Below are 144,179 nucleotides of genomic sequence, written 5' to 3'. Positions count from 1 at the left end.
AAATAATTTCTGGATATATTGAATTTTGAAAAAAATCCAGTATTCACGAAACTTTTTGGGGAATGTTCCATTGGAACTGACAATGGAGAAGCGAATAATCTACAAAATACTGGATCAGCTAGTACGAGTTCACAAATGCCCTCATCTATAGGAACGCTGACAAAACGCTCAAAGAAGAAGAAATTTAAGTTAAAGACTGAGGAAACGGAAAGTTTATCAATACAAGAGTTGTAACGACTTGTTCCTCTTGAACAATTAAATGTTGCCAGACTTCAAGCTCAAAGGGAAAAACTTTTGATAGAATAATTGACAAATGTTGTACCATCTCGAATTCCTGAAGAAAGTTTTGGAGCAGAAGTGGGAGATAGTCGCATTATATCAGAAACACGAATGTATTTGTAATTTCCCAATATGTACTGCAATTTTTTAATGTATTTGTAATTTCCAAATATGTACTGCAATTATTTTAATTTCACATTTGTTTTCTTAATTTTGTATTAAAACTTTCAGTGTATTAATTAACAAAACAATAAACAAACAAACAATATATATATATATATATATATATATATATATATATATATATATATATATATATATATATATTGTGGTATCTATATCTATGACACAAAAATTGACGATGGCTTTTAAGTAAACAAATTAAAAACAAATTAACGCTAGAAAATTACAAAATCAAGTTAAATATTGTTTTTAAATATTATTGTTAAATATTGTTTCCACTAATAATTGACGTTTTGCAGCTCCTCTTAGACGGATGTTATCTACTTCTGCTTCATTGTGGTGTACATCATGAAGATCCTGTGGGTTTTCCAGTTCATTTTCGGGAAACATTTGCAAATATTATTCAAAACAGCACAACAAATAATAATTTTTGGAACTTTTGGCAAAGATACTTTGCTTTTGACCCTAATACAGGAAATCTCTGCTTTAGCTGCTCAAATACTCTTTCAATTATCACCCTTTCTCTGTAATGAGCGGAATTAAATAATTCTTCGCTTCTTTTTGAGGGTTTTTGAATGGGCATAATAACCATAAAGCAATTCCATATCCACTATCTCCAAGAAGGCAAAAATTGCCTCTAAACCTATATAAAATTTGATAAATCGAACTTTGTTTCCAAATTCTCAAATCGCGAACACCTCCAGGCCACAGTGTGTCCGAACTTCATTTGCATCACACGTTATTTGTACAGTTATGCTAGGAAATTCTTTTCTATTATTAAATTTTTCACCAAATTCTGAAAGTCTTTTAATACGAACATGGGTACAATCCAGTGCACCAATGACTGTAGGTATTTGGAATCGATTTGGAATCGATTTGAAATCGAGTTGAAATCCAGTATCACGAACGTTTCGCAGAAAAATCTCCATCCTTTGTCGAGAGCAAAGTGCACCTCCTCTGGTTTCATCTAGATGTGGCAAAAAATAATCTGATGGAAACTCTATACTTTCGCTTTCAAAACGCAATAGAATCTTAGATTTACTGGGACTTATGCTTTTTCTTTTCTTGTAGTGTTTATTTTTTACGGACATATTATAAAGTCAACCATAATTATAACAAACAAAAAATATTAAGAACCACCTCCCTACTAGTGTAAGTATGCACACTCTACTGGCGTAAGTATTCATTTGAGATCCCTTAACAAATATTATTACTTACTAATTGTAGAATAGTCTTCTTTTTATTTAACTAAAAAGAAGTAAGAACTGGAAAAATTTATGATAACCTTATACTTTCAGTAACTACTTGAAAATAACTATTATTATTTACTTTTTGCTCCAACTAAACTCTTTTAAATAAAGTAGTTACTGTTCTTTTATTCAATTACTATTAACTAAATACTTAAATACGAGCAAGTAAAAGCAAATACTTCTTTTTATTCAATAGACCCAATGAATATAATAGTACAGGGAACCACTGCGCATCTTACTCAAAAAGGATCCCTTTTAACAAATTTTTATGTTGACAGGTCCAAAAGTGCGTCAAAAATTATTTAAACACTTTTTTTTTTTTTTTAACTGCGAAAATCTGTCTTTTCACCCCAGACAAAGTTTTTTGGGGTTTTTAGGATATTCTGAACAAAAAAGATTATTATTGTTACGACTTTATTAATTATAATTTATTATATTGTTCTTATTTTAATTTATTAAAAAAACACGATAATTTATATCAATTTATTAAACCACTGTACAACAATTTATTTGACTAATAATACATAATTGATCTATATGAACGTTACAATTAAATCGCGAGGGCGAGTCTTCAAAATTAACTGTTCTTCTTCCAAATAAAATGTCCTGTTATATACCCAGTTCCGCCAGACTCGAAAAGTCGACGGCCCTCTCGACTAGACAGAGCGGCGAAATGGTCTCTCAAAACTGGTATATCGGCTCGTCTCCAGAAGGTTTGAATTGTTGTCGAAAATAACAAAGGGGGACCCATCGTGTGTCAGGTAGGCATAACCTAGAAAATACTCGAATAAATAAGCATATTAGTAATAAACATGTTTACCGTTCTGAGTCAAACGATACGTCACCATCTATCGTAACATTATTAACTGTTTTCGTTACGTTACGTTAAACATTATTAAGATTCGGCGTTTTCGATGGATCTGAAAATATGGATGAAAAAATATTTTCAAAAAGTGTAATATTGTAGCGCACTCGCATACATTTATCTGTACAGGCCAGGATCTCTACTGTAAGGACTGCCCTGTCAACCAATATAGGGTTGCCAGTATCCCGAAACTAGGGAACACAAAGTGTTTTATTATGGATTGTCCATATAGTAACTGGAAAAACCTTAACACAAAATACGAAGATTTAGCCTAAAACTTTACCAATATTCTAGCAAATTATTTTAGCCAATTGTTTTAACACCTTTTAATATTTTTTGTTCAAACTTGACAAACAGTTTACACATGTTAAAATGTTTTAACTAGTGTTTAAAAATAGTTTTCCGCTGTTACCAGAGGCGTAGTGTAGGGAAAGATACTTACTTTTTCACCTCACAATCTACGCCACTGTCATAATAATCATTTTAGCATGTTTTTTTTTATTTTTCCTTACTTTTTACATAAATATCATCCATTTGTCCCAATGCGATAGAGTGAGTAGTTTTCAAGTTATTTGCGACACCATTTCCTTTTCCATCCATTTCACACGAGTCATAACTATGTCACTAATTAAGTTATACAGTTTAGAAGATTTGGTTAATTCCATTTCAAATGAGTTTTTTATATTAATGTTATTAATGTTTTAGTTCATAAAAAATAAGAACTATAATTTTAGTTATACTAAAACAATTTTTCTTGGAAATTTTTCTGTTCGAGCTTGTTAAAAAAAATATTTATTTAGACTACTGTAACAATATTTCAATTTAATAAATTTTCGAATGTAATGGCCTTCTGTCACTTCAATACATTTTGGAATTCTACTGGGAAAAATTTGTCTAATCTTCAGAAATATGTCCGGTTTATTTGTGACCACAATCTTTGTCGGATTTTAATGTCTTGAGCATATGAGGGATTCCGAGCAGGCCATGAAAACTCACTTCCTCGCCATAGCCATCTATGAGGAAACATATTGTTCAAATAATTTTGCACCACCGAAGGAAAGTGTGATGGAGCGTGAGCTTGCATAAACCACATATTATCTCTTCTTTGATTTAATTTTAACTCTTCCAGTTTATCAAAAAGTGTATTTTGAAGAAAGTCCAAATACGAATTGCCGTTGAAATATGCAGGTAATTCAAAGGGACCTCCTTTCGGTAATAACTCTATTGGAATGTCGGTTAGATTGTCTCTAAAAATACCACACCAAACATTAGTTCTCAGTTCATGTTGAAAGTTTACCTTTCTGGCGGCATGTGGATTTTCGTTATCCCAAATGTGACAATTTCTCCAGTTATAAACGCCTCTACGTGTGAAAGTGGCTTCATCAGTAAAAAGAATATTGCTAACCAAATTGTTATTTGCACTTGTCCTATCCATAACAAACTGTGTAAATTTCATTCGTCGAGGAAAATCTATCGGTAGCAAGTTCTGCACTGGAGTAAAATGGTAAGGTCTTAAGTCTTCTTTTTTAATATTCTGAAAACTGAAGCATGGTTTATTTCAGTTATTGCTGATAAACGTCTGGTACGTAACTGCGGTTCATTAACAATTCTTACCAACACATCATCCTCCTGATTCGCTGTAATTATTTTTGGACGTCCTAAATCCCGCTTTGGACGGAATTGACCAGTTTCTACCGCTAACCGGTAGTAAATATTTTTAAAAGTACAGTAATGGGGTTGTCTTCGGTTAGGATATAATTGTAGATATTTTTTAGCTCTGTATAATTTGCTAGTGCATAAACACAAACCATATCAACCATATTGAAAAACTATTGAGGTGGCATTTTCACAAAAAATTCTACTATAACAGTAAACTTTTCAATTATAATTATCGGTCTGAAAGTTGCAACACAAATAAATGGCATCAACATTATTACGATAATGGAGTAGATCGTGAGGGGGGGAAAGGAAGTATATATCCCTACAGCACGCATCTGGTAACAGCGGAAAACCATATGTTAACACTTGTTAAAGTATCCTAACACGTATAGACTATTTGTCAAGTTTGAACAAAAAATATTGGCGGGTGTTAAAACAATAGGCTAAAATCATTTTAGAAATTTGTAAAACACTATGTATCTCGGCAAGGAGAAACGTTTTATTTAAGTGTTTTAGGGTAAATCTTCGTATTTTGTACTAAAGTTTCTCCAGTTACTATATGAACAATTTTATTATGAATACCCTGTATAGGCCAGTAAAGGAAAAAAACTGAACAAATCTTGCTGAATAAGCTACAGAACTGATAAAGGCGCATACATAGACTCAGATCAATGCCTAGTGATCTCAACATGAAGGCTAAAATTTTAAATATCAGTAAAGAAAATAAAATGGATTGAAAAAATGGAATCGAAAAACATCGTTAACAGGATAAGGAATCAAAATGTAAATGAAGAAGGCCAGACAGATATAGACTCATACTAGACCAGAATAAAGGAAGACATTGAAACAGCAGCAAAAGATGAAATAGGAACCGAAAATGGTTTCCGTAAAAATCATTGGTGTGACTATGAATTGAAGAATGCAACAACAGAAAAAAGTGAAGCCTACAGAAAGATGTTTATCCTACTAAATAGAACAACTTTAGATAATTACCAGACAAACAGAACAGAAGAAAAAAAGATACATAGAGGATGCAGTTAAAAAAAACTAGCCAGAAACTAATCACATGGAATAAATAATCTCCCAGCTGAACTTTATGAAAAAGGTGGCCAGGATACCATAATGGCACTACAGCAGTTCATAAAAGAAATATGGACACAGAAATTCCTCCCTAGTGATTGGAATATTGGAACACTTTGCACCATATACAGAAAAGGAGATATCTTTAAATGCTTTAACCACAGAGGATTTACGCTTCTAAATGCAGTAAATAAAATATTTTCCTTAGTATTTGCCACCGTATGGCACCATATGCAGAACGAATAGTAGATAATACCAGGCTAGTTTCAGAGGTGGTAAATCGACAATTCAGATAGTCGATTGCAACTCTGAGACAAATTTTAGAAAAAACACTGGAATATGGCATAGGTACTCATCACATATTTATAGACTAAAAAGAAGCCTACGTTCCTGTATATAGAAGAGAAATGTTCAAAGCAATGAAAGGGCTAGGAATATGAAATCAGTTGATAAATTTAATATAACTAACTCTTGAAAAAGTTGAATGTAGAGTACGGATCCAGGGGGAACTATCTGAACCTTTTAAAATAAATAACGGTCTGCACCAGGAGGGTCTTCCTGGTGCAGAGAGAGGAAGACCCTCGCTCGGTATACTGTTCAATCTGACTCTGGAAAAAGTAATACTCATATCTCAAATTACAACCACCGGTTCAATGTATGTATAATAAATCAGTGCAAATCCTTGCCTTTGCTGATGGTATCAATATTTTTGGGAGAAGGGAAAACGATGTACGAGAGGCACTAAAGCACTAAAAGAATCAGCTACAAAAATGGGTTTAATAATAAACACCAACAAAACAAAGCATATGAAAATAAGCATGCAACCACAAATCTTGCAACCACCTGTCATATAAAACAACGTTATCGAAGCAGTGAACGAATTTGTATACCTGGGAGCGCTCCTTAACACTGAAAATAATAGTATCGAAGAGATAAACTGCAAAATTTACATGACCAACAGATGCTATCTCTAATTGTAATTAATGTACAAAAGTAAAACTCTACAAAACAATAATATGCCCATTCCTAACATATTGTCAAAGACCTGGACTCTAACAAAAAGTAATGAAAACATGTTATGTTTTGAAAGAAAAGTGCTAATGCAAATCTATAGAGCGGTGAATGGCAATAGAGTGTGGAGAACACGACACAACTTCGAACTTTATGGAATATATCAGGAACCAGATATCGTAAACATATTAGGATAAAATGTCTGAGGTACATAGAGCATGCAATGTGGATGGAAAAAACTGATAGAAAAACGCTTTTTGATAGACGCATCGGTCAAAGAAAAAAAGGAAGACCCAGAACAAGTTTCCTTTATAACATCGAAAACGTGCTTTCTGGTGGAATGCGATGGATAGGGAGGACTGGAGAGAAATTCTTGAGGTGGCTAGGACCCACGCAGGATTGTAAAGCCAGAAGGATGCTGATAAAAGTAGATCAGTTCTCATTATTTTCTCGAGATACTCATAGAGGCGGAATTTTTGCAAATTTTTCCAGCGCACTCCAATTTTAAATTCTATTTATAAAAAAACGGAGCTCGGAAAGTTCTCACCTCCACTTTAACGTGGCGGTAATCTAGATCTTCTCTTACAATATCCAACGTATTATAAATCTTATAAGCTAAAAAGTCAGCCCTTTTTCGAAGGGATTTTTTAATAAAAATTTTTATAAAATGTTGAATTTTTTTTAATTTTAATTTTGAATTATCCTAAAATTGAGGCCTCAAAGAATTGATTGCGATTTGCTAAATATATCTAGATTGTTTTAGCAAGTACAGTTGCTTAAATAATCGCTCTCTGGTATCAACAAATTGAATAACTTATAATATATTTAGTTAATCTAGCTGAAATTTATCACGCTTAAGTAACTTATTAATTGCTATAATTTTAAGTAGTTATATTACATGTCATTATCAAAACATTAATTTATTAACATTTATAAATTACTGCAAAAATAAGTTTTTTTGTAATTATCTAGATCAATTATATATTTTAAATTTGAAACTCGTAAATTAAAGAACTTTTTAACGCAACATTCATTACAACTTTTATATGAACCATTCTTCTTTAAAATGTATAAGAAACGTTTGATAGACAAAAAATAATTTATTCACTTTTTATGGTTGTTTAAAAAAACAAAGCAAAATCAGTGTAGTCTTCGTTCATATTTTTTTAGAACCTGCAAAACCTGCGTAAGATTTTTACGTGAAATCGATGATTTTTTCACATATTGACTGGGGGTAATGTGATATATTAGAATAACAACATAAAATAAAAGGGTCTGACCAATTGGTTTCTACCAAAGCCAAATCAACATCGAAAAAAGCTATATTTTCTATTTATTTTTCTAGAACGCAAAAGACAATATTAAAAAAGTCTTGATATTATGCGGAGCTATAAACATATATGTATTAGAAAAATTAAGTGTGATAGAGCCTGTAGAGACATTAGAGTTATAGGGTAATAGAGGATCATTGAAGTAGAGTTTTGACATCAAAAAAGAGTATCAAGAAATCTTAAAAATTGGGTAATAGGTCTAAAAAAACATACTGAGAAAGAATGAGGTTTGAAAAATACACCTTAGGCACAGTTACTCGCAATTTAAGAAGAACATCGGTCATAACATATGTTTTTCTAGTGCAGTCAATCATCACAAGTTCAAATTTGTTGTCGTTTAGCTTTTTCCTAAAACAATGCAGTGAAAAAACGAATTTTTATAGACTCTGATTCATAAATACCAGTAGCTCGAGTACCCGAGAAGAATAATGATGAAGTAATGATTGAATGGGTGCGGCGACCACAAATTCTTTAACGTATTCATCAAAAAGTGTATGGCAACGGTACAGGTGTGGGCTTGCGTATTTATATATTATAATAAATACTATCTCTATTTTTGAAAAATTTCAACCGCGTATTGTTAGAAATGACATGTTTTAGCACACTTTGGCTTCTTCAGATAAAACGTATAACTGTCTAATAGAGGTTTATTACAATTTTATGATTGGAACAGGCTGCAATTCTATCAAAAAAAGTTTAACAATGGTGAATTATTGATACGTCTTCGGTCGTTAAATAAAGTGCCTATGTTGTTTTATTTAATGACATATAAAGCTTCTATAACTGTTTTTACATCGCACATCATTGTAGAGTTGTAATTTCTTTTAAAATTCCCCTAATCCTAGATGTATGAATTTGTTAAATAGTTTGGCAAATATAGTTAAAAAACGAAGCAAAAATGTATTCACGTTTAGAATTATTGTTTTAACTTAAATACATTAAAAATATTTGGCAATGAAATAAAATAAGAAAGTAAGGAGTCACTGGCTTATTTAAATTTATTGTCGGCATCATATTAGTGATGCGGTCATTGAACATCGACCTTCCTAAGTTTTTTCCTCCATTGAACCTAATATTTTTTGAGGTATTAGTAAACACCCCGCCTTAGTAAATATTGATGCGATTGGTTATACAAGGGAAACTGTAAGGAAAAAGAGGACCAGGGAGATGACGCACGTCCGGTTGAAAAATTGAAAGCAGTGGAGTGGAAAAACAATAATATAAATCCTCAGAACTGCAGCAGACAGAGTAAAATGGTCCATAATGACCGCTAATGTCCTTAAAGGATGAGGCACACGAAGAAAAAGAAGTAAATATGAATACAGGTAATAACAGGAAAACCGCAGATGCAACACTATAACAATTTACTATCAGAAGAAAGAGAAGACGTTACCAGATCATCTCTAAATACAAGAAACAGAAGCGGGTGTGACCAAAAACATCCTAAGAAAATCCGTAATGTCTTTAAAAAATAACAAAGTAAGTGGCCCTGAACCAATAAATTCCAAATTCCTCAAAAGCCACTCTTAAGCTTCCTAAGGCTAGTTTGCCCGATTCTTTTGACGTCGCCTGTCCATAGTAGTCTAGGTAGTCTAACTCTGCTTTTTCTCGTGTTCTCGTTGTCTCCGCACTGTAATTTTTTAGATCTACTCAATGTCATTAATTCTGGCTATATGACCAGTAGTTACACTTTAGCCATGCTATGGGCTCTATGACATCTGTGACGTTTGTGCTTCTTTTTATTTCCTCGTTTCTAGCTGTGTCTCTGGGTCAGTCCAAGCAACGATCGGTTCATTCTTCTTTAGGCTATTCTGAGTTTGATTGCTGTGACCTGAATTAAATAAAATGTTTCGGTACCGTAAGTCATGGCTGGTAGTCCTGAAGTACTGTACACATGTACAGTACACATTGGTCGAACGTCTTCTTTTTCAAATAATTCGGCATTTTGCTCTTAAAGATGTCTGATATAGCTCCAAGTGCAACCTACGCTAAAGTTCTTCTTTTTTGCAGCTCAGCGGTTTTGTTGTCCCTGGCAATTTGAATTTCATGACTTTTTGACTTTGCAGTCAAAAGACGTCGCAGTCGACTTTTAAATTTTCGCTTTGTACCACATTTGTTATGTGTTGTGTCTTTTAAAAAGTTATGTTCAAACCAACTTCGTTACAGCAGTAGCCATATCTCCAATCTCTTTTAAGTTATCAAAATATGTCGTTCGCAAATCGAAGGTGGAGGAGAATTTCGCCAGAGACATTGATTTCTTTGACGTCCACTCCAATTGTTTGTAATCATGTTCTAGAACTGCCATAAAGAGTTTGGGGGATAACGTATCCCCCTGTCTGATTCCTCTTCTGATTTTTACACATTTTGTATCTGTGCAATCTTACAGCAATGGCTGCACTAGTGTACATATATATTTTCGATTAGTTTGAAATGCTGATAATCTACAAGACTTCTTTATTTCGTCTGTTGATATATCAGGTATCAATTTTGATCTTTGGATGACCAATATTTTTCTTGAAGTTTCTAACTTTTTTGTTCGTTTAATTCTGTATATAAATCTTTTACTATTCTTAGTAATTCTTCTCTGTTAGGAATTATAGTTTCAAATTTTTCTTTTAATTTCGTTATTTTTTCTTGCCATTTGATATTATTCTTTTTAGTACTTTGAAGCTTTTGTTATTTTCAACCGTTTGTTGGATTTGTTCAATTTTATGCTTTTGATTGTCCGTCCTAACAGATTTTTGTATTCTTTTACTTATCTCTCCAAGTTCTTGATGTTGTTTTCTCCTATTCCATTACGTTTTTCTCCTCTCTTCCATTAAGCTTGTGTTTAATGACCCATTCTTTCGTTATATGGTTTTTTCGCAGCGTATCATCTGTCTTTCCTCTATAGCTTATATTTTGGTCTGCAGATGCCAGCCAACTCAAGTTTGAGCTGGTAAATCTTTAACTATCGACAATATGTCGTTTCATTTTATAATTTTAAGTATCTAATATATAATTTAAACATCTCCAGCGCTTGGTAATGAGATTATTTAGCAAATACGTCAAAGTTCGCTGAAGATGGTCTGATAAGACCGAAAACGTTCGTTTTCAATAATTTGAACAATTGTAATCCATTTGGATTTTTGATTTAATGTTTCATTAAATATATACCGGTTGATCTAAAAAATTTTATTTAATTATAAAGTTTTTTACCTATTATGGTATACAGCCAACCCACGGTAATTTTCCCATTTTACGAAATAAGAGCAAGTACCTGACATGGTAAGTCTGTGAGCGTAATTAACAAGGAGCGTGCATCCTAGTGCAATATATATGTGCAAGTATAATCGTTTTAAGTTGCATTGAGTATTTATAGTATGTGAAAACTTGGTCAAAATTAAAAACAACAGCCATTACCATAATAGTATTGTATTGATAATATTTTGATGATAAATTTGTTCTCTATTATTAAAAGTAGATATATTTATAAATTTATACTCGTATATTACTTAATTATTTATACTTTTTATTTTATTGCAGCCATTGTCTTCCACTTCCAGAAACTACGAAAATCTGTTGAAATTTCAAGTAGGCAAGATGTCGGCATAGCTGATTGTTTTGAAATTCGGCTGTGTCTCATCCAGCCAATTTGTGTTTCATTTACCAACAAATGAAGACCTCATACTATCAACTGTATTCTAAGTTTAATGTGTGAAAAATGGCTTTCCTAATTACATTTACATTACAAGATATATTTTATATTAAATTTTACAAATTTGATAAAATACGAATATGGGTAAATATGATGTTTATGTGGGATTAATCCGCAATTGATTATAATGAAAATTACATCTACGCTTTGACCTTTTGATTTCCATTTCGGAAATCATTTTTCAAATAGTTTTAATAAATTAAAATTAAAATAAGAAGGTTATACACCTGTTTGTTGTGTATTGTTGACAGTTGGCCAAACTGACAGGCTATTGACAAGTTGAAGAATACAGATTCAGAACCGTGAATATGGGGGTCATGTGAAATACGTCAAACGAAAAATTTTACTCTAAAATCCTTAGATTTGAGCCTTACCTCAATCAAAAAATTGATCAAGACCCAGATTGTGAAAATCAGCAATAAAGTTTTATTCAGAGAATAATGCGAGCACTGACGGATCTTTATTTAGCTTAAGATATTCTAATAGACCAATTCCAGGTTATATAACAATTCAAAGGATTTTTAAAAAGTTTAAAAATACTGGAACCATGATTCCTAATTGTAACTGTATATTTTTATTATTTAAAAACGAATAAAAAAATAATTTCCTGATATACTTACATGGCCTCTCAAGCAAATAACTGTTATATTTAAATTTTCAATCATGTTTCTAAACAACATAACACAAGACAGTTCATTCCTTCAAATTTTGTATTTTTTATAGAGTCTAATGCAGATTTAGAATCTGTTAATATTACTCCTTCGAGTATGTTATTAGATAGAATAAACACTGAAGGAGAACGGCTGGGCTTGAAGATTAATATAGACAAGACGAAGGTAATGGTGGTTAGCAGAACACGAAACAAGTTCAGATATCTCGGTAGTTGGATAACTGAAGATCTAGATCCAGACATAGAGATACGTAGCAGGATTGAGCAAGCCAGAGCAGCATTTACTAATATGAGAACCTTGCTAAGCAACAGCAGCCTTAACGATTCGATATCGCTTTGTAAAATGTTAAATTTACTCCATACTGCTATATGGTGTAGAAACCTGGACCATAAAGGCCAATGTGGTGAACCGATTGGAGGCCTTTGAAATGGGATATTTAGAAGACTACTTAAAATTCCCTGGACAGATCACACAAGAAATGTAGAAGTATTAAATCGAATGGGCAGAGAACGAGAATTGCTGTCAATAATAATAAGAAGAAAAACTGCTTATCTGGGTCATATATTTCGAAATTCCAAGTACCAGTTGTTAAAGCTTATTATGGAAGGGTAGATAGAAGGAAAACGGGGCATTGGAAGAAAGAAATACTTAAAAACATAAAGGATTAAACAAACCTCGATGCCCATGCACTCTTTAGAGCCACACAAGACCGAGAGTAGTATGCCAGAATTGTCGCCAACATCCACTAATTGGATAGGGCACCATAAGATGAAGAGTATGTTATTGGATATTAACCAAGTAAAACACCAAGTTTTAACACCTTTTATAATTGCAAAAAGCTCAGCAGTATAAATATTACAAATAGGTGGTAATTTATATATCAATGATTGGTTTGTATTTTGGGGTATATGATCTGTATGTTTGGATTTTTGCAATTTAGGTCATAATTTTGATCTGTTAGAAAAAATTTTATTCATTTTATATAGCAGGTATATAAATTTTGTATTGATAAAGTATATTGATGTATTTTACATCTGATATTTAAGTCTTTTTTTATTTTTCCTTTTAGTCCTCCTATTTGCAAATATATTAACAGAGATACTGAGCCACGAGAATACAGCCTGAGACAAATTGAATTATAGGTAAGGTTGTAGAAGTAATATATATTACAATTTAACATTCATATTTTTGCTTATCATAATAATATATATATATATATATATATATATATATATATATATATATATATATATATGTTACACATGTGGTGAGTTGTTATCAGGTATGCAGTCTGTTGTTATTTGGAACTAAAACTTTTTTTCTTTATATCTCAATATTTCGTTAATTATTTATTAACATCATCAAGAGAAAACTGCAGTATAATTTTAAAAATAAATAAAAAAAAATACGGTGTTACAAATTATTGATTTAGAGCACTTTTGCATGTTCGTTTAAAACAATACTAACAATTATCACTTGGGTATATAATTAGTGATTAAAAACAAAAAAAGCAAACTTAAAAAAAAGTAACACCTTTAAGACACAATAGAATTAGTCAATTTTATACACGTTAAAAATACACGGGATGGTAAAAATTTTAATTTTTTTTTTTATTTAGAAAGTACTTAGAAATTTTATAAAATATTCCTACGGATTTTAAAAAATTTACAATATTATTTGCTAAAAAATTACTTAGATATACTGTTAGGTATGTTAAATGTGAAACAAAAATTGACAAAACTAGGGCATACAATTAAAAAATGGTTAACGGTAACTTGTACATTACATATTTCACATCTAAGTGGATCACTTTTAGACAATACATTTAAATGGGTAGGTCTCGCTTGTCCAATTCGTAATCTCCCTATCACCAATTGTGCTCTTCTGTTCCTAGTTGAGGGTTTCCAAGCTGTAGCGTCATTTTTAATTTGCGTCAGTGATGTTTGAGAAGATTGCCATTTGTTTTTCCACTTGCACAAAGCTGATGTATATGAATCCATATAAACCTGATACTTCTAAAATTTTCTTATGGCCTGCATGAGTTTTATCAGTTTCTCAAGGGGACCTTTGGGATAGATCTATTTAAGGATTTACTTAATAGAGATAATAAGATAATAGAGTAAGGAATGTCATTAGAATTAACATACATGATAACTTTGAGAACTGCATAGAGATCAGCGAAGAAAATCGTAGTGTAGGTTAGGAGACGAAATTCATGTATCGCTTGGGGTAACGAATGCAGCGCCTACTCCTTCGTCACACTTAAATGTATCTGTAAAGATTTTATAACAATGCTGGTAATGCTAACTGCAATCTGTAATTTTAATTGTAGTTTGTAATTTATTGTCTCTTTTTTATGTGACACATTTCCAAAAACAATCTTTTTTTATAATTACTTTCTTGCTTCAAAACCCCAACACTTGAGTAGTTAAAATGGTGCCCATTTTTTAAATGATGGTCAAATGCAGTACACGTATTTTTTTGTACAGTCACTTTTATGTTGTGTTATTCTCTGTTTAAGCCATTGTGAAGTTTGCCGACCTAACAACTCTGACAATTCGAACAAGGCAACTCGTTGAGTAAATAACGTTGGTTTTATAAAGTGTTGGAGTCTTGTCTTTTACTTTTAAAAACAGTTGTCCGTTTTCTAATACATTATATTTAACAATTATGATATTAGTAAATTGTTTAAATAATCTAATTAAATAAGCCAGTCTATCTGCTTTTGATAAAGCATTTAACCCCTTACGTAACTATGATTTAAATGCCCATGGTACTGGATCAAGAGCCTTTGGGAAGACATGTAATTATAATAAATCTTCCATTCCAGGTCAATAAAGAACTGTTTTCCAAGCTGAAGTTTTTCCTTTGGTGCTCTGCATTGATGAAATCATGGATGGAGACGCCAAAGCAAATATAATCAACATTTATACAGATAGTCAAGTGCTTATTCTGGCAGTAAAGAACCCACTTATCAAATCAAAACTGGTGAGAAACTGCTAATATTTCGTCTACAACCTGGCAAAAGATAATAAAATGTCTTTAAAATGGATGCCGGGTCATGAAGGAGTGTATGAGAATGAACAAAAAGATTTGTTGGCAAAAACAGAAGATTAGAGATCCAGAAAAGGCTGGTAAGGAATTAAAAGATATGGAGAGCTACTTAAGGGCAAATCCAAACTAAGAAAATAATCAAGAATATTGATAAAAAAACTATCGGACAATTTGATGAACCTCAATAAATGAGAAATTAAAACGAAATGGTGACTGGATATTGCCGTTTAAGAAACACCTAAGCAAACTAGGTTATTACTTTGACACTGAACATTAGATTAGTAAGATGTTATGTTAAGAAGACTTGAAGCCTGTGAAATCTGGGTACATCGGAGAATTCTGCGAATAAGTTGTGTGGATAGAGTTCGTAACAAGGACGTTTTGCAGCAGAATGAAAAAGTTACAGAAGTGGTCAGAACAATTAAAAATCGCAAACTGGGATATTTTGACCATTTTATGCGTCATCCAGAGAGATATAATATACTTAATTTAATGATACAAGGCAAGATAGAAGAGGGCAGGTCGAAGACGAACGTTATGGCTTAAAAACCTGAGAGAATGTTTTAACTAATTCTCTGCATCCCTTTTCCGAGCTGCCAAAATTAGCATAGCCGACTTGATAACCAATGTACGATAATCGAGCAGGGCACAAGAAAAAGATACAAACTAGGTAAGATGAATTTGCCATGGTTCAGACAATATGAAATGGAAAAAGAGACTGCTATATACATCATAATATACCATTGGAATGTGCTAAGTGATGTGAGGGAGGAATTCACTGGTCAACTGAGGATTGTACCCTTAGACCATAAAAACTGATAGACACGCCGTAATGCTATTTTCTCGTCTCGAAGAGTGAACCCAACATAAAACGATTCACACAGCTGTGGGTGATGTCAGTTTACGGCAGGAACGGTAGAGATTAGAAGTGTTTATAGACGTTGTAAACTTTTTAAAGTGTTCCAATTTAAAATTTTTCCAATACATTAATATTTTAATTATGGTGTTATCTTACAGTGCATTTAATTGTACGTAGCGACAAAAAAAGGGACAGATATATAATATTATGGGTAAGTAAATTCACAAATTAAACTTAAAAAACATTCCAGAAATTTAGCACCTATTATTTTACTTTTCCCTCCCAAAGTGTTTAAAATAGATTAATATGAGAGAGAGAGAGAGAGAGTCTTATATATAATTTTCATTTTATAATTAGATTGAAAACTGAAAGATTAAGTAAATAAATTGTTTTAGGTTTCCTAAAGATTCATCATTGCAAAAAAAATGGATTATAGCGATGCGCCGTGAAAATTTTAAACCAACAAAGAGTTCTAAAATTTGCTTCAAACATTTCACAGCGGATTCGTATATTACTAGCGGTTGGAGTTCAAAAAAATAACTAAAAAAAGATGCTGTACCCAGTATTTTTGATTTTCCAAACCATTTAATTAAGCAAGTTACAACTAGAAAATTTCCAGTAAAAAGAGAAACTGTCTCAGTCAAACCAAGAGGATCTAAAAGGGAAAATATAAATATAACAACAAGTGAATCTACCACCATAAAGACTCCAGTAGAAATTTAAGACGAAACTACCTTAGAACCTCCCTTGAAAAGCGAAGACATTATCTTGGTGACTTTGAACAAGGATCATCTAACAGAGACCTGGGATATAAAGTAGTAGTAAACAAATTAATTCAGAAGAAAAACGAATAAATAAAAATTTTGCAACAACCAAATACAAGGCTTATTAAAAAAGTAAATACTTTAAAATCTTTATTAAAACATCTTAAAGAAAAACAGATGATCGATGAAGATTCCTCTCTGAAACTTTCGTAAGGAAAATTATTAACCCTACAATGCTCAATTTTTAATTTCAGATTGGAAAAAATTATATGTATAGCTATTTTATAAAGAAGTCCGAAAAAAATGCTTAAAAAAATAAAAAGTTATTTATTTTTAAATTTCAGGACATTTTCGGTAATGTATCAAATTTGATACAAAGTGCATTTGGGCAAAATTATATATAGGAAATAAAATACTTAAGTATCTTTATAGTATAATATTTTTATTGATGAAATTGAAAGAAACAGTTTGAATCCTTATTAAAATATAAGTGCAAGCCACATTTGTCACATTTAACATAGGTTAATTTTTTACAATTTGGCTTTTTGCATCGGATTCGATCGCTAGTGTAGATTTAGCAATGTCCTACAGCATCTGTTCGAATATCTTTTGGAGGAATATAGCTTGTTGGCCCGTTCTTTTTCTTCAATTGTATATCCTGTTCAATAGAACTTGTAGATGGTCATCCTCGCTCATTTTCTGCTGTATCTTCCATTTCTGCTCTACTCAGCTCATCTTCAAATACCACTGGAATAGTTGATACGTCTATATTTTCTACATCTGCATCATTATTCAAGTCTTCAATATCACTTACATCACAATCATCTTCACTATCATCCCAATTGTCGACTATAACTTGCAATTCTTTATCTGATAAAGGCCTCTTCATATACCACCTAGACATCTAAAATGATACCCTAATTACATTATGTATCATAAATGATACAAACGAATTTTTTACCATACCTTTAAAAATAATAGTAGATGCTAAATAAAACTAATACTGAGTGACTTGTGGATGTGTAATAAGCAGAAAACGCAATTTTGCACATTCAATTTTGACTAATAACCACCTATAAAAAAATTTTAAACTCAGCGTTATCGTCAACACGACGGTTAAGTGATAACTGACTAATTCGCGCGTTTTATAAAATATTAGACGACGTTGCAAGGTTACAAAATGTGTATAATATAATAGAGTGGTATATGTCGAATATGTTACATAGTGCTGTTTGGACTTAATATTATTTCACTGTGTTATACATGTAAATTCTCGGTATGTTTCATATATGATACATTGAGCAGTGTAGGGTTAATACTTCTTATTAGTGATCTATTTAGCTTTGGAATGTATAACAGTTTATTATTTTATGTTAATTGTAGTTAGTCGATTAAGTTTTGATTATTGCTTTTTATTTTATTAGAATACGATGCATGCTTCTGCAAAAAATATCTTTAAGCAGCTACTTAAATCTAAGAGCACTAAAACATATCCACCGGAGTTAAAAAGCTTTGCTCTCACTCTTAATTTCTATTCACCAAAAGCTTACTTGTATGTCAGAAAAACATGTTGTCTCATCCACGAACTCTTCAAAAATGGTATTGTATTTATTAGTCTAATTTATTAACTTTATTTATTATAAAAATGTTCTAACACTTAGTTTATTTAAAGTCTTTATTTGTACAATATAACTAATTTATTTCACACTAATAATTATATAATTTATTTACAATTATTACAATACGCGCGTTGCATTTTAAAAACTCGATGCGATATTATCTTCCGATTGCCCCACACAATGAAAGTTCCGGTATATATACCAAAACAGCCATTAGCCTGGAATCTCTCGGAGCCCATGGATGTTGTTGACCTGAATTGCCTCGAATGAACGGGAATCCAGACTGGTTTTATAGCGGCTCGGAGAAAATACTAGAACAGAAGTGAGAATAAACAACATGTTTACAGCTTTTTAATATCACTCATATTTTATCGTAACATTGCCCCTTTCTTAAAATATGGTTCCTCTTGGAACCTTTTCGGGACTGGAACTGGAACGGTATACTGGTATCGGCAACTGGACCCTCTTTTACAACTTCGAAAGACGGATGCCAACCCTGGTGCGTCTTTGATACTGATGTTCTCCATAATGAGGAATGGACCTTCCCAAAACTGCTGCAACTTGTGAAAACAACCTTTTCGCTTCTTGGGATTATGGAGCCAGACTTTATCGTTCTTCTTAAACCGCCCCTTTTCGGCTTGCGTATCGTACCGTTTCTTCATTCGGTCGCTAGCGATCTGAAGATGGGAACGGACCAACTCGTGTACATCCTCCATTCTCCTTCGTATTTCGATCACATAATCTTCACCTGCTACATCCTCTCCAGGTCGACAACCAAACTCTAGATCACAAGGTAGTCGCATCTTGCGTCCGAATAGGGCTCTGGCTGGTGTCTGGCCTGTTGATTCGTTAACAGCAGATCTGTAGGCCTTTGGGAAGAACGGAAGATATTGGTCCCAGTCTCGCTGATGATCGGACACCATCTTTGTCAAATACTTGCCATATGTCCTATTCATCCGTTCTACCATACCATCCGATTGCGGATGATACGCTGTAGTTCTTGTTTTCTTCATACCTAGTCTATCACATATTTCTTGGAATAGATCGCTTTCGAAGTTCCTTTTTTGGTCACTATGGATCTCCAAAGGCACTCCAAATCGGCTGATATTCTTGGATCAACTTATCTGCAACGGTGGGGGCCTTCTGGTCTGGAAGTGCGTAAATCTTGAACCACTTAGTGAAGTAATCCATTACTACCAACATGTACTTGCCTCCATTTTCACTTTCTGGAAATGGCCCAGCGATGTCCATAGCTATTCTTTCAAACATTATATTGTCCCATAGGAGCTCTCCTTTTTTGGTGAGGCCCGTTACTTGTAGCACACATAGTACACTTCTTACACCAGTCCTTTACGTCGTCGGAACTTTTCATCCAATAAAACCGTTCCCGAATTCGCTGAATGGTTTTCTTTACACCGAAATGCCCTCCTGATGGACTGTCGTGTAACTGACGAAGTACTTCTGTCTTGGTAACGTTGTTCGGCAAGCGGTAATTCACACAGAACCTCATCGTTCCGTCTTTCTTCTTAACCAGGACCACCGGAGAGACCCATGGGCTCGTAGAAGGTTCTCCGTCTTTCTTCATTTCCTGAACAATCGTTTCAGCCTCCTCTCTTTTCGCCTGTGGTAATCGTCGAGCTGTTTGACGAATTGGCTTAGCATTACCAGTATCAATTTTTATGTTTAACAACGGTAGTTCTTCCCGTCTTTCCTTCTTTTGGTACGAAAATATCACGATACTGCCGAAGAAATTCCCTTAATTTCCTTTTCTCCATCTGATTTAGAGACTGTCCAGCAACTGCAACCATTTGGTCGAATTTGTCGTTGGAATTATCATATGTTGTCGTCTGACGGATTATGGATGACACAGGTGTACAATTTCCTACTTTTGTCTCTTTCTTGATGGTCACTGGGTAGTCATTGACAATTGATAAGTCTCACAGGTATTTCTTTAGCCGAAATCACCAATTCCTTTCCAATTATAATTCCTCGGCCAACCTCGTCGTCATGGTTTCAAGGCTCCATCAGAACAGGTGTCCCTTCGTCTGCAATTCCCTGTAACCGCGCTACTATGATCGTTTCACTTCTCACAGGCACGACTGTATCTTCTTTAACGGCTGCTTTCACAGTGTTGTCATCATGTGGATGAAGAAATACCTCCTCGTTACCAACTTTGATTACCTTATTCTTAAAATCCAATTAGAATCCATGCATATTCATGACGTCCATTCCTAATATAACATCCTCTTCGATGTCAGCAGCTATAATAGTATGGACGAACTTTTCTGCTCCAATTCCTAATTGTACCTGGATTTCTCCATGAATGTTGGCATTTTCACCTGTAGCGGTCCGAAGTCGCAACCTCGTTGGTAACAGTTTCTTACGGCTGTTTATAACTGTCGGGCGTATAATGGTTCTGGTCGCTCCGGTATCCACCAACAACGTATGCTTTTTACCATTTATTTCTCCATCTACATATACACTATCTTCACGACATTTCAAAGAAGCTATTACTATGAGAGGGTCTTTGAAAAAATTCCGGGTCGAAGCTGCCCCCCTAAGGCTGACTCGTTCTAGTTTTTCTGATGGTGAGTTTCTTGATTTTATGGTCTTCGTTTTCTTGCATGTAATACTTTTCATCATATTAACGAGCTGGTCAAGTTTATCTTCATCTCCTTCCTCTTTTACAGTCCTAACTTTACTGTACCCGCCAGAGGCCTGCGTAGCTGACTCGTATTCGAGGGCGGCGGATAAGACATCAACCAGCGTCTTGTGACAAGCTAATCGCAGTGTTTTCTGTATTTCATGATCACGAAGACCATCAATAAACGTTTGAACGGCCAATTTTTCCATCATGTCTTCGGGAGCTATTGGATAAGCATACCCTACTAATCTCTCTTTTGTCTTCGATTTTTAAGCTGCAACTGATATATATGCTCCAAATGTTCGTGGCCATATCGCGTATTTAACCTATTCTTCAGTTATTCGAAATCATCGGTCTCCTCTACGGCTATGGTCTGAAGCACATCTAAGGTATCCCCTCGAAGAGCGATAGTCAGGTTTACAGCCTATTCTTTTTCGGACCATCCATTCGCTCTTGCAGCTGATTCGAACCGTTTCATGTAGTTGTTCCATGACGATTTTCCGTCGAAAGTTGGGACTTTAACATGAACAGAACCTCCACTTCCTTTAAATTTCGCTCGTGTTTCCAACTTACATTTCGTCTCGTCTTCTTTTGTCTCTACTGTAATTGGATTCTTTCCTCTCTCTGCTGTCCCTGTTTCCTCCATCTTCCTTTCCATTTCTTTCCATATCTTTTCTTCGAAGGCCAACATATCGGCAGCAACTTTTTTAACGAAGATATTCTATCGTCCAGGGCAGACATCTCAGAAGTGACTTTAGAGATTTCAGAAACTTTGGCTACATCAGAAGAAACTTTCGAAATATCGTCAGAAACTTTGTTCTCTAATTTCGAAATCGACGAGATGACAGCATCTTCAAATATATAAGTTTCTGGATCAAAACCTTCTTCCTTCAAAGCGTTCTTTGGTCATTAAACTTACTCAACCTTTTTTCCGGTAGAAGCTAATTCTCTATCCTCGAGATGTCTTCTTAAATTCGTAACTGTCAGCTCATAAATCGTAGTCATTTTCACAATTTATTTTATATACCACTTCTGACACCAATTGTACAGAGTTTATTAGTCTAATTTATTAACTTTATTTATTATAAACATCTCTCGAAGCCCATGGATGTTGTTAACCTGAATTGCCTCGAATGAACGGGAACCCAGACTGGCTTTTATAGCGGCTCGGAGAAAATACTAGAACAGAAGTGAGAATAAACAACATGTTTACAGGTTTTTAATATGACTCATATTTTATCGTAACAGAATCAAGTAGTAGCTTGTGAGCCTGGGTTTCAAAAAGAAGCAGTGAATATATTAAAACAAAAAGTTGTTGAACTTAGAAATAAAGGAAAATCATGTATCTATGCTTTGATGGTCGATGAAATGTCTATAAACCAGAAAATAGAATGGGTTGGTGAAAAGTTTTTAGGGTAGGTGTAGCTTAATATTTATTAGCAATTATACATTATATTTTCTATTTAAATAATTGAAAACATTAATTTTAGGTATGTTGACATAGGAAGTAAACCTCAAAGCGATTCTTCCGAAATTAAAGCAAAAGAATCAATTGTATTCTTAATTAATAGTTTAAATGATTCATGGAAGCTGCCGATAGGCTACTTTTTAATCGCTGGGTTATCAGGTATTCAAAAAAGTAATCTAATAAAAATGTGCTTAAAAATAATGCACGAAGCTGATGTCACAATTACCAGTTTAACGTTTGATGGTGCAGCATCAAATATTAGCATGGTTAAACAACTTGGAGTTGATTTATCGATTAATTCCAATAAAGTATATTGTCTACATCCAGCAACAAATCAACCAATATATGTAATATTTGACACCCCACATATGTTAAAACTTATTCGCAATACTTTAGGTAATTAAACATTTTTTTTGACGGGAATAATAAAGCGATTAAATGGGAATATTTGCAAAAATTAGTAGACATTCAAGAAAAGGAAGGCCTTCATCTTGCAACTAGGATAACGCGAAGGCATTTAAATTGGTATAAGGAAAAAATGAAAGTGAAATTAGCTGCCCAAACGTTCAGGCAAAAAGTTGCTAAGTCAATACATTATTTGAGAAATAAAAGCTCAAAAGAATTTGTACATAGCGAAGATACTCAAAATTTCATTGAACATATCAATGATATTTTTGATATTTTAAATAGCCGAAATTTATTGGCAAAACACCTAAAATCTAGTTTACAGCAACATAATAAACAAGCGATTTTTCAAAAAATTGAAGAATCTATAAAATATCTTAGTTCACTTAAGTGTTCCAAAAATGGTGAACCCCTATATCTAAGAAAAAGAAAGACGAGTTTTATTGGTATGATCATTTAATTAGTTTAAAGTCACTAATAGGAATTTGGAAAAATTACGTGGAGGATATGGATGGAGGTTTGAAGTATCTTTCGGCCTATAAACTTTCTCAAGATCACTTGAAGTTTTCTTTAGTTCTATTAGGAGTCATGGAGGTTACAACAACAACCCAACGGCAAAACAATTTAAAGCTGCATATAAAAGACTCTTAATGCACACAAGTGTTACAGGATCTACCCAGGCTAATTGTATAGAACAGGCACCTTCCATAATATTAGCAATGAGCACAACAAATACTGTGAAAATGAAAACTGTTGATCATCAACTCATTGACAACTTGATAACTGATGAAAATAATAGGAAAACAATACGTAGAAACCAGGATCAGGATTATACTGTAAATAATTAAATTTTTTTTTTTCTTTCAAAAACATTGTCATCTTATGTTTGTGATGTTGTTGACTATATCGCTGGGGTTGTCGTTAAGAAAGTTAAGAAAACATTAGATTGTGACATATGTTTGTGTGCAATTGAATGTGATAATTTACTATCTCTATTCATAAGACACAAAAATTATAGCATAATATCAAAAAAAATTTTAATTCAACCTTCTCCGGACGTCATCCATATTTGCAAAATTGCTGAAAGCGAAATTAGATTTATGAACAATTTAAAAAAATTAAACGATTCCAAATTAATGACAAAATTGATCTTAAATGTCATGAGTAACGTGCATGGTTCTGTGTTTACCGCATACAAAGAACATATGTTTGATCATGATTTTAAAAAAACCATTTGTTTAATCTAATTTAAAGATAATTTGTTACCATTATTGCAACATTAGATTGTACCACGAAGATAACGTAATAAGAGTTAGAAGTAAGTTAACAAAAGCTATTTTGTTTTGTGGTCAATAAATTAATAGATTTCCTACATATTTTTTTTACCTAGCCTGATCTTCCACCCAAAACAAAATTACTCTCCCTTAAATTTATTTTTGATTATCAAACAAGAAGAGATATACCAACGATATATATATATATATATATATATATATATATATATATATATATATATATATATATATGTATATATATATATAAATATATATATATATGTATATATGTATATATAAATATATATATATATATATATATATATATATATTTATATATATTTATATATATATATATATATATATATATATATATATATATATTAATAAGATCCCCAAATTTGTAGATAAAATTAAAATTAGAGAGACCATTAAAAAATTCGAGAACACCCTGTATATAGAAATAGTTTAGTTGTACATGAGTGGTTTCCGAATAAGTGAATAAGTGATTTGGACAGTTTTCTCCAATAAAAAAGACAATACGGTTTGGACATAAGCAGTTAGATTTAGTACACAACTATTTGAAATTTGCAGTTATAATAGATTAGAAAGTAATAAGTAAGGATTATTGGTTATTGAGTTTTCTCCTTTATAAAAGTTAAAAAAGAATTCAAGGTCCTTTGAAAGAAAGTATTTTAACGTCAAGTAATTTTTGGAAAAACAAAAAAAAAATTTATGAACTAAGAATCCGATGATGCGTTGGATGACAGGGAACTGTCAAGAGAACTGTCAAAATAACTGTCAAACTGGAATGCGAATTTTGAGATGCTCCTAAAAAAAAATATTAATTTTTGGTGGTTTTCTGATATTGTAGAAAAGATATTGTAATTGAGAATTTATAAGAAGTAGTGTTTATTGTTTTGTGTGTAAAATTAAGCAGCCATTGTGGTAAGCAGAGACGAATGCCAGTAGAAATAGAGGCATTACTGTGTAAGTACACACAGATATATTTTCGTTGTGTCTGAGAGGAAGCAGTTTGTTTATCTTGGAGTTTGGAGATTGTGGTAAAATCCAAGCAAAGGAACCAATAATTCTTTCTTAAAATTTTTATATTAAGAGATAGTTGATTTAGAAATATGTGTAGTTAAACCTTATTGATTATTAAGGGATGTGTGATTTTATGGATGATTGATTATATATTTTTTTATTATTCTATTTATAGTGTATGGTGTAGGATTTATCCTCAACGGAATTTTCAATTAATTTGATATATTTTAAAATAAAGGACAATTGTTATAATATCAGAATTGATTGTCTAGTATTTCTTTTTTCTTTTTGTTTATCTTTCTTAAATGGAACTAGCAGAAGATACTTTGAAGCCACGTTTTAATTAAAAAAATTATATATAATAATTATTTTCAGCCCTGAGATATTTTTTTGATTTTGATTTGTTTGATAAAGATAAACTTATTACTTTTCAGACTATATAAGTAGATTTACAATTATAAGCAAATCACAACAATTGGCGCCCAACGTGGGGCTGATAAAAAAGTATTACTAGTTACATTTGGAAAGAGATACAATTTGAAAAATAAAAACAACAGGTAGTTATAGTTTTTTTTTTGGTCAAGTGAATAATAATTTGGTACATTTTTTTTATGACATTTAAAATTTTATCTAAATTTATATTTTCTAACAATTTATTTTTAATTTTTTTTTGATTGACGTTTGATAACATTTGAAAATTTTTGACAAATATTTATATTTGGGTGAACGGAGGATTTGCCGTATTTGCAACAAATCGAGGAAATTTAAAGTTGGCATTTGGCGGGGACAATATTTCAAGAGATAAACAAATGGCTGCAACGAGAAGCAAAAGTAAAGAAAACAAAAAACAAGAAGAACATTTAGAACAAGAAGAACATTTAGAACAAGAAGACATTTTCGAAACAACAATTATGGAGAGAGAGAGTCAGGAATTATCAGGATTAGAGAAAATATTACAACTGATGCAAATACAATCACAAAAAATGGATAGAAATCAACAAGAAACCTCAAAGAAAATAGAGGAATCACAACAACAAATGAAACAAACAATGGAAGAAACAAAACAAACAATAAATAAAAATCAACAGGAAACAAAACAAGCCATAGAGGAGAACAACATAAAAATGGAGGAACGCATAGAAAAATATGAAAAGGAAATAAAAGGATGTTTGACAATGATGAAGAACGAAATGGGACAGCAAGAAATGAGAATTAAAGATCAAATGAAAGAACAAGAAACAATTATTCAAAATACAATGAAGGAGATAAAGAACGATCATAAAAAGGAGCTAGAGAAATTGGAAATCAAATTTAAAAATGCGTTACAAGAAGACAAGCGAGAAATAGAAGAAAAAGTTAAGCAGAACGAAAGACAAATTGCGGAAATCAAGACGCAACAAAATTTTGGAGAAAGAAGGAAAATGCTTATCCATAGTACAGATGATGTGAAAATAAGGTTTGGCGGGGACGTAAAAAAATTACACCTAGTAATTTTCATAAATAATTTAAAGAAGAAAGTGCGGTACATCGGTAACTTCGAAACAGCCAAAGAAACGATAAGGAACCATCTTAAAGATGAGGCGAGTTTATGGTTTGACAGTAAAGAAGAGGAATTTACCAATTGGGAAAACTTTGAGAAAAGATTTTTGAACTATTTCTGGGGAAAAATACAGCAATTGGAGATCAACAAAGAACTGCAGAACGGAAAATATAACGAAAAGTTGGGAGTATCAGAAAAAGTCTATGCTTTACAAATCTACAACAACGCCAAACATTTAAAGTACAATTATTCATCGGAACAATTGGTAGAATTGATTGCCAGACAGTTTGAGGAAACATTAGAAGACCACATTACTTTGCAAAATACAAAGACATTGATAGTCTCTGTCAATTTTTACAAATAAGAGAATCACATTTACGAGACAGAAAAACTAGAAGACCACAAGAAATGCAGGAAAACAGAGATAGGAGACAAAATTATCGTCAAGACCGACCTAAAAGAGAATTTATTCCGAGAAGAGAATACGAAAATAGAGAAAACAGGAGAGAGAGATACCAATCCAGGAACCAGCAAGGAAACCGAGACAGATACAGAGAAAACCACAATAGAAATACATACACAGACTATAAAGAAAATAACAATTACAGGAGGACAAATGAACAAGGATATAGGGACAACAGATACGAATCCGAAAGGCCAGGAGGAGTGAGAAGAGAGGTAAATAACACACAAATAGAAGAATACGGGGAAGAGAGACAATGCGAGGACAGAAGAAGTACAGAAAGACAACAGGAGGATTTTCGCGAAGGCGCTCACTAAAAACAAAGAAAAACACCGGAATTTTTTGTCACCCAAAGGAATTTATAAAACTCGCAGGACATAAGGACAAAGAAAATGGATCAAATTTAAAATATATAAACGGATTTATAAATGAGACACCCATAAAAATTTTGATAGATTCGGGTTCTGAAATTTCGCTGGTAAATAGAAAGTTGATAGAAGAAGTTAATTTGACAAATTTAATTTATAAAATACCTAGGGTAAATTTAGTGGGCGCGAATAAACGAACGTTAGCAACGATAAATGAAGGGATACGAATTAGGATACGATTGGGAAAGAAATTTTTTTCACTACAATGTGTGATAATGCCAAATATGTCGCATGATATGATAGTAGGAGTAGACGAATTATCGGAAAAGCATATAGTGTTGGATTTTAATAAGAAAACCATGAACATCGAGAATGAACTGATAGAATTGGAAGAAAAATTAGATAAGGACAAGGACAATGAAACAAGGAATATAGATGAAGCGGATGAAAAAAGAATAGTAGAAATGAATTTGGCAACGAAACAAGGACAAAGAAACATGAGAAGATACAAGCAGAGAAGTATAAAAGAAGTTAATGCCTGGAATTCCTCAAAAGAGACGAGTCCAGAAGAAGAAGAAAAGGAAAAGATAGAAGAATTTAAAGAATGGCATCCCTCATATGAGACGAGCCCAGAAAAGGAAAGGATAGAAGAAATTAAAGAATGGATTTCCTCAAAAGAGAGAAGTTTAGAAGAAGAAAAAGAAAAGAGAAAGGAAGAAAAGGAAAGAAAGTTAAAAGAAGACAGTCATACATGGGATGTATGGAATCCAGGGAGCATAAACGAAAAGCGAGATGATAAGTTAGAAACAACTGTATTTGAAGAAGAAGTGTATGCAAACGAGGACACCGAATACGCGGTAAATATATGTAAACAAGATAAGGAGAACGAAGGAGAACTAATTTGCGGAGAAGGACAAGAAAAGGAGATGCGTTTGATGTTAAAAAACTACGAAAATTTAATAAACGAAGAAAATAGAGTGGCCAGAAATTACGAGCATACATTTGAGGTGAAAAATTTGGGAAGTTTTCGTTCAAAAACATACCCCATCCCATATAAATATCGACAAGACGTGAAAAGAGAAATCGAGAAAATGTTGGAAGATCAGATTATAGAGAGATGTGATTCACCCTATGTCAATCCAATAGTGATAGTGAAGAAAAGCAGTGGAGATTTAAGGCTATGTTTAGATGCGAGAAACATCAACCAGCATACAGTATCCCAATATGAATCACCATTAAATATTGAGGCTATTTTTGGAAGAATAACTGGGTCACATATTTTTTCCAAAATTGATTTAAAACATAGCTTTTGGTTGATTCCATTAGCAGAAAAATGCCGAAATTATACAGCTTTTTCAATTGATGGGATAGTATATCGTTTCAAGGTAGTTCCTTTTGGATTGCAAAGTGCATGCGCAGCACTGGTGAGAGCTCTGCACACCATTCTCAACCGTCATGAAGATTTTATTGTCCACTATATAGACGATTTATTGATTTTTTCTCCGGATACGCAAAGTCATTTGAAACACATTAAATTGGTGCTGGAAGAATTGGATCAGGCTGGTTTGAAACTAAACATAGAAAAATGCCAATTTTTTCAAAAGGAAGTAGTGTATTTGGGGTTTAAACTGGACACGAGCGGAATTACTTTAGCGGAAGACCGAGTAAATTTAATAAATGATTATCCGAGACCGAAAAATTTGAAAACTTTGAGAGGTTTTCTCGGAATGGTGAATTACTTTAAAAAACTAATCCCAGATATAAGCGAGAAACAAATACCGCTAATAAAATTACTAAAAAAAGGAGTTAGATGGAATTGGAAGGAAGAACAAGAAAAAGCTTTCTTAAGATTAAAAGAAGAGTTCTCAAAAGAAATCAAGGTGTATCATCCTATTTACCACCAACCATTTATTCTGAGAACCGATGCTTCAATTCAAAAATTTGCTGGGGTTTTATCACAAATACAGAATGAACAGGAAGTTCCGATATGTTTTATTTCTCGAGTAACGAAAACGCATGAAAGAAAATATAGCGTTACTGAACTCGAATTCGCGAGTGTACTATTTTGTGTTAAGAAGCTACGATTCTACCTATTGGGAGCGAAATTTACAATCGAGACGGATCATGCCGCTTTAGTCCACATCATGAAGAATCGATTAGTAAATAACAGAATACATCGAGGAATTTTGTTACTACAAGAGTACGATTTTGAATTCAAGTACATCAGAGGAAAGGACAATATCATAGCCGATGCTTTAACCCGGGATGAAGAAACAGGAAAAAAGGATACGATTGAATTGCATGTAGGTTTAAACCGATTGGCACAAGAAGACGGTATTTTCTCGCTTAATGAAATAAGAAGGAATTAAGAAGGTTTGGAGGAAAAGGATAAAAGAAGAGCAGAAAGAAAAGACGATATTTTCTTTAAAAGAATTGAAGGAAAAGAATTATATTTGGTGACACCAACACTGGCCGAGAAACTGATGGAAAACCTACATGTAAATAACGGACATATTGGAGCCCGGAAAGTATGGTTAGTTTTCCGTGAAAATTATATTTGTCGACAAGATTATTGTATAGCTAAGAAGATGACCCAAAAGTGCAGTAAATGTCAAAGATATAAAAGTAAGAATTACAAAAATGAAAATGTCGCCAAAAACATCGTATCCCGAAACAAATTGGACATCGTAGCAATCGATATGTTGAGTGATTTAATCATAACAAATCAACGAAATAAACACATCCTGGTAATGGTAGATGTATTTTCAAAATATGTGAAATTGTATAGTTGTCGCACGACAAAAGGAGTCGAAATATTGAGAAAAATTGACGATTTCATAGATTCCGTAGGAACGCCAAGGAGGATTGTATTGGACAACGCGACGTATTTTGGAAACGATCGTTTAAAAGGACAGCTGAGGGAAAGAGGAATAGAGACAAATTTTGTCAGCATTCGTCACCCTCAGAGCAATCCGTCGGAAAGATTTATCCAAGAGGTAACAAAATTTCTTCGTATTGCTACAGATGGACAACATAATCGATGGGACAGAAAAATAACAGAAATAGAAAAATATTTAAATACGATCCCGAGCACGGTGACAAAAGAAACCCCGGAATATGAAAGGAATAATGCCAGAGAGGCCGTGGGAAGATACAAACATCCGAGAATATCAACAAGTTTTGGAATTGGTGCGGAGAAGACTGCAAAGAAGTAATGAGAAATACGTCCAAAGACAGGACCGTAACAGAAAAAGAAGGCCTGTCACCTTTCAGGTTGGCGAAAAGGTGCTGGTGAGAGCTCTGAGAGTATCCAACATCACCAACAATGTTTGTGCTAAGCTAATGCCGGTGTTTGAGGGTCCATATATCGTAAATAATGAAAACGGTGTAAATAGTTATGTCCTGAGACATATGGATTCTGAAAGAATCAGAGGAATTTTCAATATTCACGATGTATACAAATATCATGAATAGAAAACGAAAAGGTTTTTTTTTTAAGTAGAAATAAAATTTTGATTTAAGGAATTTGGGTAATCTCATTAGTTTGAAATTAAGTGTTGACGCGAGAAAATTTGTTGCATATGCGGAAAATTTTCATCTTTTCACCAGGCGGGGAGTTAATAAGATCCCCAAATTTGTAGATAAAATTAAAATTAGAAAGACCATTAAAAAATTCGAGAACACCCTGTATATAGAAATAGTTTAGTTGTACATGAGTGGTTTCCGAATAAGTGAATAAGTGATTTGGACAGTTTTCTCCAATAAAAAAGACAATACGGTTTGGACATAAGCAGTTAGATTTAGTACACAACTATTTGAAATTTGCAGTTATAATAGATTAGAAAGTAATAAGTAAGGATTATTGGTTATTGAGTTTTCTCCTTTATAAAAGTTAAAAAAGAATTCAAGGTCCTTTGAAAGAAAGTATTTTAACGTCAAGTAATTTTTGGAAAAACAAAAAAAAAATTTATGAACTAAGAATCCGATGATGCGTTGGATGACAGGGAACTGTCAAGAGAACTGTCAAAATAACTGTCAAACTGGAATGCGAATTTTGAGATGCTCCTAAAAAAAAATATTAATTTTTGGTGGTTTTCTGATATTGTAGAAAAGATATTGTAATTGAGAATTTATAAGAAGTAGTGTTTATTGTTTTGTGTGGAAAATTAAGCAGCCATTGTGGTAAGCAGAGACGAATGCCAGTAGAAATAGAGGCATTACTGTGTAAGTACACACAGATATATTTTCGTTGTGTCTGAGAGGAAGCAGTTTGTTTATCTTGGAGTTTGGAGATTGTGGTAAAATCCAAGCAAAGGAACCAATAATTCTTTCTTAAAATTTTTATATTAAGAGATAGTTGATTTAGAAATATGTGTAGTTAAACCTTATTGATTATTAAGGGATGTGTGATTTTATGGATGATTGATTATATATTTTTTTATTATTCTATTTATAGTGTATGGTGTAGGATTTATCCTCAACGGAATTTTCAATTAATTTGATATATTTTAAAATAAAGGACAATTGTTATAATATCAGAATTGATTGTCTAGTATTTCTTTTTTCTTTTTGTTTATCTTTCTTAAATGGAACTAGCAGAAGATACTTTGAAGCCACGTTTTAATTAAAAAAATTATATATAATAATTATTTTCAGCCCTGAGATATTTTTTTGATTTTGATTTGTTTGATAAAGATAAACTTATTACTTTTCAGACTATATAAGTAGATTTACAATTATAAGCAAATCACAACAATATATATGTGTGTGTAGCTATGTACTTTCAAATAAAACATTTATTTTTACAATTTAAGTCAAAAATATTTATTAATTACTTGGCTAAATAATTTATCTTTTATATTGCCATATTTTTTACAAAATATTGAAGTTATATTAAAATTAATCTAAAATTGGGTAATTTTATTAGTGCTTTGCTAAGAATCCAAGCGGACTCTTGCCGTATTGTGACGTCACTTTCGCGGAAGGTGTTTGCTTCAACGGTTCGGTACAAGGCGTGTCTATCAGTTTTTATGGTCCAAGATTAAACCAGAAGATATCCTAAAACTATCAATAAAGAAACTGTTGGCCTTCATTGAGCCCACAGGACTTTAATGGAAAAAACAAGTTATGGTACAAAGGTTTTAATGAACTAAGAAGAGAAAAAGAGACCATCTTAATTGTTGTTGTTCATAAACATATTCCACGATTGTCTGTTCGACATCAATGATTTCCTTTGCTCTTGTTCGTTTTTATCTCTGTCTCGTTGTGATATCCTGCATGATCCACGCCATATATCTATTTCCCTAGCTGTCAATCGTTTTTTGTCATGTAATATCTTTAGTTTATAAGAATACTGAGAAGATAAACATAAGTTTAATATTTATCAAAAAAACATTATTACAACATAGGTACTATTTATTTATTATTGTCATAGTCATTAGAGCAAATATCAACGTTGATTGGTAATTTCAAGGTAAACTTTTTCAGTTTTTTTCAGTTTGAAGTCCAGCACATTGTTGCGTGTTTTCCGTATTTATCCTCTCTAGATTTATCCTTTTCCATACTCTTCTGTCTATTAAATTACTAAATCCACAAGGAAAATAATTCCTGTAGCTGGCTGTATACCACGTATAACAAAAGAGGTTAGTCTTTGTATGTGGGTATATTTTATTTTATAAAAACCCTTAAAAGGGCAACATTACAAGCACGAACGTTTTCGGAACAACTGTTCCATCATCAGGTTAAAATACCTAAAATAAGTATAAACCATTTAATTACAGCAAACGTGGTTTAAAATTTTGACTAAGGTTAAAAAACAATAAAATGGTTATACTTACAGGTTACCATGCCTGAGCCACCAAAATATTTGGGTAAAAACCCTTTAAAATGTAATGTGTTACCAAAGATTGTACATGTTGTTAATAATTAAATATAAATAATTGTTAATAAATAATTAAAATATTAAACATCATATAATATTATTAACAACATGTACAATCTTTGGTAACACATTACATTTTAAAGGGTTTTTACCCAAATATTTTGGTGGCTCAGGCATGGTAACCTGTAAGTATAACCATTTTATTGTTTTTTAACCTTAGTCAAAATTTTAAACCACGTTTGCTGTAATTAAATGGTTTATACTTATTTTAGGTATTTTAACCTGATGATGGAACAGTTGTTCCGAAAACGTTCGTGCTTGTAATGTTGCCCTTTTAAGGGTTTTTATAAAATAAAATATACCCACATACAAAGACTAACCTCTTTTATTAAATTACTCTTTTATAGTACTGTTTAGGTCTACTTTAGTCTAGTTTACTTCTAACTCCACATCCTGATTACGGAATTGAATGCAGTAGATAAATATCCAGCAATACGTCTATGAGTCCTAATGTTATAATGGTCCTAATAATAGTGGTCCTAATAAAATAATCAAATACCTCTCACGACTTAGTACGTATGAATAAACACTGTGATGCTAATTGTTTAAACAAAATGCGGTACCTCAAGGACAAATGAGTTTTAAAAACAGATTTTGATCTAAAAATTATCATTTATTGTATTTGTATTTGAGTCAATCTATAGTACTACAGACGAATATATATGATTTCTTCATATGTGCTTAGCACTGTGATACAAAATCACAAATTCCTACTTGTTCTTTTATGAAGTATCAGATACAAGATGCCGTGAATAAAAACAAGGGCGCAATATAAAAAATGTGTACTCAATATGTAGGAATGTCAATAAAATGAAATAAAATAACTATTGGCTATTCTTAGGTATATTTCTCATGTGTACTTACAGTAAGTAAATTATATACAAATACACTATTTAGTATTGTATAGTAATTATAAATACCTACACTGCCCCGCAAAATTAACCGAACACGTGAAACTCTAAAGTTTTCTCTTTTTAGTTTTGTTGAATTGTCCTGTATATTAATAAAATATATTTATCAAAATATAAGTTGCCTAGAAGGCCGCATCTTATTTTATCAATAAATCAATGAAAAAAATCAAATTATTCACGTATTTCTCAAAAGAAAACTTGTTTATCATAAGTTCATAAAATATTGAAAAATCAAAATATTTGATTCGTATTTTTTTTTTTCGATAGCATATTTTAAGAAATAAAAGTGTAGTGCGAAATGTCTCAGTCCATTATTAGGCTATTGATAACTGTATTAAAATTTACAATCTACAAGTAATATATCTATAAAAAACCTATATCTATAAGTGTATATATGTATATATTGTATATACAAGGTGCGACAATAGTTCGTCGAAGGACGATATGTCCGTTATTATAAGACAATAATTCTGACTTGTGTTTTTGAGCCTTGAAAATTGTCATATTTCGTTTTTTTTTTTTATTTAAATTGTTTATAACAAGATAACCATCAACTTTGGGATTTTTTGTTCAGAATTATCCAAAAAACCTTAAAAGTAGGTTTAAAAAATTATTATGTAAACAAACTAGGTCCACTTTTATGCTAATGTGTCTTACTTAACGTATTCTTTGTGTCATTTGAAATCCATTGACGTATATAACTCAACTTTTTAAGATGTTACAATTATTTAACATTGAGGCAGTGGTATGCAAGCTTTTTTTAGATTGTTTTAGTTTTATATTCTACACTTTTTTCAGAGAACCCGTTGCATCATTCAGTGATCAGACAACCCCAACATTATATTTAAATACAGAAGATTTAGAAATTGAAGTAGTGCAAGTACCGGGTGCGTACGATAATAAACTAACTAATCTTTCTGGAAGAAGAATAGTCGATATTAGCTACTTTATAGCCGAAGTGAAATCCTTCAAGAGTCATGAATGACATGTTAAAAAACTGGATACTTGGCATTTGACAAAGAAGTCGCCATGGGTTCAAATTCTCAATTCGTTTTCAAGTGTGCTGCATGTGGAATGAAAAAATCGATTCATACGATCAGGGATAAACACTATGTAAATCTTCTAGCGACGTGGGGTACTTGGGCTATTGGAAAAGGGCATCATTCAGAAGAATAATGTTTATTATTGTTTGATGTTCCGCAAATGGGTTTTCACACATTTAATAAATAACAACAAGAACAAGGAGAAACGTGACAGCAATGTTTAACTGATACAATTCAAGCATCAAGGGGGAAAGAATACCAGAAAGCTTTGACACCCAAAACATGACACCAGGAGGAATTGGTTAAGGTGCAGTGGTTTCAAATTATTTTTCGACCGTACTGTTTTAAATATTGATTTATAGTATCAGCAATCGGTCAGGAAATAAAACTCTATTTGTTCAGTCTCAATATTTCGTCACGATTTTGTGACTTCTTCAGGAGAAAACTGTAAATTTATTAGAATAATTGATTATTATATGTAAACAAAGTGAATATTTTAATACTTACAACTATAAGAATAAAAATTTAAATTTTTTTAGCATATCTAAATAAATGACATATTTGTTTGATTTTATTTAGGAGTTATGGTAACCGCAATATTTTATAGAGTGAATTCCCATTGTACAATTTTTAGTGAGTCGGTTAAAATAAACAATTACTATGACACTATTATCCATATTATAAAGTGGATATATATCTTATCTTAATTATCAGAGATCTTATCTTAAGACAGACACCAATCATTTAAGTAATATTTACTGCAACATACTAAACCATATATAATATGGTAGATCTTCCCATTTAAACACAAACTTAGTAATTCTCTAATCACTGTACCTATAATTTTATTACATACATACTACATACCATCAATTACATTTTATAGATCAATTTATCGTGTTCCTGATTCTTTCTCAATTCTGTACTATTAATTCCATCTTTCCACTTTATAATATGGATAATAGTGTCATAGTAATTGTTTATTTTAACCGACTCACTAAAAATTGTACAATGGGAATTAACTCTATAAAATATTGCGGTTACCATAACTCCTAAATAAAATCAAACAAATATGTCATTTATTTAGATATGCTAAAAAAATTTAAATTTTTATTCTTATAGTTGTAAGTATTAAAATACTCACTTTGTTTACATATAATAATCAATTATTCTAATAAATTTACAGTTTTCTCCTGAAGAAGTCACAAAATCGTGACGAAATATTGAGACTTAACAAATAGAGTTTTATTTCCTGGCCGATTGCTGATACTATAAATCAATATATATATATATATATATATATATATATATATATATATATATATATACATATATATATATATATATATATATATGTATATATATATATATATATATATATATATATATATATTTATATATATATATTGAAATGATATTGGACGAAGGAGGAGGAAAAATAGTGTTTAAAAAATTAATTTATAAGTTATATACTAGATAATATTAGATATAAAAAGTATTTGGTTATTTTAATAAGTTATATACTAGAGAATTTTATAAAAATTATTTATATGAGGGTATTCTTAAGAAATTAGCATATAATAAGTGTAAAAAGTTTTATTTTAATAATTATAATATTGTAAATATATTTAAGTGAGCCATGTGCATAGGCAACCAACTATACACTTAAATGACATTTTAAATAATTATTACGAATATAAAGTAGGGTTATATGTTGTTTAAAATGTGTAGTTTATTAAATTAGAGTGTTTAAGTTACTGATTTAAGTTTATATTCTGATCTAAAAAGCCTCAATGTCGATAAAATTCTCGATAGAAAAGTAAGGAATTCTCTAGATCACCGAAGATGGCCTTGTTTGCGAAATGGACTGTTCCAGAAAATTCAGACATGTAGGAGATGGAACAAATCGAATATGATTTCTTGCCAGATGGTTCTGGAACATTGAAAAGGTATGAATACTCGGTGATTTGGATTCAAAATGTTTAGTCAGATGGCCAGTCAGTTAGTAAGAAAGTTAGTTAGAAGATAGGCACATTTAGTCAGTGAAGTCAATTATTCAGTAAGTTCAAGATAGTCAGTCAGAATGTCCAGATGTTCAATATAATAAGTTCAATGAAGATTAAGAAACAGTATAAAGATAATATTATTGAAGATTAAAAATTATGTTATGTAAAAATGGTAATTGGATAATGGAAGGAAGTATTAATTGAAAATTAAAATTATATAATATATTTGGTGATTGGATATTGGTATATTAAAAAGAAGAATAAATATAAATGCTGTTAAGGGGAAAAATATTTTAAATTGGTGGAAGCTGATAATTGAAAAAAGTAATTTCACAGAAACAAGGATAACCGAGGCTGAGAACAAAGACATTGAGTGGTGATTAAAATCTTTATTTTGGAGAACATTTTCATTTAGGCATTCAGTGAAAGAAAGATACAAAAATTTTGTTAATATAATTTAGTTAGTGTCATAAGAATTTCAATTTTAAAGATAGTTTGTTTAAAATTTACATTATCTATATAATTTAATTAGTTTCATAAGAATTTTAATTTAAAGATAGTTTATTTTAAACTTTACATTGGTTATGTTAGATATATATCTGTGTTTCATAATAGATATAATAAAGATAATTTAAAAAAGTGCTTACAAACTAATTCTTTGAGAACCGCGATAAAAACCCTATATATATTATTAAAAACACTCATTGCTCATCATTCACAAATAAAACATCATTACAATATATATATATATATATATATATATATATATATATATATATATATATATATATATATATATATATATATATAAATATGTTTTGGATGGGTTGGAGTCAATAAGGGGCTATTAGCTAACTATTTTTTAACTCGAGCTTTCAATTGTGTTTACAATTATTTTCAAGAGCTGCTAAAAAATACAAAATATCTTACAAAATGGAACTAGAAAAAAAAAATTATATTAACTGACCAAATAAAATTAGTTTTGTTAATAAATTGCTGCTAAACATATTTTTCAAAAAACTATTCTAAAAATTTTCTTATCTAATAAATGTTTCTTAAATTTTGCAAAATGTCATATTTTACTGGTTTTATAAATAAACTATAAAGAAATAATATAATTATAAATTTTGCTTAATTTTTGAATTTCTGATCTTTTGTTTAAATTATTAATTTTTTTTTTATTACTAAATAAAAAAGAATTTTTAAACAAAATTGAGTCTTATTTGTAATTGGTCGGTATTCTAACTTATTTATAAATTCAATTGTTTTTGTGTTAAAAAAGTTTTTCAAAATTTTTCTCTCTCTCTCTCTTTTTCTTATCTTACAATAAAATGACATCAAAGCTATATCATATAGGCTTTTTCATAGAATAATTTTCACTATAAATTTGTTTAATTTTATTAATTTCTTTGGATTTCACAGCGCTTCGGGTTCTTGAATACTCGCCATCTTGGAATAAGGGGTGCCATCTTCCTATGTTATTATTAATTTATTCTCGACCCATTCCGCTACCACAAAACTTACCCCATCTCGTACGCTTGCGTCGCACGAAAAAGCACCAATGGACAAAGATAAAGTTTAATAGACAAACTTAATAGACCTTCTCAAAACTGCTCTATCAGAAATGAGTTTTGGTGTCGATCAGACTGAATCTGATGCAGATACAGTTATCATCCCTTCTGCTCTTGCTGCATTCCAAGCCTATAATTCTGTGACTGTCGTAGCAGATGACATTGACATTCTTGTCTTGCTCACGGCATTAGAAGGGCAGCAGTCCAAGGGAGGGGGCTGAAAAATGCATGGAAAAGTTTGGATACCAATCAAAACTTTCAAAACTCTAGCACACCCCAAACTTCTGAAATTAATGTTCTGCAGATGCAAGTGAAAGTATTGGTGGTCGTCTACAAGTAGGCCTCAAATGCTCTGCAGTGTGCCTCAATTGTTCTAGTGAAACCTGCAATGGCAATATGGAAATGTTAAAATTAATCGCATAATTCGAAGAATTTGAAAATGTTACTCACAATAACGCCAATTCTAACTTCCGTTCTTTCGCAAACATTCACCTTTGATACTGAATTAGATCCTGAATCCCAGCCTGGATTAAAGAAAATGAAAAAATGATAGCTGGAAAACAACTTTTTAAATATATAATTATGCCCAAAAAATAAACTTTTAAGTTTTAAATTTGATTGGCATTTTTATTAGTGTTTTATTTTGTATTCTTAGACGGGTAGATAAGTTATGTCATCGGTAAGAATTATTAAAAATATGAAATATTCTCTACATGCTGGCAGCACATTAAGTTTTCTCACGCAGGCGCCAAATTTCCTAAAATCTGATTTGCCTATATCCATGCGTTATTTTTTAAGTTTGTCATTTGTTATGACTGAAAAGAAAGTTTCTGTTAAGGTACTCTCAATAAATCGAATATTTACTTTATATTTAAAATAATGCTTGTTTAATTGATTATATTCCTTTTTGGTGTATTGTTAGCTGCTTTTTCGGGAAAGAAAAGTGTTTTTAATAACAGAATAATTTACAATGAGGCGCAAATAGAGCAAGCTGTTGCTTAATAATGGGCGTATCGGGCAAAATTAAGAATAAGAACTGATCTTCACAAAGCAAAACAAGAACTAGAAGACAAATTAAGAATTTAATTTAACAAAAAACAAGTTCAGCAGTGTTTTTACCTACACCAGACCAGAAAACGGGAAGGAAGAAGCAAACAAGGCTAAATTGTAAAAGTTTTTATAAACTGTATCATCATTTTTTACTTTTGTGTTACATTTCTATATATTTTTCTTCTTATTATTTTAAGGCAACGTTTTATTTTTTCAAAGCTGTAGCCTAAGTTGGGATTCCGATGTCCAACTTTCATATCAGCGTTTGGGAAGTCTTCCAGGTCTGCTGGTATTTGAATTCTCTTCCTTTGTAATATTTATAAATCTATTATCACCCATTATATCAATGTAATCTCTCCACGTTTTTCTTTTTTTTTTACAACGTCTTGAATGTCCTGATATCGCTGGTTCTGACTTGATGCCATTCTGTGTCACTTTTTCTCCAAAATTTTTGTAAACAGCTTTGGGCTATGCTTAATAAGCTTATTCCTCTATAATTGTGTAGGTCTGTTTTTCTGGGATAGTACTACTTTGTTTTAATTGTTTTGGCAACTTTGTCGTATATATATATATATATATATATATATATATATATATATATATATATATATATATATATATATATATATATATATATATATATATATATATATGTTATATGAGAAAATATTAAACTTGAACTAGCTTAAGTTCGCCGACTTCAGATTTTATCATCCCATTCCCATAGAAACCGCTGAGCACGCATTAGAACTTTGTATGAACCGTTGGCCAATATTCATGGGAACAGCGATTCAGCACTTCATACCAAACCTATAAATTACCATTTTCAGATGCCGGAACCACTCTTAGCCGCAACTTCGACCAGTCCAGTTATTGTAGTCATTTTAAATTAATTTAATTTTGTACTATTTATTGTGTCACAAATAAAGTTCTTTTTTAAAAAGTTAAATAAGTAATTAGTGACCTAAAAATTGGCGCAAAGTCAGTAGGATCCGATTAACGTTGGTAGAACACGTGTATACTCACTGGCAGCGGCGAATTCTCATCCCTTAACGGAACAAAGAATCTACGGAAGTCCTCACTCCTGTGACCTACGGAAGGAACACCTAGTGAAGCCCCTGGTAGCCGAGCAGAGAGAACAAGACAACCCTTAAAGAAGAAAGCATCTCCGAACAACCTTACTCCTGTAATCTACGGAAGGAACACCTAGTGAAGCCCCTGGTAGCCGAGCAGAGAGAACAAGACAACCCTTAAAGCAGAAAGCATCTCCGAACAACCTCACTCCTGTAATCTACGGAAGGAACACCTAGTGAAGCCCCTGGTAGCTGAGCAGAGAGAACAAGGCGTCCCGATGTTCTTCTTTATGTAAGTGGATTTTGAATCATCTCGTTAATAATTTTGTTATAATAATTTACGAAATTGACTATACTGCAAGTCAATTAATCAAGATACATAAAAAAAATACAAGTTGATTATCTAATATTTGAAATTATTGATATTTCTTTACATACTACATATTTTATACTGATATTTTATTGACATATTTTTTTTACTTGCTATATTTTTGGTAATTTTCTCTTGATATATTTTTATTTGGTATATTTGATACATTTTTATTGATATATTATTTGATATTTTTATATTGATACATTTTTGCCCTTTATATACCACCACATTTTTTTTTCTCCCTTATATACTGATACATTTTATACTTCTTCATACTTCTATTTTTCATTTTCGTTTAAAAATATCTCTAAAAATGCCCGAGACACGTTCCCAAACTCAACAAGAAATCGAACCATATAAGCTTTCGGAAATATTTTCCCTTATCCCAGAATTTGAAGGCGATCCGATTTCTCTTTCTACATTTTTAGATGCGTGCGACTGTGCTTTTAAAATGGCCACAGGCAATCAGCGCGTTCTATTAACGATTCACGTAAAAAATAAACTCAAAGGTAAAGCTGCACAGCTTATTAATTCTAGAAAACCACTTTCTTATACAGAAATAAAACAATAATTACTAAATCTACATTTCGGAGACAGTAGAGACCTGACCTCCTTAATACAAGACTTACAAAGACTAAGACAACTATCTAACGAATCTCCTTTAACTTTCTTTAACCGTTTACAAGTTCTGAATGCAAAAATGCACGCCTTGATCCAAATAGCAAATTTATCCCCAGATCAAAAAACTGCCCAATGTGACTTAATCGATACCAAGGCCCTAAACACACTTTTAACCGGTTTAGAACCCCGTCTAGGATAAATTATTAGGGCTAGTAATCCAAAAGATCTCATTGAAGCAAGCAATCGTATTAGACGCGAACTTTAATTGTCATATTTTGAAGAACAAAAATCTAATTCTAGATCAACTATTCCTAAACCCTCTCAACCAATGAGAAGACCCTCATCTCAGTTTACAAAATGTACAAATTGTGGCCGCATTGGTCATCTAAATAGTGAATGCCGCTCTTCACGTTTCGTACAGCCAAACCAAACTTTTTCTAGGCTTCACTGTTACCAAAACCAATATAATAATGGACCTAACAACTATCAAAACAATCAAAACCCTAATAGGAATCAATATTCATCCAATAATCCAAATTTCAACCAACAGAGACCTTCCTTTTCATCTCAAAATATATATATATATATATATATATATATATATATATATATATATATATATATATATATATATATATATAGAAAAGAAATTTAATCTTTGCAGATTAGTTAAATAGTAAACTCTTAAATATTGGGGAAATCTGCAAGAAATACTCTAATGTGTATCAATTGTTTCGCCGAACGTTTTCGCCAAAGAGAATTAATTTGGCTTCTTCAGGGCTGAAAGAGAATAAATTATAATTAGCTACCATATATTATCTATTAAAACATTATTGATCTTACCGTAACTTAGAATTGTAGAGTTAGAATATTAAAAAACTTTGCTAGTAACATAGTGGTGTTTTTTGTTACTATGTGCAAAAAAAGTTTTTTATAAGAATTGAAATGTATGGTAGCTTCGAACTTGACACGTAAAGGCTTACCCAAGGTTAATCGAATGCCGAAGACAATCGAATTTTCAGACATTTCAATCGAACGTTTCAAAAATTAGGAGACAATCCTATCCTACAACGGAAATGATTTTGAAGAACCCGTAGTAGATAGAACACGAATAATTAAAGAACAACGAAGAATTGATCATCTAAATTGCGAAGAACAAGAACTAATTCTAGATATATGTACTGAATACGCAGATATATTTTATGTCGAAGGCGACAAACTGACCTTCACAAACGAAATCAAGCACAAAATCGAAACAAACAACGCTAAACCTATCTTCACTAAATCGTATAGATATCCTCAAATACATAAGGAAGAGGTAAAGACGCAAATTAATAAAATGTTAGAAGAAGGAATAATCCAGAAAAGTGTCTCGCCCTGGTCAAGTCCAGTCTGGGTCGTACCGAAGAAATTAGATGCGTCAGGAAAACAAAAATGGCGAGTTGTTATTGATTATCGAAACCTCAACGAACTCACAGTACAAGACCGTTATCCTCTACCACAAATATCAGAACTATTGGACCAACTAGGAAGATGCCAATACTTCACAACACTAGATTTAGCGTCTGGATTTCACCAGATTGAAATCGAGCGACAAGACATCCAGAAAACGGCCTTTTCCGTCGAAAATGGACATTACGAATTTGTTCACATGCCATTCTAACTAATGAATGCTCCATCTACTTTCCAGATAGTAATGGACAACATCCTCTTAGGAATACAAAACGAAAGATGCTTAGTGTATATGGATGACATAATTATCTACTCACCCACTATTCATGTTCACATGTCACGACTAACAAAAGTTTTTAAAAGGTTACGAAAATCAAATTTAAAAATACAGCCAGACAAGTGCGAATTTTTAAGAAAAGAAGTAGCATATTTGGGCCACCTTGTAACAGAAAATGGTGTAAAAACAAATCCAGCTAAAATATCTTGCATCAAAAACTTCCCGGAACCAAAGAACACCAAAGAAATAAAGTCATTCTTAGGCTTAGCCGGTTACTATAGAAGATTTATTCCAAATTTTGCCAAAATTTCTAAACCACTTACGAAACTACTTCAGAAAGACGTACCTTTTATTTTTAATTCTGATTGCAAAGAAGCCTTTCACGAACTCAAAAATATTTTAACTTCAGATCCAATACTTATATATCCCAATTTTGAGGAACCATTTTTACTAACAACTGACGCTAGTGCATTCGCGATTGGAGCTGTTCTATCGCAAGGCCCTATTGGAAAAGATTTACCTATAGCTTATGCCTCCAGAACATTATGCGGTGCCGAAACAAAATATTCGACTATAGAGAGAGAACTGTTAGCTATCGTATGGGCAGTCAAACATTTTAGACCATATCTTTTTGGCCGAAAATTCACCCTGATTACCGATCATCGACCCCTTACATGGTTTTTCTCGATTATAGATCCCGGAAGCCGATTAGCGCGTTGGCGCCTAAAACTCGAAGAATACAATTATAAGAAATAGAACATCGCGCAGGAAAATAAACAGAAATGCAGATGCCCTCTCAAGGATAAAGATTAACCATTTCAAGGATTGTGCAAACTTTCAATCAAAAATCTTATTACATGCATCGAATGAAGATGACACGGAAACTCAAAAAAACGAAGACGACGATGAAGAAAATATAGAAAAAATGTCCGAAGAACTTGACAAGTTTATCGAACTGTATAGAACTAAGTCAATAATCGATTATTCTAAAATTGAAACATCGAATACGGACTTATTAGACAAATCCAACAAAAATATTGTTACATTTTTTTGGCAAAATAAACTTGAAGAACTCCACGAGAAAATAATGAATGGCATATTCGAAGAAAACATGGAATACAGTAACCGAAGAATTAATATTGTACACAGCAAAACTGTAAAAAATCGAAAATATTTTATTATACCATTACCGTTTGATCCCGAACGAGTAATATCACATTTGTTTCTTGTACTTTTTGCAAATAAAGAACAATTCGATGAATCAAATATATATTGTGTCGAAAATAATCTCGAACTACCTATCCTAGAGATATTTTCTTATATTTTTACTGACAAAGAATTAAAATTAAGAATCTGTCAAAAGCCAGCGAAGACGAAATCCCTCAAATTTTAGATCATTACCATTGTGGTAAAAACAATTTACATCGAGGAATAAACGAAACTGTCAGAAGAATAAAGCAGAAATACAATTGGAAGAATTTAACAAAAGATGTAGAGAAATGCATGCAGTAAAAGCATGTGAAATTTGCCAAAAAGTTAAGATTTGCAGGAAAAACTTAAGTGGACCACTAGTCATAACAGAAACTCCAAAAACACCATTCGAAAGAATAAATATGGATATATTCGAATACCCTACTAGGAACTACGCTTTAACTATTCGTGGCGAATTGACAAAATTCACGCAAGCCTATCCTTTGGAAGACAAAAAGGCAGTAACAGTAGTCAAGACACTCCTACTCTTCTTTCAACACTATGGAACACCACTAAGAATTCATTGTGACTGCGGTCGAGAATTCGAGAATGCTATAATCAGAGATCTATGCGAATTATACGACATCAAACTAACATTTTCTAGTGTTAACCACCCACAATCTAATGGATCTGTAGAAAGATTTCATGCCACACTCTCAGAAATGGTTAGAGCAAATCAAGCCGAGAACCCAAACGACCATCCCTTCACTATACTTCCTTATGCAATAATATGCTATAACAACACAAAAAATAAGACCCACGGTTTTATACCATATGAACTTATATTTGGGCACACGACCAATAGAAACTCTATACAATCAAAAAACACTAATGAGTAAATATATTCGAGACCTGAATAATCGCATCAAATATTTTTACAAAGTAGCCAGAGCAAAAACAAAAAGACAGAAAGAAAAGGCGAAAGTAAGATTTAACGAGAATATTTCAGAACGAAGACCTGATTTTAAAATTGGTGACAAAGTTTACGTAAAAGAATCCCAAATTAAATCAAAATCGGATAATCTTTTTAATGGACCTTTCGAAATTCAAGAAGTTTTTACAAATTCCGCAATTATCCTTAACGCCAAAACTAACCAAACCTCTAAAGTAAATTTTGACAGACTGAAACCTTATTTTGAATAATGTTCTTTACAGATTCTATGGACTCCTTGCTATCGTCCAATCCCAAATTCTCCTCACTCCCATTAATAACACAATTGGAATATTTTTTCATGAAAAAGGAACTATACGAATATCTAACGACAAATGGACTTTACTTGTTTACAAAGAATTATTCCCTATCAAAACTACAATATCCAACAATGACAGAATTTTGGAAAACCTATTAGAAAAATTTATTAACGTGGATACACCGAGAAAACTTGCCTTTCAAGCCGAAGTACAGACACATGTTAGTCTGCTAAAACAAATCTCAAACTCCTTTAACTTAAAATATAAAGAAATAACCTCTGACACAGTACCTTATAATAAACGCCTAAAACGCGGTTTAGTAAATAGTATTGGAACAATCTGGAAATCTATTACTGGAAATTTAGATGCCTCTGACGGTGAATACTTTAATAAATGTATAAATAAGATAAATTCCGATGAAACTCAAATTGAAAATCTCCTAAAAAATCAAATATCGGTTACCACTTCAGTTATAAGAACTTTTAACACTACAATTCAAAAATTGCAAATAGACGAAGAAACTTCTAACAAAGACTTAAAAACTATCGAGACTACACTTTTGAACATTAATAATGACATCTCGTTTTACCAAGCACAATTACAAATACTAGATTTATGTGAGTCCTTAATGGAAAGCTACGTATTTTTAGAAAATTATTTAAATGATATACCAAATTCTATCACATTCTCTCGCCTGCAAATTCTACATAGTTCTATTATTTCGCCCATAGACTTAATGGACGCATTAAAAGAAATCTCACAGTCATTACAAAATAACGTATTGCCTCTACCCACTTATATGTCAAATGTAGCTCAGTATATTGACATAATAAAACTGCAAGCTTATCAGCTTGATTCAAAAATTGTTTTCGTACTCGAAATTCCGTTAGTTGATCCCGAAATATTCACCTTGTATCAATTATATTCAATACCAATATTAGATAATCAAACTGGTTTTCATCATATACTTTCAACTGTTCATAAATACTATTTAAATGGGAATAAGCCACAATTAAAGGTTAAAATACGTTTATTGACGTTTCAATTTCCACTTCGGAAATCGTTCTCAAAATACAAACATTGTTTATATTTTGAGAACGATTTCCGAAGTGGAAATTGAAACGTCAATAAACGTATTTTAACCTTTAATTGTGGCTTATTCCCATTTAAATAGTAATTAATTTAAAATGCCACAAGAAAATAGCTTCAGAACAATATATTCATAAATACATAGTGCGAGATGATGATTCAATTTCATATCTCTTACCCATGGACACCGAAAAATGCAAACAAATTAGTCAAAACCAAAGAATGTGTACAGACATTCTTCCGTATCCCATAGACACAGATGCTATAGGTGAAGCCCAGCTTTTGAAACCTCTCAGCAACTTACCAAAAACTTGCCAGATGTCCAAAAGACGTCACTACACAAATAATCAAAACAAATTCAATCTTAAGATTAATTCCCGAATGTATTGCAGTAATCGGTAGTACCAGAATTCATGCTAGAGACCAAATTGAGAAATATACAAATATCACGTATAGAAGTCACCCAGTTAAAGTACCCTACAGATGCTGTGATCATTTTGAGACAAAGAGTCACCTATCAAAATTGAAACCACTAAAACTCAGTAAGATCAACGTAGATGACTTAAATATTGCACAACACAAATTGGACCGATATTCAGAAGAACTGGACCATATTATGAGCCAATCATTCATTGAGGAACATCTACCCTTATTCACTATATCAATCTTATCCCTGATTATTATCCTAGTTATCTTATACCTTTTCTACAAATACCGAACCAAAATATTCCCAAAAATTGCAATCTCCTTGTCCCAGGATCAGCCTCCAACTCCACTACCACGCAGAAATTCCATTAGACAGAAACTTCAAAGCTTAACCTCCTTCAGAAGAAGACCCAATGTCCAACAGGAAAGCGAAGCAGAAACACCAATTACTCTGTAAAAGTCAAAGCAATGGCATTGACTTTTCACTAATAAGGGGAGCTGTTATATGAGAAAATATTAACCTTGAACTAGCTTAAGTTCGCCGACTTCAGATTTCATCATCCCATTCCCATAGAAACCGCTGAGCACGCATTAGAACTTTGTACGAACCGTTGGCCAATATTCATGGGAACAGCGATTCAGCACTTCATACCAAACCTATAAATTACCATTTTCAGATGCCGGAACCACTCTTAGCTGCAACTTCGATCAGTCCAGTTATTGTAGTCATTAATTAATTTAATTTTGTACTATTTATATATTATTTTGTACTATATATATATATATATATATATATATATATATATATATATATATATATATATATATATATATATATATATATATATATATATATATATATATATATATTAATATATATATTAATATATATATATATATATATATATATATATATTAATATATATATTAATATATATATATATATATATATATATATACATATATATATATATATACATATATATATACATATATATATATATATATATATATATATATATACATATATATATATATATATATATATATATATATATATATATATATACATATATATATACATATGTATATATATATATATATATATATATATATATATATATATATATATATATATATATATATAATAATTTGTTTCATTATCATCATCACTGGCTCGACAACCCTTTTTGGGTCCTGGCCTGTTCCAGGATTCTTCTCCATTTTGATCTGTTTCTTGCTTTCTTTCTCCAGTTTTTTATTTTTAAGGTTGTTATATCATTTTCTATTTGTTCTGAGTATCTCAGCTTCGGTCTTCCTCTTGTTCTTTTTCCTACTGGCATCTGTCTGAATATTTTGTTTGGTATTTCGCCTTCTTCCATTCTTTCTACATGTCCCATCCAACGCAGCCGTCCTATTTTAATGAATGTTATAATATCCTAATCCTGGTATATTTTGTATAGTTCAGAGTTGAATTTTCTTCGCCATATTACGTTCTCCTTTGTGCCCTTATATATGTGTCGCAAGATTTTTCTTTCGAAGGTGGCTAACAACCTCCTCTTTTAGTGAGTGTCCAGGTTTCTGAGCCGTATGTGAGTACCGGTCTTATCTTGGTTAATAATTAATATCATTATCATCATCATTATAATCATATATACCTAATAATTGGTTTACCCAATTTATTAAGTATACTTATATGAAAGAGAACTGAATGCATTGATTTTCCAACATTTACTACTCTGTAATTTCGATGTTTAAAGGTACTTAAAAGATCATTTCACCATCAAATCGGCATATAATGCATGTAAACTAGATTACTAAGAAGTAAATTTGAACACTTATTATTTGACTTAAAAATAAATTGGAATTATATCAGCCCATAGAACAAGCGGGTTTTAGAAAACGCTACGGGACAACCGAACACCTATTTGTAATAAAAAATCTTATAGAAAAATGTATTGAATATAATAAAGCACCAACTTTAATATTTGTGGATTACAGACTTGATTACCTTGACAGAATTCCGAATTGACTATCGATATATAAATATAATTAAAAACACATACACCAAACCGCAAGAGCTAGTGTTAGAGAGTGGGTGATCGTCAAACTCAGAAATTCCTGATACAACGTGGAATAGGTTGGAGGAACACCATATCACCGAAACTGTTCAACTATGCTTTTGAAATATATATGTTAAAGGGCAAAAATGGTCGACAAGGGCATAAGCATAAATGGAGAAAAACTTAGCCAACTGAGGTTTGCAGATAATGTGCTAATATCTGATAGGATAAATGAGGCCAAAGAACTTTTATATCAGCTCTACCTTTTCTCTCTAGGAAATGGGATTGAAAATAAATTTATATAAAACCCAGATGATGACAAATTTTGTAGTCAGCGAAGAGATATGCGTAGGAACATGATCCATACACCAGGTAATGGCCTACAAATACCTAAGGTCACGAGATTCGCATATTAAAATATAACCAAACCGTTGAGCTTCTCCATCGTATAAGACTGACTTGGGCAGCCTTCGGCAAGTTAAACCACATTTTCAAATCGTCCAACACAAATATGTCTTAAGAGAAAAACCTTTAATTAGTGTATTTTGCCAGTGTTGACTTACGGAGCGGAAAAGTTGACTATGACAAAGCTAACAGACAATGCTGTAGACAGAATAGCAACACTGAAGTGGAACTGGACAGTTCACGTGGCTCGAATGACAGATAACAGATTGACAAAGCGGATACTGGAATGGTGACCAAGAGATGATGCCTTCCTTACGACAGGAATTGGATGCAAGAGACACAAGATCAAAAAAGATGGAAAATTACGGGGGAGATCTATGTCCAGCAGCAAAGATTGAATGATGATGATGTGTCAGGTCTTTCTCTCCTCCATCATCTTCTCGACGGTCCCAGTCCAATATTCTTTTCGTTCACCTGTACTCTAGCATTCTTTGTTCATGCCCGTATCACTGCAAGGCTCTGATTTCCGAATTTTTTGAAATTGAGCATTTTACTTCCATTTTGTTCCATATTTCCTGTTTTTATTCTATCCTCTCTGGTGATTTGTAGACATCTCATATAGTCCAATTCAACTGTTCTTATTTTATTTCGTACTGTTGTTGTCATTGGTCATACTTCCACTCCATATAGGGTAACATTGAGCACTATGCTCTATGAGATCCTTTTTTTTTATTATTTCTTTGGTTAGAGTGTTGTTCCATATCACTTCATGGAGTGTTTTCGTGGCTTGTTTTAACTGTATTATTTTCTTTTTATATCATTCATACCATCTCAGCTTAGCATTGACCCTAAATACTTAATAGTCGTTACAAGTCTTACTAGTCTCTTCTAAACTTAAGTTTAAATCTGAAACCTCAGATCCAAATACATAAGTATTCGATCTTACACATATTTATCTTGAATTCCCATAAGTCATGTTCTTCCTTTAATTTCCTGATATATTCCATGCCCTCGCTCTCTTGATGACTTGGTCATCTGCGAAAATTAGTGAATGTAATATTTTCTCTTGTACTGGTATGTCCATTAATTGTTGGTCACTTTTGATTTTCTATCTTTTAATTCCGAGAGAATTGTATTTAAGGTCACATGTTCCTTGTTGGCTCGCATTCTATAAGTGGTATCACGAATTTCAAATTTTTTCCATCTGGAATATCTTTCGTTTTCAATGATAGGCGAGTTTTTCGGTGATCTTCTTTCGGCCGTTCATTATTGCGATTTTGTAATACTCCTCTTAGTTTGGTTTCACTAATTCCTAGAGCATCACATACGTGTTGTTGAACAGACATTACCGATTTTAAAGGACCGCCATTTTCTTTTTCATCCGTAAAATACTTATGTACACTACAAATTAGACTATCTACATCTAACACACGGCATCTAGGCATTTTTAGATATTTCCACCAAACATACAATGTCAACACTGGCAAAGAATCAATTCAACTGCAATATTGTAACAAATTTATACCTACCCTAATGTTATTTTAATGTATTTTAAAATATGACCATTATTGCAGTTTTTACCTAATTTTCTGGGAAGTCGTTTACTGCAACTGGTTATCAATGAGTCATTAGCATAATTTTGTTAATCCGAAACCCGCGTAAATATAGCGAACCGACTATAGGTTTGCTTTGTAGAACTTCATACTTCAGAGAAAAGCATTTAAATAGATAAGGTATCGTTACCTCGTGTTTCATAGATGGTGGATTTAAAAAGAATTCTATTTGACCTAACGGGATATTTTTCGGTACTTTAACGGCATTTCGGTAAAACCTGCAAAGGAATTATTGCAACTGGTCTGAAGGTATTAGTTGCAAACAAATGCCGCAACGGGAAAGTTTATCAAAATAGGTAGGTAGTCAAAAAAATAAAAGTTTAACTTAAATTTTATTAATACAATATAAAATGATGTTTTAAAAAATACTTGGAAAAGATAAAGTTATATACTGAATATTGAGTAAAATTTAGTTAAAATAAAAGAAATTTAGACAAAATGTAACTTTCGGTTGTCTGATACGTTACAAGTGATAATCGTATTTGTAGTTGTCCTGTAGTCCTAGATCTTCATCCTGTTCTAGTAAGTTTGAAACCGTTTTCTTTAAAAACTTGACTGTACTGTTACAATCTTTGCTCAATTCAACAGTTCAGTTTTTTTCAGAATCGATTACTATTACTTTATGTTGAAAAAATATTTATTTTTATAGGGTGTTTTTTTTTATACTAATTAGTTCCGGACTGGTAGGTACCACATCGTATTATATCCTGGTTGTTTATTGTTTATTTGTGTCTAAGGTTAGTGTAAATAAAACAGATAAACCAAATGTAATTTTATTTAACCTCTATAACAATTGTAATATTATCCGGTAAAGCTAACAATTGGTGTGCGAACTATCACCGAAATTTTATAAAATCCAAAGTATCAAAATTTGGTGTTTGTTTACATTATCACTTCACACTAACACTACTCTCTACCTAAATTGTCTTCGATATAATAGGTATTCTTAAACTACTACTGCTCAAGCATTTATTGACTTAAGTTGATCATGATAAAACTCGTAATAATGTCTAAATTGTATTTTTTAAATACATGAAAAAAAATACTTATTATAGGCAGAGGAAATAACAAATTTTGACAAACAAAAGTTCATATTTTTTAAGATAGCCAACTTAAAAAGTGACGTAATCAACATGGCGATACAATAACAGAAATTTTAATGGTAGTGGCCTGCTAATATGTATCGTTTAACCACAATTTGTACTGCCGGATTCATGATATGAAAGAAGTGTAAATAGACTGTACAACGTCATTTGCACTGGGTTTGTTTAATCCAATATACAAATATTATTTATTTTAAATATGCGATGACGTCACCAGAAGAATAACCAACATAACTTGACAGTTTTTAAAATTTTAGTAAATTATATGTATACTAAAATTCAATTTATATGGTTCGAAGTCACATGCAGGTATGTCCAAGGTTGCCAGACCTAGGGAATTTTCCCTATACCTAGGGAATTTTGAGCCAGCTTAGGGAAAAAGGGATGATCTATAAAAAATCTAGGGAATTCTTAATATTTGTAAGACTATTTTTAAAAATCTGTTGAATTTAATAAACTTCACAAAATTGCACATATCTACTTGGAAATCGTAATTATTCGGGAATTCGAGGAATCACTGAATTATATTCATGTAATTTTCCGTCGGTGACTAGAGTGGTGGTATTTCACGTCAAGAACTGCGAATTACTTCGGGGATACAATTATTGTTATTATTATAGTATTTATTAAAAAAAAAGAAAACTATGGGAGTGTCCAATATATATTTTTTTATTTTTATGAATATAAATGAAAGTCTACAAGAAGTTAATTTTGTATAGCTGTTTTTATAAATTATACAGTATGTCTACTTAAGTTGGACCCATATGGAAAACATTTTTATTATTAATTTCACGAAAAAAAAATTATTCTTCATAAAAAGTTTAAAAAATTTTACGTGTGCAGACATTGTCGATTTCTCAGCAAAGGTCAGTCGTTTTCTTTTGTGACATGAATGTATGGGTTTTTCGTATTAAATACCATTTTTGCATATTAAATTTCACAACATTTCATTATTATAAAATTATCCAAATTCAATCAAATTTGTTTGTTATAAATTGTTAAAGTTGGTTTTGTTCTCTATTCGAGTTTTTAGTATGATATAAATATACTAAAATTAAGAAAATTGCAATATTTAATATTTTAATTCCTTTTGATAAAATGAATGGTATTGATATTTTTTATTGAATTTATGTATGTATTTTTATTGTCCCGTGTCTATACCGATAAGGAAACAAATAAGAAATACTAGAAGTCACGAATCAAGGTGATTGATATAAAAATTGAGCCCTGAGATTTGTTTTTTTTTATGTTTTGATTTGCTTAATTAAATTTTTTTTTGATTAATTAATTAAAGCAGTTGAGTCCCATTAACACCAACAGGTTAAAAGCAGATAATAACAATATATAAAGTACCTACCTTTATTTCTGACGATATCGAAAATTGTTGTTAAAAAATGTTGATAAGATTTAAAAGTCATGTTCAAATATACAACAGCATTTATTTACAAAAAAATCAGATCTTGCTGCTTTTTACCAATTAATTTTAATTTTGTTAATTTCAATAAAGAATATTTATTTCTTAAGATTAATAAAAACCTGATAACCTTTTCATTTTTAATGTTTTCCAACTGTTTTGCCCTTTAAATACGTAATGAAAACACATGCATTTAATTTGAAAATAAGGAAATGCACAGTAACAATAAAGTTGTACAGATAAGTTTCGAGACGTATACAAATTAATGCAATTGCATATTTGGAAATGATTTTTAATTGTGGCCAACTTTTTTTAATAACAATTTTCGATATTGTCAAAAATATAGGTAGTTTACATTTAAGCAAAATTCATATTTTTTGACAAACCTCGTATACGACTAATAAAATTTGATATCTGATGGTTGCACGTTACGTTTTGGACCATGCAGAACTTTTTATGAAGAACAACATTTTTTCGTAAAATTAATAATAAAAAGTTTTACATATGGGTCCAAATAGACACACTTTAGATTTTAAAAAACGTATTTTTTATTATTATATTTTAATTTATTAATAAATTAAAAATAATTATTTATTTATAAATGTTTCTTTATAATTATAGAAATATCATGTCACCGTCATCAGTATTACTTCGACCATCAACTTCAAAAGATGGGGAAGATTTGGGATCGCCATCTTCACCGTCTTCTTCTGAAGAAGCTGCACAGATTCGTAAAAAAAAAGGATAAAGTCCTATACTCAAAAATATACAGCAGCATGGGAGGAAGAACCTGAATTTAAAGGGTGGCTAAAAAGTAGCAGGAAAGGGTCAAGTTACAGGCTGTAACAAAGGCTTACAATTAACAAATACACACAAATTGGAAATGTTTGGAAAGGTTTTTAAATTGCCCGCCTATTCTGACGTCAGACTTAAGTAGTCCATTCTAGCACAGCATATTGTTCCTTATGCTGTGATCGTTTGATCTGTGATTCTAGGCTTAATATAGTTGTCAAGTTGTTGGGACATCTAGGGAAATTTTGGCAAAAATTCTAGGGAATTAAAAAAAATCATCTGGCAACCGTGGGCATGTCAGTTATTTATTGTCGCTGAAGCAAGGAAAACATCGAACATCAGAAAATAGTTCATTTCCACGCATGAGCAAAACGTTCAGTGTGCAGCCTGTTAAAGAAAAAAACTTAATAATGGTGAATAACATAAAATTAACGCTGTTTCATATTTTTCCCTAAAGACACTTGATTCATCACACAAAATCCGCACAATCTGACAATATTTACCTGTGACGGCATCGCACGTTTAAATATATAAGTAATACAGTACGCAGCAAAGAATTTACAAAACAGAATAGTAATTACCCAACATGCATATACAAACCAAGAGAAATTGTTGTATATAAAAGGTTCTAACGATTCAACTATGTTAGTAACCGTAACAAATTAAGTATATGTCCTAATGGCACATAGCCGCATTAAAATAACAACGAGCCTTTTATTTTACTATGTTGTATCGTGGAATAATTACATCGGAACCAAAGGTCACATGAAAAAGATGCGTATACAGGGTGTTACGAAAGATGGAACCAAAACTGCGAAATAGCTCTTTAAAATATTTTAAAAAATGGTTTATTCCAATCAAAAACTTTAAATGCTTACGTATTATCGTATTATGTTAAGCTTGTGTTTTAACATGCTATAAGATGCAATTGTTGTTAAGGGACGACAAAGTATAAACAAAAACCTTCCTTCTAATAGCACTCATAACTTATATAGTAATAGGATGTCTTAGGTAATATAATAGGTAATGTCTTATATAGTAATAGGACCATCAATAATTATTAATTCTTTCGCATACTTAAATTATAGTATGCGAAACCGGTCGTTGGTGGTATATTTAAATAGATTGTGAGTAAGTCTTATTTTATTTCTTTTTACCTATTTTCATTTATTATAATTTAGTCTCTACAGCCCAGGCCATATGTATATATACATCCACAGCTATAAGTTGATTTGTCATTTTTCAAAATAAATATATTACTCTTGTGTAAAATTGGTATTGTTTTAAGCAACTAAGAACAGGCAAATCTTTCTCTTCATTAAACAACATATTTAAAAAGCTTTAGAAAAACCGAAGACTGTTTTGTCCCATAATTTACTTTTATTTTTAGACATTCAATCTCTACAAACAGCTCTGACATATATGTATACAGTGATGAGTGCCTTAACAACCGGCAAAATAACGCAAAAGATAGAAAACATAATACGTTGTGAAATAAAAAGAGATGAAAGTAGTAGAGGTGGGAAACTATCGATAGAAACCTCTAATATACTGTTACGATAAAAATCCTGGCCTAAAAATAACTGTAAAATATATGATGACTAATATTCTGTTTTGTTGTAGAAATTTCGCCGGAGGTTCTAGATTCAAATTATGGTGAATCCTCCAACTAGATGCTTCTCGATTTTTCGATGCAAGACAATGCGATCTTTCGATGCTGTTCTAGTATATCAGGATTTCGTATATAAATACAACATTTTTATATGGAGGGCCAGTTAATTCTCAAGACCCGCGCTCGCGAATTTGTTACGTACGGATATAATAAATTATTGTCAGATAAGTTAATATAAATAAAGAAATAAATTAAATCCGTAAGTGTTACAAATATTGAACCTTTTAATAAATTCACAACAAATGGTGTCAGAGTGAGATCGAACATAAATTAGACTTATAATAATAATACAAGTGAATATAAAATAAATTGTGAAAATGGCTACGATTTATGAGCTGACAGTGACTAATTTAAGAAGACATCTTGAAGACAGAGAATTAGCTTCCACCGGAAAAAAGGCTGAGTTAGTCCAACGACTAAAGAACGCTTTGCTAGAAGAAGGACTAGATCCAGAGACTTATATATTTGAAGACAAACATGATGCTGTCATCTCGTCGATTTCGAAATTGGAGAACAAAGTTTCTGACGATATTTCGAAAGTTTCTTCTGATGTAGCCAAAGTTTCTGGTGATGTAGCCAAAGTTTCTGGTGATGTAGCCAAAGTTTCCGGCGACATCGCATCATTGGAGAACAAAGTATCCGGCGACATCGCTTCTTTAGAAAGCAAAGTTTCTAACGAGATTTCTTCTCTGGAAAGCAAAGTCTCTGCTAACATCTCTTCGGAAATCTCTAAAGTCACTTCTGAGATGTCTGCCCTGGACGATAGAATATCTTCGTTAAAAAACCAAGTTGCTGCCGATATGTTGGCCTTCGAAGAAAAGATATGGAAAGAGATGGAAAAGAAGATGGAGGAAACCGGGACAGCAGAGAGAGGAAACAATCCAATTACAGTGGAGACAAAAGAAGACGAGACGAAATGTAAGTTGGAAACACGACCGAAATTTGAAGGAAGTGGAGGTTCTGTCCATGTGAAAGTCCCAACTTTCGACGGAAAATCATCATGGAACAACTACATGAAACAGTTCGAATCAGCCGCAAGAGCAAATGGATGGTCTGAAAAAGAAAAGGCTGTAAACCTGACTATCGCTCTTCGAGGAGATGCCTTAGATGTGCTTCAGACCATAGCAGTAGAGGAGACCGATGATTTCGAACAACTGAAGAAGAGGTTAAATATGCGATATGGCCACGAACATTTGGAGCATGTATATCAGTCGCAGCTTAAAAATCGTAGACAAAAGAAAGATGAGGCTCTTCAAGAATATGAGGTAGATATTGCCAGATTAGTACGATATGCTTATCCAACAGCTCCCGAAGACATGATGGAAAAATTGGCCGTTCAAACGTTTATTGATGGTCTTCGTGATCATGAAATGCAGAGAACACTACGATTAGCTCGTCACAAGACGCTGGTTGATGTCTTATCCGCCGCCCTCGAATACGAGTCAGCTACGCAGGCCTCTGGTGGGTACAGTAAAGTTAGGACTGTAAAAGAGGAAGGAGATGAAGATAAACTTGACCAGCTCGTTAATATGATGAAAAGCATGACATATAAGAAAACGAAGACCATCAGATGCTGGAATTGTGGCGAAATAGGACACGTACGAAGCTCCTGTAAACACCCTAGGTACGACGCAAATCAAGAAACTCACCATCAGGAAAACTAGAACGGGTCAGCCTTAGGGGGGCAGCTTCGACCCAGAACTTTTCCAAAGACCCTCTCATACTAATAGCTTCTTTGAAATGTCGTGAAGATAGTGTATATGTAGATGGAGACATAAATGGTAAAAAGCATACGTTGTTGGTGGATACCGGAGCGACCAGAACCATTATACGTCCGACAGTTATAAACAGCCGAAAGAAACTGTTACCAACGAGGTTACGACTTCGGACCGCTACAGGTGAAAATGCCAACATTCATGGAGAAATCCAGGTACAATTGGGAATTGGGGCAGAAAAGTTTGCCCATACTGTTATAGTTGCTGACATCGAAGAGGATGTTATATTAGGAATGGACGTAATGAATATGCATGGATTCCAATTGGATTTTAAGAATAAGGTAATCAAAGTTGGCAACGAGGAGGTATTTCTCCATCCACATAATGACAACACTGTGCAAGCAGCCATTACAGAAGATACAGTCGTGCCTGCGAGAAGCGAAACGATCATAGTAGCGCGACTACAGGGAATTGTAGACGAAGGGAGACCTGTTATGATGGAGCCTTGGAACCACGACGATGAGGTTGGCCGTGGAATCATAATTGGAAAGGAATTGGTGACTTTGGCTAAGGAAATTCCTGTGATTCTTATCAATGTCAATGACTACCCAGTGACAATCAAGAAAGAGACAAAAGTAGGAACTTGTGTACCTGTGACATCCATAATCCGTCAGGCGACAACATCTGATAATTCCAACGACAAAGTCGACCAAATGGTTGCAGTTGCAGGACAGTCTCTAAACCAGATGGAGAAAAGGAAATTAAGGGAATTTCTTCGGCAGTATCGTGATATTTTCGTACCGAAAGGAGGAAAAACGGGAAGAACTACCGTTGTTAAGCATAAAATTGATACTGGTAATGCTAAGCCAATTCGTCAAACAGCTCGACGATTACCACAGGCAAAAAGAGAGGAAGCTGAAACGATTGTTCAGGAAATGAAGAAAGACGGGGTGATAGAACCTTCTACGAGCCCATGGGTCTCTCCGGTGGTCCTGGTTAAGAAGAAAGACGGAACGACGAGGTTCTGTGTGGATTACCGTTTGCTGAACAACGTTACCAAGAAGGATAGTTATCCTCTGCCTCGGATCGATGACACATTGGACACATTGGCTGGAAGTAAATTGTTTTCTACTTTGGATTTGAAGTCTGGATACTGGCAGGTAGAAATGGACCCAGTAGATAAAGAAAAGACAGCCTTCACCACAGGATCTGGATTGTGGCAATTCAACGTTATGCCATTTGGACTCTGTAATGCTCCTGCGACATTTGAGAGGCTTATGGAAAATGTGTTGAGAGGGTTATCTTGGAAAACATGCCTGGTTTATTTAGATGACATAATCGTCTTGGGGGAGACATTCGAAGATCATTTGAGGAATTTAGAAAACGTTTTTAATCGACTTAAAGCTGCCCAATTGATGCTAAACCCCAAGAAGTGCCAGCTATTTCAAGGTAAAGTCAATTATCTGGGTCATATAGTCAGTAAAGAAGGAGTGGCCGTGGATAAGGGAAAAATCGATTCTATTAAGGAATGGCCAAAACCAACTGACAAACATCAAGTGAGAAGTTTTCTTGGACTATGTACTTACTACCGGAGGTTTATTAAGAAGTTTGCAGATATCGCTAAGCCATTAACGCGACTTACAGAGGAAGCAAGAGAATACCGCTGGGATATAGACTGCCAAAATGCCTTTGAAACGTTGAAAAAGCATTTAATAACAGCACCAATTTTAGGGTATCCACTGCCAGAAGGAGAGTTCATCTTAGATACGGATGCAAGTAATGTGGGAATTGGAGGAGTGCTGTCTCAGATTCAAGGAGGACAGGAACGAGTCCTCGGATATTTTAGTAAAGTTCTTTCAAAACCTGAGCGGAATTATTGCGTCACGAGAAGAGAACTTCTGGCAGTAGTGAAATCAGTAGAGCACTTCTATCAATACCTCTATGGAAGGAAGTTTTTAATCCGAACCGACCATGCCGCCCTTAAGTGGTTGATGCAGTTTAAGAATCCAGAGGGTCAGATAGCCAGGTGGATCGAACGACTCCAAGAATACGATTTTAAGATTGAGCACCGAGCCGGAGTTAGCCACAGAAACGCTGATTCTCTTTCCAGAAGGCCATGCCCAGCAGAGTGTTCCCACTGCAACAAAACGGAATCCAAGGAAGCAGCAGTGCTAAGAACGACGATTCTCAACGACGACTGGACGCCTACTAAGATAAGGGAAGAACAAGAGAGAGATCCAGTTATACAGAAAATCCGAAAATGGAAAGAGGAAAACCGTCGACCACCTTGGCAGGAAATATCAAACCTATGCTCAGTAGTTAAGACGTATTGGGCCCAGTGGGACTCATTTATCATCGAAGATGGCTTGCTTAAACGAGTCCTGGAAAATGATGACGGTTCAGAGAAGAGAAGACAGTTGGTGATCCCAAAGAGCAGAATAGCCGAAGTACTTCGTCAGTTACACGACAGTCCATCGGGAGGGCATTTTGGTGTAAGGAAAACCCTTCAGCGAATTCGGGAACGGTTTTATTGGATGAACAGTTCCGACGATGTAAAAGACTGGTGTAAGAAATGTACTATTTGTGCCACGAGTAACGGGCCTTACCGAAAAAGGAGAGCTCCTATGAGACAATATAATGTTGGAAGCCCGTTTGAAAGAATAGCTTTGGACATCGCTGGGCCATTTCCAGAAAGTGAAAATGGAGGCAAGTACATGCTGGTAGTAATGGATTACTTCACTAAGTGGGTCGAGATTTACGCACTTCCAGACCAGAAGGCCGCCACCGTTGCAGATAAGTTGATCCAAGAATATATCAGCCGATTTGGAGTGCCTTTGGAGATCCATAGTGACCAAGGCAGGAACTTCGAAAGCGATCTATTCCAAGGAATATGTGATAGACTAGGCATGAAGAAAACAAGAACTACAGCATATCATCCGCAATCTGATGGTATGGTAGAACGGATGAATAGGACAGTTGGCAAATATTTGACAAAGATGGTGTCCGATCATCAGCGAGACTGGGACCAATACCTTCCGTTCTTCACAATGGCCTACAGATCTGCTGTTAACGAATCAACAGGCCAGACACCAGCGAAAGTCCTATTCGGACGCGAAATGCGACTACCTTGTGATCTAGAGTTTGGGTGTCGACCTGGAGAAGATGTAGCAGGTGAAGATTATGTGATCGAATTACGAAGAAGAATGGACGATGTACATGAGTTGGTCCGTTCCCACCTTCAGATCGCTAGCGACCGAATGAAGAAACGGTACGATACACAAGCCGAAAAGGGTTGCTTTAAGAAGAACGACAAAGTATGGCTGTATAATCCCAAGAAGCGAAAAGGTTGTTCTCCCAAATTGCAGCAGTTTTGGGAAGGTCCATACCTCATTATGGAGAAGATCAACGATGTCATCTACCGAATAAGCAAGATTCCGAAGGGAAAGCCGATGATAGTACACCATAACCGGCTGGCGTCTTTCGAAGGTGACCACGACGTAGATGAAGAAGTGGAAGTAAACCAAGTCCACGATGTGTCTGACCTCACGTTTGAGGAATTCATGGGTACCTATGGAGGTACCGGTAAAGCGAGACATGGTGTTACCACTGAAGAAAAGCAAGATCTACTCGCGCTCCCCGATGACTACTCGCTGGCCCTCACCATCCCGGCCAGTATCAAAGACGCACCAGGGTTGGCATCCGTCTTTCGAAGGAAGTTTGGTCGAGTTGCAGAACTTCAATGCCAGGTGCCAGCTCCCGGTAAAACCTTGAAACTCCAAGATGCATCACGTTACCTTTTCTACCTGGTAACAAAAGACACTGCCCGTGACCAACCTACCTACCGAGATGTATGGGAAGCCTTACTTCAATTGAGAGAGCACGTACTAGAGTCCGACGTGCAAAAGTTAGCCATGCCAAAGTTGGAGTGCCGCCAATTAGATTGGAGGGTTATCCGAAATATGGTGGAGGAGATCTTCAAAGACACCGAAGTCCAGGTGTTAGTCTGTTGCAATCCGCATAGTTACTGGTGCGGAGAGAAAACCGTCCCTTGTCATTTTTATACAACTGGAAGTTGTAAAAGAGGGTCCAGTTGCCGATACCAGCATACAGTTCCGGTTCCAGTCCCGACAAGGTTCCAGGAGGAACCATCTTTTAAGAGGGGGGCAATGTTACGATAAAAATCCTGGCCTAAAAATAACTGTAAAATATATGATGACTAATATTCTGTTTTGTTGTAGAAATTTCGCCGGAGGTTCTAGATTCAAATTATGGTGAATCCTCCAACTAGATGCTTCTCGATTTTTCGATGCAAGACAATGCGATCTTTCGATGCTGTTCTAGTATATCAGGATTTCGTATATAAATACAACATTTTTATATGGAGGGCCAGTTAATTCTCAAGACCCGCGCTCGCGAATTTGTTACGTACGGATATAATAAATTATTGTCAGATAAGTTAATATAAATAAAGAAATAAATTAAATCCGTAAGTGTTATAAATATTGAACCTTTTAATAAATTCACAACAATACATTACATTATATTAGGACTATCGATAGTATCTTACCTTTAGACGTTAGCTTATGAGCTAGTTGACTTCAGTCATAATATTACAAGTATGACGTCGAACATTAACATTTTTTAAATTTCGCATAAAGTAAAAACTAATTGAAGGCAATAAAGCAAATGTAAATAAACAGTTTAATTAGTAGTAATTTGATAATTAATTCTGTGTTGACGAATACAGAATAACAAGCTATGATAATTCTGTATTGAGAAGAGTGTATGCGACGTCTCAAATCATAGTTTATTTTTGATCAATACTTTAATTTTGGATAAAAAAATACTCCTACTTAAACTGTTTTTACTTACATTACGTGATACGTATTACTATGACTGAAGTCAACCAGCTCATAAGCTAACGTCTAAAGGTGGGAAATTTTCGATAATTCTAATGTAATGTAAAGTAAATTATAGATTTATATCGATAATTTCTCACCTCTACTACTTTCATCTCTTTTTATTTCACAACGTTGATGTTTTCTATCTTTTGCGTTATTTTGCCGCTTCTTAAGGCACTCATCCCTGTATACATCCACAGCTAGGGTTAATTTGTCATTTGTCAAAATAAGTACAGTAGTCTATGCTGAATAGAAGTAGAATAGAATATAACCTGAATAGAATATAACCAACTTATTTTCTTTATTAAACAACTTCTCAGCAGCTTTAGAGAGACTGAAAACTGAAACTCCAAAAGAAAATGCAATTTTTGTAATAAAAAAAAACGAATTGATCAGTTGACAGACCTTCGAGACTATCTGACATAGTTTTGGGATCTTCAGTGCATAAAATGGTTAGAAAGAAAGATTAATCGGCGTTTTACCGAACACTCTTCACCAATGCAGCAATCACCACCCTTCATAAGAATATTGTAAAAAACGAAATAAATTTTATATCTATCCTGCTCAAAGTAATCTTCTCGATATCCCTATTATACTTCTGCTTCTTCTTCTTTTTCCCCTTCTTCTTCTTAAACTGTTCAGTCTTCGTGGCAAAAAATTTAAACAAAAGTGTTTGGAAGGTACATTTTTTTGGTACACAAAAGTGTTTGGAATGAGTTACTATTTTCGTTGGGAATAAGCCACCATATAAGTTTAAAATATATTTATAAAGTTTATTGTTGACGTTTCGATTTCCACTTGGGAAATCGCTCTCAAAATACAAACATTAATAAATTAAACAATTTTTTGTTTTTTGTTTGTTGTTACTTTGAAATCGAAACGTCAAAAATAAACTTATTTTAAACTTATATTGTGGCTTATTACTAATAAAAAAGGTAATTGTACTAAGATACTACAAGAAAATAGCTTTAGAACAGTAGTAGAATAAGTGAAATAAGTTTAATAGTCAAGTCAATTTATTAGTCAAGAATAAACAATTTCACTCCTGGAGAAGAACTGGCTTGAATTGTAAGAAGTATACAGGGTGATATATTTAAAGAGTATTAATTTTGGTGAGTTTTTATCGTATTTCCATTATTTTAACTTTTTTTAGTGAAACCGGATCAGGAAACATAAGAAAAACTTACGGTTAAGGGAACTCCGTAAAAGGACGAATAATACGTACAAACAACTAACTGCAACAAAATGCTGAAAATATTCAACATTGACCTCTAGGAAGATACCGAATTGATTCATGATTACCAACCTATAGATATGGAGAATTATAACGCTATTGAAAAATTGATGACCTCTAGGAAGATAAAAAATTGATCCATGATTAACAACCTGTAGATACGGATAATTGTAACGCTTTTGAAAAATTGATGAATTACTGACATTGTTATTAAAATGTTTCAAAACATCCAGATTTTTTTCTTGAAATGTTTGGGAAAGTATATTATATTTCCCATACATTTTTGATCCGTCGAACCGGGTTTTGCTTTGTAAACAAAATAAACGACGTATTTAAAATGAAAATTAATGAAACGTAAGCAGTTTCAATCCTGATAAGGTACTGTCAAGAAGTGAAGATATCCTTAAGTAAGATTAACTTTGGTCAGTTTTAATGCCATTTTGCTGTAGTGTGAATAAATCAAATACATGTTTTCTTAGAACGCCATATAAGTGTATATTTTAGAATTACAGTTATATAGCTGCAACGAAGTGAAGAATCTTAAGACAAACATCGACCAATTATCGATATTTTTTCTTGTGGAATATTTAGAAAAGTAAATATTTTTAATACAAATTATCGTCCTTCGACTGGATTTTTAATAAATGCATTTTGGAATATTTTCAATTACCTCAAAAAGCATTAACCAATATATAAATACTTATCTTCACAATAATCACCGGCCAATAAATCGGACAAATTATACATTTTAATAAAGTTTAGGAATCCCATAGCCGTCGATCTATTAATATAAAAACAGTCAAAATTAAAAATGTTCCACGATCTCTTGGGCTTGTATAATACAAACAATTATTATAATACCTTCACTATTTCTAAGGCACAAATGATACAATCATAAAATTAAATATATTTGTACAAAAATAAAAATAAAACTCTAAAATAAATGCTTTAAATAAAAAAAATATTTTGGTGTTGCGGTAAGATCTCCTAATGTCCCAGTCACAAATTATACCAAATTGTTTAAGTGATTGGTTAAAATAAGTAGAAATGTTTCATTATATTATATTTCGAAAGTGATGCGAAACTATTATCAAAGAAATTGATGTTAGTAAAACATACCGAGAACTTTGTACATTTACAGGATGGCTGAAACCGCAGAAAATGTAGTTTTCTTATTATTAAATTGAACGAGTTGTATAATAAGGGAATTATTAATTATTAATTGAGATTTCGACCATTCGCTCACTTGAGAAAAGATGATTGGAGTTCAGTAATACTTTATTATATTATTAGAAGACAATATTTAATTACTGCGAAAGTCTAATTATGACTTTCCAAGACATAATCTTGGAATACAACATTACATTGCATGAGTGTGGAAACTTCTTGTTCGTCCTTTCAATTCCCATAGTTTTTTGTTTGTTCTTTTATATGCGCCTTAATTGCTTTACTGTCACTTAGAAAATAATTTATTTCCCTTCTTCTCAATATTTCAAGCTTCACATTAAATTGGCGCAAACTTCTTTTTTTTTTTCATATTATTCCCTGTTTTCTGATTATGTTCTCTGGCTTTTCAATCAATTACCTTCTTTTTACATGCTTCTTTCGCATTTTCTGCTTCTTTTTCAAGTTTTGCCTTACTTCCTCTACCTCTTTTCTCCAATATTTTAAATGTTTCTGCCACCTATTTTTCATCTGTTTCTGTCACTTTCCGTGTTTCCTCTTCTTATTTCCTTTTTAAACTATTTTTTATTATTTTCCCTCACTTTGTTTTTTTCATATTGCTTCCATTTTTCGCCTATTTCTTATGCGTTCCTGTCGTTTGCTATTAACATTATTTCTCAAATACCAATTTACCAAAATATTATGAATTCTTTTTTAGCTTATATTAATCACTTATTATCTATACGCTTATATAAATCAATTATATTTAGGTTCTCCTGATTTTCTAGAATTTTTATACTCCTTGATTGTTTCATTCATTGTATATATTTGGCTGTTAATTGTGATGATTATAATTTCTTCCGCAATTCTTCCGTCAATCGACCATTACTTTTCGTTTGGTTTTATTCTGGCTTCATTTCTTCCATATTTTTTCGCCTATTTTCCCATGCTTTGCTACTAATTGTCGTTAACTTTATTGCTTCCTTACTTTTTCCTCCTAAACTTCACGTTTTCCAAGCATTCGATTCACTTATGATTAGTTTTCTTTCTGTCATGCTCTTTCCACCTTAGGCCTATTTTCCGCGGTTATTATTCACTTATCTTTCCAAGGTTGTTATTTAATTAGATTAATTCAGGTTCACTTTTCCTGCATTTTAGGTCCAATTGCACTATTTTTCTGTAACTTGTCATTTTCCTCATTTTTCCATACAATTTTCTTTTAAATGTCTATTTTCTTTTTCATCGTTTCCTGATTTCGGTCAATTGTCTATGTTATTCTATTTCCATTTCTATTTCTTCTATTTTTATTGTTTTCATAGTTTTCCCTTTTTGCCACCTATTTTTCCATGCTTTCCTATTAATTGTCGTTAAGTTTATTTCTTCCTTACTTTTCCTCCTAAACTTCACGTTTTCCAAGTATACACTTCAAGTGTCATTAATTTTATTTTTTTCTTTTTTCTGTCTATTTTCTATGGTTGTCATCTACTTATTAATCCACGGTTGTCATTCAATTAGCTTTATTCGGGTTCACTTTTTCCCAATGTTATATTCATTTTCCTATTTTACTATCACTTGCCATTCTCCTCATTTCTTCTATATAGTTTTGGTTTATAGAGCTGATAAATAGAAATAGGTAGACCTATTTTCTATTTATCATCTCAAAATTTTGGCCAATTGTCTATTTTATTATATTTCCATTTCTATTTCTCTTATTTCTGTATCGCTTCGTTTTTTATGTTTTCCCCCTTTTTCGCCTATTTTCCATTCTTTCTATTAACTAATTTTCCATGCTAACCTTAATTATATTCCTTCTATGCCATTCTCTTCTGATCCTGGGATTTCCAAGCTTTCCTTACATTGTTTTATTATGTTTTCGACGTTTTTTCTTCTTTTTCTTTTCACTTGTCATTTTTGCCTACTTTCCATGCATTCTTGTCACTCGTGACTAGCTTTGATTATGACATGCATTTCTTTATTTTCTGCTTATTTCTCAAACTTTAATAGTATTATTAGCACTATTTCTTCCTTATTTTTCCCATTTTTGAGTGTCATTTATTCTACAATTTCCATTATTTCGCCTATTTGGTTCCATATTGTTTACTTATTTCAGCCTATTTTCTATTGACTTCTATTTGCATTTATATTTCCTATATTTTCTTTGTATCCCTTCATTTTTTTCATATTTTCCCCATTTTCAGCAAATTTTCTAATTACTTACAATATTATTTTCTTCCAATTTACTGATTTTCCAAGTTTTTCTTTCACTTATATATATATATATATATATATATATATATATATATATATATATATATATATATATATATATATATACATATATATATATATATATATATATATATATATATATATATATATATATATGTTTTTCACCTTTTTTACCTATTTTTAATGCCTTCCAGTCACGTATGTCCTTGTCTGTCTATTCTGCTCGGTTTCCTCTATAAAATTACCGTCACGTATTCCTTATCTTTCCATTTATTGAGCCTATTTTTATATTTTCATGTCAGACGTCATTCGCTTAATTCACTATGGTTTCCTGTCACTTGTCATTATCCCTATTTGTTTCATATTATTTCACGTTTATCTGCAATTGTTTTGTTTTCCTTTCAGTTGTCAAAGTAGCCCATTTTACATGCTTTTCTGTCACTTGTCGTTCGTTTTAAATCTTCCATACTTTTTTCTGGCAAGCTTCTATTTCATTTATTGGCTTGAGTTCTTCCACACTTTTCTTTTTTATGCCTACATTTTATGTCTTTCTATCCTTATTGTTAGCTTCAGTTGATCTTTAGTTATCCCTATTCTACGTCTAGTTTCCTTACTTTTCTGTTACTTGTCATTACAGAGTCCTTGTACACTTACATCCGTCTTTCTATCGCCTATTTTTGTTCCGTTTTAATCATTTATAGTCGCTTTATTTCTACCATAATTTGATCATTTTGTATGTATATTTTTTGCTTTGTCCTCACTTAATTTTCTGCCTTTTGCACATGCTTTGCTACCAGTTAACATTAGCTTCATTGCCTCTCTCCTTTTACCCCTTGTGTGCTTGTGTTCCTTGGTCTCCTGTCACTTATCAGTAGCTTAATTTCTTTTATACATTTTTGTCTATGTTTTTGGTATTATTTCTCCATTTTTTGGTTAAATTCTTGCACAACCTTCGGGTTTTTCTTTTAGTCTTTTAAATTCACTTTAGACTCACGTGAGCGAATGGACATGCACATTATTTCGCATACACGATATGGCACATCAAGAAAGTAATTTTTAATTTAGAAAAACTAAAATTACTGCGAAAATAACATTTAACGAGTTAAACACGAGTTAATATAGCAGAGTTAAAAGTGTCATAAAAGTAAAAACAAACAATTTATCGCAGAATATTTTAAAACACCTAAACTATTATCAATCTGGAAATTTGAAATTGCTGAATGTAGTTCGACAGTAAATAAACAAAAACGCTTGTTTTTGATAAAATTTGTGCATAAAAAATGTTGTTCTACGTCTCTGTTGCCAAAATTAACATTTTTTGTTCCATATTTCTTCAAAATACTGATCTGCAGTACTGGTTGCATACATCGCTATTTGTTGTTCTAATTGTTTAAAGCAGCAAAAAGGATTACTGGTTGCCTAATTTGATACAACATTGAAATCATATACGACTGTCGTTATACAAGTACAATAGAAAAAGAGAAACAAAGCTAATTTTGGAAAAAAATTAGTAGTTCTACCCAAAACATATCTTTTTACGTAGGTTTAAGCCAATAAAAGAGAAGACACCTGTACAAAAACTTGCAGCGTTGTTGTTTATTTGCAGACTTTCTAAAAGTTTAACAAGAGCAATAAAATAAAAATTATATAACATAGGAACGATAATGAATCAATATATAAAAAAGTCTGAAATATCTTTAAAAACTCTTCGTATACTTAAATCTAAGTATATACTATCAGACTGAGCCTTGGAATAACAGGTAAAAATTTACTTAAGCTAAAAAACAACCTGAATTTACTCTAATCAACCGAATATCTCGTTTCGAGATGTTTTAAAAGGTAAACAGTTATGCTTCAAAATAAGCATATTTTAAATATTAATTTTAACTAATAGAATAGTGATTTTGTAGGAATTTTGTATAAAAAAAATTAAGTAGAAGGTACTAGGGAGTCTTAGAGCAATATAACCACCGCCAAACCGACTGAATCGACGAAAATCCTCATTTTGGTTTATCTGAATTCTTAAATTGAAGCACAATTAAATTTATATTCTTTCAGTAGGTTTAGCGACTAATATGCAAGGTATGGCTGTAAAATAAAGATATCAAAACTTCCACAAAAGAACTGCATATGTTCCAAAATTGTCGAGGACGGATTGCAGTTAATGGAAAAATTGTACAAAAAATTATCACAACCGAGAAATCTGCAAAAAGTTCTTTCCTGTCCTTGCACCATGTGATTTTTGTTTTCCATTAAAGCCAAATTGGTCTTAAAAGGAATAATAATCGACGAATCGTCGAAGTTGCACAAAGGGTAAAACATACAGCTATATGAAAAAGTTTTCAGAAACACTTACAACACTGTACAGCGTGAGTTTCATTATTTTACAGCCAAACCTCGTATAATCTCTTCAACATCCCGTATATATTAAATTAAAGACTTCCATTAATATTTTATTATTAATTGTTAAATTATATATATTTTCTAAATGATCCACGACTCGTATGAGGCCGTCCAGTAATTTATAGCCGTCCATGATGGAAATTCGTTGATGAACTTTTTGAATTCCTTCGTAGCTTTCCCCGGACCGAAAAGGTAGTGGGATGTCACTGCCAGGTCCATTATAGGTCCTTGGTGTTCACTTGGTACCTAAAACAAATAATTAGGTATAAAAAGACAACAAAGAGGATAAAAAAAAAGTTTGAGACAAACAATAAATGTAAAATGATGAGAAGTATACAGGAACACAAAAGTACTGGCATGTATTAGCATAAAAAATACCAATTGCACATAGTTTTCGATAAAGTTGCTGATTAAAAACGATCTTGATCTTCAGACCGAAATAAGAGTGCATAACGGAAGAGCATCAACGGAAAAATTTTAAAAATCTAACATTATCTCTATGATTACATATTACTGAATGCGTGATATCTCTCTATCTCTTTTTCTCTATTACATCATTTGCCTATCTCTTGTTCGTTCTCTCTATGTATAAATGTCTCGATACCTTTCCACTGCGTCTGATTTCTGCCTTTATCTCTTTATTCACCTCTGTCTACGTCTCCTTCTATTACTTGCTGTATAGTTCATGGAGGTTTTAAGTCCTATGTTAGTTTTCACTTTGTATTTGTTTGTTCATTGGTCTTTACATTTTTTTCCTTTCTTCTACATTTCTGTATCTTTATCTATCTATTCCTTGATTTATATCATTCTCCTACATTATTTACTTTATAATTTCTTTTTCCCTATAATACTTCGCTCTTCTCTTACGTCTACATTTTAATTGTATATTTCTATATCATTCTGACTTTCTATCTATTTCTCTGTACTTTTGACTATTTTTTATTTCATTTTCCCTCTAGTTTTCGCCTTACATTTATCGGTATTTATCTCTCTCTATCTTTCTTTCTCTTTCTCATGATCGTATTCCTTGATATTTTTTATCGTTCCCTATCTCTCTCTGTTCATTTCTATATATGTATAGATTTCAGTTACTCGTTTTCTGTTTCTTTCTTTTATTTTATCTACTGTTCGCTTTCTTTTATTCGCTTTCACTTCATAGAATCATTGGTTGCCAACTTTCTACATTTCTTTCTCCCTTTATCCCCTTTCCTGTTGGGGCCTTTTTCCTCGATAAATTTATATCTTTCTCTAGCTCTCTATTCATTTCTGTGTTTTTATCGATTTCTGGTACTTGATTTTTACTTCAGGAAGAGCCTATTTTATTTATTTAGCGTGTTGGCATTATTTTCCTCTATTTCTGTGTCTCCCTTAAAATGTATAGTCTTTTGTTCCAGTCCCATCATTTCTCTCTCCCCTCTTTATCTCTTCCCTATATTTTTATGTATCCTTTATTTCTCCTTTTCTGTTTATTTCTCGATCTCTATTATTCTATCTAGTTTTTGCTATCTTTTATTTGCTTTCAATTTATAGAACAATAATTCTCATCTGTTTTTCGCCTTCTCTGCATATCTGTCTCCCTCTTTCTTTACTTCTCTTCGTATTTCGGCATCTTTTTTGTCTCTCTTCATAATTTATATTATTCTCACTGGTATTCGCTTACTATTATTCATTTTTTATTTCTTGCTTATGATTTACAGAATTTTTTTTACACTATTACTCGTTTATACTTCTCTCTTTTTTCCCTCTATCTTATTTATTATATATTTCTGGACCACTCTATTGTTTCTTGATTTCTAGTTCTTCTTTCTCTTTCCAGCAGGTTCTACTCCACTTATTTCACGTTTTCTCTTTCTCCGCTACTTATTTATCACTTAGAATATATAGCCTTTTATTGCTTCCTTTCTATTTCTCCATTACAATTGTTCCTCTTTTCTTCTTTATCTCCTTCGTCTGTATTTCTCTATCGCCCCATTCATTTAATTTGTTCTTTTTCTTATAGTGCCGTGGACCTATAGTGCGTTGGCGAATTATTTTAAGGCCAGACGTCTGTCTTTTGCGGTATGCAAAAGATTGCCAGTGTTATTTATGCCTGTCCAGTTCTTTATGTTCCGTAGCCACGACATTTGTTTGCGACCTACTCCTCTCTTGCCTTCAATCTTTCCCTGGATGATTAGTTGAGGGATTGCATATTTTTTTCCTCTCAGAATATGGCCGAGGTATCCAATTTTTCGTACCTTGATCAAATTGAGTAGTTCTTTATTATCTCTCAGTATTTGCCTTTATTAAGACTTACTCGTTTCTCACCCTATCTGTCCATGGTATGCGGAACATTCTTCGCAACGTCCACATGCAAAAGCTTGTCTTGCTTGTTCGGTACGGCATTTTATTTCTTGTTGAGGATCCTATTCGTCATTCATCATCATTCCCAAATATTTAATTGTTTTCACTTGATCGATTTGAGCATTATCGACTTGCAGTTGTATTCTTAAAAGTGCGTTTTTTCTTATTGTCATGCATTTAGTTTTTCCAGCATTTATCTTCAAGCCATATATTTTTCCTATGGTGTTTATTTTAACATCAACTGCATATCATGTTCTTTGTCTGTTATTATCGCGGTGTCGTCGGCGTAACGGATGTTATTTATCGGCAACCCGTTTACCTTTATTCCACACTCAGAGCCTTCCAGTGCCTCTGCAAAAATGTTCTTCACATAGAGATTGAAGAGCATAGGAGACAAAATACACCCCTGTCGCACCCCTCTTAAAATTTTAAATTCTTCTGTGTGGGTTGATTTGTTCAGTCTCACTCGTGCTTTTTAATTCCAATAGAGATTCTGGATAACTCATATCTTTCTCGTCAATGTTAGTGTTGTGTAGCATTTTTATCATTGCGGTATGTTTTACGCTGTCAAACGCTTTTTCATAATCAAGTAATGTTATGACTATATCCTTTCGTTGATCCATGCAGTTTTGTACAAGCGTATTCAAGCAGAAAGCTGCTTCACGTGTACCCAGTCCGCTCTTGAAACCAAATTTTGTCTCACCGCTTAGATCTTCCAGCTTTCTGAACATTCTTGTGTGAAGGATGCGAAGAAACACCTTAAGTAAATGGCTCATTAAACTTATCAGTTTGTGGTCTTTGCATTTTGTCGCTCTTTGTGATTTAGGGATCATTATAAAGGTTCAATAAAGCCAATCCGTTGGAATGTGGCCGGTGTTTATCATTGAAAATTGTTACCAGCATGTCGATATTATCATCTTCCAACAGTTTTATGGCTTCCGTAGTAATTCCATCTGGTCTAGGGGCCTTGCCTAGTTTTGCTACTTTTATGTACTCCACCTGGGCGCGAATAATGGGAGGGCCAGATAAATTTTTCGTGGGTAAGTTAGTAGTTGGCAGATTCGGTCTATTATCCGCAATGAGGGACGAAGCATAGTTTGTCCAGAGAAGCATTAGTTATTCTTGGGTATGAAAGTAGTTTCCTTGATCATTCTTCAGGCGAGTCTCAAGGTGTTTCTTGTATATACTAGAAATTTGTTTGACCTTTTTATGTAGTCCAAAGCTGTCTCCCTTTTCTTGTAGTGATTCCAATTCTTCACAACGTTCTTTCATCCAGCTTTCCTTTGCGTTTTTATTTCTTACCCTTATCGTACGTTGAATTTTCTTGTATTCCTGTTGATTCTGATGTATTTTGTACTGTTTGCGTTGCTCCATTAGATCAAGGATCTCATCCGTCATCCACTCGTTTTTGTGATTTCTTTTTATTTTACTTGCGACCACTTCGTCAGCCTCGACGAGTGTTTATGTATTTTTTATTAGATGGTTTTTTAACCTTTGCCAATCGAAGCCTTACACTCGCGATTAGGGAGTTGTGGTCAGACGAAATGTCCGCACCAGGGTGAGCGGCCACTCTTTTTATATAGTTGCGGAATCTTTTGTTTATCAAGATGTAATCGATTTGATTTCTTATCATATGACCTGGACGATCTCCTGGTGCTCGCCATGTTTACAATCTTCTTGGTGGGAGTTGATACCACGTATTGGATATGACGAAATCGTGGTCATTACAAAATTCAATTAGTAACTCTCCTCGCTCATTTTTGTTACCCAGACCGAAATCATCATACCGACTTTGGCATTAAAATCGCCCATTATGATGTTGATATCTTTGTGACCTTTAATGCTTCCTTTATGTCTTTATAGGAATCTAAAACTTCAGTTTCCGGTTTATCAGATGTGGGTGCGTAAACTTGGATTAGATTTATATTAATAGGTTGACCAGCTAACTTCACTATGATTACTCTGTTTGAAACGGGTATGTAATCTATAACAGACATCGCAATTCTATTATCAAGCACTATTGCAACTCCATGCCTGTGGTAATTATCTGTGGCGTCGCTACCGGAATAGTACACTGTAAAGTTGTCTTTGTGAGAAATACCTAAGCCAGACCACCTCAATTCACTTACACCCATTGTTTTCACTTCTAGGCGTAGCATTTCTTTGAGCAGGTTATGTAACTTTCCTGGGATGCACAAACTATTGACGTTCCATGTCGCTACTTTATGAATAACATCTTGAAGTCGAACCCGGGGGATTTTTAGCACCCTCGGACCACCTAAGGGCTGCCCGAAACTGAGGGCCTTTGCTTCAAGTTTGTCCGACATATAAGATAATTATTCCAGGGATATCCGTAGGGATCTTTACTTGTAGTGGTTTCCCCTTACCTTCTATATCTTATTGTCGTTGGCCAAATTTTGGTTCATCCGCCTTCGGAGTCGATTTCTCAACCCCAGGACAAAAAGGTGCCCTACCACTTACCAACTTCTACGCCCGTAGCCGTTGGTCAGTAAGTGGGGGACTGCTTATACCGGCAATCACTCGGTGAAATTTTTCTCGGTAAGAACTCGGTACACTCGGTAGCCATATCTGGCTACCCTCACTTAGTTTAGCATGCAGACCAATGCAGTTGCCCGGGTTGTGGCACGTGGAGCCATAAGTGAGAGTTAGGTGTCTTATGAGGACCAGTTATCAAGAACCATCTCCCGTCTATGACGCTCGATCTGGTTGTTCCAATAAAAGGTACTACCTCTATAACACAACCCCCATTCTATTGGTAGTAGGCAGTATTTCACACAAATAACATTTTCTCTTTCTTTTACCTGCTATCTATTTCTCACATACAATTTGTAACCATTTATTTATTTCCTCTGTATGTTTCTGTATCTTCCTTTGTCTCCCTACGCACTTATGTCCATATATTTCTCTATTTTGATTATTCTCTTCATCTCTCTTTCTCTGTCTCGTCGTTAGTCTCTGTGTTTTCGTTTATATTTCCTTATATTTTCTTTCTCCCTGTTCACCTCTACTTATTTCTATATTCACTCTTCTCTTATCTGTATCTCTCCTTTATATTTTTTTGTGTGTCTCTGTCTCCCTCTAATATTACTGTCTCTCGATTTCTATTTTTCTTTCTAGGTTTCACCGTCTATTTCCCACTTTGCCTATCTAATTTAATATTGCTGTTATTTCTCCATCTCTATCCGGATCTCTCCATTGTCTTCCACTTTTTTCTCCTTATTTCTCTCTCCCTATTTATCTATTATCGCACATCGTTGATCTATCGTATCTATTTGTCCCAGTCCCTCTGGATTTCTCTCAGCTGATGTCCTTCTTTCTATAGTACTCACTTTTCTCCCTACCCATATAACTCCCTCTACTTCTCTCAACATTTCTGCCTCCCCTTCTCTCAATGTCTTCCCTATATATTTCAGTATCTTACCTTATTTCGCTATTTAAGTTCTACGATTTCTCTAGTTTAAGCTTTCTATAGCTCATTCCATATATCTTGTTTAAAATATATAGCCTTTTATATATCTCTCTCTATACCACTATAAATGCATTTCCATTTACTTCTCTATCTCAATTCTTTCTTCTTTTATATAGTTTTTTTCTTGCTAATATCTAATTCTCTCCCGTTATGACTTCTTGTATTATCAGTATATCTTCCTCGTCTTCCCTCCTCTTTTATTTATGTCTTCTGTGTCCATTTTCTCTTGAAAAACTATAGTACTTCTTACCTTTATTACCACTATTATAGTTTCCTAGCTCTATCTAATATATATCAACGATTTTCTGCATCAGAAATCTTTCTTGTTCAGTTTTTCCAAGCAACTCTTCTTTTTGCTTTATGTTCCTTGTTGATTTATAAACGTTTCGAACTAAACTACGTGCTTACCTTAAAATCTATGGTAACTGTTATTGGCACAGGTTCCAGACCGTAGGCATAATAGATGAAGTAGGTTTTTCTACCGTTCCAAAGGGGACCGGCCAAAGGTTCTTGCGTGGGTAGACTCCAATCGGCAATTTCGACTCCGAGTACTGGAGAAATCATCACTCCAATATGTGTAGGACCTATGTAAAGAAAAAAAAAGATGGTATAGTGGGTGGTACTGCAGCCTAGCTCGAAGCTTCATACTGTTTATATATTTTTAAATGTATTCTATATTTTTAATTATATATAGCTATGTTATATTAAAATAATTCAATTAATTATTATGTTTGCTCCTAACGCTACCTGCTAACGTATCAACAAAGGTTACGCTGTGTATTTCGTCTGCATGGTTGCCAAGCATACGTTGTTTACTTCTGACAAAACTGTCAAAGACAGATTAAATATTAAATTAATAATAAAATAAAAATAAATATTATTTGATAGTAAAATTAATTATTATATAAACTAAACAAAAATTTTAAAAATAAAATATGAGTATAGTTTGAAATTAAGTTATTAAAAACTAACGTTAAAAAATTAATACATCGCCAGTATAAATACTATGTAGTAACGTTTTGAATTTTCATATAATAGGCGTGTCGTGACGATCCGGTCATTTAATGGTTATAGATTTAATTATAAAGACAAGATATAAAACTAGTAGTGGAAAATGAGTAGTTTAAAAAAAATGTTTTTCATTTTCCAATTTAGTTGTTTCTTTTTACCTTTAGTTACGGATTTTACATCCAGATTGTCTTTTTTAAGCTTCGCTTGTCCCATAATGTTTTTTCAACAGTCAATTTTAAGATTTTGGGACAGGTTAGGGTCAAAAGTGTGGGATGTGCCGAATAGGAAAAATGACCCGGAATTCTGCTTCAAATCGCTAATGTTTCCATTGCAAAACGATACTTGTGGATGGTGAATATACGTCACTCAATAGACCACGAGTGTTCTATCACCAATAAATTTATACAGTTTAGAAAGTAATAACTTTCAAACGTCATCTGTCAAAATTTGCGCTTAAATTTTCAAGTTAGAGCGGTTTAAGTAATGAAATAGTGATCTTTTTCGACGTTTCAGGTGTCAAACGAAAGAAAGCGAGGAAGTATAATTATATAGAAAAATGTAAGATAGCGTCATGCCAAATAGGCATTAAATTATATCTGTGGTATTAGTGGCCCGATCTTAATGTATGAGATATGTTAAAAAAGGGAGCTGACATTCACGTGACGTTTGACATAAAATTCATATTTTTCGTCAAAATGTTACATTTTTGTCGCATTTTCGTGAACTTTTATTTGCTGACTAATTGGGCACCACACTAGACGTCCCTAGTTGATTTCAGAAAACAAAATGAAAACTGATAAGCGTGAACGCAAAGTCACAAATTTACCAAAAGGCTATTTTTTAAAAACCGCCTCAAAGGGTTCGTCCTATTCAACTAACAATCGGAGAGAAGTCCTTAACCTTCTTTAGAAACACTCGATGGTGAAAAACTTTTAGTCCCACTTTTTCGAAATACATATTTTATACCAATAAAAATTACACTTCTTCGGGAGAACCCTAAAAAGCCACCCACATTTTTAATTTATTTATTTCAAACATGGGCAATACTCCTGGCGCCACCTGTGTTGTAGATATACAAAAACCGAATTACTAACATTGTCTTTCCACTTTCCCAAAATATATATTTCAAACCTAAAAAATTAACAATTTTTCAAGAGAACCTTAAAACACCACCCACATTTTTAATTAAATTATTTAAAATGCGGTAATACTCCTTGCGGCACCTGCTGTAGATCTACTTGGCAATTATACAACAGGATAATTAAATTAAAAATTAATGGCATAAACTACGAAAGAAAAATCTATCTACCGAGCTCTGACTTTAATACTTAAAGAATAACTTACCATCAACTCTAATAGTAACTTTTTCGCCGACGCCAGTCTTTGTTCTATTTAAAATATTCATACTGACGGGTTTAAGGAGCACCGGTGGAGGTCCAGGCACCCAATGGGTTTTCCATATCATCGTTAGCACAGGTACAAGGTACGGTAGTCCGCAATACAAATAGCTTTTGCAGTCTTTGGTAACCAATTCTGCATTTTGCATTTCACGAACGTGTCGGTCCACCGTATGAGGACTGTTAACGTCCATATCGGCGATCCAATAGCCCGTGGACTCGTTTTGGATTTTTCCTGTTACATCATGGAATGTTCTGTGGGTGTTCTACAAAACGATTCAATATTTCTTTATTGCACATTACTGTACATCTAAATCAATGAATTTCTCACACTTACCGCAATCATAAACCTTTGCGGGGCTAAAGCCCCCGGTTCCCCAGAGTACGGAAATCCTAGAGGCGTAAGTATTAATAGAGCCAACGATAACAGGAATAATCCGGTCAACAGACTGAAGATCCTTTCGATCCCTCTCACTAATATCCCCAATGGCACTACGAAAGTGAATAAATTAGCGAACATAGATGTCACTAGGACGGCAATTGCGAATTCTGCGTGACTTCCTGATCCGGCTCTACCAGTTATTGGTATAAACAGGTACAGGGCTCCGATGATAAGGTAGAAGCATTGCACGAACGGAAGGCCGAATACGGAGATGTGGAGGAGGAGCCACTTTGAGCCTAAAATATTTAAGGTGATTCATGTTTGTCACATATATATTGTGTATGGTTTTATGATCATTTAAATCTTACCTCTCCATCTAGTAAACAACAAAGACTTCAATGTGTTTCCTAAAGTTGCTGAAAATACCCATAATAGAGCTATAAAACTGGAACGCAACCTAATTGCTACACCTAGCAATAGCACTAGAGTCCATAGTAACTGATATGCGTCATAATATAATTGAAACACTGTCCAAGGCGACATCTCAATGTCCTAAAATAAATTTAAAACCAAATATTATAACATGTTCCTAAAATGCTGTGAATGTTTCAATGCATTGGATAAAAAAAATTACAGAAAAAACCAAAATGTTTTACTGTATATTTAGACTGGGCGGTTTCTAGAAAGATTAATAATCGCATTTTTGGTCCAAGCTTCGGTTAGAAGACAATGGAAGTTTTCGAACAGATTAGGAATTTTTTTTAGTCTGATTGTAAAATAAACAAAGTAATGGCTTTCCCGTTTCTTAGAAGACATTTGTTAAGATTAACTTTATAATTACGCAAAAATTTTGTGGAGGACAGTATTACGAAGAGAGGTTTCTGTTTTTCAATTTAGGTAGGATATAAAAAGTCTGTGGAGTTACGTGTCCTGGATAAGATTGAAGATGGCTAAATTGGATACACAGTGTGTCAATTTTAAAACTTACAATGGCCTATATCTCACGAACAAAAGCTAATATGAAAAAATGCTTGAAACCGTTTCTAGGATAGTAAGGGGGAACTAAAATGACATGAAAGAGAACTCACCCCCATCAACCCCCAGGGCCCCACCCACCACAACCAAAAAAAGTTTAAATCGCAAACCCCTACTTGTGATACATCATTGAAAATACAATAAAAAATGTTATCTAATGGTATAAATAATAATTATACAGGGTGAAGCACTAATTGTGAAACTTTGGCTTAAATGGAAAATTTAATGAGGTTTTAATGAACTACAAAAATGTCAATTAAGTAAATGTTCAAAGTGGGTTCCGTTGTTTTGTAAACAATAATACAGCCTATTTTCAAATTCTGCACGAATTTTGGCAAATGCTGTTCTAGTATTAGCGCGACATGTTTGCGTAATTCTTTCTCGTAATTCCCCAAGTGACGCAGGTTGAGTTTTATAAACCACTGCCTTGAGGTAACCCCATAGAAAAAAAGCCAGGTAGCGGTAAGTCTGCTGACCTCGGTGGCCACTCAATAGGATCCAACCAGTGCCTAACTGGGGCTGCATAGTGAGGAGGTACTCCATCTTGTTGGAAGTGCAGCAAATATTCGTCTATAGCTACGTTGCCCTGATCGTCCCTTTGGTTCTCTAATTCATGCACAGTTAAAGGTTCGGTAGTGTTTTCCAGCTTATCGAGGTAAATGTCGCCACTTAAATTGCCTGATGTGAACAAGAAGCCAATTATAGCATCGCCTAGTATTTCTGCTCAAACATTCCGTTTTTCAGGATATTGAGTGTGACCTCTGAATCGATGCGGGTTCACATCACTCCAGTACCGACAGTTTTGTTTATTTACATTACCATTCAGCATAAAAGTACATTCATCAGTGAAACAAATATTTTTTTACAATCTCTTAAACGCAAATTCTTTCAGTCATGAGTTCACAAAACTCAATTCGTCGGTCTGGATCATCATCGTCTAGTTCTTGAAGAATTTGTGTTTTGTACGAGTGAAACTTATGTAATTTCAACACCTTTCTAACCAAATCATGTAAAAGTCCTATCATTGCAGATACTTGACGTGTTGATGCAGTAGGCTCTATTGCAAAATTTCCAAGGACCTCAATTTGGGATGCTTCATTCAGTAATGAATGAGACATCCTTTTTTTTATTTTGCACTGATCCCGTTTCTCTAAATAATGACATTTAAAATTCTCAAATAAACCAAAAATTATTGAATCTGACAAAACCCAAAAAGCAGATGTTTTCAACTTGTTTTGCAAAAACGGCAAAAATAAAAAGTTTCTATTTAACAAAAAAAAAATTCCGACTGGCACTTATCATTAAAAATAATAGTCCGGGAGATAGCATTACCGATACAAAAGTCATAGTAAGCCGGCTGATATTAACATCCTGTATAATGGAGAAGTTTCATAGTGTTGATAATATGTTTTCAGTCAAATAGAGTCAAAGTATAGAATAAAACTGGTAAATCAGTAAAAGAAAGAATGAAATCCGTTAATAAATGACGGAGATATGGAATATTAAAGTTGAGAATTTCCGCGCGAAATGATTATCGCTTCGACTTTGTTTCTGACGTCACGTCTCCGTATTGGAGCGGCAGAGTGCAGAGTCCCGAACGGTCCATTTATTCTGCATTGAACCAGCAAGTGTTATACGTGTAGTACCGTTCAAATTTTATTTTATCGTAATGGAAGAAGGATTTGTAAAAGGTCAAAGTGATAATTTGCCAAAAATTGATATTTATAATAGTGATGGACTTTTTTTCTTCCAATCCATCTTATATAAGTGCTGAAATAAAAGGAGTAAAACTTTCTAAGTAAGTATCTATTTACTTTTGCTTAATATTATAGTCGTCTACATACTACTTAACTACTAATATAGAAATTCTTTGGCTGATAAAGCCAAGATATAATAATGAAAACATTATTCTTTTACCAATTTGTTTAATGTTTTTACCGACCAATCAATAATTCTTTACTTGCATATTAATTTTATAAGAACACTTACTATTTTTTCATGAAAAGTTTTAATATCAGTTGTTATCAGTAGTGGCTTGTAGTTATTATAATATCATTAATATATCATTATGATGGTCGTCCATAAGTAAAGTTGATTAAAACAATATTAATTAAGTAAGTACCTAAGTATTGGTAATTTTTCAGAGCCTGCAGAGAATCCTATCGAGATGAGGCTGTCGGATATGTCCAGGTGAAACGTGAAGGCAATAAATATACTGTAAAATGCAGAATTTCACCTAAACACAAAGTAAAAAGCAAACTTTATCACTATACATTGGTTTGTGACGAAAGTGAGGAAAAGGTTGAAAGTGTTGTTTGTCATGACTGTGCTGCTAATCAAGGTGGATGATGTAAACATACAGTAGCTTTTTAATGTGGCTTTTTAAAATTAGTGGGGCACCTGCAACTACTTCAGTAAAGTGCTACTGGATGAAACCAGCGCTTTCTAATGTTGGAAGTAACGTTAAATTTATTAAAGCCAAAGATTTTAACAAAGACTGCGCAACAATTTCGGAAATAACAGAAGATAATGAATTTTGTAATACTTTTACTAGCGAATGCAAGAAACGAAATACGAACAACATACAAATAATGACATATTTTAAGGATGTAAACTTGGAGATGAAAGCTTCACTACACTACCTGATTTGTAAATACAAGAGTAGTAAGGTTCAGTTTAGTTTAAATGATTTTATAACATTTTGCAAACAGAATATTACTGAAAAGCAATGTAACTTGATTGAAAAGGCAACAAGCAACCAATCTGACTCTCCACTATGGTTCGAGCTGAGGTACGGCAGAATAACGGCTTCTATTGCTCATGAAGCGTCAAAATGTAAAACCTCGGATGGGGTACTCGTAGAAAAAAGTTTAGGAGCATATCAGTTTAAAGACCGATAGCAATGCAAAGAGGTACTTAATAAATTTTTATTTAATATGTTGGTGTACATAATACTTTTTCATTTTTGTTTTAGGAAAACGCCTAGAAAACGATGTAAGGAGAGAGGTAGAAAAAATTAAAAATATTTAGATCAAGAAGTGCGGACTCTTTCTCTTAAGCGAATATCCTTTGTTGGGTGCTTCTCCAGATGGTATTACAGAAGACCATATTACTGAAATTAAATGTCCGATGAAGAACAAAAATTTAACCAAATATATTAATTCAAATAACCTAACACCAAAATGCGAAGCCCAAGTGCAATTACAAATGCACTTTGCAAAAAAACTGAAAGCTTATTTTTGAATCGCTCACGATGATTTTGAGACTTCTAAACAAGTCGATGTTTTTGAAGTATTTTATAATGAAGAATACTGCAAAAATTTAATTAAACAGTGTACATTGTTTTGGAAGTATGTTTTTGATTTATTGATTGTAGATTAAAAATAAAACACAATACGTTTTAATTACATGTTATTAATTTATTTTGAACATTAACCATACCACATGCAATCACAACAATGAAATCCAACATACAAATGACTTTAGTATCGATACAAGCGCGAGGGGCTACCATGGAAAAATTTCTTAATCTACCTATTGATCTCTCAACATTTATACGTAGCGCTGCTATACGTTTCGTTTCCATTACTTCCAATTTTGAACTAAACCCCTGTCAGCCATAATAGAATATCCCGGTGACAAATTCAACAAAAAGTCACAATCTTCAAATATTATTGTGTCAGTGGCCCTTCCACCATAACCATCCGAAATGTAGTTAATTAATCCATCAGGTGTAATGGAAATCAAATATTTAATTGTATTACAATGTTTATATTCAGACCAGGTCAAAGACTGTTGCTTGGCACTCGAAGGTTTTTCTATTCTATTTCAAAGCAATCTAATACACTGACAGTTTTAAAATATCTCTTTCTAAAAGATATGGGTAACTTCTCATAAATTTGTTTCATCTGCGGAAAAAAAATAAACTGTTTCATGCGGTTGGCTATTAACGGAACTGTTCTGTTAAATATTTTTCCTATTAAACTTGTGCTGACGAATTTTTTTTAATGAAATTAAAATATCTCTTACTGGCGAAGCAATGCTTTCAGATAATTGTTTCGTTAAAAAATATATTTGACATGCTATCTGAACTTGTGCTACTACATGATGACACAGACATTTTTGAAGGAGAACTCTCAGGTGAGGAACAGATGTTTTTTCGCTTATTTTCCATGTCACTTTTTTTTGTTCTAAACCTTAACGTTTGCACCTCCTTGTTTTTTTGTGGAGTTTTTATATTAACTTGCACTCTTTTATGTTTATATTTTTTCTTTGGACTACTTAGTACACTTTTCAAAATACAATCCTCGGATAAAGGGTCCTTTGGTACACTTTTCTCTTCATATATTGGATCACAATTAATGATTTCGAAAGGTTGACAACCTGAGGTCGATGGAATATCATCTTTTAAAATCCCATTAAAACATTCTGCTTTTCGTCTTTTTTCATATGCTCCACTTTTTCTTAAAGGTTTTACTACTTGCTGGCAATCAAACTTGTGAGGGTATATTTCTGATTTCAATTTTAATGTTCTACCGACCAATTTAAACTTTATTAAATTTTCTGTATCATTTTCAATCTGTAATAATAAAATGAATAGATATATAGAACAAAATTTAACTAGTTTACTTGTTACATTATAAAGGTATAAACATAAATGTTACATATTGCAAATACACTTTAACGAATTGTTAAACATTCTGCAATAAACATAGCTTAAGACTTTAAAGTCAATTTTGTGATTTTTCTGGAGTTTTTGCAAGGTAAAATTTTCTACTTATGACGGTTGCATATTACTGCATGCATTTATGGACTTTGTAGAGATACAAAAAAATTAAACTATAATAGTGTATTTGATATTACATAAGTAACATATATAATATTATATTGTTTGCAATTACACCATTAGTTAATATCTATTAATTATTACATCTTGATAGTAAATAAGAAAGTGTTAACTCACATCAAAATGTTCTTCACATACGTATTTGATACTTTTGGGTCCAATTAAATCTCGCTTCATTAATTTGCACCAATTCTTTCTCTTGTCTGCTTGCAAAGGTACATGGAAAAATATTTTGTTTGGTGTTTTAATTGTTGTGCTCGTGCAATTAGGCACAATACAGTATTTATAGCAGCCTTTTTTAATATTACTCATCATATAAATCAATAACACTGTTTCTTCACTCTTTATACACCACTTTCAAACTTTATAACAACAATAAAATGGTACACATTCGACAACGAACAAACGAATCAAACGATGAGTAATCTAAGCGAGGCGCCGGTCGCTCTGTTCAGTTTATAAACCGTTACGGAGATGTGACGTCACAAAGCCCACGCCAAGCCAATGAAATAAAAATGATGAATGCAACGCGCAACTTTACATGCCTATAACTTTTTTATTTTTAGAGATATCATAATTCTTTTTGATAGTGTAATTTAGGTGTGCTTTAATTTTTATTTGCAATCATAAAAAAAATGGTAAACTTCTCCATTATTAAACAATAATTATACAGGGTCATCAACAGAATCAACAAAAACCTCATTAAATTTTTCATTTAAGCTAAGCCAAAGTTTCACAATTATTGCTTCACCCTGTATAATTATTATTTATACCATTGGATAGCATTTTTTATAGTCTTTACAATGATGTATCACAAGTAGGGGTTTGAAATTTAAACTTTTTTGGTTGTGGTGGGTGGGGCCTAGGGGGTTGATGGGGGTGAGTTCTCTTTCATGTCATTTTAGTTCCTTACTATCCTAGAAACGGTTTCAAGCATTCTTCGATATCAGCTTTTGTTCGTGAGATATAGCCCATTGTAAGTTATAAAATTGACACACTGTATTTTTACTGTAAGTTAGTTATTTGCTTTACATATTTGAAGTTATTTGAGAATTCTATGTATTTTATAATTTTAAAGGATAGAAAATAATACCGTTATTAAGTAGGTAAAAACACATATTATTTTTGCATTTAAAATGGGTTACTTTAATTTGTATAAATTTTTGCTCGGTTATTCCATATTGCTGTTTTTTTTTATACGTCAATAAATTGTATTTTTTTATATTTGGGTTTTTTCCCATTGGCTTCTATGAATCTAAATGCAATAGAGAAAGAGGATATAAAGCACGAATAACCCTAAAAGATTAATTTATAAAACTTTTCTGTGATAAGCAATATAGATAAAAATTTCAGTAAAGTAAATTTTGGTTATCATAAACTTTCCTATGAAAATATATCCTATAATAAATTTACTATTCACTTCAGAAAATGAAAAAACCATTTTTCAACAAGAAATGGCGTTTATAACACTTGTTTGTGGTCGTACGAAAAGCGTTAAAGATAAGTCTAAAAATAATATCAAAAGCTTGACTAACCGTTTATGTTAAACATCAAACAAATTTATTTAATATATTATTAATTATTTATTAAAAAAATTTTAATACATACCTTATTGTACACTTTGGCATGATATAATACTGTTGCCATGGAAATGACTAGAGTGGGTATCACATACAAAAAGAAAATCCATAAAGGACGGGCGTACCAACTCATGGTACGACCTAAGCAATTGATTAGGGCGGCGATTCCTAATGTACTTATCACGGATATTATCCAAGAAAGAAAAACTACTACCATACAGCCTACAAGCTTTCTGGTGTATTTTTTTCTCTTTAAACCTACAAAAATATGACTGTTAATACATATATATATATATATATATATATATATATATATATATATATATATATATATATATGGGAAATTTCTGCTATGGGAAAATATATGCGGATCTCTGCTATTTGGAAATTTTCTATCACTAAGAAAATTTTATTAAATGTTATTTTTGTTAAGTTTAATTTGACTAAAAGAGACTAAAAAAGACTAATTTTATGGCACTAAAGTCAGTCATAATAAAATATAAAAATCAAAAAACATTACTTCTGCTAATTAATTATCACAACCGATATTTTAGGTTGAAATAACTTTCAAATATATATAATGAAAATACTCTGCGCTAGCTCTCTCGGTCTTTCTTTGTGTCTTTATCTGCCAGTGTCTTTCTCGCTCAACTTCCTTATAACTATCTATTGCTGTATAATACTGACCTTTTCCTTGTTTCTAGTTTTCCTATTTATAACTTCCTTTTTGTTTTTGGATCTTTCTTTTTTTTTTCTTTCCCATCATCATTCTATTATTTTATTTCTTCTACTTTTGCACTGCTTTATCGACATTTATATATCTACTTCCTACCCCACAATTGCTTTCATCTGGCTACATTTTTCCCTTTCTCCATTCTCCTTTCCATGTCTTTTATGAGTCAATCTAATTCTATCTTTATTGCCATCTCTCTCCTGATAATGGCAATCAAACTTTTTTTATATTATACAATTTTTAAAAATAACATTTTTTTTTTCATTGTTCCTGTAATTTAAAGATAATGCCAAAAATTGTTCGTCCAAAAGTTACTGCTCAAGAGCGGACAGTTAATCTCTGGAACAGCAAATCTGAAGTTTTAAAATAGTTTTAGAAAATTCTTTACTTGAATATTCCCCACATTTATTATCTTCCTCTCATCGGTATTACCCTCACTCCCTATTAATCTCCCGGTAGATTTATTCTCTGCCTTGCCCTTTAGTATCTTCTCTATCTTTACAGATATATTTTTCCCCATCTATCCTTTACTCTTTTTCGATTCTTCATTCTTTACCGTTTTCTTCCACTATAGGTAGAGAGAAGGTCTCTCACTATATATTTACTTCAATATTACCCAAATATCTTTCTTTATGTTTATAGTCACCTGTCCTGTTCTCCTATCTTTCTCTCCATCTCTCTTTTTCTTTGTGCATGTCTCTGTTTCTTTCCACGCGTGTATCTTTAATTTTATCTCTGTATTTTTTTAAGCATTTGTTTACTCCCTTTATCACTTCTATTTTTTGATTACCTCTATCTTTCTTTCTATGTATCTATGTTCTTTCCTATCTTTGTTTAAACATTTTTATTTCTATTGTTTCTATGCTATATCCTATTCCTAGCCTATCCTTCTTTCTAATTATATGCTTTTATCTCATTATTGCTTCTCCTTTTTTTCTTCGATTTTTTAGACGACTTCTATTAGACTACTTATTGTTCCGTCGCAGTTGCATATCTTTATCCTTACTCTTCTTTTATAGTACATATTTTTATATAAATATCTGGTTTCCTTCCACTTTTTCCATTCTTAGTTATTTATTGTCTTCTCCTACTAAAACATGTACAATGTTCGATACTTACTGCTCTATATTTTCTCTAGTATTTATTTGTAGTTTTCTTTCTCTATATCCCCACTGCTCCCGTTTCGATTTCTCTTTAGCCAATTATTATTTATATCTACTATTCCTTACTAAATAGCTATTATTAGCTCGTATCTGCTTATCTTTTTCTCCCACGATCATTCCCTCTCTTCCTCTCCCTCTGTTTCTCCCAATATATTATCTCCAATTTTACATCTCTATAACTTTCTATCAATATTTGTATCGCCTTTTCCATATTTATATCCTTTTATCCCTAATATTTTTTGCATCTTGTATTTTTAGCTCTATGTATCTTCTTTCTCTACCAATTTTGTTCCTACATTCCTATATCCCTCTATCTATCTATTCTATTCCTCCATCTATACATTGTATTCCTCTATCTTTATCCTTCTTCTTTTTCTATTTTATCACCCTTCTCTGTCTTTCTCTATCTAAGAAAGCTCTCTCTGTCGCTCGTAAGAAGCTTTCTCTCGCTCTCTATAGACGCTTTCTCTCTCATTTTCTATAGGTGTACTATTTTGCTCCATAGATAACGCGCTCTCGCTCACAAGAGATAATCCCGCTTTCTATCTCCATCTTTAGACTCTCTCTTTCTATCTCTCTCCTGCACTCTATAGTCTCTTTCGCTCTAGTTCTTTAGACTCTTTCTTTCTCTCTCGATCTCTAGATATGCTCTTCCTCTGGATTTTTATAGATGCATTATTTTGCTGCCTAAAAAACTTTTTCTCATTCTTTAGTGATACTCTCTAAAGATTATCTCGCTCTTTCGCTCTCTAGAGAAGCTTTATCTCTCGTTTTAGAAACTCTCTCGAACTCTCTCTACAGACACGCGTTCTATCTCATTCCTTAGAGACTCCTTTTCTCCCTCTCTCCCGCTTGTACAGAAGCTCTTTCGCTTTCTATAGGTACACTATTTTGCTCTATAGAGAACTCTGTCGCGCTCTCTAGTGACAGTATCTGCAGATGATCTCGCTCTTTCACTCTATAGAGACGCTTTCTCTCTTGTTATTTTAGTTTGTCTCTCTCGATCACTCGAGACTCTCACTCCTTTGGTCTCTAGTAACCCTTTCTTTCTAGTTCTATAGGCACTCTCTCTGTCTCTCGCGCGCTTTCTATAGATACACTATTTTGCTTTTTAGAAAACTCTGTCTCGCTCTCTAGTGACACTCTGTACAGATGAACTCACTATTTCGCTCTCTGTAGACCCTTATATCTCGTTCCTTAGAATCTATATATGTCTGTCACTCTCACTCTTTGGTGATGCTTTCTCCCTCATTCTTTAGAGACTCCCTCTTTCGCTCTCTTTAGAATATTATTATTCACACTTTTAGACAATCTCTACAAATGATATTACTCTTTCGCTCTCTAGAGACGCTTACTCTATCATTCTTTTGAGACTCACTCTTTTTCTCTCTTGCTGTCTAGAGACGTATTCTATCTCGTTCTTGAGAGACTCTCACTTTCTCTCTCCCTCTCTATAGACGCTTGCACTTTAGTTCTAGATACCCTCTCTTTCTCTCTCACTCGTACTGTAAGGACACTCTCTCCCCTTCGCTTTCTATAGATAAATACTTATTAGAGTACAATCGCCCACTGATCAGTCTTTACCTTTACTGTTCACCTTTCTCGTTTTCTCTATAGAAAACTCTTCTCTGTCTATAAAACTCTTCTTTCTTTATTACACTATCTTAAGTTCACCTCGTACATTTATTATCAACAGCACAATGATAATGCAAGATAATGTGTTTTTATTAAAGATAACTCCTATAAAAAGACCTGCGAAGAAAAATAAAGAAAATATTGAAAATCAACTTACCGTCGGTAACTTCAGCACTTCTAAAGTTGCCGTAAATCGAATATAACGAAAATATCACAGACGACATATTAACTATATCAGCGACTAGCATAGGCCATCTTATAACGAACGCTCCTAAGAAATCGAAGAATACGAGATTTCCCGCTTGGTATTTCTTAACGTCAGAGAGTTGGTGACCCTGGGCCATGCCTTTGGCCAAGGCAAGGATGTTGTCACCGGTTCTCTGGAGGGAACCAAGCGGGACGTATTCTACTGAGTCGAATTTGGTGTGGTAGACATATCCATTCGCTGACCATGCGAAATCCAAACCTGAAAACAAAACAATTGATGATAAGATATATATTTACATAAAGCACTATAAAAATAGTAGTAAATATATGATAGTAGCTTTTGACAGACTTTTGAGGAGTTTATGAAGGTGTCGAAGCTTGTACATGAGAATCTTTTTAATAGTTTTTACTGTAATAGCTTCTATATTTTACATCTCTTTTCCTCTTTTTAAATAATTTATATTAATATAACGACTCTTTAATTTTGTTTATTGTTTTGTTTTTATCCTAAAAACCAAATTAATTGGCGCTCAACTTCTACCTTTTAATTTCTGTTTTGCCTACTAACTTTTCAAGACCCCTGGTATCTCAACATTTTCAATTTTCGTATCAATATTCCCACTACTTCTAACTGAGAATGTTTAAATAATTCGTTCCGAAAAAAACAGGCCATTTTTTCGCCGCTAACCGTCACTCCAGCAAGGTTTTTTGAGATCTACATCTGTTACGGAAACTTGGAAAAATGGAATACCAATAAATCCATTCCACCAGGCTCGATTCTAGATCCATGAAATACAATTAATCCACCACCAGGTCCATTCCAAATCCAATTGAATACAAAACCAATGGCTTAATTCACTAGGTATTTATATCATCCATTCCACCAGGTATTAATTAACTAGGAGACCTGTAGCAACATCGTCAACATCATTAGCCATCCAGCAGCCATAAACAGAACAGCATGGAAAGTTAAGTGTATCAGTAGTACATTTTTCTTAAATATTCAGGTCCTCTGTCACTGTTTTATCTTTGTTTGTTCAGTCATTTTTTTTACTTTCTAGAGAACTTGATGTAACATAGAGGCAAGTCTATATTTTTATTAAATAAAATCCTTGTTTAAATTTTTGTGGTATGGTTTGATCTCCGTTGTGATCGTTTTTGTTAACATTACTTGTATTAGGGATTAGCCGAACTATCTCTGAGTATATAACTACTATGATTGTCTTTGTGGTGGTGATGAGTAGATATTTTAGCTAAAGTTGGCGTCCTCACGATCCTAAGTCAATCGTGGGTTTCAAAATGTTCCGAACCTTACACACATATATATACATATACATACAAATACAAGAGTACGTTTACAAGAGCTTTGACACCGAGCCCCTTCGATAGTTCGTGACAACCTTTTCGATAGTTAATGGCAGTTCGATAATCTTTTGATAGTTGATTAGTCTTTCCCAGAATTTAGGAAAGTCTTTCGTGAGATTTGGTTAGACATCTTTCCAAGAATTCTAGGAGTCTTATAAAGCTATATTTTTTAAAATTGTAGACAATATTTTAGGTGTTCTACTCAATATTTTTAGGAGTTCAGAATAGCATACCGCTCAGAGCGTAGTTGAAAGGCTTTGCAGTCATGTATAATTCATTTTTACAAATTTTGAATCCTTCCCCGAATACATGATAGCCTTTTACATATTTCAAGCAGCCCTTTCGGCAAATCATAGTAGTTTAGTCCTTTTCGAAAGATTCTGACAGAATTTCTTATAGTCTCTTCAGGGTTGATAACAGCGTTGGAGTTTGTTCATGTCAAGTTTTTTGATAGGCTTTCCCAGATTTTATGAAAGGCTTTACGAGAGTTCATTATAACCTTTTGGGGAGAATATTAGGCATCGTTTTCCATAGTTTTATTAGATATTTTCGAAAGTTTATGATAGCCTTTTTGATCGTACACAAAAAGCTTCCAGCTCGTTATAAAATAATCTTTGAAAGATTCGAAGTTATTTTAATATTCTTGGTAGACTTCTATATATTACTTGACCACATTTTTGGTAGGAAATGATGACAGCCTCGCTGAGTTTGTTCGTGGAAAGATTTTTGATAATTTTTGATAGGCTTTCTTAGATTTTATAAAAGGCTTTCTTAGATTTTATGAAAGGCTTTACGAAAGTTCATTATAGTCTTTTGCAGAGTAGGCAGAGGCAGAGGCAGAGGCAGCCTTTTTAAAATATTTACGGGAGTTCATGATAGATTTTTTGATGATTCTTGACTGCCTTTTTGACCATACACAAAAAGCTTCCGTTTGGAAGTTTCGAAGCCAATTATTGATAAAGTTATAATACAGAAGTTGATGGACTTGTACATGGAAAGTTTTTTGATAATTTTTGATAGGCTTTATAGGCTCCTTTATTGTATGAAAGGCTTTGCGAGAGTTCATTGTAGTCGCAGAGTATTTTAGACAGCCTTTTTGAAAGTTTTATTTAATATTTCCGGAGTTCAATCTTTTTGAAGTTTCTTGTCTGCCTTTTTGATAGTGTGCAAAAAGCTTCCAGTCCGTCATATAATGTTTGAAAGTTTCGAAGCCTTTTCAATATTCTTTTACAAATTTCTTGGTAACCTTTTTGGTAGTTAATGGTTAAACTTTTATAACAGTCTTTCTGATAGTTCATCTCGAGAATTTTTGAAAATATTTCTAGGCAGCCTTTCTATGAAATATTTGCGAGAATTCACGATAGTCCGCTTCAGGGTACACGATAGACTTTTTCGCACCTAGTTGGCTATCCATAACACACTTTTCGAGCTTTGATAGTGACACCTTTTTAACAGTTCATGGTAGCCTTTTCAGGAATTGACGACAGCCTTTTTAAAAGCTTTTGGGAGCTTTTTTAATATTGCTTTGCCTGAGTTCACTGTAGCCTTTTATGAGATATAGTTATATTTTTCGAGAATTCTATGCCGCTCTTTTAGGCAACCTTTTGGAGAATTCATCATAGTTACCTGAGAGATTTATAACAACGATAACGGATAATTCATTAGATATATATTACCTGAGAGGTTTCCAAAATCCCTGAAGATCCTGTAATCAGTATCTCCAGGTATTATGCCACTTTGGAAAATTTCTTGCGCTAAGGAAGAAGCATAGGGGTAAGGCACTTCCTCGGAGTAAGTTTCCAAGATCCAGGGATGATTGGGGCCAGCTTGGAACAACACTTCTCTTCCTCCAGCTCCGCATGCTTCCAAGTTTATAAAGGCACGCACCTAGGAAAACAAGAGACTAGTTGTAATTTCCTCTTTTTTTTTTCTCGTTTCTCTTTTTTTCTTGGTCTGTTACGTCAGATTAGTTTTAAAATGATTTCTGTATAAATGTAAATTCACAAAAGCAACAACAATATGCACATATTTTATAGAAATTATGTTATCAACTAAGTTATTCCTTATTAATTTTAATGAAAAGATGAATTTAAATATAACGTAAAAAATAAAAATACCTTGTAACCATAAATATTATAAACACCAAAAACTAGTTACAATTATGTACATGCTTACCATGGCACAAATATGTCATCATACTAGGGCAGTCCGATAAGTACTTAGCCTACAAAAGAAAAACGAAAATTTTGGAAAAGTGATGATTTATTTCTCAACTTAGTCTCATTTTAGCTCGATACACTTGACCCAACGATGCTCCAGCTTCTTTATCCCGTCTGAAAAACGCGTTTTCTCGAGGTTTACAAAGTAGGCTTCAGTGGCGGCGATGACCTCTTTATTAGAATTAAATTTTTGCCCGGCGAGTTTGGAAAGAAAAAGAAGTCGCACGGGGCTAAATCTGGAAAATACGGTGGATGGGGCAAAAATTCGTAGTCCAATTCGACCAATTTCGCCATGGCGACGGCGGAGGTATAGCAGGTGCGTTGTCATAGTGGGTGGGCACTTTTTTCTTCGCCAAATAGGGTCGTTTTTTCTGCATCGTCGAATCGGTCCAATAATAATTCAGCGAAGTAGAGCCTGTGACCGTTTTGACCTTCTCCAGGTAGTCGATGTAGATCACCCCTTGTAAATCCCAGAAAAGCGTGGCCATCACATTTTCCGCCGATAAGACAGTCTTCCGAGTTCTTCGTTCGACAACGCGTTCGCCGGGTGCCGTCCACTGTTTCGACTGTTATTTGTCTCTGGTGTGTACCAGTAGATCCATGTTGCGTCGTAACCGTCGACGGTTACGAAGCGACCTAAAAACTTTTTCGGATTATGTTTAAATAGCGTCAAACACTACTACAGAAGTTGTTTCACAGTTACGCTTGTTGTTCGGAGTGAACAAACGCGGCACCCATCGCGCCGACAGCTTTATTACGCATAAACTTTTGTGCAGGATATGACATACGTAGTATTTGGAGATGCCTACTGTCTCGCGCACCTTCAGTCGGCGGTCTGCTAATACGAGATCGTGGATTTTTGTCACGGTATACTCCGTGGTGGCCATTTTCAGGGTCCCTAGGCGTGTCTCATCAAAAACCGATATGCGACCACGTTGAGACTCATTAACCAACTTTTGAGGGTTGCCATTAAGGAGAAGATTCACAGTACATAACATCCAAGCGCTCCTTGATTTTGACACTAGCTGTCTACGAAAATGTATTACACGATAGTATATTTCTCTTGAGATAGTAGCGCCATCGGACGATGAGGCTAAGCACTTATCGGACCGCCTACGTGAAAACACCAAATCGTTATATTTTCTGGATCTAGTGTACTTATTAAAAATAATGGTAAGGTCCAAGGGAATTATTAATTATTCGTATTGCAAAATATATGTGAAGATGGTTTCAAGTTATAATATATACAGGGTATGCCACGACGAGCTTACAATATCTATATATCGGAAACTACTTTCATGATGTTTATGAAAACTAGTTTGTGGGGATTAAAAGTTGTGACAACCTTAAAGAAATTATTTTGACAAATATGGTATAACCGGAAGTGAATAGCAACTTTGTTATAAATAGAACACCCCGTATGAAAAGTTTGTCTCTATCTGTCAAAATTTTTGAAAAAAGATGAATTATTTAAAAAACATAAAGTTTTGATCTGTGGTACCTTATATAAATTTTATCTATAATCTTATGCAGAATCGAAAAATAGAATAATTTATAGGGTGTTCCATTTAAAATAATAAAGTTACTGTTCACAAAATAATTTCTTTAAGTTTATCATAACTATAATGCCCATAAACTTACTTTCATAAATGTCGTGTAAGTATTTTCCAATATATAGATAGAGTAAACTCGTCGTGGCACACCCTGTATATTATATAATAAACTATATTTATTTACCTCTTTTGCCCATTTATGTTGGGTGATAAAACCGTGCGAAGCAGGCATGAAATTTTCTTCTCCGCCATTAAATAGGAATATGATGTTATGCCTCAAAATTTTCGTCGATTTCGAAAGAACTCGTAATATTTCTAACATAACGGCACAACTTGCCCCATCGTCGCTAGCGCCTAAAAATAATAAACATATAGAACAATATATTCTGGTATATTTCAGAGTTTCTGAGGTTTTGGTAATCGAATCCAAAATTGATGAAGGTATTATGAAGGAATGTATGTTTTCGCGGATGTTATTTTGTAATGATACACTATTGTCCGAGCTTATAGATTATACATAGATGACAATACATACAAGTGAATAGATGTTTTGTAACGTTATGAACGTCACATTTTTTTTTTTTTTTAAATAATTATTTTATTTCAATTTCTTTTAATTTTATTCATTTGTTTTCTTTCTCTAATGTTTTACTATATATTTCTTCTAAAAATAGTTGGCGCTCAACTCTTCTATCAACCAAATATCCTATTTAATCTTTCACTTATTGTACTATATTCCCCGTATTCATACTCCAGTCTATTTTATGCCATAGTCTATGATGTCTATGCACTACTCCAAGGGACAAGATATATTTGGCAGTTGACAACTTCTTTCTATCACATCAGTCTTCTCTTCTAAATCTTCTAAATAATGAAGGTGGCAATGTTTTTTCATTCAACAAAAACAAACAACTACGTTAAACAAGCGATACAACTGCAATATACAAGCGATCCGAAGCCAATAGTACATACAACATCAATGCCATAAGTATTATTTTTAAATTTTTGTACGGCTCTAGGATTTACTCTGTAGGCTGTTAAAAGTTGATTTTATTTTTTGAATGTACAATTATTATGATCAGTTAATATTCTGTTTTATTTGTCCTAGCCAATCTCATTTTTCGGATTTCCATTTAAGATAAGAGGGGCTGACATCTGAGAGAGTGAGCTAGACGAAGCTTTAACAATTGGTTCCCAAAGAAAGTTGCAAATCAGTTGCTATCAACAAGTCTTCAGAGACACTGCATCTAAGGGCTAGCAACCCCAGTGGAGTCCTACGTTACCATGTAGCTAATTCCGTTTATAACTTAAACCTCCTAGTTTTTTTTTCATCATCAAAAATGTAATTCCAGATAGCACTGATGATGGAATAGTTATTCCGAAAACGTCTTATTAAATTTTTTTAAATAAATTTATTTTATTAGAGTTTTGTTGTGATCAGTTGATGCTTGTTATTCAACGCAGAGTCCATCCACGAGAACCACAAAAATAATTTATTTGTATATATATATATATATATATATATATATATATATATATATATATATATATATATATATATATTATTAAATTAATTAATTAAATTATTTTTGGATTGGATTGTGTATGGAATTAAATTCCATACACAAAATCAAATTAATTGTGATCTAATTAGCAAACTAAAACAAAAAAAATGATTTAATGAATTTTAATGTAGTCGCCAGATTTATAAATATATGTTTTTCTCATCTCAGGGTTCTTAATTGAGTTCAAAGACATTACCTTTTCTTTTAATAGTGCTTGAGAAAAAAAGGGGAGTAGAAGGAAGTAAATAAAAGAAATCAAATGGTGCAATAAATTCAAAATATAATGATCAAATACCTTTGTAGATTTTCATACACTAAATAAATATCTTATAAATAAATGTTCCCTAAATTACTCTGTTGCATATACAATTAACCACAAAACAATTCAAATTTAATATAGTTCAATTAACGTCTCGTTGTCACAATTTGCCTCTGTATTTTTTGAAACGGATTTACTTTAATTAGTTCCCTATCCAACAAACTCCTTCCCGGGTTCTGCTTATAAAAACAAAACTGTCGATAAACTCCTAACAATGTTTATTTCTCCTATTGGAAGGCCAAAATTCTCCTTAGCTATGCTTGCTCCAAGAATAGTAAATTATTTTACTTACAAATACTGCAACTACAGCTTTCAACACTTTCTCTTTCTTTGCACTACTTTTGGCCACAGCAATTTTTCTTTCACCGGTTTAAAAAACAAACTATCTGCACACTCCCTTCGATTTTGTCTTCACTCGCTTCAAGTCCAACAGCAGATGATCCCCCTTGCTTTTTCAATCTCATTCCCGTCTGTCTATCCCTTCCATAATTTCTTGTAACCAATCAAAACATTCTTTCTTTGCATTCAACCAAATTCCAAAACTCTCCAAATTCTTAAAACTCAACTAATTTCAAATTCCCGTAATTGTGTACAAATCATACAAGACAGTACTTTTCTACTTTCTCCTTCATCGTTAATGACAATTTTGAGATAACAGAAATGAATCCCTGAAAACGGCAGGTAGATATCATATTTCAAAGCAAACTATTATTTACAAACTACTCTTAAATCTATTGATTTCCACAATTTAGAAAATCCCAGTTCAAACATAAATCCAAAATTGAGAAAGTCTCTATTTTAGCACTTCACCAACACTATAAAATTAAAACCGTATATCCAGAAAATAACTATAACATAATTTTACAAATTATTTGTCTTTTTCTTCTTTTTCTCTATACATTTTTCACTATATCCAATTTCGGATCATATTAATATATATATTGTACCGTTTTTAAATAAAACGAGCGGTTCGAATTTATATATGTAAATATATTTATTTATAAGTTTACAGTTCGGTAATATCTTAACAACTAAATCTCACTCATAACATCGTTACATATATATACCAAAAAGTATTATTCTCGAATCTTCTGGGGTAGTCCCACCTCTAATTCGTTATTTGATAAATGGATTTCTACAGCGCTCGATACATCGCGAAGGTTCTCGATGCCATTTCGAGATGCAACCGTTACATAGGCCATGCCGAAAGCATTTTCGTAACACTGCTCCCCTCTTAGATCTGAGCGTCCCGATCAGCAACTCTATATGTAGGTCCAGGATGGCGGAATCTACAGGCCTCTCCAGCTCTGCATGACCCTCTCAAGAAGAAATAACAGTCTACTGACTTTGAAGGACACGATCTCTTCGGGTTAATACAACACACAGTTCTTTCATTTGACCTTCCCATTGTCTTTGCAGTTAAGGAGACAAGCCTCGACGACGTTGTGGATTATAAAGCCAAACAAGATCACCTACTTCATAGCTTTCATTCTTGCATCAAGAATCATATTTATCTTTCATTCTGTCACTAGAACATGTTCTTCGGAAGGTCTGCAGCCAAACTCTAGGTTGCAGGACAAACGAACTTCACGACCTAACATCAGGCAGGTTGGAGTCTGGCCTGTAGTTTCATTCACGGCCGAGCGGTAGGCCATTAGGAATAAATGAATGTGCTGGTCCCAATCTCTTTGATGTTCTGATACAACTTTGGACAGGTGTTTACCCATCGTTCGGTTCATCCTCTCGACCATTCCATCTGATTGAGGATGAATGGGTGCCGTTCTGGTCTTATTGACACCAATCAATTTACAAACGTTTTGGAAAAGGGTTGACTCGAAGTTTCGCCCTTGGTCGGAGTGGATCTCCAAGGGATCACCAAATCGGCTAAAGAATTCTTTAACAAGTACCTCGCAAGTACCTTGCAACGGTAGTAGCTTCTTGATTTGGTATCGCATAGGCCTCAGTCCATTTCGTAAAATAATCCATGGCTACCAGGATATATCATTTGTCTCTGGAAGTGGACCTGCAATGTCGATTGCTACTCGTTCCATAGGACTACCAACATTTTACTGTTTCATGGGTGCTCTCATTTTACCAACTGGGCCATTACTGATTGCACACAGTTCAATCGCGACTAGCTGTTTCGTGTTCCAAGGCAATGGCAAGCGCTTCATCTAAAACTTTCGGTCTTGCTAGTCGTAAAGCTTTCTGTAGTTCACTGTCTCTCAACCCATTGACGAAGGTATCTACAGCAATTTCTTCCAAAATGTTGTATGGTACTCCGGATAAGCCAACCGCGCTATACGAGCAACATATGCTTCAAACTCTTGCAAATTTTCACTTGCTCGTTGAATTCCACTTCTTAGTTAGTCTGTAGTCTTGTAGATATGAATCTCCGTAACGTTTGTCTAGTCGAGTGAACAAGGTCTGGTAACATTTTTCTTGGCCCTTAGGGACCGATCTTAGTATATCCGCAGCATCACCTCGTAAAGCAGCAGTCAAAGAAACATGACTGCCTTTTCTTGTTCTGTCCAATGATTGGCTGTAGCAATAGCTTCAAATTATCTAAGGTATATGGACCAAGAAGACTTACCATCAAATGGTGGCAATTTTAATCTCATATGATGTGTCGTTTCGTCTCTAGGTGATTCTTCTTTCATTACAGGATCTAAAACTACTGGTGGTAAAACTGGTGGTAGCACTTTTGTATTGGTTATCATGGTCTCTAATTGTTTGATCTTCTCTTCTACGTCTTCTATCTTGTCGTTTACATTTTTCTGTATCTTATTGAATGTTCTTCTTCTTCTTCTTCGCGCGACTAGGATTAGTCCTGTTTGTCTGCCTCTTATTCTGTTTCAGTCGTTATTGACTGTACATTATCTTTTCACCTTTTTGGCGGCCTTCTAACCGGTCTTCTGCTATACGGCTTGTTGTTTTTACAGATGTTCGCTAATCTATCTGGTCCCATTCGGTTTACATGTTCGATCGAATGTTCTAGAAACTTATTCAAATTCCTCATTGTTCTGACTACATACGTACATTAAGAAATTTATTACCAACGTCTTTGTCACTGAATATATCTTCAAGTACAGAGGAACCTATCTAAAACTTATCAAAACAGCTAAAAAAAATGTACAGGTATTCTGATACTGGGTAATCAGAATCGTCTAAGAAGCTCTAAAAATGTTTCAAGAGAAACTTGGTCCATAATAAACGATGTTCGAAATAAAACTAACACAGCTCAATCCAAACCCTGAAAATCTAAATGAATACTTCTTTAATGTGAGTAAAAATAAAACATCAACTATTTTGCCACAACAAGATCCTATTTCCTATCTCCCCAATTCAAAAGAGGTCTCGAATTCATTATTTATAAGAAAAGTTGATAAATCTGAACTGATCCAAACAATCAGTAGTATAAAAAGCAAATCTTGTAGTACTGATGGACTATCCATAAAGATTTTCTTAATTCTCCCAAAAAATTAGTTGAAAGTCCTGGTCTTACTAATTAACGATCCCTCTTCATAAGGGTGGTGAAAAATCTAATGTCTGCAACTATAAACCTATGGCATTAGGTCCTATCCAAAATTATTGATAGACTTATAAAAGCCCGACTTATGTCCTTTCTCGTTGAAAACAACATTTTATCACAAAGCCAGTTTGGTTTTTTATCTAATAAATGTACCAGCGATGCTATGTTTTTTGTACCAAATGAGGTCTATCAAGCACTAAATAATAATCTTTATACTGCCACTGTTTTTAATGACTATGCCACAGCTTTTGATTGTGTAAATCACGACATTTTGATAAAAATACTAAATTTCTACGGAATTCGACGTATTTCTTTGAATTGGTTCCAATCTTATTTGAGGATTAGGAAACAACTAGTTAGAGCAAATGATACTGACTCTAGTCATAAAAGCATTGTATGCGAAGTACCACAAAGTTCAGTACTGGGTCTTCTACTTTTCCTTATCTTTATAAATGATATCACTAACTTAAAAATCGATGGAAACATTTTTCTTTTTGCTGATGATACCAGTATTACCAGGAGGTGCTCTAATATTGCTACTCTTCTTGCAATTATAACTTCTGATCTACTTAAAACAAAAACCTGGTCCGACTCTAATTTACTCTCTTTTAACGTAGATAAGACAGTAGGATTATCCTATAAAGGATCTCTTCGACCCTTGTTTTCGTGTTTTTATAGACAGCAACCTTAAAAGGTCCCTTCATATCGATTTATTAAGTAAGAAACTAGCCTCAGCCTGCTATGTAATAAGATCTGTTACGAAGGAAATCAATTTAGCATCTTCCTCATCTTCGATATGGCCTTCCTTTTTGGAGTTCTAGTACAGCTACCCAATCTGATGTTATTTTTAAATTACAAAAAAGAGCAATACGGTATGTTTTTGCCCTCAGTAGAATAACACATTGCAGAAGCTACTTCAAAAATCACGGGATTTTAACTCATCCCTCTTTATATACTCTAGAAACTGTTTGCTTAATTCGTAAACACCTACATGTTTTTCCAGCAAGACTTAATTATGACTACTCCACCAGAAATTCAAGCTTTGATGTGTAGTTACCGATCCCGTCCACTGAGTTAGTAAAGAAATCTATATTATATTCGGCAAAAAAATTATACAACCTCTCCCTTTACAACTTAAATATACAACTTCTTTCCTATGCTTGGACTATCAGTAATTTGTTTACTTGTGAAACTATGCTCGGACTATCAGTAATTGGTTTACTTGTGAACTAAAATTAAATTAGATACTTGTACTAACTTGACAATAATTATTATAATAAACGTCCAAAGTGAACTCCACTTGCGCAAACACATGCATTTATACGACGAATCCAATTGTTAGTAATGCCATAGTTAACTACATTATGTCGGATAGTTTCTACAGCATCAACAATTCGTTTCCGTAATTCAACTTATGTTTCGATTTCACCTCGTTTATCATAAAATAACGATTTCAGATATCCCCAAAAATAAAAATCCAGTACATTGCATTTGGGACTTCTTAGTGGTCACAAAATGGGTTCATTTCTACCAATCCAACGACGAGAATAAGTGGTGTCAAAAAGATTTTTAACAGTCATGGTAAAATGTGCTGGGACTCCGTCGTGAAGAAACCACATTTCACGGCGTGTTTGCAAAGGCACATCTTCAAAAACTAGTGGCAAAACATTTTGCAAGAAATTATACTAGGCCTCTTCATTTAGTGTTCTGGGTAATTCATATAGTCCTATCTAGCATCTTCCTCATCTTCGATATGGCCTTCCTTTTTGGAGTTCTAGTACAGCTACCCAATCTGATGTTATTTTTAAATTACAAAAAAGAGCAATACGGTATGTTTTTGCCCTCAGTAGAATAACACATTGCAGAAGCTACTTCAAAAATCACGGGATTTTAACTCTTCCCTCTTTATATACTCTAGAAACTGTTTGCTTAATTCGTAAACACCTACATGTTTTTCCAGCAAGACTTAATTATGACTACTCCAACAGAAATTCAAGCTTTGATGTGTAGTTACCGATCCCGTCCACTGAGTTAGTAAAGAAATCTATATTATATTCGGCAAAAAAATTATACAACCATCTCCCTTTACAACTTAAATCTACAACTTCTTTCCTAAGTTCCGTAAATTGACAAAAGCCTATCTATCTGAAAGACCATATTATTAGGGAGTTTTTGTATCTACCTAACGTAACGTATCTCCCTATACGTAAAGAACTAACGTATCGCAGAAGATGAACGTTAAATTGAGAGTTTTTGTTCTGCACGTAACGTAACGATGGTGTTGCCCTCACCGAATTAGCGATTAACTAATAAATTGTCAGTGCCAGTCTTGTCCTTGTCATTTAACCCTATTTTTGATAATCAAAATAAATAACAAATATTTTTTTGGAACAATTTTTAATTTTTGAGATGGACGCGATATTAAATGTAGGTGCCTTTATTGATGATGAAGAAGACGAAGACATAGAAGATGCCCTTCTTCTCCACATCTTGAACGACTATAGGGCCACTTTAATTTTGATACCATTAAAAATATTTTCGCTTTTGAATTAAATTCCACCTTTCTGGATGGTCGTAAGGGTTCTTGCCTACGACTTCCTTCAATAAGAACAAATCAACTTCATTGCTGAAGTGAAGTCGTTTTCTACTGCTTTCCATTATTTATAAAAATCAAAACAAATATACGTAACCACAAATGTAAAAATACACGTACCACGTGTGCTTTTGAAACGTGGATGTTGAAATTTTGGTAATCGGGTAAGATTCCCTTGCGCATTCGGTTACCTTCGGCTCGATAGGGATGCGTATGAACGTAACGTACCAGCCCGTTACGTTAGGTAATACGTATCTAGATACGTTAGTTCAACCATTAATGCGCATGCTTATATGTCAAAAAGATACGTTACGTATACGTATTTGCTTGCACAAAAACTCTCTATTCAGTGAAAGAGTTTCTTAACGAATACTAAGAAATTACAGTACGTTTAGGTAAAAGCAACTAAAGTATTTTTATATACAGTGATGAGTGTCTTACCACCCGGCAAAATAGCGGAAAGGATAGAAGACAGATTAAGTTGTGAGATAGTACGAGAGAAGGCTAGTTATTAGACGTGTCTATTTGACTTCAGTCATAATTATACGGATGACCTCGAAAATATTTTATTTTAATAATTTCTGATGTTAGAATAAATGATTAAATATATTAAGATATATTATAGTAAAAAACATTAATTAGTAGCGATTTTAAATTATAAATCTTTAAGTTTATTTATAAATAAAAATAACTCAACTGAAATATTTGACTAAACTAAATAGGTATGATCAGTCCGAAAAGAATTGTTGTATGTGGAGTTGGAGTAATAGTTAGAGACGTTGTCTATTGATAAGAAGACTGGGGTTCAATTCACACCAATGGTAAAATTTTTGTTTTACTCGATCAAAAATAATAGAAAATATGATACATATTAGGTAACAAGTTTTCGAAAAACTCATTATTTACAATTTATTCTTATTCCAATGTTATAAAATAGAAATACAAAATATTTCAAATTCAATTCCAGTTTTACAATCTTCAGTTGTGAATGGAGAATAATCCATTGAAGACTGTTTAATGTCAAATCCATCACTAAATTCTCAGTGTTAATATCAATTCCTCTGTACAGGCAATGATTTTCAAAACAATTGACGACATTGGCATGGATGCGCGCGAACAGCTACCTGCTTTATAGCTAACCAAATCATCAAGCCTTCAAGTTATCAAATAATAACACATCGAGAAGTGTTTTTTACGGTAAACAGAAACTTTTTATTGAAAAAACAATTCGTGAAAAGGATTTTAACGGTCGAGGAAAAAGTGCAAATTGTTGTGTGGCATGTGAATGGATTATCAGACAACATGATTAGACAACAATTTGTAAATATCGTAAGTCTATTATACGTAATTTTTTTACTTATGGATCCGTGTTCGATCCAAGAGGAGTTCGCAGACGAAGTAAATCCAGATTTGGAACTAAGGGACACTTTGATTTGTGCAAGTATTGAGCAAAATCCTGCCCAATCAACACCTCGTCTCGGAGAACAATGTGGAATTCCAAGATTTAGAGTAGGTGAAATTTTGTAAAGACATCGATACCGTCCCTATAAACTTCATAAATCCAACCAACAATTTCCTGGGGATCAATATAGATGTTTAGAATTTTGTCAAACTGCAATGGAAATGTCACATCAAGATGAACATTTTTTGAGAACGTTTTGTTCTCGTCTCAATTCAATCAATGCTAGGTATTGATCTCGAGGAAATCCTCGTCAGATTTATGTCGCTCGTACCCAGCGTCTTCGAAAAGTAAATGTTTGGGGAGGCATAATAGGGAATCATGTCATTGGTCCATTTTTTATAGACGGTATGTTGACTGGGCGGAAATACTTGGAACTTCTGCAAAATGAAATTGTCCCAGCCCTTAGTAATTTACCAATACCTTTCGATTCCATATGGTTTCAACACGATGGTTGTCCTGCACATAATTCTTGCATCGTCAGTGAATATCTCAGTGCGACTTTTCCTAATCGATTGATTAGTGGCCACGGATATTTTTTTATTTTTGTAGAATTTTTACTTATTTAAACATTCTTTAAAAGATTTTACTTTATTTTCGAAAGTACGACGATACTGTTTTGTCAATAAGATTTTTTGTTTTAACTTTAGTTTTTGTTTAGTTTTGTTTAGTGATTCAAAGCAAAACGATCTTTGCAGAATTTCAAATTATTAAAAAAAAAAAAAAAAGAAAACCACATGTGGGTTTTGAACTCTAATCGTCTGCGATGCCTGTATCGCAATGTCGAGTTCTTACCACTAATCCACGAAGGATTTATAATTATTCCGTGACAAGAGTGTATGAAACTCCTCAAATCATAGTAGAAATTATTCTTGGTTAATAATTTAAAACTTTAGATTAAATAATCACTATTAATTAAATTATTTTATTCACATTTTTGCTTTATTGTGGTCAATCAGTTTTTACTTTATGCGAAATTAAAAAATGGAAATACGTCACACATTCGACGTTACCCATAATAATTATGACCGAGGTGATTTAGCTCGAATCTTAGCTTGAATCAAAAGATATCGAATTTTTACCGTCGAGCTGATACAAATTTTATTGAACCTTCATTTCGCGAGAAACATGAAAAATCGACAGTCGCTTCAAGTGTTGTTTCTAAGAGAACGGTTCATTCTACACAAAAAATGCTTATAAACATTTTTGTTTAAAAACTTGGCAAATCGATTTTTTTGCGTTTTTACCCCCTTGCAAGGGGGGTGTTAGTGGGAAGCCCGGGGGTAAAAGTGGTAAACTTTTTTGCATCTATTTTGGAGACCTAATAATATTCCCATTAATATTCTCTGCAAAATTCAGCTTGTTCGTCTGATTTTTACGGGTCAACTCTCTGACGACAGGACTATAAATAAATATGACAATCTTTTCCCCAAACATAAATTTGACATTGGGCAGGTTCAAAGTAATGAAGCACAAATTAAACTTTTAGAACATAAATTTTTGCAAGAAGCCTTATAGATACTCAAAAGAGGACCAAAAAGAAATATAATTTCAAATAGGACAAATTGTTAAAAGAAAATTTAATAGAAGAATAATTTTCACCATTTGCAGCACCAGATACATTGGCTCTTGTGTAAAACCAGACCATGCATTGATTTCGTGAATTAAATAAATGAATTGTTCTTGAACCGCAACATTTTCCGTTAATTGACGTGATTTTAGCCAAAACAAGGAATGCTATTATAGATTCTTTACTACTTTAGACATACATTCTGAACATTGACATATTTGAATATTCACGTTAAATTGCATTATTAGATGTGTTTGATTAGAATTTAGTTCAATATCAAAACGTAATATTAGAAAGAATATTGGTAAATAAAAAAGTAGATTTTTTATATTCATTATATTCAGTTAGTCATTGCTGACGATTGGTACTGTGCAAATGTGATTTGTTTAAACAAATTCAACCCGACCTGGGTTAAATTCTAATTGTTAGGTTTTTCAATAAAATACATATTGTTACAAACATGCTCTCGGCATGACCCAGGTAACGGTTGCATTGCATCTCTAATACCCTTCTCGAAGCTTCGCGGCGTATCGAGTGCGAGAGAGAATAACCGGTCACGTAGGCGAATTAGAGGTGGGACAACGCCAGAATATTCTCGAACCTAGTAACTGTAGTATATATAGGTAAGAATGTTAGAAGTAGAGTTTAGTTGTTAAGATACTACCGAACTGTAAAGTTATAAATAAATATATATAAATTCGAACCGCTCGTTTTATTTAATCTCGCTACAGTTGGTCTCAGGTGTGGGGTAAAAAAAAAGAATAAATTCAGCAGTGACTTTTGAAAAAGACTTTTGAACTTTTGAAAAGTGTTGTTCGTCGGGAACATCCGCGTAGATCGGTAGTGATCTTTGTACGAAAGAACATTTAAAAAAAGTACGTGTGTGCCTGTACAAAGATGCTGCTAGTACAACTCTCAGTAAAACAGTTGCGTGAGCAACTGGAAGAACGCGATGAAGACTGCAGCGGGTCCAAGAAGATCCTCCAAGAACGACTGAAGACTGTTCTCAACAAGAATGGAGAAGATCCAGAGACATTCCAGTTCCAGTCAGCAGAACAAGCAGTTTTAATGAAGATCGAAGAGAGTTCCAGAAAAAATGATAAGAAATTTGAAAACGTCTCGCAAATGATTATTGAAGAAACTTCTAAAAAAATTGAAGAATCTTCTAAAAAAAATGATGATAAATTCGAGACTGTTTCCAAAAGATTCGATGAAACGTCTCAAATGATTGAAGAATCTTCTCGAAAGAATGATGAAAGATTCAATGAAACGTCTCAAACTATTAAAGAAATAAATATAAGGTTGAATGCTCGAATAAATGAACTTTGATCAGATAAAAGGCATATATCGAGCACAGTTTAATTAAATCTTGCCCAAGTACTTTCGATCCCTAGATCATCTTCAGGGGCATTTCGTCAATTGTGGCCTATCCGGCAAGAACAAGATGTCATAAACATATAATTGTACATTACACTACACTACAAATAGACAAACAAACACTTTAAAATAATTTAAGGAAGGCTACATTACTTGAAGAAGCCGAAGACAGAATGGCTCCTGATCTCAAGATCTCAGATCAGGAGCCATTCTGTCTCCGGCTTCTTCAAGTAATGTAGCCTTCCTTAAATTATTTTAAAGTGTTTGTTTGTCTATTTGTAGTGTAGTGTAATGTACAATTATATGTTTATGACATCTTGTTCTTGCCGGATAGGCCACAATTGACGAAATGCCCCTGAAGATGATCTAGGGATCGAAAGTACTTGGGCAAGATTTAATTAAACTGTGCTCGATATATGCCTTTTATCTGATCAAAGTTTATTAAAGAAATAGCTAGACAAAATGACGAGAAATTCGAAAATATGTCTAGAAAATTCGACGAAGTATGTAATCAAAACAATGACAAATTTGAAGAAGTCACAAGAACATTCGATAAAGTAGAAAAAAAGATCAAACAGTTAGAGAGCATGATAACTAATGCAAAAGTGCTACCAGTAGTTAACACAATAGCCTTAGATCCGTAGTGAAAGAAGAATCACCTAGAGACGAAACGACACATAATATGAGATTCAAATTGACACCATTTGATGGAAAGTCTTCTTGGTCCATGTACCTTAGACAATTTGAAGCTATTGCGACAGCCAATCATTGGACAGAACAAGAAAAGGCTGTTTCCTTGACTGCTGCTTTACGAGGTGATGCTGCAGATATCCTAAGATCGATTCCTAAGGGTCAAGAAAAATGTTACCAGACCTTGTTTACCCGTCTAGACAAACGTTATGGAGATGCCCATCTACAACAAGTCTACAAGGCGCAACTAAGAAGTAGAATTCAACGAGCAAGTGAAAATTTGCAAGAGTTTGAAGCAGATGTTGCTCGCAGAGTGCGGTTGGCTTATCCGGAGGTACCAGACAACATATTAGAAGAAATTGCTGTAGATACCTTCGTCAATGGGTTAAAAGAAACAGAATTACAGAAAGCTTTACGACTAGCAAGACCGAAAGTTCTAGATGAAGCACTCGCTATTGCCTTGGAACATGAAACAGCTAGTCAAACTTCACGGAGTCATCGAGTAAGAACCATTGAAGAAGGCGACGAACCAAACGATGAACGTTTGGAAGAAATGGTACGAAAAGTAGTTATTAACACGATGCTGAAGAGACGCGAGCCCAGATGTTGGAATTGCGGTGACGTAGGTCATATTCGCCGTAATTGCAAGAAAATGATACAACAGTCGGAAAACAAGAACGGGTCGACAACAAGGGGCAACTGCCGACTTCGAGAAACACAGCCCCCATAGTAACTGTGAACATTACGTCCTCAGGTGGAATTCATAGCTTGTACATAGAGGGTCGTATCAATAATAAATGTAGATCGTTTTTGGTAGATACAGGTGCAACGAGAACTATTGCACGGCCAGAAGTAGTACGAGGCCATCTTAAATTATTGCCTGCAACAGTAACAGCAACTGGTGAGATAATTAATACATATGGCGAGGCTAATATGTCAGTATCCATTGGCCAGACCACAGTGAAACATACAGTATTAATTGCAGAGATCTCCGATGAGTTCATATTGGGGATGGATTTACTAAGGAAAAATAGGGCTGTATTGAATGTCAAAGATGTAGTTCTCGAGATCAGTGGTGAAGAATTGCCGTTTCATGAAGACAAAGAAGATGTTATCAGCTTAATAACTACTTGTGACGTAACAATACCCGGTAATAGTGAGAAAATTTTGATGACCAGACCTGATGGTTACTGCCGAGAGGGAAGTTTAAGGATGGTCGCAGATATGAATAATGCCGAGTTCCTAACGGCAAAAGCTTTGGTGAGAATTCGAGATGTCGTTCTGTAAGAGTTATGAATTTAAAGGGAACTGCTATTAAGTTAAGTAAAAGAACTTTGATCGGACAGTGTGTTCCCGTGGCTTCGATTTGTTCCATGAATACTAATGAGAAACCGTCGAAATCTAAGTATCCAAAAGAGCTTGTTGAGGCGATGATTAAAACGTGCCAAGATCTTGATGATTAACGAACTAAAAAAGTGAAGTCTATGCTGATAGAATTTCAAGATGTTTTTGCCATTGATAAGAAGGATAATGGCAAAACAAGCATAGTAAAGCATAAAATTAATACCGGAGACGCTCAGCCAATCAGACAACAACCTAGACGACTTCCATTTGCGAAAAGAGATGAAGCCGAAGACATCATCAAAGATATGAACAAACAAGGGGTAATTGAACCATCAAACAGTCCATGGACATCACCAGTAGTCCTAGTAAAGAAAAAAGATGGTTCAACACGTTTTTGTATTGACTACCGACAGCTCAATGCAGTAACTAAAAAAGATAGTTATCCTTTGCCCAGAATAGACGATACTTTGGATACACTTTCTGGTTCTCGTTGGTTCTCCACACTCGATCTGAAAAGTGGATATTGGCAAGTAGACATGGAGCCAGCCGATCGTGAAAAACCGCATTCTCGATAGGATCAGGGCTTTGGCAGTTCACAGTTATGCCCTTTGGTTTATGTAATGTCCCGGCCACATTTGAAAGATTAATGGATGCAGTTTTAAGAGGTCTAATATGGAAAACATGCCTGGTTTATTTGGATGATGTAATTGTAGTTGGAAGATCCTTCGATGAACATGCCAATAATCTAACAAAAGTCTTTCAACGATTGCGGGCAGCGAATCTGAAGTTGAGTCCGAAGAAATGTCACTTGTTTCGACGAGAAGTGAAGTACTTGGGACATATTGTAGCAAGTAATGGTGTAACAGCTGATCCTGAAAAACTTGCAGCAATTAAGGATTGGCCAGTACCAAGAGATAAACACGAAATTAGAAGTTTTCTTGGCCTATGTACATATTAATGACGTTTTGTCAAACGATTTGCCAACATCTCCAAGCCATTAACAAAGTTGACAGAAGAAGGCAAAGAATATACATGGAGCGAAGAGTGTCAAAGAGCTTTCGAACACTTACAAATGGCTCTGATCAGCGCACCGATTTTAAGCTACCCTAGACAGGCAGGAAAATTTGTGTTGGACACCGATGCAAGCAACACTGCAATAGGAGCTGTTCTTTCCCAAATCCAAGATGGGCAGGAGAAAGTCATCGCTTACTTTAGCAAAGTCTTGTCAAAACCAGACAGAAACTATTGCGTTACCAGGAGAGAATTGCTAGGCGTAGTGAAGGCTTGTGAGCATTTCCATAAATACTTGTATGGCAGAAAGTTTCTTCTTCGCACGGATCACGCTGCTCTAAAATGGCTCCTACAATTTCGTAATCCAGAGGGCCAGATGGCAAGATGGTTAGAACGATTACAAGAATATGATTACGAGATCGAACACAGTGCTGGCAGAGTTAATTCAAATGCTGATGCCCTTTCGAGACGGCCGTGCAGTGCAAATTGTAATCACTGTCTTAAATTAGAAGAACGACTTTGCCCCGTGAGACGAACCACCGTCATTAATGATTAATGGCAGCCTCAACAGCTACAAGACGCTCAAGCAGATGATCCATGTATAAAAGGAGTATTGGATTGGATGCGTCGAAGTGAAAGACCTTCTTGGCAAGACATTAGTGCATGTAGTCCAGAAGTCAAGTGTTACTGGAGCCAATGGAATTGCCTAGTGCTGAAAGATGATCTTCTGTATAGAACCTTTGAGAACGATGATGGTACAGAAACTATGCTTCAGTTGATTGTACCTAAAAGTAAAGTGTCAGAAGTATTGCGTCAGTTGCATGACGGTGCATCAGGTGGACACTTTGGTATCACGAAGACTCTGCAAAAGGTTCGAGAACGGTTCTATTGGGTGAACTGTAAAGATGATGTAAGAAGATGGTGCCGGAAATGTGAACTGTGTGCAAGCAGTAATGGTCCAGTTGGTAAAAAGAGGGCACCCATGAGACAGTACAATGTTGGAAGTCCTATGGAAAGAGTAGCAATCGACATTGCAGGTCCACTTCCAGAGACAAATGACGGAAATAAATATATCTTGGTAGCCATGGATTATTTTACGAAATGGACTGAGGCCTATGCGATACCAAATCAAGAAGCTGCTACCGTTGCAGAGGTACTTGTTAAAGAATTCTTTAGCCGATTGGGTGTTCCCTTGGAGATCCACTCCGACCAAGGGCGAAACTTCGAGTCAACCCTTTTCCAAAACGTTTGTAAATTGATTGGTGTCAATAAGACCAGAACGACACCCCTGCATCCTCAATCAGATGGAATGGTCGAGAGGATGAACCGAACGATGGGTAAACACTTGTCCAAAGTTGTATCAGAACATCAAAGAGATTGGGATCAGCACATTCATTTATTCCTAATGGCCTACCGCTCGGCCGTGAATGAAACTACAGGCCAGACTCCAACCTGCCAGACTCCAACCTCCAACGCAGAGAGAAAGAGTGCTAGATTCGGCGTGACCACAGAAGTTCAGCAGGATCTTTTTAGTGTTCCGCATAACGTCTCTCTAGCCCACTGTGTTGCCCAAGATCTTGAGATGACTAAAGGAATCTCATCCGTATTTTATAAGAAATTCGGTCGTTTGGACGAGTTAAAAAACCAGCAGCCTTAAAGTTGGAAGAGTACTGAGATTAGAAGATGGTTCTCGATCTTTGCTGTATATGGTGACCAGCAAGTCGTATACAGACAGGGCAAGCTACGAGGATATATGGCGTGCTCTAACTAATTTGAAGAAAATTGTGTGCAATTACGACATCAAGAATTTGGCCTTACCCAAGATAGGCCATGCACTAGATAATCTGGACTGGAAGATTGTCAGAAGCATGCTTGAAGTAATCTTCCGAGAAACCGGCGTACGAATTACTGTGTGTTGCATTAACCCGATGAGATCGTATCCTTCAAAGTCAGTAGACTGTTATTTCTTTCTAGATGGGTTCATGCAGAGCTGGAGAGTCCTGTAGATTCCGCCATCCTGTGCCTACATATAGAGTTGCTGATCGGGACGATCAGATTTAAGAGGGGAGCAGTGTTACAAACATGCTCTCGGCATGACCCAGGTAACGGTTGCATTGCATCTCTAATACCCTTCTCGAAGCTTCGCGGCGTATCGAGTGCGAGAGAGAATAACCGGTCACGTAGGCGAATTAGAGGTGGGACAACGCCAGAATATTCTCGAACCTAGTAACTGTAGTATATATAGGTAACAATGTTAGAAGTAGAGTTTAGTTGTTAAGATACTACCGAACTGTAAAGTTATAAATAAATATATATAAATTCGAACCGCTCGTTTTATTTAATCTCGCTACAATATTAAATTGGAAAGTGTAACATGGGGAATCGGTTAACGTAGACGGAACCTAACACCACAATGCGGACCACACAGCAATAGCGGCAAAACATAAAAGTCTGGATATAACCGTAAGAAACCCAAAGACAGCACTGGATACAGCAGCATACTGGACACAGGAAAGTGCAAGATAGACCGATCGAATGGAAAAAGAATAAAGTTAAATAACTCTGAGTCAATATGGATCAAGGCCTAATGTCTACTGATTATGTAAGTACTACGACATATAAGACACAAACTAGAGCCGCCACTAGAAGACTTACAGCAAGAGAAAGCAAATTAGCCACCAAAACCAAGATGAGACTGATCAAAAGTATTATATTACCTATAATCTACAGGCTCTACACTCTACAGGCTGTAATTACTAGTTTTGCTTGCCTGCTACGCTTTACTCACTGATTATTGTTTTTATAATATTACTCACTATGTTGAGAATGTGTTTGCAGTATTTTGTCTCTAGATCTATATAGTTTTTCTTTTGATCTTTAACTGTAATTTAACGAATTAATTTCCGCTTTTCCTTGTATTTTAGCTTATAGAGGAAGAAACTTTATCTCATCTTTTGCGTTCTATCTAGCGAGAGCATATTTTGCCATTGTTTTGGTAATAATAATTGAACTGTAAAAACTCTTTACAGCAAACAAAAGTGCACCGTTCTAGTAGCTTTTAATTGTAGTTTATGAGTTGTGAAAGTTAAGAAGTTCAGTGAGCCAGAACGGGAGGGATCTCTCTAAAGAAGAGCCGAACAAAACATGATAACGTGCAAACTTTTTTTAGTTTTGTATGGTATTTTGTGTATATTGATTAACAAGTTTATAATTAAGAAGTAAATAAATAAAATTTAACATAGAGTCCATTTACAATACTAGCACACAAATATATATAATACGAGGCATGATTTTTAAGTAAGTACCATTTTGCGATTCCGCTGCCGCAGCGCTACGGTCGGCGGTCCTCGCATGCGAGCTGGTTACCTACATCTCTTGTCTACGCACTGAAGCCATTACAGTCTGATTCTTCATTGTATACTTGTTTAAGCCAGTGTTTAAGATGCCTCCAACAATCGTGAGTCACGCTGATTGTAAAGTACGGGCTGTTATACGATTTCTTAGTGCTAAAGGCGTAAAACCGATCGATATTCATCGTGAGATCGTTGAAGTTTACGGACAAAACATTATGAGTGATGGAATGGTAAGGAAACGGGTGAGAGCATTTAAAGATGGCCGCACAAATATGCATGATGAAGAACGGAGTGGGCGTCCTTCGGTCGTTAATGAAAATTTGGTGCAGAAAGTGGACGAAAAGGTGAGAGAAAACAGACACTTTACAATTTCATCATTGTCCGACTGCTTTCCTCAGTATTCTCGTAGTGTTTTGTATCGCATTGTTACCGAGAACTTGAATTACCGGAAATTGTGTTCACGTTGGGTTGCAAAAATGTTGACGGATTTGCACAAAACCCAACGTTTAGGCAGTGCATTGACTTTCATGAGCGGTACCACAGTGAAGGTGAAGATTTTTTAGACCAAATTGTTACTTGTGACGAAACGTGGGTGGCCTACGTCACACCAGAATCGAAACAACAATCCATGGAATGGCGACATTCATCATCACCCAAAAGAGTGAAGTTTAAGCAAACAATTTCTTCCCGGAAAATCATGTGCACAGTTTTTTGGGACAGAAAAGGAGTATTGCTAGTGGAGTTTGTGCCTCGTAATGAGACAATCAATGCAGCGTCTTATTGTGAGACATTGAAAAATCTGCGTCGTGCAATCCAGAACAAAAGACGTGGCAAGTTGAGTAAGGATATCGTTTTGCTGCATGACAATGCCCGTCCACATGTGGCTAATCAGACCAAAGATCTCATCAAATCATTTAAATTGGAAACTCTAGATCATCCTCCATACAGCCCTGATCTGGCGCCCAGTGACTATCATTTGTTCCAGCACTTGAAGAAACACCTGGGCGGTCAGCGTCTTCAAGACGATAACGAAGTCAAAACATTTGTGATGCAGTGGTTAACAAGTCAGGCGGCAGAATTTTATCAGGAGGGTATTCAAAAACTGGTGCCACGTTATGACAAGTGCCTCAATATTCACGGAAATTATGTAGAAAAGTAGATTAAGGTACAGGCTTTCATGTAAAAATAAAATTATTGCCATATCTTTGCACGTCTTTTTTTAATTCCAAAACGGTACTTACTTAAAAAACACACCTCGTATATTTCGATTATTTAAATCTCTACCTTGGAAATTTTTTTGGGGTTTTCAAAACAAAAAAAAACGTAAATATTAGCTAAAACGACTTGGTTCTTTATCGTGTAGCATTAATAAGTTATTAAATAAACCAACAACCATAAATTGAGGATTGGAACCTACACAAACAATATTATCTAACAAATATTGAAGTACGCATTCCGGAAGTGATAAACTATGTAAATCACTTGTTAAGTTTATTATGTATACATATTTATAATTAGTAAACCAAGACATTTTACGTTTTATTGTACAATCTTAAGTAAGGGAAGAAATGGAAAATTAAGAATGTGACATATACGAGTATAATGAATAAAGTTATCTCTTTTCTACGCCCTACATTTGAAGCAACTTTTATTTTGGTTGTTTGTGGTTGAAATGTACAAAGTAAAAAGTACGAAGGGCTAATTAATATAGTTGCTTACTCAATTGTTCCTTCGTCGCTGAAGGTACATGAGCTAAACGGGTACTATTATTTAATAGTTCACGTTTAACATGAACATTATATAATTCTTCTCATGGCCATTTTTAATTTGGCATTTCTATTGACTTTTAATTGATGTAAACAGCACTAAAGACAGTTTTGGCTAATGGATCTTTTTATGGGATTACAAATGAAATTAATAGGTTAATGGTTGCTTTTACATAAAATAAAAAACGCTTTTTATTATAAAAAAACAGTAGTTTTGTGAATTAAACATTTGTCCTTTTATTACTTAGCTTTAGTTACTACGCGAATACCACCGAAATACATATTGCACTGTAATTTATTTTTATGAATATTTAGTCTTCTAATACTTATTTTAATTCATTTACACTAACAGTGAAAACACAATAATTTATAATACAGGGTGTCCCCGAAAACAGTGCGTTCCTTTAAGGTATGGATATAATAGACTATTTAGAACAAAAAAGTTCTGTAACATTTTTTTCTAAAGTTAACCGTTTCCAAAAAAAAATTTGATTGTTTTCCACTATACGTGAATTTTATTTTCAGAAAATTAAATATTCTGGCAACGTCATACGCAGTGAATAAAAACTCCTTTGTAACTTACGGTATTTAACATAATCCAACCCTTCTTTGTTTACTATTCAAGGTTGTTGACATCTGAGAAAAAAATATCTACAAAATAATTATTTCTTGCTTTGATAATGTGGCATTTACTATTATCTGAGTTAATTAAGGTTTTGGATTAAAGCTCGAAGTTTTAAATAAATTAATATTTGTACTTAAGTAAGTACTATGGTTTAATTCCTAAGAAGTAATTATTGCAACTAAGAAAAGTTATTTGTAATGTTTTTCTGAAATGTATTGAAATATGGCATAATTTTAAAAGAATTGTTAAAATGTCAATTAGTTAGAATAAAAAACACTTGTTCTTTTAACCGAACCAGTATTATTTACAGATTTATTAAGCTTTAAAGGTGTTTAATGCCGAGGGCTTTAAGAGCGTAGGCGCAAAATTTCGGACCGAATCGTGAGAAAACTAATAAGTATTTTTAAAAAATTTAAATGCAGAATGAAAGATTACATTATTGTCAAGGGCCGAAAGTCCCTGAAAACTTCTAAAATGTTTATTTTAGTAAGTCACAAGGATGAAAAAGAAGAGAAAATTAAGTGTGATTTTTAATTTAAATATCTCATTCAAAAGAAACTTTTCGGTTATTGTAAGGGGCTGTCTGCCTTTTGGAATTTTTTAAAAATATTTATTAGTTTTCTCGGGATTCGAAAAAAATAAATGCTTTTAAAAAGCATTGGCCCGAAATTTTGCGCCTACACTCTTAACTGAATTACATAATTTACAGTGGAAATTAAGTGGAACAGACAACGTTTATTAATTCTAATCTATTTTTTTACACTATGCTCGGACTATCAGTAATTTGTTTACTTGTGAACTAAAATTAAATTAGATACTTGTACTTACTTGACAATAATTATTATAATAAACGTTCAAAGTGAAGTCCACTTGCGCAAACACATGCATTTATACGACGAATCCAATTGTTAGTAATGCCATAGTTAACTACATTATGTCGGATAGTTTCTACAGCATCAACAATTCGTTTCCGTAATTCAACTTATGTTTCCATTTCATCTCGTTTATCATAAAATAACGATTTCAGATATCCCCAAAAATAAAAATCCAGTACATTGCATTCGGGACTTCTTGGTGGCCACAAAATGGGTGTTTGCAAAGGCACATTTTCAAAAACTAGTGGCAAAACATTTTGCAAGAAATTATACTAGGCCTCTTCATTTAGTGTTCTGGGTAATTCATATAGTCCTATCTAACGATTGTTAATTATTCCAGCCCATAAATTTATGCAAAATTTTCATTGAAAATTTGACCTAGTTATTAAATAAGGGTTCTCGTCACCTCTTTTCATATGTGGCAATTATGAAAATTATACACACTGTTTCTCGTGAAACATGATTCAACCGCACATAATACTTTAGATGGAAATTTAGGTTCTCTGAGTAGCTTATCTTGAAACCACCTACAAAATGTTAATCTTCGAAGAGCATCTTGGTGTAAATCTTGTACTCTCTGATAGTGGTATAGATGTAGAAGTTGTTCCTGAAATGTTCTAAGAACAACGTTTTTCGGCATTTCCAACATTTTACCCACCGTTCGTGTACTTACACTTGGATTATTTTTCACAGTATCTAACATGTCTTCTACATTTAATCGACAGATACTTCTTGTTCTTCCGCTATTTTTTCCATACATCAGAACCCGTTTCTAATCTTTTAGAAACATTCACAATAGTTTGGATATTAGGAGTTCGCCTTTCGGGATACCGATCCCATGCACATAAATTTGGACATCTAAATTACTGTTACACTGCGCTTCTCCATAAATGATCAACATATCACGGTACATACTCACAAATCCAAAACATTTTCGCGGTGACACTAAACACGATTGCTCCAAAATGTCGGCGCAGTATATTGCTTTATAAAGAATATATCGGTTTACTAAAGTTGTGACTGTCTACGTTTAGATTTTCGTACTGTTCGTAGTTGACAGATTTCTTTTTACATACATCTCTTATCTTTTACATACATCATATCTTGGTCAAACAGCTCAATTTAGAAAAAAATGTTATAATACTTTTTTGGTCTACATGATGCCTTCTGCCTATACCTTTAGGGAACGCACTATTTTCGGTGACACCCTGTATATTTCATCATCCTCATTCAGCCTTCTGCGTCCAAAGTTGAACATAAGCCTCCTCTAATTTCTTCCAGTTCTGTCGGTCTTGAGCTTCATGCAGCCAATTCACGGCGATTCTTTTGACGTCGTCTGTCCATCGTGTAGGTAGTCTGCTTCTTCTGACTGCTCGTAGTCTCCATGCGGTAATTTTTTGGGTCCACCGCCCATCGTTCATTCTGGCCACATGGTCCACCCAGTTCCACTTAAGCCATGCTATGCACTCTATGGCATCTGTGACGCCTGTCCTTCTTCTGATTTCTTTTTATAATACATTTATTACTTGATAATACAAATTTATATCTTAGACTAATCCTAAAATATAAATTTTTCTCTATATATAGTCTGACTCTAGTTCCAGATTTCGAGGAAACCTTCTCAATGCGAAATTAGACATCTCATGACGTAAGCGCCATTTACTTGTTATCTCGACCCATCGATAGTAGTTTTTAGACAGCCGCAGGTCATTGTACACCCACCTGATGTTTGGTCATAGGCCAAGGGGTGACCTCACAATATTCACAAAATATAAAAAATTTAATCAATTTGGAAATATTACAAATTAAAATCCACTAGGAAACTAAGTTCCTGTAGCTGGCTGTATACCATGTATCACAAAATAATTTTATTTCAAATCTTTAGTAAAAGGTATAAATAAAATACCCAAACGGGCTATATCACAAATACAGAACGTTTTCGGAATGTAAATTCCATCATCAGTGTAACAAAGTGTACATGCTATGAGCCACTAAAATATATGGGTGAAAACCCTTTAAATGTTATAAATTTATAAATATGTTACATTATATGTTATTAAAATTTAGGATGTTTAAGTTACGTTTAAGTTTAAGTCTACATCTAAATTTCGGTTTTGAGTTTTGGCAACAAACGTGAGGTATTTGAAATATGCCCAAAAAACGCTGAATTTAAACATTCACATCATAAACAATCGAAAGTCACGGAAACTGCTTTCACGAAAAGAGTATTAGGCGGAATCTATAGCTGAAGTTGTGTCATTTCAAAAAACTTACTTGCGGGGTTTAAAAGTGGTAAACTTTTTCATGTTTTTGGGATCCCAAAATTGACATTCTCAGCAAAATTCAGCTGATTTTTAGAGGTTTAGTGGCATTTTCGTCTATGATGACTGGAGTATTAATTTTGACAGAAAAAAATGTAGGTAGCAAACAAAAATTCATTTACAGTATATCGCTCCTGATTGTATTTATTAATTATTAACTAAATTCAAAAATAACTTACCTGGACTGTCGAATACAGAATCAAAATGGCAGTTAATAAGCAAACTATGCGGCGAATTAATCTTAGATCCAATCTTAACAACAACATTTTGTACGTCCTGGTAAACATTAGTCATTCCATCGAGAAATTCCAAGTTAAAAGCACCGGATGCCTTCTGAATGTCTAATTCTATCACATGGTTTTCGTTGGCATTCTGTATGATACTGTCAATTTCATGTTTTAACACGTTGACTGCCAGAATTTCGTTTTCGTAACTGCCTGCAATCCGAGGGCCGATTTTTGTTAAGTTCTTTAAAACGTTGTACGCCCTTTCTGCTATAAAAGTGTCTGTGTATTTGTGTTCATCTTCTATTTTTAACGCTAATGGTAGTTGTTTTTCGATAAATATTACTAATGAAAATACTATAAGAATTAAACATAGGAGACCTAAGAAGTGGACGTAGGGCATAGGACGATGGAATTTTGACTTTTCATATTTGTTTTCTGTGAAGATTCTAGTCGGTGCTTTTTCGTTGAATCTGTTTCTCAAAAGCGTGTTCTGGAACAAGAAAAAAAAATAATATAAATTTCTTAAAACCATACTTAGGCAAAATGGCACTTAGGTTTTGCGGCTAGATTGTCGTGACTGAAAGTTCCAGCAAAATGTAAAACGGCAACAAAAAAAAGATCAAAAAATAAACAAACAAAAATTTGTTGGACGCCAACTTGTTTTTATTGAGAACATATCAGGAAACCCTATGACACTAAAAATTAGAATTAGAAAAACTAATCTCTAATTTAAGTAAATATGAGGAAGAGGACATAGAACAATAGTGAAAAAACTTCAAAACCAACATCCATAAGGCTTCACAAAATGTTCTAGGGCAAAAAAGGAGACAAACATAGAAAAGTTGGATCACAGAGGAAATGCTGGATAAGAAGGTAAGATTTTTTAAATACAGATCAAATTTGGGCGGTTTACATGATTTGGTAGTCATTACTTTACTTACGTGTACTTATAGTGGAAATATTGGTTTGGGTTTTTTGTTACTTTCTTGTGTATGGCCCTTTTTGTTTTGGTCTTTTAAAAGGACAGTAGTAATAAGCACTACAAAATGGTTATTTTTTAGGAGACCGTTAAAATTGCATGAGTTAATTACAAAACTTAAGACAGACGAGATTCCAATGCCTCCTGATGGTATAATTATTTTTCCCCCCAAAAAATGCATTTACCAGGAAGCAAGCTGAGAAATGACGTGGAGGTTATTTTCCGACGATACGAAGACGTACCTCTTGCTACACTACGCAAACAAGAAACAAAACCTTCGATTATTCTCCAAAAACTAGGATCTGCACACTGGCTTGTAGGTGATCTGTACCAGCAACTTAAAGATGTATACTGGAGACCAGAAATCGGACCTAAACAAAATCGCAGACCATTACATCTCTTCAGGCTATTTTTTGACGACGACCTATTCAATATAATAACAACATATACAAATACATACGTGGCACAAAAAAAACATGACTAATGATGTTACAGCTAATGAAATTAGTTGTTTTGTGGGCATGCTTATTTTGAGTGGCTGCGTAGTATTATTACCAAAAAGATATATGTACTTATTGGGAAAATCGTGATGACAGTTATAATGAAGGCCGCTGGAGCTCTTTCGAGAGCTAGATATTCCCATATAATGGGAATAGTTTGGACAAAACAGACAGATTTGCTAAAATACGGCCATGATGCATGGAATACATTTTTTTAAATCACACTCCCTTCGAACAAGAACATAGCATAGATGAAGCTATGGTACCATAGTTAGGAAGGCACCCTACGAAACAATTTATACGAAACAAATCCATTCGCTGGGGTTATAAGCTCTGGATGGGTACTCTCCGTCTAGGTTATATTGTATGGTTTACACCGTATCAGGGCAACTCAATGCAAATACCAGCTTCATACAAAAACTTGGGCCTTGGTTCGTCGGTTTTTCTGTCTTATGCAGATGTGCTGCAATTATGCTGGCCAAAAACAAGATTCCACCTTTTTTTTGATTCTTCTTGAACTTCTTTTCATCTATGCATCTACTAAACAAGTTAAAAACTAGATGTCTTTTCGGTACAGATACAATAAGGGACAATAAAACACTAAAATGCCTCCTATTGACTCTAACAGCGATGAAAAAAAAAACGAAAGAGAAACTTACAATTGCAGATTAGATACAAAACACAGGAATTGTGATTTGTCGCTGGCACGACAATAGTGTCGTTACAATCGCATCTAACTTTTGTTCAGTAAAACCACATCACCTAGTCAAACGGTTTTTCCATCAGGGGAAGAGACACATTTTTGTTTCTCAAACAAATATTGCAATGCAATTATTGTATGGATGGCGTAGACCACTGTGAACAAATCATTAGTCTTTACCGCATCTCTATAAGATAGTACTTTCCGCTAATATTAACATGGCTATTCAAAACACGTGGCAATTGGACCGAGCCTGAATTGGAGGAAGCCTTGATTGCCTTGAATTTAGAAGGCAAATAACTTGCAACCATTTAGAAGTAAAGATGAAATTAAAGAAAACAGTTACAGTAATATGTGGGTAAATAGAAGAATTAAAAGAAAAATAAAAGAGACAAAAAATGCATGGATAGTTAGAAATTGTGAAGAATCAGAACTGCTACTTTTAAAACATGCGAATAAATTTCTTTAAGAAATATCTCCCATTGTTTGCTAGGGCAAATATGTTGTTCGTAATAATCCTAACAGGTAGTTGTCATTGAACCCCACGTAGAATAAGCAGTCAGTTAATAATACAAGTTTAGACACCATAGAGTGTGAACGTCACATTTAATTTGTTTAGAGTACCAACTCTCGCTTGTGTCCAAAATATAATTTGAATGCTATACAGTAGCAAACGCCGCTTATTATTACAAAGTTAATTGTGTTGATTATTTTTAAAGCCAACGTCCTTAGTTCATGCCCTAGTTGGCTAACTTTAAGCTGTAAATAGTGCTATGTATTTTGTTTGTGTTTCGCGGTGAATTAATGTGAATTCGGCGGTTTAAATAGGTGAGATGAAAACTTTACGAAAGAACTTTGACCAGATCTTATTTTAGCAATAGTACTAAAGTTAGACATTAGATTAAATATTTGTTAATTATTTTATTCTTTTTTTGCCGCATCCGTGGGTGGTCCTTCGATATTAAATTTATTGAATTGCATCTTCTACCAACATCACTCCTTCAAATTCCATAAAAACTTAAAGAAATACCAAATTCTGTCAGGAAAAAATAACAAAAAACAACAGCATTGTATTGGACCAAAAGGAACTATGTGAAATATGGCTAACTAAACCTTTTCTCTAAATTACTAAACAACTAAAACTAAATCTTCTCTCTGACAATCGTAACATAAATGCTTATGATGGAAACATAGAATCAAACGAACCACCAATATTAGACTCAGAGGCAGAATATTCAATCTTGTAACGCTTCAAAATCCTTTAACTTTTTAAATTTAATTTAATTCACAAAGCTGCAACTTTTATGCGACCCTGTATACCCCAACACTAACAATCCCCTTTTTTTCTCTTTACAGAAGGAGAAGAATGAGAATATAGACATCTTTGAATATTTCACTGCCTTGTTTGCTAATTGAAATTCCCTTCTGATGGACGTAAGATATACTTAAGACATGAATATAATTAATATTCCCATTGTAGCATTTTTTAAATTAACCCGATATATCATAAAAACCGAAAAAGAGTCTTAATCTTTATGAGTTTCTGAGAATGATAATCTAAACATTTTGGAGTCTGTTTATAATAGGCAAAAATAAGATGCTGATTCTCGGAGCGGCGAATTACGCGTGAAATAAATAAGAATATTTCCACTTAGGCTGGTTATCTCGCAGGGAGAATGAGTTTTGTCATCTTCGGTATTGACAACCGTCAGGGTACGATGGAGTACGTGAAATCAAGTTAATCTCCTCATAGGTCAAGTGTCAAGTTTTTCTCGTCCCTCGACAAAGGACTAGGCGGCGCCCTTTATTTTTCCCAATTCTTTCAGTACCAATTCTGTCATTTTTACTGGTACATTTCAGTACCCCATATATTTTATAAATATACCTCCATCCCAGATCAATAGACCCAGGTACCCCAAAGCTCACCGTTGTGTCCTTCAAAACCCCCGAGCGCCGGTTTGCAAGGTGAACATTACTTGCACCTGGATTTCCTAATCTCTTTTAATCTCCCACTTCCCATCTAGACAAGTTACGTTACACCATGGATAGCCGGATGTTTTAAAAAAACATTTCCGAGCCTTTTACCCAAAAATTGGTCATTTTGTATTAGGAATGTATAAGGATAAATAAAATGATTTCATTTATTCGACTATTTACTATCCAGCGAATGGCCGCCGTAAGAAATAATATTTCAAAGTTTAATTCAAATTTAGTTTATACATATCACTTTTATAAATGTATGTAAAAGATAAAAATTCTAACAAATCTCTATGCAAATAGTTTGTTTAGTAGAGGTAGTGAAGTATCAAACGACTATAACTCATGCATGCGCAAAGTACAAATTTACGCTTCGACCGCAAAAATTTTAATAATTTTGGGACGACCCGACACGCAGATATTTTCAAGGTTATACCCGTTTAGAAACTCCACAAAATATATGTACTTGTTTCGATGAAAATATAATTGTTACGATAAATATATGATTCATATTAAACTGTAATCATATTATTTCTAATTCCATTTTATTCTAGTAATTTCGCCGCTCAGCTGAAAAACCAGTTTGCCAACCTGAATTTTCGAGAGGGTCGCCGTCCGAATTCGAAGGGATTCTTGATTAACTGTATTTTATATTTAAGGAGGGAATTTTGTTGAAAACAATTAGTCTGAAAAATAACATCGCGTCGAGTTTTTAAAATGTAACGCGCGTATTGTAATAAATGTAAATAAATTATATAATTATTAGTGTGAAATAAATTAGTTATATATTGTACAAATAAAGACTTTAAACTTGTAAGTGGTTTTTCAGTTGAGCGGCCAAATTACTAGAATAAAATGGAATTAGAAATAATATGATTACAGTTTAATATGAATCATATATTTATCGTAACAATTATATTTTCATCGAAACAAGTACATATATTTTGTGGAGTTTCTAAACGGGTATAACCTTGAAAATATCTGCGTGTCGGGTCGTCCCAAAATTATTAAAATTTTTGCGGTCGAAGCGTAAATTTGTACTTTGCGCATGCATGAGTCATAGTCGTTTGATACTCCACTACCTCTACTAAACAAACTATTTGCATAGAGATTTGTTAGAATTTTTATCTTTTACATACATTTATAAAAGTGATATGTATAAACTAAATTTGAATTAAACTTTGAAATATTATTTCTTACGGCGGCCATTCTCTGGATAGTAAATAGTCGAATAAATGAAATCATTTTATTTATCGTTATACATTCCTAATGCAAAATGTAGAACTTTTGATAATAAATAAAGACAATAAATTAGATTAATAAAAATACTACAGTAGTGTCAAAAGTGAAATATAAAATAAATTGTGACGATGACTACGATTTATGAGTTCACAGTTACGAATTTAAGAAGACATCTCGAGGATAGAGAATTAGCTTCTACCGGAAAAAAGGCTGAGTTAATCCAACGACTAAAGAACGCTTTCAATGAAGAGGGCTTAGACCAGGAAACTTATATATTTGAAGATGCTGTCATTTCGTCCATTTCAAAATTAGAGAGCAAAGTTTCTAACGATATTTCGAAAGTTTCTACTGATGTGGCCAAAGTTTCTGGTGATGTGGCCAAAGTTTCTGGTGATGTGGCCAAAGTTTCTGGTGACATCGCATCATTAGAAAACAAAGTTTCTGGTGACATCGCATCATTAGAGAACAAAGTTTCTGGCGATATTTCGAAAGTTTCCGGCGACATCGCTTCATTAGAAAACAAAGTTTCTAACGAGATTTCTTCTCTGGAAAGCAAAGTTTCTGCTAACATCTCTAAAGTCACTTCTGAGATGTCTGCCCTCGACGATAGAATGTCTTCGTTAAAAGACCAAGTTGCTGCCGATATGTTGGCCTTCGAAGAAAAGATATGGAAAGAGATGGAAAGGAAGATGGAGGAAACAGGGACAGCAGAGAGAGGAAACAATCCAATTACAGTAGAGACAAAAGAAGAAAAAACGAAATATAAGTTGGAAACACTGCCGAAATTTGAAGGAAGTGGAGGTTCTGTTCATGTGAAAGTCCGAACTTTCGACGGAAAATCGTCATGGAACAACTACATGAAACAGTTCGAATCAGCTGCAATAGTGAATGTATGGTCTGAAAAAGAAAAGGCTGTAAACCTGACTATCGCTCTTCGTAGTCGACCTGACTAGGAGATGCCTTAAATGTGCTTCAGACCATAGCCGTAGACGAGACAAATGATTTCGAACAACTGCAGAAGAGGTTAAATATTCGATATGGCCACGAACATTTGGAGCATGTATATCAGTCGCAGCTTAAAAATCGAAGACAGAAGAAAGATGAGGCTCTTCAAGAATATGAGGTAGATATTGCCAGATTAGTACGATATGCTTATCCAACAGCTCCCGAGGACATGACGAAAAAATTGGCCGTTCAAACGTTTATTAATAGTCTTCGTGATCATGAAATGCAGAGAACACTGCGATTAGCTCGTCACAAGACGCTGGCTGTTTTATCCACCGCCCTCGAATACGAGTCAGCTACGCAGGCCTCTGGCAGTTACAGTAAAGTTAGCACTGTAAAAGAGGAAGGAGATGAAGATAAACTTGACCAGCTCGTTAATATGATGAAAAGTATGATACAAGAAAACGAAGACCTAAGATGCTGGAATTGTGGCGAAATAGTACACGTACGAAGTTCATGTAAGCACCCTAGGTACGACGCAAATCAAGAAACTCACCATCAGGAAAACTAGAACGGGTCGGCCTTAGGGGGGCAGCTTCGACCCGTAACTTTTCCAAAGCCCCTTTTATACTAATAGCTTCTTTAAAATGTCGTGAAGATAGTGTATATGTAGATGGAGAAATAAATGGTAAAAGGCATACGTTTTTGGTGGATACCGGAGCGACCAGGACCATTATACGCCCGACAGTTATACACAGCCGTAAGAAACTGTTACCAACGAGGTTGCGACTTCGGACCGCTACAGATGAAAATGCCAACATTCACGGAGAAATCCAGGTACAAATGGGGTATTGGAGCAGAAAAGTTCGTCCATACTGTTATAGTTGCTGACATCGAAGAGGATGTTATATTAGGAATGGACGTAATGAATATGCATGGATTCCAATTGGATATTAAGAATAAGGTAATCAAAGTTGGCAACGAGGAGGTATTTCTTCATCCACATGATGACAACACTGTGCAAGCAGCCATTAAAGAAGATACAGTCGTGCCTGCGAGAAGCGAAACAATCATAGTAGCGCGACTACGGGGAATTGTGGACGAAGGGACACCGGTTATGATGGAGCCTTGGAACCATGACGACAAGGTTGGCCGTGGAATCATAATTGGAAATGAATTGGTGACTTCGGCTAAAGAAATTCCTGTGAGACTTATTAATGTCAATGACTACCCAGTGACCATCAAGAAAGAGACAAAAGTAGGAACTTGTGTACCTGTGACATCCATAATCTGTCAGGCGACAACATCTGATAATTCCAACGACAAGTTCGACCAAATGGTTGCAGTTGCAGGACAGTCTCTAAATCAGATGGAGAAAAGGAAATTAAGGGAATTTCTTCGGCAGTATCGTGATATTTTCGTACCGAAAGGAGGAAAGACGGAAAGAACTACCGTTGTTAAACATAAAATTGATACTGGTAATGCTAAGCCAATTCGTCAAACAGCTCGACGATTACCACACGCGAAAAGAGAGGAAGCTGAAAAAATTGTTCAGGAAATGAAGAAAGACCTTAGAACCTTCTACGAGCCCATTTATATCGCATTTTTTGTTAATTTTGTATTTTGTCACCTTAAATCTAAACCTAACTTAACAACAACAGGAATATGATATAACGATATGTCAGCCCCATATAATTGCTTATATGCAATAAAAACACTTTAATTTCTCACCAATAAGGTTTAAATATTTATTTAGTGTAGATGTTATTGGACAACATATAGGTTTCCAAAATTGGAAAATCACTTTCACAAAAGTATACCAGTTGACAAAATCCAACAAATGAAATAAAAAAAAGTATAAAAACTTTCATTGTAAGATTAGACATTTTTTAATTCTTATAACCGATGTACGTTTGGCTCACGTGTTTTGGTTTATTTCCTATAATATGAATGATAACGATGTGCAAAGATCCGGCGGATCGACTTATTATGCCTATTATATACCTTATATACAAGTAACATATTTTTTTAATTTTTATACTATTTTATTTTACAAATTAATTCATACTTCAGTGGTCGGACACGAAAATCCCACTGAACCTCTAAAAATTTTACGAACAAATTGAATTTTGCCGAGAATATCAATTTTAGGGCCCAAAAAAAGATGCCAAGAAATTTACCACATTTACCGCCTGGCTTCCCCCTAAAATCCCCCCATCGATTTATTAAGAATCTGTATACCGTAGAAAAAAATGCTTTAAATAAAAAATGTAGCTGAGATAAATTTAAACAAAAATGTTTTGTAGCATTTTTGTGTAGAACGAACCGTTATCTTACAAATAACGCTTGAAGCTACTATCGATTTTGAATGTCAGTTACGCGCGACTCATGTCAGTTACTCATTTATTGATCTCACGAAAATCATAAAAAATAGCAAAAGTCGCGCCACATTTATTTATTTAACACCTGTATAAAAACTGAATTTATTTTTGGCAAAACACGGAAACTGCATACGAAAGCTGCACTCTTTACCTTTAAAACGCATCTTGATTTTTGTCGATAGGACACTTGGATCAAAAGATATCGAATTTTTACCGTCGAGCTGATATAAATTTTATTGAAGGTTGATTTTGTGCACGTAACTGACATTTAAAATCGACGGATGCGTCAAGCGTTGTTTCTGAGAGAACGGTTCATTCTCCCCAACGGTTTTTGGGGTCCCAAAATTAATATTCTCGGCAAAATTCAGCTTGTTCGCATGATTTTTATGGTTCAACTCTCTGACGACTGGACTAACAATTAAAATTTAAATGTCAATAATTTGTTTAACAGATGCTCTACATAAACATTTAAATTGGTTTAAATCTCTGGCGTGATTTAGGTAGCTTGGAATACCATTTTATTGCTTTAACCCTTAAATGCAACATGTTGCCGTTCGGCAACATAGGTAAACGATTGAATGAAATGTCTATTCTGATTCTAGTTTGAAGTAACTGCATGACGTTGCTTGTAGTCTACATAGTGTAAATATAAAATAGTTTGGCATTTTTTGCACAGATGGCATAAGCATGCATTTCGACCCATTGAATTGTTTGACAGCTAACCTGTAACGTCGTGTATATTTGATGAAGTTTGTGAAACGTATCTAGTTAGAATATTGGTGATTTATTATTGAAAAAATATCCTAGTTAGTAGGTAAGGTATATACTTTTTACTTTTATTATGCTTACTTGTTGTTTTTACCGCATTCATGAGAAAAATTTAAAGCATGCTTTATTGCAGTTTGGCTACAGTGCGAACACAAGAATCCCTGACACAGAATATTTACATCTAATTATTTATTACAGAATGCATCGTCAGAATTATTTGTCGGAAAAAGATCGCAGGAATATTGGGCAAATTTCACTGGCCTGAGTAGTGAAGATCAAAGTGATTTCTCCAACACAGATAGTATTGCAGACCCTGAATTTGAACCTAACTATGGCGAGGAATCTGATGAAGAAACGTGCAATCGGGCTAAAGATATGGCAGAGGAGATCAAGAGCAGAACAAGAAAATTCTCAAGTACGATTAGAAGGAGAACCCGATCTTAGAGTATCCGGTAATTCAAAGGCAACGGTTACCATATTGCAAATTACCAACACATACGGATATGAAGAATTGCTCCCGTGGTGACAGTCATGAATATACATCAACGGTTGATGACGTAGATATATCATCTACAATATGGAAAGATAATAAAAATGTCGTCTTGCTTTAGACTTTTGCAGGTATATCTCCTATATAAAAAATAAAACGCTTTGATAAGACTGCGAAAAAATCTATCGAAGTAGACTGTCCCTTTGTAATTAAAGAATATAACCACCATATGGGAGGGGTTGATCTCTTGGACAGCCATATTGGAAGATACGAAATTTCTGTAAAAAGTAGGAAATTGTACCTACGGCTATTTTATCACTTACTTGATTTAACAGTTGCCAATTCCTGGATACTCTATAAAAGAGCGACGGTTGCTAAGAACCCAAAGGCAAAGCTTTTAACACAAGCAGCTTTTCGCACAGAACTTGCAGAGTGTATGTGCAAGATAAGCACAACCACAGCAAAAAGAGTGAGACCAAGTACATTGGAAGCTGACATCCAAGACAAGAAAAAGAGAGGACCAGCTCAATACATTCCCCCCAAAGATATTAAGAGGGACCAGTATGTACATGTACACTGGCCGACTATAGAAGATAATAAACAACGGTGTAAATAATCCAATTGTTAGGGTTTACACATACAAAATGTCAGAAACGTGATGTGGCACTGTGTTTCGATAAAAATAATAGTTGTTTTTATAATTTTCATGTAAATTAACAATGTATATTTTATATCCTAACTTGACCTTTTATGCACAATGTAGCATTTTGGCAAAACAAACCTGTTATGGTCAAAAACAAATTTTTAAAATAAACTTTTTTAAAATGTTTTTACTTATTATTTTTTTATCATTTCTAAGCTTCCGCTAAAGGCCTGTTTTGATATTTGACATCAATAAAAAAATCATGCATTTAAGGGTTAAACTATATAAACCAAAGTGGTCTATATAGACTCCCAGGGGGTCGATTTCGACTTACTGGGGGTCCAGAAGGAAAAGAAAAAAGAAATGTAGTCACTATAGCAATTATTTGAAACTCATCTTTAATCTTGTGTACAACAAAGTCTTAAAGTTTTAATACTGATGCTGTGAAAACATGTAAGCTAGAGGATCATCTAAGAAGGGGCCACACTAAAAAAGTATGTAAAGATTTATTGTACTTTAACCTGAACAAAAAACTTCAGAAAATAAATACAGTGGACATGTTTACTTTAATTTCAAAAAGAGACAATGATGGTTTGCTCTATCTTATAACATCTCGCTACTAATAGCAAAATCAGGAAAATCTCATATCTTAAATGTTTGGTACAAAAAATAGTTGGAGACCAAAATTAACGTTTATTTCTTTACATATCAAACACAACTGATCGATGCTTTTACCTGTGATACTAGAATAAATATAGTGTGATATTTGTTTGAAAATTGCTTGAGAGGTGAAGAGCTACCCTAGAATGGAAAATTGTATATATCAGCAGTCTATACAAAAATAAAGGCGACAGAAAGGATTCCAAGAACTAGCGAGGGCTGACTGTAACCAACTAAATCTGTAGAATTTACGGGAATTGTTATGGTTTCACTTCCCTCTCATATCTCAACCTTCAACCTCTTGACCTAACTTTTTTGGACCCCTAAAGAATGCTTTAAACTGTGAGTGCGACTTGTATCTGAGAACTCAAACTCATGAAAATATCACACATTTTGAACTTGCATCCATTTCTAACAGAGCATATTTGAGAGTTGCCACGATGGACAAAGGAATATCCGGGTTTCGTGTTGCTGGAATATGACCCATAGATCCTAATAGATTATCTGAAGATGATTTCAGCTTCGTAGATCGCACTGAAGTTTCAGATATGCACATTGTAATGAACTTAAATGAAACCGACGTTATCAACGATGACAGGGCTCTTGAGCAGTCGAATGTAAATTTTGAAGTTGACCACAGAACGACACCACAAACAATAGCTTTGTTCGCGAAAACAATCCATGACTGGTTTCTGACTGATTCGCATGTGTAGTTGCGTTTTCAGCGTTGCGGTGTTAAAAATCCAGGACTTTAATTGGATGTTCACAGAGTTTTTTTAACTGGTTCATGATCAGTCAAAAACCGGTCAATTAAGTTCGTTCCATGCTTACAGGCACTGTTGATTGTCGTTTTATTTTTAATCTACCCATTTCGACAATTTCGTCTAAAAAATCAAATTTAACGTAAACTTTATCAAAATATACATAACTACATTTTTCCCTGTATATATAATAGGAAACTATAAGATAATGTTTGTGTATTTCGAGGTTAGAAACAGTAATAAATGTCCGAAAATCGTTCGCGGAGAATTTAAACCTGTAAACTAATCACTAACCGCACCAGCGCACGACATTAATCCCTAATTGGTTCGAAACTTGTCAAAAACTAGTCAGGGACTATCTCCTCGAACAAATATAATACAGACGAGATGTGACGAAACTCTGCAGAGAACTCCACCTATAATAGAAATACCGAACCCCAACCGGGACCATCGAGATGTAATGAAACTATGCAGAGAACTCCACCAAGAAATACCGAACCCCAACCGGGACCATCGAGATGTAATGAAACTATGCACAAGAAAGTCTTCATCTAATAATGCCAAATTAAAAAATCAAACAAGCGAGCCGAACCCCAGACTGGAACGTCAGGGAATGTTAAAACTTAATGTAATTATTGAAAAGCTAGCGCCTCTTTCTGCCAAAATTGTAAATAAAAGTTCAAATCACGTGCAAAACAACACTCACAAAAAAACTGAAAACAGAAAAAGAACGACAGGAACCATAGGAAAATTGGCTACTGCAAAGAAACGACCTGTAACCAAAAAAGCTAGAGTTAGAAACTTATTTGATGATTCTGAGTCTGAAAGTTATGATGAGGCGAAAAATGAAAATGGAAAGAAAATAACTGATGTAACAGTGAGACGTGGATCCGAGATAACCAGCGATTATTATCTGCGGGCAGCAATAATAAAAGAGGAAATAAAAATAACCAAAGGAAAATACAATAAAACAGTGGCATAATAAATCAGTATAAAACGATAAAATCATACCGACTGAAAAATAAAATAATAGCCAATAAATACGCTGAAGCAATGAATGAAAAAATAGAAATAAGAGACTAGAACAAACAAAATGTGGAGAATGCATGGCAAACACTGAAAGACACAATACTGAATACAGAAAAAAATATGTGGTGTAAATAAAATTAAAATAAAATTAATAAAATAGCAAGTACTTACAGACTGTGAAATTGGTTTGATTGTACCTATCCTGAATAAGGGCGATAATATGTATTGAAATAACTATAAAACAATTACCCTGCTTAGCACAGTTATGAAAATATACGAAAAAATATTATAAAGGAAACTTCTCTTTTTTCTCTTCTTCCTCTTAATTAGCAATTCTGCTTGCTCTATGAAATGTTGTCACTCCATCTTTTGCACGGTCGTCCAATACTTCTTCTGCCCATTGGTGATTTATCTCTTGCTATTTTGACCACACGGCTTTCCCCCATTCTGCTTATGTGGTCATTCCATTCTATTGTCCATTAGTTTATACATTGTATGTTACTTTTCTTCTAATTTCTTCACTTCTCTTTCGATCTCTCAGCATATTTCCTGTAATTCTTCTCAGCACTCTCATCTCTGCCGTTCCCAGTAGCCTTTGTGTTGTGGCTGTGTCGGGTCTTGTTTCTGAGGCATATGTCATTATTGGTCTTACAGAAAAGAAATTGGGACGTGTAATAGAACTAACACTAAATAAATCATAAAGTGATTTTAGACCAGGTAGGTGTAAGCACACACGCCCATGTGTTCCACTCCAAAAACACACACTGGAGATCAAAAATCAAGGTCTACAAAACTATTATCAGACCAATAATATGTTATGGATGCAAGACATGGTTGATGACAGAAGACACAAAACGAGTATGGAGATCTAGGTACAACCATGAACTCTACCAACTGTTCATATAGTGAGAATGGAGACCAAAATATTGCCAAAAAGTCCTAGATAGTAAAATGCAGGGCGCAAGACCAAAAAGAAGGCCACGGAAAAGGGGGGAGAATAAAGTGACAGCGGAAGCGCAAAATTTGCTAAAGTTGAGCCGCCGAACACGAACAGATAGAATCCCAAGGCCGCTTGATCACTGAGTGTCAGAGAGTTGCAGGGTTGTAATTGACTGTCTGCAGACTTACATGCGTTTGAAACCGAACGGGAGAAGCCGTGTACACGTGAACGCACCCTATTAAATAAAATCAGTTTGTGTTAGATTATCGTGTGTTTTAAAAATGGATGGAAATACTCTTTCGCCTCCAAGAAAAAGGGCAAAAAAAAACAAAATTTACTGTTGAAGAAAAATGTGTAATTTTAAATAATATAAAACAGCATCTGAGGAGTTAAACGCAGAGAAGGGCTGCGAAGGTGTTATTAAATTCACTGCTAAAGCTACAGGTAAATTGTTAATAATAAAAATAATTTTAGGTATTAACAAATCATCTGTTTATAATATTGTGCCGTTTTTAAATAAAACGAGCGGTTTGAATTTATATAAATATATTTATTTATAAGTTTACAGTTCGGTACTTTCTTATCAACTAAACTCACTCATAACATCGTTACATATATATACCAAAAAGTATTATTCTCGATCTTCTGGGGTAGTCCCACCTCTAATTCGTCTCATAGAAAGCGCATCGAAGATGCATAGCGCATGAGCGCTATTGAAATGCCAATTCTTGAGTTTTCTAGATTTATCCTTCTAAGAATTATGACGTATCGGAGATGGGCTATTTCATTACACTGCTCCCCTCTTAGATCTGAGCGTCCCGATCAGCAACTCCAGATGTAGGCCCAGGATGGCGGAATCTACAGAGCTCTCCAGCTCTGCATAAACCCCTCAAGAAGAAATAACAGTCTACAGACTTTGAAGGACACGATCTCTTCGGGTTAATACAACACACAGTAATTCGTACGCCGGTTTCTCGGAAGATCACTTCAAGAATGCTTCTGACAATCTTCCAATCCAGATTTTCTAGTGCATGGCCTATCTTGGGTAAGGCCAAATTCTTGATGTCATAATTGCACACGATTTTCTTCAAATTAGTTAGAGCACGCCATATATCCTCGTAGCTTGCCCTGTCTGTATACGACTTCCTGGTCACCATATACAGCAAAGATCGAGGATCATCTTCTAATCTCAGTACTCGTCCAACTTTAGGCTGCTGGTTTTTTAACTCGTTCAAACGACCGAACTTCCTATAGAATACAGATGAGATTCCTTTAGTCATCTCAAGATCTTGGGCAACACAGTGGGCTAGAGAGACGTCATGCGGAACACTAAAAAGATCCAGCTGAACTTCTGTCGTCACGCCGAATCTAGCTCTCTTTCTCTCTGCGTAATTTGACATAAATTCATTAAAGCTTGGTCGCCCCGGTCATCTTTGATCTCATATTGAAGGGTTCAGGCTTCTCCTGTTTCATTTGAGCCAGCATAAGGTGAAAGACGATTTATGTGAACTACTTTTGGTTTACCTTTCGGCAACTTCTTAATTCGGTATATTACGTCATTTATTCTCTTTTTAATTTCATACGGACCCTCCCATTGTCTTTGCAGTTTAGGAGACAAGGCACGACGACGTTGTGGATTATAAAGCCAAACAAGATCACCTACTTCATAGCTTTCATTCTTGCATCGAGAATCATATTGATCTTTCATTCTGTCACTGGCTAACTGGATGTGTTGTCGGGCAAGTTCATGAATGTTGTTCATTCTTAACTTCAGACGTTCGACATAATCTTCGCTTGCAACATGTTCTTCGGAAAGTCTGCAGCCAAACTCTAGGTCGCAGGGCAAACGAACTTCACGACCTAACATCAGGCAGGTTGGAGTCTGACCTCTAGTTTCATTCACGGCCGAGCGGTAGGCCATTAGGAATAAATGAATGTGCTGGTCCCAATCTCTTTGATGTTCTGATACAACTTTGGACAGGTGTTTACCCATCGTTCGGTTCATTCTCTCGACCATTCCATCTGATTGAGGATGCAGGTATGTCGTTCTGGTCTTATTGACACCAATCAATTTACAAACGTTTTGGAAAAGGGTTGACTCGAAGTTTCGCCCTTGGTCGGAGTGGATCTCCAAGGGAACACTAAATCGGCTAAAGAATTATTTAACAAGTACCTCTGCAACGGTAGCAGCTTGTTGATTTGGTATCCGCATAGGCCTCAGTCCATTTCGTAAAATAATCATGGCTACCAGGATATATTTATTTCCATCATTCGTCTCTGGAAGTGGACCTGCAATGTCGATTGCTACTCTTTCCATAGGACTATCAACATTGTACTGTTTCATGGGTGCCCTCTTTTTACCAATTGGACCATTACTAGTTGCACACAGTTCACATTTCCGGCACCATCTTCTTACATCATCTTTACAGTTTACCCAATAGAACCGTTCTCGAACCTTTTGCACAGTCTTCGTAATACCAAAGTGTCCACCCGATGCACCGTCATGCAACTGACGCAATACTTCTGACACTTTACTTTTAGGTACAATCAACTGAACCTTAGTTTCTGTACCATCATCGTTCTCAAAGGTTCTATACAGAAGATCATCTTTCAGCACTAGGCAATTCCATTGGCTCCACTAACACTATTTTTTGCAATTTACGACGAATGTGACCTACGTCGCCACCATTCCAACGTCTGGTTTCGCATCTCTTCGGCATCATGTTACGAACTACTTTCCGTATGATTTACTCCAGACGTTTATCGTTTTGTTCGTTGCTCTCTTCAGAAGTTCGTACTCGATAGCTTCGTGAAGCTTGACTAGCTGTTTCGTGCTCCAAAGCAATGGCGAGAGCTTCATCTAAAACTTTCGGTCTTGCTAGTCGTAAATCTTTCTGTAGTTCACTGTCTCTCAACCCATTGACGAAGGTATCTACAGCAATTTCTTCCAATATGTTGTCTGGTGCCTCTGGATAAGCCAACAGCGCTATACGAGCAACATCTGCTTCAAATTCTTGCAAACTCTCACTTGCTCGTTGAATTCTACTTCTTATTTGTACTTTGTAGACTTGTTGTAGATGGGCATCTCCGTAACGTTTGTCTAGTCGAGTGAACAAGTTCTGGTAACATTTTTCTTGACCCTTAGGAATCGATCTTAGAATATCCGCAGCATCACCTCGTAAAGCAGCAGTCAAAGAAGCAGCATTTTCTTGTTCTGTCCAATTATTGGCTGTCGCAATAGCTTCAAATTGTCTAAGGTATATGGACCAAGAGGACTTTCCATCAAATGGTGGCAATTTGAATCTCATATGACGTGTCGTTTCGTCTCTCGGTGATTCTTCTTTCACTGCCGGATCTAAGGCTACTGTATTAACTGGTGGTAGCACTTTTGTGTTAGTTATCATGGTCTCTAATTGTTTGATCTTCTCTTCTACGTCTTCTATTTTGTCATTTAAATTTTTCTATATCTTATCGAATTGTCTTGAGACTTCTTCAAATTTCTCATTGTTTCATCGAATCTTTTGGAAACGTTCTCTAATTTATCATCATTTTTTTAGAAGATTCTTCAATCATTTGCGAGACATTTTCAAATTTCTCATTCATTTTTCTTAAAACTGTTTCTACTGCTGATTGAGAGTGGAATGACTCTGGGTCATCTCCATTCTTGTTAAGAACATTCTTTAGTCGGTCTTGGAGGATCTTCTTGGACCCGCTGCAGTCTTAATCGCGTTCTTCTAGTTGCTCACGCAACTGTTTTACTGAAAGTTGTACTAGCAGCATCTTTGGTCAGGCACACACGTACTTTTTACTTTTCAAATGTTCTTTCGTACAAAGATCACTACCTAACTACGCGGATGTTCCCGAGGAACAATACTTTTCAAAAGTTCAAAAGTCTTTTTCAAAAGTCACTGCTGAATTTATTTTGCAATAAACTAATTATCCTCACACCGGACACCAACTGTACCGTTTTTAAATAAAACGAGCGGTTCGAATTTATATAAATATATTTATTTATAAGTTTACAGTTCGGTACTCTCTTATCAACTAAACTGACTCATAACATCGTTACATATATATACCAAAAAGTATTATTCTCGAATCTTCTGGGGTAGTCCCACCTCTAATTCGTCTCATCGAAAGCGCATCGAAGACGGGCGCTATTGAAATGCCAATTCTTGAGTTTTCTAGATTTATCCTTCTAAGAATTATGTTACAATATTTTAAAAGAACATCACCAAAATAATGGTCAATTTAAACCTCCAAAACCTTACCAAAGATCTAAAAAAGTGCTTGATGAAATTACCAATGAACATAAGAGCATGATTCGACGAATTGTTCACAGCTTCTTTTTACTAAATGAGCTTCCAACGGTTCAAAAAATTATGCAAAAAATTTCAGAAAACCCAAACATTCCAAATTTAAAGAAAACTACTTTGGAAAAGTTTTGAAATTAATTAATTTTCGGTGAGTACAATTTTAATACCAACTAACTAATATTAAATCTCATATAAATAATAATAAACAGGCTAAAAGACTTCGGTCAATGGTCTTTTGGTACATAGTATCAATAAAGTATAATTCTCTCTAATAATAAACCTTTTATCTGGACTGATTCATTCTTGTTTTAGGTTTAAGAAAAGATTTCGTAATAGTGTTTTAAAGAAAAAAATGAAATTATATCATGGAGGCGACGATACTTGCTATCCATAAGACAATATATGCAGGAAGACCGTACTATTTATTATTTGGATGAAACTTGGGTGAAAAAACATTGATCAGCAATCATTACATCGTTGTATGCAGCATGACCCGTAATACAGATGATTCATGTGTATTTTATACATGAATTGTTATTGTTTTTGAATCGCCTTTTCAGAAGACAATAATTAAAATACAGAAAATTGAATTTGATATGATTTTTCGGAGTAGTTGGTAACACTATTCATACTACATAATCGATAATAAATTGTAAATATCATAACTCCATTATTACAGTGACAAATAGAATTAATTTTTCAATATGTATATTATGGATTTTACCGCAATTACTGCGATAACTGTATCTCTCTTCTTGACTAAATCGAACTTGTGACATTGGGAACTGCAAGTCGTAACAAGCGCATGGCGTTCAGGTGATAATTCTATCTGTACGGCAGCGCAACTAACTATAGATGTGAGAACCTGGAGATCTGCGCGGGACCAGCAAAGTCGGAGGCATAGTTTCGAGGAGGTCAAGGCTCGATTTGGGCTGTGGCGCCTTTGGAGAGAGAGAGAGAGAGATGTATGCAAGATCATATTTTTAAGATCAATGAGATAATCAACAAATGTCTATCAAGAGGACAAAAGACATAGACTTTTCTAGACATGAAAAAAGCATTTGATAAAGTGCCAAGGTCAAACGTATGGGAATGTCTAAAAAGAAGATGTACACTAGTGTGTATATCTGCAATAGTGTGATAAATGTTTCCTCTTATTTGAACATTTCCAATTATTTTTTTGTGTCATTAGACAAATGACAAATAAAACTTTTTTCAAACTTCCCTTTCACACTTAATTCCAGCAAGGACCTGTTAATTTATTTACCCTATGAAGAAATAATTCGCCAACTTCAAATTCATCTGTCCTGCCAGTGACACTGATTGAAGTATACAGATAATAATTCATATGAATGTCAAATGATTTATTTATAACTACTATAAATTACACACTATGGCCAGGTATATACCGAAAAATATTGAAGAAGACCTACAAAATCACCAGAAAAAAACTAAACAATACCGCTAGTGTAGATCACCATTGAATTGTCTTCCATGAGCAAATCTAAACAAGTTTTAAAAAAACCTACAAATGTTGTTAAGTAATTGTCAATTGTGAATTTTTATCCATCTAGATAAATTTCATGGTTAAAAAAATAAATATATTGCTATAAATATGCCATTTTATTTGATTTATGATTAGTATTAAAATTAAAACAATACAAAAGAAATTGTTGCAAAACAAAAACAATTGCAAAATATGAGTCACAAAAGAACTGGTCTACTTTGTGTGGCTGTTTTTATAGCCCTGTGAAAGAACAATACATCCAGACAAAGAAAATTTTGATAAAGCTTTTTGAACATAATTTACATCTAGAATATATATACGTAGGTATATAGGTACCTACAACCATTTTTCAAAAAAAGTTTTTGATTTTTTGCTTTATTCCTGTAAATAAGTATAGATACTTACACAAAAATGTTTTTTTTAATCTTCTAATCTTCAAAATTTATCTAAACAATTTTTTGATATTTTAATTCATTTCAAAGATGTAAATGATTTTTCAAGTACTCCCGCAGGTAAAATACCTACGCGCAGTTGATTTTTAAAACAATGAAAAAATCCTGAATTTTGACGCGAATGTTTTCGCACAGTGAATTAAAAAGTAAACTTCTCCTTATATAGTTATTATAGATGCCTTGAATTACCTATAGGTATCCAAATTTTCATTTTCGTTTTTTTGCTTTTGGCAAAATTTGATGTTTATTGACTGGACTATTATTGATATTGATAACAAATATGATTAACTTTGAAGGCGACTTGATTATTGTCGAATAGACTCACTAAGTACAAATAATATTTCGAATATATTAACACATAATAAATAAATTAAAATAATGTCTTTATAATGAAACTGTTTGGTACGTTAATAAACACTGCAACTGGATGTATCAGCACTAGTCTGTAGTTATTATATGATAACATTTATGTGCAGCATTAATATGATTTTTTAATAAAATACTCAACAATTTAAATAAGTATATTGCTAAAAACTTCTCTAAAAATTTACGAAATTCCCTTGTTTGATCGGTAATGAAAATTATAAAATTTCCGCAAACACTACATATAATTGCACTGCTTTGTTCATAAACAATAATTTTGCACATAATGCATTTGCCAAAACAAATTCATTACAAAGAGTACAAAGAGTTCAAGGATTTTTGATAAACAATAAACCCAAATAATCACTGTTATTGCCACAATTAGTTAAAAAATCTTACCTTGGACATTTTTGTAATTTATCACACTAAAACTGCACAAATCCTGAATGAATTTTATCGATAATAAAGATAACAATCCACTGTCATTTCACTGTAATTACTAAATTGTCTGTATGAATAATCACCAAGTTACTACCATTTAATTAAAAATACGAACATGGAAATAAACATTCTAAAAATCGAAATACAACTGCATTGTATCACAAATTCGGTATCACACTTCAGAAATGTCAATTTTATTTTGATGGGGACACAAAACATATGATAAAGCAGTGTTGCCATCGCTACCGTTGTAGAGCCATAGACATATTATAGAGTTATCAAAGTTCAACGGAACCTAAATGACAGGCAAGTTATATTACACTAATAATTTCTGTATTTACTTTGTGTATCAATTGTTTATTTTATTCAATTCATCATCATCTTTGGCTCGACAATCCTCTGTGGATCCTGGCTGCTCTAAGATTAGTTCGGTTTCTGGCAACGTGTTGCGATCTTCTGATCTCTATATAGTATCGCTCCAAAAAGTCGGTTTCAACTCGATCTAACCACCTAATTCGCGATTCGCGATCGGCCTCTACTTCTTGTTCCTATAGGTATTCCTGTCGTTAACTTTTTAGGAATCATGTTGTCAGACATTCGTACTATGTGTCCGGCCCATTTTATTCAATTGGTTTTTTATAATCAATCATATACTTCATCTAATTTACATACCGTTGCACGTCATCCACGTCATAGCCCGTGAAGTCACATGATACCAACACGAAATATTTAGGCGGTAGGTGTGTTCTTTTTTAGAATCACTTTGCCGAGTACACTGGCATTACAGCCACTAGACATATTTTATTATATACGCGTAGAAATAATATTTAAAGATTTCTATTAATGTTAACTTAAAGAAATACACAGTGATATGTTTCATTTAATTTGTATAAATGCATTATAAAGCGTTCTTATGAAGAACATTTGTTCTGAACACACTGTAACTGTAATCGAACGAAGGTAATATTTTGGCATAAATTGGTAACACTTTTTTGACAGTTGCGGTGTTGACACTTTTTGTACTTTATTATTTTGAATTTTTAAGTGAATACCTCTTGTCTTAAATTTTTACCTACATATTTAATAAAATCTGTTCTTTTTAGAACAAAATTAGTGTGATTTATTTCAAAAATGTCACGTAAGAATTTAAATAGTAAATGTAAAGGATGGAAACGAAATCGAAGAATCGATCTCTATCTAATCACTTTCGATCAGAAAACCGAAATTTAAATAAATCTGAAGAAAAAAGAAAAAAGCATTTGAAAATTTAGTTGTAACAAAACATTTCAAAGTAAAGAAGTAATGAAAAAAGTGTTGTTTTTGTTTAAGTATTTCATTTTACATCTTTATACGACGCATACAAGCGGCTCAAATTGTTTTTAACAAGAATATTTTTTAACTCTTGTTTTGTTTCTATTTATTTACATTAAATATTAATTTGTTTTATATAATCCACTGTTGCAATAATTGTGTGACCTATTTGATTTAAAATGGATTCAGAATTTTTTTATACTTTGGCAACTATGTCAACTTCGATCTCTGTCAATGATACTGACGTTCAACGGTAAGTAAATTCATGATACTATGACTAACAAGATAGGATCTTCCCGTAGCACAAAATCGGTCGTGTTCGCGCATGCCGTCATTGGAGAGTAGAATTTGAATTTTTGTTAAAGTTAAATGGGATTTGTGTGCATTCTGTGATGAAATTATTCAATTAGCAAAATAATATTAAATGACTTTTTTGTGTTATTTGTGTAGAAAAGATAATAATAATATAATATTTAAAAAACTATAAGAAGAAACTAGACGAAAATAAGTTGAGGTTTAATAATTAGAATAATCGTACACAAAAGGATATCTCCAAACTATTTATTAAAGATTATTTATTGATACATACAAAAAACTGACATTACGAACGTGCAACTCTCCAATTACGTCACGACTTATGCGCAATATCATATCTTCTTAGTCATAGTATCATGAGTAAATTAGATGGACTGTATGTAAAAAATATTTAAGTTGTTATGAAGAGAAGAAATTTAAATGCAATATTGTAATTAAACCAGTTACAAAACAAGATTCAAATAGATTAAAATACAAGGGATTTCGATATTGATTCCACAAAACAAAATAATTAAGATAATTGTAATAATGTAGACGTATCTAAAAATTAGTTTATTAAAGAAGTTTAAAAGTTAACGGTGCGCAATCATCAACTTGTCGTTAATAAAATGAACTGTCTAATCTTCCTCAAAAAGATAACATCACAAATATGGATTTAAAATAGGTAAGACATATTGCCCATACTTATATAAAAAAGGCGATAATGGAAACTGTAAAAATATCTACCAAAATGGATTCAGAGCAAAAAGATCAATACATTTAAAGTGAAAAACATGCCAAAAATCTATATATATTTAGGGATTCTACAGTATTCACTGCCTTCCCTCGCTCAACCGTTTCCATCTCTCTCTGTTGTTCCATTCTCCATCGTTTAGTCCTCTCTTACTCATGGCGTCGTCTACTTCGTTCCTCCAGGATTTTCGGGGTCGTCCTCTTTTCCTCCTTCCTATGGGGCTCCATTCGGTTATTCTCTTTATCCATCTGCTGTCGCTAGCTCTTCTTACATGTCCATACCACTTTAGTCTTTTTTGTTCTATATATGTTAGTATGTCTGTTTCTTGTATGTATGTTCTTTGCTTTATTTCGTCATTACTTCTCCTATCCATTCTTGTTACTCTGCAGCATCTTCGCAGGCATTCCATCTCTGTTGCTATTATCTTACTGCTGTTTTTCTTGTTTATGATCCAATTTTCGGCCCCATATGTCATAATACTTCGCACTAATGTTTTATAAATCTGCGTTTTTGTCTTCATATTTAGGTGTCTATCCCACCATACTGAGTTAAGTTGTCGGATTGCTGTTCTTGTTTGTCCTAATCTTTGTGTAATTTCTTCCTCTGTTGTTGCCTTTTTCGTGATTATA

General features: G+C 33.7%; 1 protein-coding gene across 1 annotated transcript; it reads right to left on the bottom strand.

The window, feature by feature from the left end:
* Positions 1–69,683: 69,683 nt before the first annotated feature.
* Positions 69,684–141,390, bottom strand: LOC140441454 (endoplasmic reticulum metallopeptidase 1-like). The gene is made up of 11 exons (XM_072532189.1): positions 141,150–141,390; positions 120,050–120,587; positions 95,655–95,824; positions 93,375–93,585; positions 90,284–90,592; positions 86,624–86,853; positions 79,503–79,686; positions 79,090–79,430; positions 78,700–79,018; positions 76,753–76,928; positions 69,684–70,760 (listed from the first exon to the last, which is right to left on the bottom strand). Exons 1-11 carry the CDS (start codon positions 141,156–141,158, stop codon positions 70,596–70,598), a joined length of 2,652 nt encoding a protein of 883 aa, XP_072388290.1. The 5' UTR covers positions 141,159–141,390; the 3' UTR covers positions 69,684–70,595.
* Between the last annotated feature and the right edge of the window lie 2,789 nt (positions 141,391–144,179).

Source organism: Diabrotica undecimpunctata, chromosome 5 (assembly GCF_040954645.1).
Source record: "Diabrotica undecimpunctata isolate CICGRU chromosome 5, icDiaUnde3, whole genome shotgun sequence".
Taxonomy (NCBI): Eukaryota; Metazoa; Arthropoda; class Insecta; order Coleoptera; family Chrysomelidae; genus Diabrotica; species Diabrotica undecimpunctata.
The sequence above is the reverse complement of the archived record's forward strand: the minus strand, read 5'-3'. Positions and strand labels throughout refer to the sequence as shown.

Coding starts and splice junctions, on each gene's coding strand:
- LOC140441454 (XM_072532189.1), bottom strand. Junction 86,854..90,283: donor AAGTGCTGAAGTTACCGACG/GTAAGTTGATTT, acceptor ATATTTTTGTAG/GTTTAAAGAGAAAAAAATAC. Junction 70,761..76,752: donor CAGTTACCATAGATTTTAAG/GTAAGCACGTAG, acceptor TATTTGTTTTAG/GTACCAAGTGAACACCAAGG.